The sequence below is a fragment of the Cyclopterus lumpus genome, chromosome 8, assembly GCF_009769545.1.
Source record: "Cyclopterus lumpus isolate fCycLum1 chromosome 8, fCycLum1.pri, whole genome shotgun sequence".
Lineage (NCBI taxonomy): Eukaryota > Metazoa > Chordata > Actinopteri > Perciformes > Cyclopteridae > Cyclopterus > Cyclopterus lumpus.
The window spans coordinates 9,728,393-9,872,571 of record NC_046973.1 but is presented as its reverse complement, the minus strand read 5'-3'; the positions used below and the strand labels follow the sequence as shown (position 1 = coordinate 9,872,571).

The following is a 144,179-nucleotide window of genomic DNA, read 5'->3' as shown; positions in this document are numbered from 1 at the left end:
GTCAAAAAGCTTCTTGGTGGCAAGGTGCCGGGGGTGGATGAGATCTGCACTGAGATACTGAAGTCGCTGGACATTGTTGGGCTGTCTTGGCTGACACACCTCTTCAATGTCGCACGGGGGTTGGGAACAATGCCCATGGACTGGCAGACCGAGATGGTGGTTCCCATCTTCAAAAAGGGGGACTGGAGAGTGTGCTCGAACTATCGGGGCATCACACTACTCAGCCTCCCGGGGAAAGCTTATGTCAGATTCAAGAGAAGCAGTGCGGCTTTTGTCCCGGTCGTGGAACAGTGGACCAGCTCTTTACCCTCGCAAGACTACTGGAGGGGTCCTGGGAGTTTGCTCAGTCTACATGTACTTTGTAGACTTTTTCTCAGTCTGAGAGATAGGGTAAGGAGCTCGGACATCAGGAGCCACTACTCCTTCGTGTCGAAAGGAGTCAGCTGAAGTGGTTCGGGCATCTAACTTGGATGCCTCCTGGAAGCCTCCCACTGGAGGTTTTCCGGGCACATCCACCTGGTAGGAGACCCCGGGGAAGACCCAGGACACACTGGAGGGATTATATCTCCCAGCTGGCCTGGGAACGCCTCGTGATCCCCCAAAACAATTACCTTTTAAACCACACCTCCTAATTTATTTTGTTTGCTGGACATTTAGCAGAGCAGACTTCAACTGGATTAAGTTATGTTATACAGGGATTGACCTCAGAGTTAAAGACTGTTCTTTGGTATGTGAAGCATGTGCTACTCTGGCATGCTTCAGGCTAACAATCATATCACACGCTTATCTTAAAAGCAGCTAGATTTGTGCAACTAGAACAGTTCCATATGATTTTAATGTATCACTGCTCATCTTTTTATTAATCTTGCTATTTCTAAGGACACAGTCTTATGTAAAATGGAAACTGAGTGATTTATTGCACTTTAACAAAGATGAAAGTCTCACTGAAGACATATTTTTAAAAAGAGTGTTTAAAATCAAAGCAGCGGAGGCAGAGGACCCTTTCCAAGAGCCTGTTCAAGCCAGGATCATTCTGCCTCGCTGTTCTGTATAAAAGGTACAGCGACGGAATGGGATTTTGTAGACCTGAAATCACCCTGATTCATGAGTTCTCAAGACTAGTAAACTCACCCAAATGTGTAAAATTGTTGGAATTCCTCTTTAAGGCAGAGCCCTTTATCTGTCTTTCTTAAGTCTTAAGTATTAACGCTGTTATTGTAATAAAATAGAATAATGGCCTCCATATTTCTATAGCCATGACCCCATAAAGCTACAGCTGTTTGTCACTACGATGTTTAAGTATACTTTTAACTGACATGAGATACAATATTGTCAGTTTATTTAACATAACAACATTTGCAATATAAAAATATAAAGCACAGGCCTCTACTAAACTCTATGGGTAATAAAGCGCCCATTTGACTACTGAAACCTTGCATATTTACCTTATCTTTATATGGTAAATGAACTGTACTTGTATAGCGCTTTTCTAGTCTTCTGACCACTCAAAATGCTTGAACACTACTTGTCATCATTCCTCCATTCACACCCATTCATACTCTAATGGCAGAGGCTAATATGCAATGTGTCACCTGCCCATCAGGACTAACTAACCATTCATACTCGTTCACACACCATGGAAACAGCCTGCTGGAGAAAATCAGGGTTAAGTTATAGAACCGTCGATCCTTTGATTAAAGGACGACCCTGCTCTACCACTGACCCACAGTCGCTCCTTTAGGTCGAGCCTATGTGAATATGGGCAGACCCCACAGTATATAAGGCAGTGCACATTGCTGCACCTCTACTTCTCTCTATGGGTTCAGTTGATGGAGCCCAATGAATGCATACCCTGGCACGACAAAACATTGGCCCAACCAAACTCACCCTGACCGGGTAAAGGTGAGTTGTTGCAGCCCACCTACTTCTTTAGAACCTAGTCTGCCACAGCAGAGAAGTAAGGGTCCCCAGCTAAGTGAAACCGTAGAACTTAACTAACCCTAAACCTGCAGGGGTAGACCAAAGACACTCCCCAAACCTTCGTGGCAGCAATAAATGGCTGTTGCATACACTTTAACAGTGGCATGAGATAGCCCTCTATCCATCAAACATGACATAAAGCAGAAAAAACAAACAGTTTATGAAATGCTCAACCAGAGAAGAGAACACTTTGGATCACTGTTACACCACAATGAGCGGGGCCTATCACGTTGTCCCTCCTGCTGCCCTGGGACACTCTGACCACGTGGTGGTCCATCTGGCTATAGACATCATACATCAGTTTCTGTGAACCGGGGTGAGTTAAAACAACGACAAACCCTGGTTCAAAGCTAAACTCTACTCTAAGTTGTACTGTCACTTTAATGGAGACGAACATCAGCTCCATCACCAAGAAGGCTCAGCAGAGGATGTTCTTCCTGAGGCTGCTGAAGAAGTTCAACCTGCCAAAGACCATGATGGTGCACTTCTACACCTCCATCATTGAGTCCATCTTCTGCTCTTCCATCAGCGTCCGGTACTGCAGCCACTAACAAGGACCAGGGCAGACTGCAGCGCATCATCTGATCTGCTGTAAGGTGAACTGCCGAACTCCAGGCTTCAAAACAAACCAATGGTTGACATTACAGTGAATATGTCCACTTCTTATGTACAGTTTATGTTTGTTCCCATAGGGTGCTACTTATTGCTCTGTTTGATACTGTGTTTCTACCAGGGTGTGCGCCAAAGCTATCCAAGTTATCTACTTGCAGTGTTGTGTGGTCATAGGCAGGCCGCCTGTGCCGATTAGGGATTGACCTCTGTGGTGTTGACCTTCAACTATGGGGTGCCCAATTACAGTCTCAATGAATTTGTATCTTCAATAAAAGCTGTCTTTCGTACCATGTAACTGTATGTGTGGTGAATATTCTCTTACCTCTGATGCTGGATAAGACTGTAACCAAGGTGGTGGCAGCCGTATGCAACCCTTAAAATATTTAACAAATTATTGAATTACACTGTTAAAGAAATAGTTTTATCACCATGTTCGATTATAAAACTCCACCTAAAACTTCAATACATTACTCTGGTGTCATCAATATGCGCCACAAATGATCCCCAACTTAAGTAAAAACTGATACTGAGCTGGCAAGGGAAGTTTTCAAAACCTCATCTGGACATATCTTTGCAAAGACAGCACACAAAAATCATTTTGTTTCTTGTGGTCGGGCAAGGTTGCTTACGACAGGCATCCTTTCAAGCAGGCTGTGTTGTTTCCTGTAAAGCCAGTTTGCCAGTTCACAGGTGCAGAGAAGGAGATGGAGGGAGTGTATCTGGTATGTAAGGAATGTAGCATAACTGGTGCATAGCTCACAGCACTTTCAACCCTGCCTCACCCACTTTGGGTATCTCTCACTCTGTCAATGGTCGTTTCATCACTTTCTGAGAAAGCACACAGAAAATCACATTTATTGTTTTTTATGATGTGTTTTTTAAAGATATGTTATCTTTAAGAAGATACAATACATTTGTTCAACCATCTTAACCATGTTAGGGTACTCTTTGTATGACATTAGGCCAAATTCTGGAATTATAAAAAGTGTTGGTCTGTGTGGTCTTTTTAAGGTAAGGTAGCAAAATATGATCAGTAGTGATTAGATCATGTTGCGAAAGGAGTGAGAGACAGCTGGGTGACCAAACACTTTCATTGTCACAATGTTGTCTGACAAAATCAACATAAATCCAGGTGAATGACAATAGCTCTGAAAATATAATTTTAGTTTGAATTGAGGAATCAAATGGAGAGGAAAATGCTAAATGGACTTGTATTTGTATGAACCCTTCTCGTCTTCTGATCACTCATGGAAATACACATGCACACACGCACACACACAGCTGAAGTTAAAGTACTGGTTTTATTGAACACTCATATGTGAGAACAGGGAGGAATCTAAATGGAGCTTAAGAGGTAGTTTAGAAAGGAAGACTGTCTTTACACTACATTTCATTCATAAATATCTCAGTCTCTATTACTCTATCAGCTGATTGGCGATTTCAGCTCGAAACCAGATGTGACCCGCCTCCACCCCAGGCTCCTCCAATCAGCATCAGTCCTGCTCCTCATTCATAATCGGATTACAGCAACTCCCTTCTTCAATACCACCACCAGTGTCTGGACTCCAAGGAGGATTCTGCCTTATCAGAAGTCAGCATCACTACCCCTTGATTATCCTAATTCAGGATAGAGTAGTCCAATAGACTTTGCACTATTCCAATGTAATGCATATGTAATAAATTGTTAAATTCTTTACACTATTCCTATGTAATGCATATGTAATAAAGTATTGTTAAATGTGAAACAAATCTCTCCTGATTGAAGTACATTAAGTGACTTAAGCTCTTTGCAAACCCAGCAGGCGCATGATGAGTAATGACAAAAGAAAAGGAAAGATTAGCCTTTAACGTTGTTACAGATAATGCCATACTTATGCTGTGAAATGTTTGCCAAAGCTGCAGATTATCCATTTTAAAAATAAATACTGTACAGAATATTGAATAATTAGGACCCGAGCGCCGAGCAGCGGATATTGAGCTATAAAATAACTTTACTGGACAACACACGTTTTTCCAGGACATTTGATCTTATTTCCAATGTTTTTTCAAGGACTGGAATTGGTCAAGTTTAGATACTAAAGCAGTACTTTGGAAAATATGGAAGCTAAATTATTTTACAGTAACAGTAGTACAAGTAGTAGTAGTAATAGTTGTAGTAGTAAAACAAATTTCCTGAAAAAAAAGTTAAAGCCCAAAAGCCAAGAACTGCACTGCTGAAAAACCTGGTAGTTTTTGTTGAAGTAGTAGTTTAAGCAGCTGAAGTTTTAGTGGTAGTATTAGCAATAGCAGCAGCAGATGTTACGATATGTGGTGGCGGACCCAAACGCAGACCAGGTAGTAGAAGGGAGAAATGGTTTATTGTCAGGGAAACAGCTATGGAGGAGCAGTTGGGGAATGGCAGGGAAATCCAGGCGGGGGAGTCCAGGCAGGGAACAGCAGGCAGACTGGGTAACCGGGAGGACGGATGACTGTGAGAACAAGAAAGAGCTCTTAGGCAAGGCAAACACAATTAGGATGAATCTTCAAAGTAAGCGCAGCCACTACCAGGTCAGCTGAGACAGCGATGAGTGGATGAGGAACCGGGCTAGATATACAGGGTTATTAGTGGATTGAAGGCAGCTTGGTTGCTTAAGCAGGTGAGGTTTGTGTAATCAAGGAGCCAGGAGGAGATATGTCTGGAACTACGCCTCTACCACACACAGGCAGGAGGCACGGCTTGGCCGTGAGAGCAGAAGTATTATTGGCGTGGAAGAAGAAACAATTCCATCACCAATGTTAGTAGAAGTACCAGCAGCAGTAGTAGTAGTTGCAGAAGTAGTAGCAATAGTAGCAGCAGCAGCAGTAGTAGTATGGCTGGTGGGCCGGCCTACTGCAATGGCCCTGCTGACACAAATGTATTTAGGCCCTAAACCATTTAGTGCTTTAAAAACTAGCAGCAGGATTCAATTCTTTGTTGGACAGGAGGCCAGTGCAAAGACCTGGAACTGAGTGTTATGATCCACTTTCCTGGTCTTAGTGAGGATTCGAGCTGCAGTTTTCTGATTGACTTTTTACAGAGACCTGTTACCTGCTAACACCTCTGCTGCCCTCTGCTCTCTGTCTCAGGCCTCTGTTGCTGTTCCAATTGGAACCCCAACATGGGGGGCCTGCACACTCAACCTGAATTTTGTGGAAGTTTTTATGGGATTTGTTTAGCCTTCGTTCAGTGGAGGAAAACTCTGCCAGAGATGGAAGGAGGGACGAAAGAGGAAGGAAGGCAAGGAAACAGAAGGCACTGATGGAGTTAAGACGATTTAAGACTTCAGGACGTCTGGAAAGAATGCCTTTTCTGCACAGCCAGAGGCCTTTTTTGTTTGTTTGTATTTCATACACTTGATGTTAATTGAATACCCCTGTTTAAAGGGTTCTTAAATACCAAAGTAGTGTGGAGGCTAGGCATACAAAATAGCAAAGGGTATTATTTTTCGTGCCACGAGATTACATAAAGTAAATTCAAAGAAGTGATTGGACAAGTAGACACAAAATCAGGTCGAATGACGGGATGCAAATCCAGCGTTGAGATTTCCTCCTGTCACTACTGAATCAGAAATTGAGAGAAAATGTATTATGTAGTACGGCACCCAGAGGTTTTTTTATATGTCATATTTATGTCAAAACTCTGTGCATTAATGTATGTGTATAAACCCTATGGTATAAACTATAACGTATACCTGGCGTATTTACACCTGTATGATTTTCTTTTGAGTGTTGATGGAGAAGCTACAACAAGCATTTTTTAAGTTGTTTGCTTGTCATCCTGCGGATGGACTGTTATGACCCAGGGTAAAAAGCCTCCCCTTGATGCTGTTCACCTCCCTGCCTGAGGGGGGTGCTATGACATGTTTTGCTTTGCTTTGTGCCTTGCTTTGTGCCTTCTTCTAATGGCAGGTGATTGGACGGCAGTTCTTAAGAGGGAACCTGTGGGGGCCGGCTCTCTCTCTCTCCAGCTTTAAACCGGGCCATGCTGCACAGCACTTATTCTTGGGTGGTGGGGTAAGATAGTGTGTCGGTAGGGGTGAGAAGCCTTTTTGTTTAACCCTGTTTTTTCCTGTTTTCGGGTAGGGAGATAGATAAGACACCTGTACTTTCTTTTGCTTCTTTTGTGGTCTAGGGAAGTTAGGTGACTTGCTCAGATTGTTTTATTTGTTATTTTGGGCCATTCTCACCCTGAAGAAATTATGACACAATAAACTACTATTGTTCCTTACAAACTGCAGCATTGGTCCTAATTTTGGAGGTGGGGAGACCTGTCCGTATGCTACGCTCCAGCTCCCCTAGGCCGGACGTAACATAATTGGGGGCTCGTCCAGTCTTTTCTTTCTTGTCCTGTGTCCCGGGTTCGTCGGTACATTTGGTACGTAGAGTTGGTATGGATTTTAGAGTAGAGTGGGCACGGTGGCAACCTCAGTGACAAATGGACTTCAATTTGGACACATTTGTAGATGGTCCGACACTTCAGCAGCTAGATAAATGTAGGAAGGGGGAGTTGGTGCTCATTGCAAACTCGTTTGACATACAAATGGAGCTCTAGCGCAAGTTCAGACAGGAAGACCATACCCCTCAGCCCGCCATCTATTCCTCACATTCCTGCCAATCATTCGCCACGCATGCTCACTCAGCTGATCCCCTCTATCCATTAAGCACACGGAAACAATGACACGGTTAGCCAATCATCTTGGTGCTGTCTCGTTTAAATGTGACTGTCTCTCTACCTTCAGTTCTTTCATGCTGCTGTTAGGCAGCATGAAACCCTCTCCCTCTCCTCCGACCTTGTGTCTGTCCCAGTGTGAGTGTCCATGAGAGATCGGCTGCCCATCGCAGGGATTGACCTCATTCTCGGGAATGATTTGGCTGGGGTTAAAGTTTTTCCCACTACTCCCGGGGTAACTGAGAAACCTACAGCTGGTGTGCCTGTTAGTAACCCTGCGTCGCATAGCAGGCTGCCTATTTTTTCCGGTCTGTGTGGTAACACGGGCACAGAGTCGCAAACTGAGTGATCTAGTGGAGTTTTCCAAATCTGAAGTAAAGGATGAAAAGTCGGAGGGAGACGGAAAAGATGGCAAAGGGCGAAATGAGAGGACTGTAATTATGGACAAATCCAAAGGAGAGCCTGTCATCAGCGTCAAAGCCAAAAGCAAGGAGCGAGAAACAAAAAGCCGGGACTGCAAGTCACCCAGTAAGGAGAAGAGGGAAATCTTGTCGTTCAACCAGATCAACAGGCAGAGACGACGAGAGCGAGAGGTCAGAAAGGTGGAGAGACGCAGATTCACTGACCGGGGCGACCGCCCGGACCGCGAGCGAATCCGTCTGTTCCGAGAGAAAGAAGAGAAGAAACACTTGATCCGGAAGATAAACTGGCTGTAGGCTGAGAAGGAGCGCCTCGACGCTGACCGCATGGGTTGTCAGTTCTTGGAGCGGGAAAGGCTTTGCATAGAGCAGCGGTCCCCAACCTTTCTTGAGCCACGGACCGGTTTCGTGTCAGATAATATTTTCATGGACCGGCCTCCACAGTGTGGGCGACAAATATGACGTAATAAATATAATAAATATGACGTAATGAAATCAGCGTTGAGATGCTCTGCCCGTCACTGTCCTGCCGTTGTTGAATCAGAAAAAAATGACACTCTCATCGTAGCGGTTTGCGGGCACCTCAAGCTCTTTAATACAACTACAGGTTAGCCTGAAGTAGCGCTGGAAGCGGCAGTCATCCAGACGCAGTTCCTGGAGAACAAGTTCACCGAGCTGTGTGCGGCGACGGGTGATGTTATGAACCCAAATACGAGGGCGTCTGATGTTCCGACATTTGTGGTATTTCCAGAACAAGTATAGAGTAGAAATAGTGGTTATTTCTTTTAAGGGTGGAAGTTATAACAAGCCACAGAGATAAGCCACGCCCCTTTTTCGCGTCTAACGCGTCTGTGCACTGACTTTGCATGGGATCCACTCGCCCGTTTGGTATGAACGCAGCACGCGAATTAACACAACTTGTCGGGTGACTAAACTCACGCGAGATGCACAGACGGATGTATCCAGTCCTTTTTAAAAATAAAACATTTTTAGGACTTTGATAAAAACTTTTTTTTTCATTCACTCGTTCTGTGCGACCCGGTACCAACCAACCCGGGGGTTGGGGACCGCTGGCATAGAGTACGAGAGGTGGCGCAAGCAGGAAAGGATCCTCAGGGAGCGCGACGAGCTGCGGCGGCAGCAGGAGCAGCTGAGTTTTGAACAGGACCGCCGCTCTGTTAAAAGGCCCTAAGATGCAGATGGCAGGAAAGACGACTGGCCTGAAAAGCGCATGGCCGGTGGACACTACTGCTATAACATCGAGGTTCGTCACATTAAGGGGACTGATAATGTCGTGGTGGATGCGTTGTCCCACATAGGGTGTTGAACAAACTTTTCTTCAAGTGGAAGAAATGTTTGATCTTAGGTGGGGGGATGTTATGACCCAAGGTAAAAAGCCTCCCCTTGATGCTGTTCACCTCCCTGCCTGAGGGGGGTGCTATGACATGTTTTGCTTTGCTTTGTGCCTTCTTTTAATTGCAGGTCATTGGACGGCAGTTCTTAAGAGGGATTATGGCCGGCTCCCCTAGGCTGGGCGTAACATGGACCTACCAACGCAAACATTTTGGACGTTTATTACAATAAATCAGAGCAAATGTTTATTTTGGGTTAATGCAGCTGTAGCAAACCAGCCAACATGTTATTTGCTAGATACATTTAATACAGCTCGGGAAATTCACAGCGCGCCTCCAGATGTTAATAATCCAGGCATGACGGTGTTTAGTTTTCCGAGATATCTGGGACTCCCACATGTACAATGTAGCAATAGTGGTTATTTCAGCCATGATTGATAAATCGTTTTCTATACGGAGGAAGCCTACGCTCTTCTCTTGCACAAGTTACGTGAACAAAACATTCACAGCATTAGTTTGAATCTAGCCTAAATTCAGAACAGTCACTTTAATACCTCAACTATCACTTACTAGACTTTACAATTCCCCAAGCAGTTAAACTGCAGTCATGATCTCACAGCACCACCCTGCTTTACTTTCTGTTCTTCCAGAGTTTAAATTAGTAACATGTTGAGGCCACAAAAAACTTGATTATCCTTTACAAAGACTCCATTATGCTTTGTGATTTCAAATATCATAGTACAGATTTTAACTAATGATCATCTCTGAGTAGAGTCTTGAAAAGTATAGAGTCAAGCAGTTTATTGCCATTGTCCCACTTTGGTCTGAGTCCAGTGGCGGTTTCATTTCAGGGTATCTGGTTTATGTTTCCTTTTGACTTTGTATCTACAGGAGGTTGACTTGTTCACAGCAAACTGAAAGGGAAAAACAATATAAAGCTGAGCAACATCTAACAATATGTATAAACCTCTGCACATTCATTCCCCCACACACCCACTGTAACATGACCAGTCCACATGAAAGTGACTTTGCAGCACAATGTGTAGTCTTGTCTTCATCAGCTGTCTGAGGGCAGAGAGTCACAAAGAGACTCCTGTTACACCTTTCATAATGCCAGCAGTGACACACAGGAGAGGCTGGTTTACTTGGCAGGACCTCAAGCTCAGCTTTTTAGCGACAAACAAAGAGACAAAAACTCAATGGAAAAAATTTAGAAAAGTTTAAAGGAGCTTAATAGCTGTTTTCCATACGATATTCAGAACTAGTTAACTCCGTTAGCCGCTGGCTTATGTTGAGAGTTGTGTGGAGGCAACAGATTTGGCCTGAATAATGACTTTTACAGCTAGCTCCATGAATGTTGGAAGGTCGGAATAACAATATTGAAAAACTAAACCAAATCAACATTAATAATAATAATACATCGAATTTATATAGCGCTTTTCAAAACACACAAAGAGGTTTAATAATAATTAATTGAATGTTTTGGCATTTTGGGAAACATGCTAATGTCCTTTCTTGTTAAGAATCAAATCTTGAGGTGGATCAAACAATTAATCCCTCCCGAAGTATAATACCATCCCCAGCTCCCGACAGTCCCAAAGTCTCTTAATGTCCCCAAAAGAAAGTCCAATGACAAAACAACCCCACAGAAGCCAGCACACAAAGTTCAAGACAGGCGGAAATGTGGCAAGGCACCACGTTTCCTTGACCCAGCGCTTCTTCATCCACAGTCCGTTTAGCTGGTGGGCCATGTTTGCCGTATTCCTGCGCAGTCTTCGGCCATCGTAAGGTTTCATGTCAACCACATTTACATTGTCCGCCTTCATCTTACCAGTCAACCATTGAACACGGTAGTTTATGGGACCTAACTTTTTCTCTGGTCTAAGGCTGGTACGCCGTAGTGAGCTTTGGCGCCACGCCCAGGTCTCACACAGGCTAGACATTAGCTGGCTTGTAAATTGGGGTCCCTGATCCGAGACCAGGCATGCTGGTACTCCCCAGCGGGTGAAGATGTCATTTTAGAATCTGACAGACCTTTGGAGTCTTGGCATCTTTGAGAGCAAAAAGTAGTTGCTAGTAGTAGTAGTTGTGGACTATTTACTGAAATAGTCCACAACTACCATCAGGACTGAATTCCGGGCCTTGCTGAGCAGAACACGCCCCATGAAGTCCACACCTATCATCTTGTCGGGTTCTTTGACCTCAGTCGTCTGGAGCTGACCAGCTGGCTTGTTGTTAGTGCCTTTGTATTGCTGACAAGTATGACAGACACGGACATGGCCCCAAACATCCTTGCGGACACCTCTAGGATCTTTAAGAGTGTCTTCATCCTTCCTAAATGCCCTCCAAAGGGGCTATCATGGAAGTAAGTCAGAAACTCTGGTGCCAGTAGAGCCGGAACAACTAACTGGTAGTTGAATCCTACGCCCTGGTATAACACTCCTTGTTGTAGTTGGTAGTGAATGCGGCCGGGTGTGGCTGGCAAACAGTCTGACCAAGCACTTGGCATAAAGTGATATCATCTATGTAGACTAAGCAGATATTGCCCTTCAACTCTTTCCATCAACCTCTGGAAGGTGGCGCCCACATTCCGCAAACCGAATGGTATGACCTTAAATTGGAATAGGCCGAGATGGGTGATCATGGCGGTCTTCTGCTTGCTCTCCACATCCATCGCCACCTGCCAGTATCCACTCCGGAGATCCAAAGAGATAAAGTACTGGGCCCCCTGCAAGGACTCCAAAATGTCATGCACCAGCGGCACTGGATAGGCATCATGGTGGGGTTTTGCGTTAACTCCGGTATCGTGGAGAATAAGGAGCAGGACAGTTAGGGATCTCACTCAAACCTAATGTCTCACCCACACCCTCACCTTATGCTTTTCCACAGCGTTCTACTCATCAAGGAGTAAGTGCACCCCGAGTCAAGGACTGCGTCACCTTGTAAGCCTCGGATCCCACTAGGAGAGTTGGAACACTGTGCCGTGCCGTGCCGACGGCCTTGACCATGTTCAGGCTTCTTGTTGGACTTCTTGGACGAGTGCTCTGGAGGGGTGGTCTGCTGTATTCGGCTCCAATAATCTTTGGAGTTACTCTAGTCCTTTTCGATCAGGGAGCCCACTTTGACCACTAGGTCGACAGTAGTGACGATGCTGCGTAGGGCGCTTGCCAACCTCGGATTACAGGCCCTGAGGATCCGCTCCAATTCAATTCAGTTTATTTTATATAGCCCAATATCACAAATTACGAATTTGCCTCAGAGGGCTATACAATCTGTACACATATGACATCCCTGCTGCACCATCTCTTCCTCCGACATCTCAGGTCTCCATTTCAGGCAGAGCACACGATGGTCATATACAAAGTCCCTCAGGTACTAGGTGGGTGCTTGCACATGTGCGCGCAGTTGCATATCAATCTCAGACTGATAGACGGTGGGCAGGAAAGCTTCAAGGAAAGCACTTTGGTACTTTACCCAATTGGATATTTTGCTGCGGGCAGCTAACCACCAGCTCTGTGCTGGCCCCTTTACGACAGCATTGAGTGTGCCTAAGAGTTCAATGTCACTAAGGGTCTGAGGAAATTCTCGCAATGCTCAATGAAATCGGTGTCATCCGCTGAACTTCTTGATTCACCAGGCTGGGGGACTCCATTCTAATGGATCATTTGGCCATTGATGGAGGCAGGGATGAAAAAACGGTATCCCCCTCAGCCTTATGCCGGCTGTCCGTCGTTGGCCCTGCAGGAGTGTAAAAACTGGCTGGCTTCCAAGAGAGACGATTTTTGTTGAGGGCCTTTTTTCAGCTCTTGTCCCCACCAGGTGTCCCTTCGTTCCAAACAAGCCACTATGGCCCGACCAAAGCCTTGCAGACTTGCATTAACATACTCTTTAGCCGTTTCCTGCCCTGATTGCTCAAGATACATGGATTCCAACAAGCTGGTTAACCCTAAGACTTGCAAGTCCATAATATCTTTTTCATGCAGGTTACGTTGCAAAGTTGCTCCTCTTATCTGTGAGTTGAGCTAATATTTGCAACATGGCAACATGTATACAATTAGCTACTACGCTTACTTTACATGTAGCTATACCGTTTACCTCAAATTATGAAAGCAAACCATTATGGAAGCAAAAAGTGCTTTAGATTTAATAATGGGGTCACCCTTTGGCATGGCTGTTAGGCTGCTAAAACAGCCCCAGTTTGAATCCAGCTGGGGATCTTTGTTGCATCTCTCTTTTCCTCGTTACTTATCATTCATCGACTATAACTATGTTAAAGGAATTTAATTTATTAATTTTAAAAAGAAAAAATGGGCCAATGTGTGTATTAAACTTATGTTTGTGTGCTTCAGATTGAGATTTGGTGCGCGTGTGCGTAAGTTAGTTTGGAGCTCTTTCGGTGTCGGTAAATTTGACTGCCTGTCTGAGTATTAGTTTGAGTGAAAGGACAATGCTTTTGTGATAGATCTACGGGGAAAGGTCCAATAATTTTTACATGGGATTGATTGCCCATATGAGGCTTGCAAGTTGCTCTGTGCATAAATCAATCAAAGTGTTGGAAAGTTTACCTTTGGGTTTGTTGAGCTGGTTGGTGAAGGGCTGTGGCGGACGTGGTTTTGGGGGGGCTTGCTGGCTCGCTAGTGGCTCTGCTAAACCAGCGGTCTGAATACCCACAGGTAGCCAGCCGCATGGGATGGGCTGAGTGAGCTGTGTTGGTCTTTAGACTCCATTGTTCCTCACGGTGCACAAGGGTCACCTTTGTGGTGTCTGCCTGGTTGGTCTGCCTGGTTGGTCTGTGTGCGTGAAGGTGGCTTTGCTCAGTGGCTGATCGTGTAAATAATCACATGAGAATAGCCTTAAAAATAGCCATAATGAAAAAGTGACTTTTCTTGCATTGAAGTCAATGCCAAAAGAGCGAGAGAGTAAGCTGTAGTAACTTTGTTTCTTTGCTGGCAGAAAATGTCAAACCAGCCCTGAAAATAAGTAGGTTTGGTTTCGAGTTTAAAACAACTTTGAACTTGGTAGGAAGTTTCCTTTCAGATTTAGACTTCAAAAACAATGACTTCTGACCACTTACACAAACCAACGCCCTCTACACATACACACACGCACATACACACAAAAACACACATGCAGGCACAAACACGCACGCACACAGACACGCACGCACATACACACGCACTAAAACACACAAACACGCACACCCACTATAACACACAAACACACACACCAACACACACACACACACACTAAAACACACAAACACGTATAACCTCTGTGAGATGTCTCCTGGCCAATTGAATCTCATGGAGCTGGACAGGCTTGTGGTAACAGCAGTTTATTCCACATCTGCATTCATGACAAAAGACCACATAGTACGGTCATCTTAAACTGAAATAAACTGAATCTCTCGCTCTGTCTAGAAAGACGGCATCACATTAGTGTTAGCTAGCTATATTGGAGTCATTCTTTACTGGCAATAAAAGACACAACTTTTTTGTACTTTCCCAATTAGTTACACTATATTGTCCACAAACATTCATAGAGACGTTACCTATTTGTGAATCCTCCGTTGCTCTGAGGATTATCCATAATCCTTTGCGTCTACTATTCAGCGGAAGTACACATTTACAACAGCAGGTGGCGTAGCTTTCCCATTTAGCGGGATTTAACTTGAACCTTTTCAACTGTGTTACACATGCACACACGCACTAAAACACACAGACACGCACACACAGACACGGACAAACATACACACACGCACAAACAGACACACAAACACACACACGCACTAAAACACACAGACACCACACACACAGACTCGCACACACTAAAACACAAACACACACACGCACTAAAACACACAAACATACACGCACACACAAACACACGCATAAACACATACATGCACTAAAATACACAAACATACACACACACTAAAACACAGAAACACACACGCACACAGAAACACACACACGCATGCACGCACACATTAAAACACACACACAAACACAGACACATACAAACACACAAGCACACACACACACACACTAAAACACACACATGCACTAAAACACACAAACACAAATTAATCTTAAGAATGAACTCTAACTCCCTCTGATACATCTCACCTCCCACCCTCCTTCCAAAACAGCAATAAGGAAGAATTCATTTTTCAAGAAAAAGATTGTGATATTTTGACTAAAAAACGAATTAGATTGCCTTAAAAACAAGGGTCAGCTGTATTACATGTATGTTTTTAGCCTCTTCTGTGTGCACCATAAAAGCATTTTGTAACCTATAAAGTTCAAAACTTTGAAAAGACTTGTATTCAGACTGCAGCTGTTAAAACCAAAGATATGATTGTGGTATGTATCGCTATGTCACCTCTGTGTACCCATGACATGGCTCCTCCACAGATACCCAGGACATCGGCGCGCCATTAGACACACTGAGCTCTTTGGGAGTGTACATGCGCGTGTACGCATGAGCCTTTTAGCTGAACTAAATATGAATAATATAGTGAGATATTAGCCCAACTATAATGTTATAGCATTTTTGGGAAGAGGGCTTGTTGAGCTGCTCCGGAATGTCTCCGTAAGGTTGGAGCCTTAAGATCCGTGCGAGGGAGACATGAGGCTATAATATATAATGATACTATATGCATGACATATGTATTGATATTACTATAATAACAAGGCACCCTAGCATCATCTGTATGAAACGCACCATACAACCTTAACTAACTAAATAAACTGAATTGAATTGAAAGACTTTCACCCAGGGGACTGATTTTTTAACGTAACTTTTCGTACATATATATATATATATATATATATATATATATATATATTCATTTTTTTTAATTAGTTTTGCCTGTAATGTGTTTATAAAATCCATAATATCTGTAAAAACATGATGAATAAACATAATAAGACTATAATCAAGACATTATTCAACGGTTTACATACATTCTTTCCTTTCTTGACCATCAACATAATTTTAAAAAACAGGATATACTATATATAACAATACTTCAATTCACGTCCTGATATTAGAGATTTTTTACCGCTGGTGGCCGCTAGATGGCAGTGTGCTCACGTGGTAGACGTGGCATTAAATTGTCCTTTTGGTCTCGAACAGACACGGAAAGTAAATCAATATACTGTATTTGTACACATCTGCTGAATAACTTCAGCATGGTTTATTAAATAATCTGAAGATTAATTCATTATAATTCAAACTAATTAAGAAATACTCACAATACTCACTTTTAATTTGGATGGAAGTAACATTGCAGGTGGAGGTGGTGAGTAAATATTCACCAGACAGAAATGTATTCACATTTTAACCATTGTTCAATTACATGATGAGGTCTGTAATAGACATTCAGTACGACAAAGCCAAAAGCTTCCCAAAAGGAGTGCAGAGTGAAAGAGTTGAAAAAGAGGGCAATGTACAGCAGGAAATCATTTGAGTCAAACGTTTGTAAGAGAATTGCCCACTGTGACTTGACTTGGTATGTGTAGATAGCGGTAGAAGTAGTAAAAGTAGCAAAAGTAGCAAAACCAGTGTAAAAACAACTTTGTCTCAAGTAAATGTCCTGCATTCAAATCTTACTTACATCAAAGCACAAAAGTATTAGCATCAAAATACACCCAGTAGCAAAAGTAAAAGTAGTCATTATGCTGAATGGCCCTTCTCAGAATCATATATCATGTTATTGGACTATAATTATTGTCAAGTTTCCGCTTTTTGGACCTTTGCAGTTTCCCCACTTGATAGGGATTGAGTCATCTACCACAGATTTAAAACTGGATTTCACTCACGACACAACAACAACTTTTACTTTTTTCCTCCTTTTATTTTGGTAGGTTCAGTATCCAAGCGGTTTTAGTTCTCCAGACAAATGAAGCAAAGCTCCATTAGTTGAAAGGTGAAACACCTTAAACAGAAAAAAACACATTTCAATGCAACTGCACAAAGCAAAAGCACCCATCTCAAACTGTGATAACGCACCAGTGCACCGACACTAGACATTTCACCACATACAGCCATCCCAGCTGTGCCTCCACCAACATGCGACCAGCAAATAACATAAAAGACACCGCACAATCAACCATAAACAAACCAGATACCCCCACACCAACGACATGTCAAACAATTAATTCCCTGTCGTTACACGTGAGCAGGCTGCGGAGCCCCGTGACGCGTCTAGCGCTCGCGCTAATCAGTGGTGACGTAGTCTTTCAGTATCCTAATTTATTATTTGATTTATTGTTTTTAATAATAATCTAAATCTGCAAAGTAACCAGTAACTAAAGCTGTCAATGAATGTTGTAGACTATGTGGAAGGCAACATCTGACATAACTAATTCTACTGAACAAATATACCTTTGAGCTACCTACCTTCCGCAGCCTCAAATATTGAACATGCAAAATAGTGGTTTGATTCACTTTAATTTATCTTGACAAGTAAAGAAGTAGAGGATTTGTTTAAATTCTCAACAACTTAGTGTAATAATTGAATTAATACAAGCAAAGAATTGGTCCTACTTCATGTGTTAGTTGTGTATAAATCTCTCTGGTCAACTTACTGCTCAAACAGTTCAAACAAGAATACTAGAGCTGATGTCCAGTATAACATTAGTTCACGCCTAACATAACATAAAAACCATGTACATCTTTAACTGACAGCTCATGCACAAATCATTGAGGAATGAGTACCACGGTGAGACACCCCTATTTGTTGGTAAATGGACTTACTTGTATAGATCTGTTCTAGTCTTCCAACCACTCAAATCTCTTTAACATTACATGACATCACTCACCCATTCACACCCATTCATATACTGATGGGAGGAGCTACGGTTCCACCTGCACATCAGCAGTAACTAACATTCACACACTGTAGGCACAGCTCGGGGAGCAATTTGGGGTTAAGTGTCTTGCCCAAGGACACATCGACATGGAGCCGAGGCTTGAACCACCGATCCTCTGATTAAAGGACGACCCTGCTCACTACTACCTTTGCACTGCCGCAAAGAAGAAATCAAGTGCAGTGGCTGCTTTATTAATGGTCGCAGCACCCAGGTACATGCTCTGGAACAGAGAATATTATTCAGCGAAAATAAATAAAAGCATTTTACTGACCCATAAATGTATGTGAATACAATCTTGTTCACGTCAGACATTTTTGTTATGTGGTATAAGATGGGATACTGGCTCAAATATAGAACCTTTAAAATGACTTGTATATACTGTATGAAAGCAAGTTTATCAGTAGACCATATCGATCATTTTCAACTGTCATCATCTCATTTAATGGTTATGGGTGAAAAAGAAATGACCTTACGTGAGAAAAAATACACAACACAGAATCTGTTTAAATTAGTATGTGTACCTTTTTTTTGCTGATGCAAAACAAGGGTGTTGATAATTTGTTTGATTTTTTGTGTATCATCCTAAATTTAGCCAAAGTACTGTATATCTAAATAGCATGTTATTATTACATGTATGTGCCTGATGAGTTTATGATTTGTGTCGATATGTACACAGTGCAAAGAACCCTGAACAGAATAGGTCCTTTGTGCAACAAACCCCATCCTTGTCATTATTAAGAGTACACCAACAGTCTACACGATGCATGAATAAAGACCCTCTCTTCCACTGGACACCGTGGCCCATGGCCCTTCAGTATCCTACATGCGGTGTCCTGGCTTTCTTTGGCCTCACCAAATTGTTCTCTTCATCAATAAGGTTACTGTAGAACTGCATTATGGAAAGAGGCCGTCTCGCTGTCAATATATTTTGGCAGCCACTGTAGAATTATCGTCTACATTCTGGCAAACACAGATGTTAACAAAGACAACACACAAAGGCCAATAGCGGCTAGCGCAGTCCGAACCAGGCAAGTAGTGGCTAGCGCAGTCCAAACCAGGCCAGTAGCAGCTAGCACAGTTTGAACCAGGCCAATAGCGGCTAGCGCAGTCCGAACCAGGCCAATAGCAGCTAGTGGAGTCAGAACCAGGCCAGTAGCGGCTAGCGCAGTCAGAACCAGGCAAGTAGCAGCTAGAGTACTCTGAACCAGGCCACTAGCGGCTAGCGCAGTCCGAACCAGGCCAGTCGCGGCTAGCGCAAGTCTAAAACCAGGCCAATAGCGGCTAGCGCAGTTCAAACCAGGCCAATAGCGGCTAGCGCAGTCAGAACCAGGCAAGTAGCAGCTAGAGTAGTCTGAACCCGGCCACTAGCGGCTAGCGCAGTCCGAACCAGGCCAGTAGCGGCCAGCGCAGTCCGAACCTGGACAATAGCGGCTAGCGCAGTCCGAACTGGGACACCCAGACGCTAATTGTTAATTTTGTGCATTTATGGTATTTTGAAACCATTATTGGTGAATATGAGAGATAATAATAATCTCTGTGTACAAGAGGGAAGCAGATTGGTACTGTATATGTCAAAGTTTAGTGAGGATGCTGTTTTTGAATAATTTACATGTTTCTAACAGCAGCATGATGATGCTGGTCGACCAGCTATAACTCATTAATGATGCTGGTCCACCAGGGTGGCCTTGCTGGTGAAGCTGGTTAACCAGCAAGAACTCATTAATGATGCTGGTCCACCAGGGTGGCCTTGCTGGTGAAGCTGGTTCACCAGCAATAACTCATTAATGGAGCTGGTCATCCATCAATCCATCCATTATCACCCGCTTATCCGGGGTCGGGTCGCGGTGGCAGCAGGTTCAGCAGGCCGACCCAGGCCTCCCTCTCACCCGCAACACTTTCCAGCTCATTCTGGGGGATCCGAGGCGTTCCAAGGCCAGCCGGGAGATATAATCCCTCCAGCGTGTCCTCGGTCTTCCCCGGGGGCCTCCTACCAGTTGGACGTGCCGGAAAACCTCTAATGGGAGGCGTCCAGGAGGCATCCTGACTAGATGCCCGAACCACCTCAGCTGACTCCTTTCGACACGAAGGAGCAGCGACTCGACTCCGAGCTCCCCCCTGATGTCCGAGCTCCTTACCCAATCTCTAAGGCTGAGCCCGGCCACCCTACGGAGGAAGCTCATTTCGGCCGCTTGTATCCGAGATCTCGTTTCTTTCGGTCACGAGGGTGGAACGTAGACCGACCAGTAAATGGAGAGCTTTGCCTTCCGGCTCAGCTCCCTCTTCACCAAGACGGACCGGTACAGCGCCTGTTTTACTGCTGCAGCCGCACCGATCCACCTGTCTATCTCCCGCTCCACCTTACCCTCACTCGTGAACAAGAACCCGAGATACTTGAACTCCTTCGCTTGGGGTAGGCAGTTTGCCCCCACCTGGAGGGAGCAATCCCACCGGTTTCCGGCAGAGCACCATGGCCTCAGATTTGGAGGTGCTAACTCTCATCCCTGCCGCTTCGCACTCGGCTGCAAAACGCCCCAGTAAATGCTGGAGGTCACGGTCCGAGGAGGCAAACAGGACCACATCATCCGCAAACAGCAGAGAGGCGATCCCGAGGACTCCCAAACCGGATCCTCTCCGCCCCCTGGCTTGCACCTAGATATCCTGTCCATGAAGGTCACGAACAGGACCGGTGATAAAGGGCAGCCCTGGCGGAGGCCAACACCCACCGGGAACGTGTCTGACTTACTACCGAGGAGACGAAACACATCTCCTACTGCAGGCGTACAGAGACCGGATTGGCCCGTGCCAACAGGTCCGGCACCCCGTACCCCCGCAGCACACCCCACAAAAAACCCCAGAGGGACCCGGTCGAAAGCCTTCTCCAGGTCTACAAAGCACATGTAAACTGGTTGGGCAAACTCCCAGGACCCCTCCAGTAATCTTGCAAAGGGTAAAGAGCTGGTCCACTGTTCCACGACCGGGACGGAATCCGCACTGTTCGTTTTGAATCTGAGGTTCGACAAGCGGTCGGAGCCTCCTCTCCAGCACCCTGGAGCTGGTCATATGTTTTGGTATTTGATTAATCCAGCTCTATCTGCACACACCATATGCTTCATGGTGCCATCGTGGGTATGTATTGTCTTATTTCGTTCTTATCTATAACTACACTGCATTATTTTTTGACAATATTACGTTTTCTGAAGTTTATAGTAGAAGTTTGCTAAATTACTGTTGTTAATGACTGCAGTTATTAGGACTGTGTTTACCTCTTGCTCTATGTAATTTCAGAAACTGGATGCAAGTCTGGAGAGGAACCATCTGTATTTCCTTTTGGAGACAAGGTATAATATGTGTACCCATTCTTTTACAATATACTATATGTATACATTGCAAAACCTAAACAAGGAAACATATAGTGTATACAAGTAAACAATACCCCTGCAACTGTATTGACTGGTTAATATACTAACTATCTTTCAAGGATTTCTTATAATATAATGTGTTGATTGTTTATGTTTTGGGATTCTTTCAGATTACCTTGGAAGGAGACATCACTATTAGGAACGAGACCTGGGTCAGAATTACCAGGAACAACCGCGACTCCTTATTTGTGAAGGAATTGGCAGTGGCAATCTGGGGCACTAAAACCCTGGGGGGGGGGGAAGCCTTACTGGGAAGGAGTGCCCCACCACCAAAACCACCCGACAGCCTTTAACCCCAAAGAAGCTGTAAACATTGAAAGGTATGGCATTCTTGAAGGAGCAGTAGCTATAGTCTTTTTTGGATACCACGGACCGGCTTATTTTCTATCAAGTGTTTCTTTGTTCTGATGTGACAGAAACATTAAAGTTAATTTTTTTTCTTTCAGTCTGCTTCAAGGAGTGGCTACAGACAAAAAACCTGGGGGAGACGGAGTTGGAGTCCAGATGGGCAAAGGCTGGTCGTTACATAACAGAAAAAATCATGGACATAAACAAACAAACAAAAAAAATTATATTTTAATATTTTATGTTTTGATGTTTTAATAGTTAATTCTAAATAGTTATGTAAATAGTTAGTATTTGTTTGTTTCTCTGTGTTAATATTGTTACCATGTTTTGAAAACCTGACCAATCAACCTGACATTGTCAAATATACCAGCATACCAGCATTATATGCTGGTTTATGCTGGTATGACGGTGTATGCTGGTTCATGCTGGTCACCAGCATAAACCAGCATACACCATCATACCAGCAAAAAAACAGCATACACCATCATACCAGCAAAAAACAGCATACACCATCATAAACCAGCATACCAGCTAGACCAGCACCAAAACACAACATATGCTGGTGTTGCTGGTCACCAGCTTTGCTGGTCTATGCTGTTTTTTCTAGCAGGGTGGTTTGACTGTTTATGAAGTGGGTACTTCACCCAATTATGTTACACCTTTAATATGAACTTAATTTAAACCCATTCACACCAATTAGTTCTTCCATTTTAAATACCTTGTTTTTGAGTCAAAATAAATAACTACAGTCAATGATCAGAGTCACACGTGTTGATAGATCATCACAGACTGGTATATGTCAATATTGAGTTTGGATACTGTTTTTAAACCGCGATTTTATTAATGGCAGCAAATAATCATACCTGTTGTCCTCCTGGGTCCAAAACAACCTCATCTGGTTTGGCTGTTTATAAAGCATAAAGTATAAATTATCACCCACCTCTGTGTTTTAACTTTTTAGTCAACTCATTACCTGACATATACAATTTGAAACTAACAAACTAACAAAAAAACAGTCTATTTACAGTGGTCTACACTAGTATGCTCAGTTCATGTAGAAAAATAAAATAGAAATCGAGTGTAAAAAACGTTAAATTTGATGTTCTCACAGCATTTTTCTTTTGGCACACATAAGTGATGCATTTCATGTTTTAAACAGTGAGCTAGCAAAACAAATTTCTTATATTCAATTTGACCAAAATACATTTTGTGTAACCTTGACATCTAACAAATGTATTGAATCCATTACTTTATAAAAATGTTCATAACCGATGGTTGAAATATTTAGCAACATTCATTAATTATGTTTATGGATGTGCCTTTTGCTGGAACATTACTGTTTGCCCTGGTCCAGCCCCTAGATATGCTGCTATATGCTTATTTACTGCTGGGAGACGTTTTAGGATACACTGAGCTCCTGTCTCCACTCCTCTCTCTCCTTATGGATGAATTTACATCTCTCCATTGCACATTACTAACTCTACTTTCTTCCTGGAGTCTTTGTGACTTCTCGCCTCATAGGGTCCATTGGACCTGGCTGTGTCTGAAGCTGGTCCTGACTCCTTGCCCCTACTTGCTGCATGGACCTGGCCTCCTTCCCAATAGCCCTGCCTTCTTCGCGATGCCTCCTGTCACCGTGGCCCTGCCTCCTGCCATGGCCCTGCTGATGCCCCCTCTCTCCTCTTCCTCTTTCTGTTTCATGGATTGTGGAAATCTGGATTGTGGTCCATGCCTACTACTCATTAGGTCCTGGGACAGGGATGTCGTATGTGTACAGATTGTAAAGCCCTCTGAGGCAAATCTGTAATTTGTGATTGTGAGCTATACAAAATTAATTGAATTGAATTGAATTATTACCTTATGATTAGTGGAACAATTTGAAACCATGCAGGCTCCGTGATAATCAATTTTACATTGCCATGTGATAAATATACAATATTCCATCCCCTTGTAATATATATGTATTACATCTCTTTCTCTTCCATACAGTATGTTACTGTATTTGTGTGTATATATATATATATATACAAATAATATTAATAATAATATATTATAAATGTGGGGAAACGTTTATACTTATCCAACATATCCATAAATATTAATATAAAAGGGTGACATTTAAGCTTTTAGAATAAATAAATTCAAAATAAGCTAAAAACATAAATCCTGGTAAGTGTGTACAAATTTAAATAAAAAGGCAAAGTAGATCAAATAATGGATCGTTTAACTTGTCGTTTTCTATTTTTTAAATTTTTTTATTTCACTTACAGTTTTCTTTAACAATATTGCTTCTGGGATTATTTAATGTAACATGTTGAATAACTGTTCCATAAAATAAAGATACATTAATAAATGTCGTCATTGGAGGTACAATAGGGGTCTGCTCGATTTTCTTACCGCTTCGCCTGGAAGAGCGGTGCCACATACTGCTGACCGTCAACGATGAGTTATAGGATCCTGCTGACGGTACGAATGAGGAAATCCAAACGGTTAGTCGTGTCGCTTTCTGAATGCGTCACTCACTTGCGGTTCCGTTGCATGCTTGCTTTAGCGACAGTGAAAAGGTTTTGCTTTGCCGGACATTTTAACGGGTTTTGACGTTTATTCTTCGCCATGTCGTCTCTTCTGAAGGTCGACCGCGACCTGAAGACCAGGGTGAGTGTGGGAACCGCCCGTCCGACTCCTCGGAGACACACCGGGCCTGGACCTCGTCTATCCACGGCCTGGACATGGAGCTGCTCGACTCCCACTCCCCACGTTCCAACTGCTTTCTGGGACTCACATTTCTCTGCGCGTGTACCGTGGAAACCTGTTATGATCACGTCTGTCACTATATGCGGATGGTTATTTCTAACGCTCACAAATTTATTTTATTTTGTACTTTTCTGTATTTGTCATGCGTATTACGTCGATATTTCCAAAATCGATAGATCGTGTCGATAACGATGTAACTTAATTGGCGATGAAGCATGTTTTCTAGTAATTTATTAAACAAATTAAATTAACACATTGCAAAGCCATTTTTTGTTAAAAAAAAAAAATACATTAAAAAAAACTTAATAAAGCTAAATCAAATTAACAGTTTAAAGTTAAGTTTTATGGAATATATATACGTACGTACTATGTTTGCACTCATACACTCCGATCCAGAGTATTGAGATTAAAACAGTAATTTGTGGTATTCCTGGTAGCAGAATACTTGTCAGTAGTTTGAGTGTCAATGTTAGATGTTTTAATGGTGCATCATGATAATGCAATATATGATTTAATCCCCACATATTTACTTTGAATGGTAACAAATTATCATATTGAATGTGTATTTCATGAATATGCCATAATGAAACAGACAGCCTCGCTATTGGCTGATTTCTATTGGTTTCAAAATACAGTGCAGCTGTGAATTATTGTATATGCTTTTCAAATTAGTAGAAGGATTCTATATATGAAATACAATAGTTCAAATTAGAGTTAGTCTGTAGTATTGTACAGTGCTGTATGTAAATACGTTAATGTGAGACAATGCACATAGGATGCTAAGCAGGACAAGTAAAATACCACGACGGGCTACTAAATCTAGCTACTAATTGCCCAATCGGGCAAATGAATTGAGTTTTCTCATCAGATGAAGACCTTGTGGTCTCAAGTAAAGTAGCTAGCGTGTCACACTGGGGGTTCTAACTGCCCGTCAATCTGTCGACAGGTGGAAACATTCAGGGAGCAGATCAGCAGTGAGGTGAGTAGGGTTGCTCCTACAATTCAATCCTCTGTGTGCTCTCTTTGTCTTTTATTCCCTTTCCGGTTCAGTCGATGCCTCGCGACATCATTGTAAACCAGAGTTCAGTGTACCACAAAACGTTTCCTCCTGTTTGTTGCTGCAGGCCGAGCACCTGGTCGCCAGCTTCTTCCCCAAAAAGCTCCTGGAGTTGGATCAGTTTCTCAAGGTAAGGGACTGAGTGCTCGTTTCACAGTTCAAATGGAGTTCCAATTGTACTGATTTCAGTCCTGGTTGTTAGGGCGACACCTGGTGGTGAGGACATCCGCTTCACTGCCACAACGAACTGTAGCTCAGGTCAAAATACATACTGGACGACATGCTATTTCCTGTCAGTCAGCTAATGACAACAGCAGCAGCAGCGTTTCCACCAAGAAGTCTTGTCATAATGCAATGACATTTCCTGCTGCGTAGTGTTTACTGATTCTCGTGGAATGAATGAAAGGTGCACTGTCTCTCTTCTTTCGCACTCATCTTTCTTGTTCTCTGTCCTTTTTTAAAAGTAGTCGGGGAAGCCGACAAAGCCTAACTTTACTTTTAATGTTATCAAACATCGGTAAATTATCTCCTCCTTAAATGGTCCTTAATTGATATGATACTACTTCCTTGTTTCATGAATGAAGTGGTGCCTGAGTTGAAGCAGTGTCACATAATGCCATGAGGCATACCTTTTACCCATTGACTTTCATTGGGAAAGAGACGTCTGTAACTCTGCTTATATATTTTTTTGGGGGAGGTAAATCATCTTTCCAGTACAAACGTATGAATAACCCTCTTTTATCATCGGGTCCACAAAGTTGTAAAATGCATTAATCCAGCCAAATCCAGATTCATTCTCCGTCCTTCGTTCATGGACTGAGGGACGGGGTTGCTCTATTCAATTCAATTCAGTTTATTTTGTATAGCCCAATATTACAAATTTGCCTCAGAGGGCTTTACTATCTGTACACATACGACATCCCTGTCCCAGGACTTCACATCGGATCAGGAAAAACTCCCCAAAAATAACCTTTGACAGGGGAAAAAGGGAAGAAACCTTCAGGAGAGCAACAGAGGAGGATCCCTCTCCCCGGATGGACAGAAGCAATAGATGTCATGTGTACAGAATGGGATATATATATATATTAATTATCTCTCTCCCCCTCATTTCCTGTCATCTTTCTACTATCTCAGCGAAAGGTGTACAATGACCCTAAAATACTAAATGTCTATACATTTTTTTTTAGGCCATTGCAATATATATATTTTTTTCCTATTTTATATTCAACCTTTTCCATGTGGTCTTTACCCAGGAGCCGATTCTCAACGTGACCGACCTGAAAGACATCCATTCAGAGATTAAGTTCAAAGTCCCGGAGCCGATTCTTTTTACCAACAGCCATGACGTCGGTGACATGGTGAGTCTGCAGTGTATTCTAGCAGGTGTAGATAAGTCATCATGTGACTGGGTGACCCACTTGGTAGGGAGGGTCAAATGAAAAGGTTGCATTATGGGACAGAGGTTCCCCAAAACTAGGGGGGGAAATGTCTTCAGTGAAAACTCAGTTTTAAATCAGGTTGACATCCGCAACGAAAACATGACAAACTAATAAAGTAACACGTCGACAAATCCTCAACACAAGGTGACTTGCGGTCTAAACTTTATTAACAGATTCTGCATTCATATGCTCTAGGCACCGGGATAAGATTTTGGTATCTGAAGGATTCTGGTTTCAATTCAGTTTATTTTGTATAGCCCCCAATTACAAATTTGCCTCGGAGGGCTTTACAATCTGTACACATACAACATCCCTGACCTTTGACCTCACATCGGATCATGAAAAACTCCCAAAAAAACTGAGAAAATACTTTCACAGGGAAAAAAGTGAAGAAACCTTCAGGAGAGCAACAGAGGAGGATCCCTCTCCCCAGATGGACAGACGCAATATATGTCATGTGTACAGATGAACACCGTTACAGAGTTACATAAACACATTCAATGAATATGACAAATGTATGAATAATTAGTAGTAGGCACGGACCACGATCCAGACCTCCACATTCCATGAAACAGGAGGAGGTAGAGAGGATGGGGGGGGGGGGGGCATCAGCAGGGCCATGGCAGGAGGCCAACCCACCAGGCAGGAGGCATCGCGAAGGAGGCCAGGGGCTGGATGCAGGGGCAAGGGGTCAGGACCCAGGAACAGCTTCAGACACAGCCAGGTCCAATGGACCCTATGAGGCGAGAAGGCACAAAGACTCCGGGGAAGAAGTAAAGTTAGTAATGTGCAATGAAGAGATGTAAATTCATCCAAAAGGAGAGTAAAAAGAGGCGAGAGGGGCTCAGTGTATCCTAAAATGTCCCCCAGCAGCCTATAAGCATATCTAGGGGCTGGACCAGGGCAAAAAGTTTGTAGTCCGAGAAGTATTGACCGATCAAGTTTGAACGGGTTTTGGTTACATGAGCACGAACAGTTCCTTTTTTTATGTAGGGCAAAAGAGGCGGAGCATATTGTCCGGAATGCATTCTGGGAACCCCATGGCTATCACGTGACGGCAAATTAGCTTGTAAACTGGCTACGTGTGAAACCAAAACGCAACTCCAGCAATGCGTCTCAAGTTGCTCATCTGTAAACAGTTGACCGGTGCACTGAAGGGAAAGTCTGGACCCAGATATCTGCTGGTTATACTGCAACCCCAGGAATATTGGTTGTTGCTAAATCGTCGTCAGACCGATGGCTGATGGGTTCCGATGTCTTTGGCTGCGTACCAAAATGTACTTGCGTGAGTTTTACACAGCTGGATGAAGTTCACCGACTTCTTCATGAACTGCGCCTGGATGGCTGCAGCTTCTAGCGCTACTGAGTACCAGTAGCCAAATTGATTCAACAATGGCAGGACGTCAGTGATGACAGGCAGAGCATCTCAACGCTGATTGGCTTTTGCAACACAGCGTCACGCTGTTTTGTCCCAAGTTGAAAAATGTCAACGAAAGGCACATTTTTCGTGCCATTCCGCGATGGAAAGTCTCATTATTCACATCTGTGCATTGGCTTTGCATGGAATCTACTCGCGCAAGATTCACAACACCCCATTTGCCTTCTTTAGGGGGTAGAGTTGCTCAGTTGCCATGGAGATGGTTCAGTTATCAGGGGACCTACTTTTTCACAATATGATAAACGGTAGTCAAGTCATTCCATTGAAATCTGTTGTAGAGATATTTCAGTCTGGTCTAGATAGATGGGACCACCAAGCCCTGCTTCTAGCATGCCTAACAATGAAATGTCATCTGTTTGTGCTGCAGAATACCAAGAAAAGGAAACTAGAAGATGGAGTCACTGATGAGAGCTGGCAAGGTAAAAACAAAAGATGAGATTTTCAAAAGACTATTTTGTTTCCAGTTTTATAATATAGATATAGATATAATATAGATATTGCCCATCTCTGAGCAGTTTAACCACACCTAATTGAAATGATGATTATGAAAAGACTGCCATACCAGTGTTGATAATCGCCTGTTGAGCACAGTACACAGTAAGCAAAACAAAGATAGTCAGCTGGCCTTGCAGGACCCGGAATAACCCTAGACCTGCTCTGCATTTCGTTAGAACTCGGACCAGCAGGAACATTAGTCCTTGATGTGAAGAAGAGTGTGTAATTGTGGATGCTATGTTTGGTTCCAGGGGGAACCACAAACCTGGTGGTGCCAGAGGGGATGTTGAAATGCAACACCAAGCTGGTGGACCTGATTGAAAGAGTTAAGCCAGAGATCAGGACATTGATTGAGAAGTGTAACACAGTAAGTGTTCATACACACACACACACACACACGCACACGTACACACGGACGGACGGGACAGTTTTGGTGACGTCACCCTGCATCATCATCAGCGCTACGGCCATTCTGCTCTGAACCTGTTCATCACTCACCAAGAAATAACTGGTCATCTTAATTCTCCATACAACACTTAAAAGTAATCACCTGACCAGACGGCACAGAAAATGCCCGTATATGGTTATGTAGACCTTTCTTTATTGAAGAATAGCTCTGCTAACGCAACGGCGCTAAGCTCCCTTTTTATATCGTCAAAATAAAAGCCTCGTTCTCCGTCGCCGTGGAAAGCTTTTATTGTGAAGCAGCAGTGGGTAACGTTGAGTTTGCATGAGCAGTAACTTAACTTGTCTCCAAAACCCCCCTTAGGTGTGTGTGGTTTATTCATGTGTATATGTGTATACATGTATGTGTGTGTGTGTGTATGTGTATGTATGTGTATATATATGTATGTATGTGTATGTAAGTGTGTGTGTGTGTGTGTGTGTGTGTGTGTGTGTGTGTGTGTATGTGTATGTATGTATATATATGTATGTATGTGTATGTAAGTATGTATGTGTGTGTGTATATATATGTATATGTATATGTATGTATGTATATATATATATATATATATATATATATATATATATATATATATATATATATATATATATATATATATATATATACACACACATATACATGAGATCCATACCAATGCTTTTATAATTCTACAGCTTTATGCCATTTCTCATTTGCACTGATAAAAAAAATGCCCATATCTTTTTTTTTCTGTCAGGTAAAGATGTGGGTCCAGCTGCTCATCCCCAGGATAGAAGATGGAAATAACTTTGGCGTCTCCATACAGGTACACAAGTTCTCACTGGCTGAAATCTCTCTGTATTGTCTGGTCCTGTCCCATGGGAACGTGGATATACATCGTCTGCTTGTCCAACTATTAGTGGAGATTTCTTAGTCTTTGAGTCCTGAATGAATGTTCAACCTCAGATGAATCTGCCACATGCAGATGGTCTCTGGTGTCAGACTCTACTGGTAGTCCCTTTTTTTTTTTTCTTCAATATATCGTCCAGGTGTACTCTAGTTGCTGTCCAGTCACGGCCGGGCACAGGACGGGGCTCTGGTAGGAGACCGAGGGCACTAGCAAAATGGACGTCCTTCAGGGAGGGGCCGGGAATCAAGTAGAGAGGAAAGTTGCCATAGCCTCCATGAAAAAGCCTACACTAAATTTCGAAGTGCAGACTCTCTTATTATCCACACCAGGGGTCACTAACGGGCAGTCCGGACCCAGACGCCATTGTCTCTGCACTTAAAACCGATGGATAATTCAGAATTATTACATTTTCATGGATCGCTTCTATTTAACCGCCGCAGCTTTTTTAGCCTTTAACTGCTCTCGTTCTGCAGTCTACACACCGACCAATTGCACGCGTTGTTACTCATCTCTCGTGAGCCTACTCAGCCAGTCACATATGTGTATTCTGTTAAGTGCCGCCCTCGACTCGAGTGCCATATTCACACACGAGAGCGCCAGGAGAGACATGATAGATGGAAAAGGTATAGTCAGAAGTTATTTCAGTTGGTGCTTCAAAAAGAGAAACATGGACAGCTTAATCAGAGCCTTTAACCAAGAATGTACAGACTCTTATATGTTTATTATTCCCACAACCAGTTCAAAAGCCTTTAATAATGTGCAGACTCTTATATGTTTAAAAGCCTTTAATAATGCACCGACTCTCATGTTTGTTGTTCCCACAACCAGTTCAAAAGCCTTTAATAATGTACAGACTCTAATATGTTTATTGTTCCCAAAACTAGTTCCAACGCCTTTTAATAATGTACAGACTTGTATATATTTATTATTCCCTCAATCAGTTCCAAAGCCGTTAATAATGTACCGGCTTGTATATGTTTACTGTTCTCACAACCAGTTCAACAGCAGTATGTCTCATACGTTCAGCGATATTAAAGCAGCGGTGTGAAGATCCACTACGAGACAAAGCTCAGATCTTATGAGCAAACGTACCGACTCTCATCCGATATGAAGGCACAGAAAAATAAAGCTAAGAGCCCAATATGATCATAATCCTGCCACATGAATGAACTGCCCAACAATTATGTTAAGAGGAGAAATTATCTGAAACAAGTGGTTTAATAACCAGATAAAAGTCCCTACCCATATATTTCTCTTTTTAGATAACAGGAACACAATATCTTGGCTCTTTTGATTGGCATCGCTTGACACCCGAATAAACAGAATTTAAGGCTGCAGGACAATTCAGTTAAATTATTATAATTATTAATTATTATTTTTATTTTTTATTTTAAGTCACATTTTTCAAAAGCTTTCCGTTTTAAATCTGACCTTTTTATTTTACTAGAAATAAGAGAAGACAATATGTATTGTATTAGATTATGTATTCAATTTGAAATCTGTAATAATAAATATTGTTTAGATGTTGTTCAATTGAACTTTCATTTGACGGTCAGTTGTTGACTATATACAGACGTTAATCCAACTGTTGGCTACTTCAATAAAAAAAAGGACACAAAATCATAGAGCACAACATTTGACATTATTGTGATGTTCGTTGGATGAGGACATTCTCTCTAAATGGACCTCGCTGAATTTGAGTTGAATACCCTTGATCTACGGCACCCATTAATGTCAGTTACTACAATAAACACATTCGGCTGAAAGTCGCCGGTTACCACGGTTACTCATTGAACCAAATCACCAGACGCAACAATGCAGATGAGCCGGAGGCTGCTACCAAAGCGTCCATAATAGTCCATGCTGCACCTCATGAGGCAGTAATTCATGCAAAAGGAGCCCCGACCAAGTATTGAGTGCATACTGTTTAATGTACATGCCAATATTTCTGTATTACAAATCATTGTTTTTAATTGGACTTATGGAATATTCACATATGCTGAGATGCAGAATGTTGGGTTTTCATTAGCGCTAAGCCATGATCATTAAAATTAATTAATAAACACTTAAAGTGTGTGTGTAATGAATCTAATATATGAGTTTCACTTTTTGAATTACTGAAATGAATCACTGTTTCAATGATATTCACATTAATTGAGATGTGTGTGTGTGTGTGTGTATATATATATATATATATATATATATATATATATATATATATATATATATATATATATATATATATATGTGTGTGTATATGTTTCAGTTGAATGGAGGCTGTTTCTGCAGTCCCTAGGCCACTGGGGTTCAGCAGTGATGTGCTCCACTGTCTGGTATCTGGCAACAGAGTAATGTGTCAGTGTCTTGGTTGTCATAGAAATGGAATGCTTAGTATCCTAGGAAGTGTGTGTGTGTGTGTGTTGCAATAGTTGTCACCATGTCTGTCATTTGTCCCCTTGGTCTGTAGGAGGAGACGGTGGCAGAGCTGAGGACGGTGGAGTCCGAGGCGGCATCCTACTTGGACCAGATCTCCAGATATTACATCACAAGAGCCAAGCTCGTCTCCAAAATCGTCAAGTACCCTCATGTGGTGGGTAGCGAGCGTCGTCGAGCACGTCCTCTGAGGGAAAACTGGTTGGGTTGTACTCGTAATTAACGGTCCGTGTCTCTCCTCTGCAGGAGGACTATAGAAGGACCATAACGGAGATCGATGAGAAGGAGTACATCAGTTTGAAAATCATCGTTTCGGAGCTCCGGAATCAATATGTAAGTTTGCCTTATGAAAACGTTGTCACACAAGGTCAGAAACCTCATGCAGGAAGAGCCTGGTGTCTAGGTTATGGAGTTATTAGTAGTCCTCAATAGAACCTTTTCCACTGTCTTACCATCTAAACCAGTGATTGCTCTACCTCGGGCTCAGGACCTCCCAGTGGATGCCAGGATCACTCTGAGAATTAAAGGGAAACATAGACATGTCTTCTAATAATACACAAAATTCTGTTCATTCTTTTCTGACTTGTGCTTATTTCATGGGAAATTCTGCAGTACCATACTTGTGTGAGGAGATATAGTGTCATCCATCTTTATATAAAGTCTACGCTGGACAGGATGGCCGAAACGATAGAAATCCTGTCATGCTCAAATGTGACCAGCACCACGCTGTTCTTAATATTTCTGCTTGTTGCTTTCAGGTGATTCTTCATGATATGATCCTGAAGAACATTGAGAAGATCAAGAAACCCAGAAACAGCAACGCTGAAGCTCTTTACTGACAAACCCCTATACACACACACACACACACACACACACACACACACACACACACACACACACACACACACACACACACACACACACACACACACACACACACACACACACACACACAAGCTCAGTCAAACAGTCCTGACCAATTATTCTAGCTTTTGTTTTGGAGTAAAACCTCAAGACAATTCATGAAGTGTCAAATATGATGCTGCCTTTTGACCGATGCTGTGCTGATATTCAGTAATGAAAAGTTTAAACATAATGATGCTCTCTCTTCTGAAACCGTAGTGAGCCATAGACGTAAGAAAAAAAACATGCATACATTTCAGCTATTGGGGAACCCGCCTCATCTTTGTTTTTTGTCCTTGCTCTGCAGTCATCAACATGCTTTCTGACGTGTAACCTTCAGTTTGGGCTTTCCAGTACTCTGGAACCTGACCTCGGACTCTTCTTGGTTTGCTTTTCTTACAATAATTATCCTGACTTCACGCTTCTGGAGCAAAGATTGCCTCCATGGCCGTCCTCCCATCTGCTCCACTGGGGCTTCCTCTCTGGGTTAACTGTAGCCCCCCCCCCCCCCAAGATGCTCTGCCTCTCCCAGTTGACTGTCAAGGAACCATCTGCTCAAATGGTATGCAGATAGATTACTTTCCTAGTGGCTTCACAAAACAGCTGTAGTTCTGTAGTTTTAGTTGTTGTAGTTATCCTGACGCACAGAGATTTGACTGTACAGTTTATAAAGACCTGATGGAGGATTCCTGCTTCTTTATTTCTCCCCCTGCCCACTGTGCTTTGTTTTGTTTCGTGCTTGTAGCATCTTAGCGTCGGTGACATTTGAAAACACTTTTGCATCCCAAGAAAAAATAAATAAGTGCCCCTCGAGGTCCAGACACACATTGAACCTGGGATCCTCTGAGAATGGTCTGCAAACGGCAGTGTTCATAAAGGGTTGCACTGTTGCTGGATGCAAACTCAGCAATGTGCCTCCATGTGTCTCTCTCTTGTGATCAAGCAGGCTTGAACTGGAAACGTTTTGTCAAATTGGTTTTGAATACAGCAACGAGAGTGTCTGGTTTCACTTGAACATTTTTATTTTTTATCTGGAGTTTTCAGTTTTCACCAGATTTAGTCACCTCATGAAGCAATACTGAAGTCAACTTGCCTGTGGAAGATGACATGGTGAAGTTAGGGACTGTCTTTAAAGTGCACGCAAATATGATTTCATTTTAAGCTTTTAAGCAAACAAAGGGATAAAGGAATGGACCAGATGGGGATTGTTACTTTGTTCAAATTCCTACTGACTCATAATCGCTTTTGAATAAATTGGAATGCAACCCATGTAGCCCTTTTTAAAAAATATTTCTTTGAAGAACATGGCGAGGTGTATTCACTGTCAGTTGTGAAGAGACCAGACCAGAGACCATTTTCTTTTAATCAGAATAAACTCTTGACAAGTAAAATCTGGAGTCTCTCCCTCTGTTCTGAAGAAGCAAACGCTCTCTCGGGAAACAAAAATAAAACTATTTGTCCAAAGCAGGGGTGTCTCATTTCAGTTAATGTGCAGGACCAGTAAAACCATTGTATAATAAAATATGAAAACACTTTCAAATGTATCACCCTCTTTTAGTGTAAAAAACGTAATTAATTTACATGACACGATGCGCTCATCTCTTGGCTATATGGCCAAAAAAACCTGCTGTGTCATCAAACCTGCAAATGCTGAATTAATTTGCTTGTCATTGTAAGTGCTTGTATTTGTTGCCATGAGTTCTAAACCTTGAGAACTGAAAGTGCTGTGAACACACCAAGCACACTTACGCCTGAGATCCTGATAACCTGGTTTTACAGATGTAAAGGAGAAAATAAGACGCATGGATCGTGAATTTTGGTGATGCCACCAATTTACATTTAATAGAATTATATAACCAATGTGGGGGGTGTAAAGGGGGTCCATAGCTTGGTTTTGCCCAGGGACCCCTTCCATGTTAATCAGTTACAGTATGAAAGTAATTATGGAACACTTATTTTATTTCCATGTTAACTGATACAAAATAAGGCTATGTAACATAGAATGTGACAATGTAACATGGAGTCTCAGCAAGTTGATTTTCTCATATTTGTATTGACGGAACACAGGAAATTGCTGTAAAAGCTCACCTACTTTGAAAAAAAGTGTCCATACTAGCATAATTATGAATCATGATGGGATCTGGGGAGGACACCATTAGGAGTGAAAAAAGTTATTTTCTTTATTATAACTTGTTGTGGTCATTTATTTTAATAACTGGTCTATTTTAAAAGAAGAGTTCAGCATTTTGGAAACACGTTACATTTTCTTTCTTGAAAAGATTGTTAGAGATCTCTTTTTGAGAGCACAGAGCTGTAATCAGGAAGTGGTGAGCCTAGCGTAGCACACAAACAGCACCTATAAGACTGTCTGGTAGAAGTGTTTGTTTAACAGGGAAATAAACAAATGAAACCATTTACAATGTCTGGTTTTCACACTCCGTTCTGTTTTCATGACAAGTTGACTCCTAGTGTGGGCTGCCGGATCGGGGCTGTGTGGTAAGTTGTCAAACTCTGGGCCAAAGGCTGGGCCTTGCTGTTCATTAAGAAAAGTCTTCCAAGAACCACACATTTCTGTTTTTACATTTCTGTTTGTGTACAGAATAAACTATAGAGAGTGTTGAATAGTGAGTTTTAACGGTGTTGGTATTTAACTTTGGAAAGAGCCAGGCTAGCTGTTTCCCCCTGCTTTCAGTCTTTATGCTAAGCTAAGCTAACCAAGACCTGACTCCAGCTCAATACTTAACCCACGAATATGATCTTCTCAATGCACTTTCAGAAACAAAGCACATTTTCCAAAATGTTGAACAATTCCTTCACTCAATTTCTTGCCCATCTCTCATATGTAGCACAAATAATGTGCCGCCCCAAATTGCCTCTATAAACACGTTAACATTGACATCAAGTTTCTTGATAGATCGGTAATAAACCCGAATATATCTCTTGAGTTGAACACCTTGCAGTGCCCAACAAATCAGACCGAATCCTCAAACTTCATGACCCCTTCGAAGCCGTTGTAGGTGAAGGGTTCAAGGACGGGGCTGCAGGTCTCTTGAGCAAGGCAGGCCATCCTATTGTTGTCACAGCTGTCCTCGCTGCCTGGGGCAATGTTACACCCCATCGGCAGAGTGGATGGACGGGTCCTCGTCAAAGTAGTTGTGGGGACGCAGCAGGACCCCGCCACCGTTGCCCACGGTTACCGTGTTAGGGATGTCCTCAGAGTGGGGGATGTGGAGGAAGCCAGTTGTCACCCAGGCAACCAGGTCCTGCAGGAACATTATCATACACATCATGCAAATTCCTTTAGCTAAGTTACCTCAGTTTAAATTTAAATGTGTGTTTGTGTTATAAATTTCACATCCAGGTTCTATCTCGACACACCTCGTCTTCGATGCTTTCGTTGTCTTCAATGTACTTGCTAAAGTCCACAGCTGGAGACCAGATGTTGTTTTGACTGTACAGGCTGCTGCTGGTCTGCTCTAAGTCCTTATGCTTGGTAATGGCAACCTTATACCTGTAGACAAACAAATGGCTTTGAACCAGCAGAACCACACCTGAAGCTCTAAGGCTGCATTGTGTTTCATAGGAGTTGAATTGTCTGATGTGACTGCTCTCCACACCTCTAACATCTGGAGCACAACCCCAATCATGGCACTGTGAATCATTGTGAAATTCTGGACATTCACTTTACTATCAGGTAGTGCATTTAACTTTATTTCGCCATCTTGACACCGTGTCTAACACAACTTGAATTCATCAAGGCAAAAGAAGAGCTCACAATCATGAACTTTTAACAATACAATACCTGGCCCAAGACATGGCCCTCTCCTCGGGCTGGCTCTCTGGGAGGTGGTCCCCGGTGAAGCTGAACACCTGCAGCCTGTAGGTGCGCTGGTGGCCCCAGCGGTTGGTCTTGTTGCTGGCGATGTGGAGGTAGCGAGGAGTCTTGGTGTCATAGCGCAGAGCCGCTTCCTGTGGGGGCGTCACAGTAGACATTCAAGAGTTATTTTTTGGGCTGCAACACTGGTGGATGAAGATATTGTAATTTCCATGAATAGTTGCCGGAAATACGTCATTAATGGTCTATTTGATAATTTGTATGTTTTAAAAGGCTTGAGCTGCCTGATATCCAGCAATATTAACAACATAATTAAACAGAACCAGTAGCACCAACAAAGTCAATGTTTAAAGCTCCAACCAGGATATTTTATTTGAGGGTGCTTGTGGCAGTGTCTGTGGACAAAGGAAGTAGTCCGTTTGCATTTTACTGCAGAAGGGATTAGTCCGCCCGGTGCAGTCCTGGTTCTGGTTCTCCCTCTCTCCAACGGTGTGTTATAGTAAACCCTTTAACCATAAACACAGTGGTTGTATCGATATGAAGGGTGATAACACACCACAAAAAGTAACAAAGCATGGTAAAAGAAAAAGGCTCCTGAAAGACAAAAGCCGCCTTCATCCTGGGGGTGTTGGCGATATGTTCAGTTCATTATGAAACTGTGCCGGGCCAAGATTGTGCTGATAATTAGAGTGAAAGGAAGCGGAGCTATGTGTGCACAGGTGTGGTATGTGTATCAGCTGGCTGTCAGAGAGGAGAGAGAGTGAGAATGGGCAGAGTCTATCGATAGTGATGTAATGATTGCATTTGATTCAATACCACGTCTCAATGTGACGGAGGACTCCTGTGCTAATTTTAGTTCGTCCCAGATTGATCATCTTGTCGATTGTGCTACAGGCTCACTGAGAATGACACTAGACTCGATAGCGCCTCTGAAGAAGAAGACGGTGAGGCAAAGGAGGTTTGCTCCCTGGTATAACCCTCAGACCCGCAAACTATAGCAAACATCACGAAAGCTTGAAAGCATATGGCGTTCCACCAATCCGGAAGAATCACGCTTAGTTTGGCGAGATATTCTTAAAACATATAAGAAGGCCCTCCGTAATGCCAGAGCAGCCAATTACTCATCAGTAATAGAGAAAAATAAGAACAACCCCAGGTTTCTCTTTAGCACTGTAGCCAGGCTGACAGAGAGTCACAGCTCTGTGGAGCCGTGTATTCCAATAGACCTCAGTAGTAATGACAATTGCCCTCAACCAGTGCCGATCTGTCCTCAAGTGGAGTGGCCTTGGAGAAAGGCCATCCAAATAAACACCAGGGCATACAGCCCTGGTGTTTATTTGGATGGCCTTTCTCCCATCAACCTTGGCCAATTGTCTTCAACGGTTTCTACTTCTAAACCGTCTACCTGTCTCTTGGACCCCATCCCAACGAGGCTGCTTAAAGACATGTTGCTTTTAATTGGCACCTCTCTGCTGGATATTGTTAATGTGTCTTTGCTAACAGGCCATGTACCACATTCCTTCAAAGTAGCTGTAACTCTCCTGAAGAAGCCCACTCTTAATCCAGAGGTGTTGGCTAACTACAGACCGATCTCTAACCTTCCCTTCCTCTCTAAGATCCTTGAGAAAGTAGTTGCACCATTGATCATGACATCCCATTACAGAGATTGGATCAGTCGATTGGCATTTCAGGTACCGCACAAAGTTGGTTTAAATCCTATTTATCAGAACGATCTCAATTTGTATTTGTAAACGATGAAGCCTCAATGACCACCAACGTTAATCACAGAGTTCCACAAGGTTCTGTGCTTGGACCAATTTGAATCACCTTATCTATGCTTCCTTTGGGAAATATTATCAGGAAACACTCCAGAAACTTTCATTGTTATGCACATGATACTCAATTCTATCTATCGATCAAACTTGAGGAGGCCAACCAGCTCGCTAAAATTCAACCATGTCTTAAAGACATAAAAACATGGATGACCTGCAACTTCCTGATGTTAAACTCGGAAAAAGTTATTTTACTCGGCCCTAAACACCTCAGAGATCAATTATCTGGTGATGTAGTTTCTGTAGATGGCATTGCCCTGGCATCGAACACCACTGTAAAGAATCCCGGCGCTAACATTTCAAAAATCAGGCAGAAAAACTGGTTCACGCGTTTGTTACTTCCAGACTGGATTACTGCAACTCCTTATTATCAGGCTGCTCTAATAAGTCTCTTAAGTCCGTCCAGTTGATCCAGAATGCTGCAGCTTGTGTGCTCACAAAAACGAAGAAAAGAGATCGGATTACTCCTGTATTAGCTGCACTGGCTCCCTGTAAAATCAAGAATCACATTTAAAAATCTTCTCCTCACCTACAAAGCCTTGATTGGTGATGCACCATCATATCTTAAGGAGCTTGTAGTACAATATTGCCCCACTAGAGAGCTGCGCTCACTAAATGCAGGGCTACTTGTGGTTCCTAGAGTCTTCAAAATTAGGATGGGAGCCATAGCCTTCAGTTATCAAGCTCCTCTTTTATAGAACCAGCTTCCACTTTCAGTCCGGGAGGCTGACACAGTCACCTCATTCAAGAATAGACGTAAGACTTTCCTCTTTAATAGTGCTTATAGTTAGGGCTGAATCAGGTTTGCCCTGGTCCAGCCCCTAGATATGCTGCTAGAGGCTTATAGGCTGCTGGGGGATGTTTTAGGATACACTGAGCACCTATCTCCTCTTCTCTCTCTACTTATGGATGAATTTATATCTCTCCATTGCACCTTACTAACTCTGCTTCCTCCCCGGAGTCTTTGTGACTTCACGTCCCATAGGGTCCATTGGACCTGGCTGTGTCTGATGCCTCCTGCCTGGTGAGCCGGCCTCCTGCCATGGCCCTGCTGACCGCCCCGCCCCCCCTCCTCTCTACCTCCTTCTTTTTCATGGATTGTGGAGGTCCATTCATACATTGTCATATGCATTGAATGTGTTTAAGTAACTCTGTAATGCTGTTCATTCTGTACACATGACATCTATTGCTTCTGTCCATCCGGGAAGAGGGATCCTCCTCTGTTGCTCTCCTGAAGGTTTCTTTCCTTTTTTCCCCGTGAAAGGTTATTTTTTGGGAGTTTGTCCTGATCCGATGTGAGGTCCTGGGACAGGTATGTCATATGTGTACAGATTGTAATGCCCCCTGAGGCAAATTTGTAATTTGTGATATTGGGCTATACAAAATAAACTGAATTGAATTGAATTAATGCTGTATTGACTTAATGATAAATGAAAGTTCGCAGGTCCTAAATCTTGATTCTGAGTAGAGTCTCAAGTCTTTGTGAGGACGAGTCTCAAATCAAGTTTCATGTACGACTTCAGTGAAACTCGAGTCCCCATCTCCCTTGTGATCAATAATAAATTTACGTCCAACGTATTTCACAATAAGTCATCTCTGTATGATATCAAAGTGTTTTTCAAATGTACTGTTAATCATGAAATGTCTTTGGTCTTATTTGTTTCTCAGCCTCTGAAACAGCACATTGGAGTCTGTGATTGAAAGTGGAGCCGGCAGGCTGAGCCCTGGCAGGGGAACAGACGGTCAGCTTAAGTACGCTGACTTGTAAGTCTGTTTACTTCGCCATGTGACATTGGCATCTAAACTGGACGAGAAAATAAGTGTGTTTACACACAGTTTAATTTAGGTATCAAGTCTACAAACTGACAGTCAAACAACTTGCAAACTCAGCATTTACATCACAGTATAAAGTTGTTACGGTGAGTGTGTTCGTGAACATTTGCCTATTTACACATTCATCCACCTGATAAGTCCAATATTCTCTCTGTTTTTGGTCTCCACCAACTACTAAAAACAAGAACAAACACGGTGTAGCTTTTTCACTAAGAACAGCTTCTTGCTGCTGCTGGAAACATGAAAAATGAAAGATGAGCGTTTATGGGCTGTAAAACCTGTGCTGCAAGAGGCTAAAACGCTACATACAGCTCACAAAATAAAACGAATGAAAGGATTTGATTGGCTGTATTAAATGAAGCTCCTTATCTCTGTAGACTCTGACCTTCATAGTGAAACCACGCAGTAAATGTGATTTACAGAGTAGATGAGTAGGCATTGGACTAATTAATTAAGAATATGTTAATTGATGAAGATGTTTATTTTTATACAAAAATGTTGTCCTCTTAAAAATATTTGTGCTCTATAAACAATTTATTCATAAACACATTGGTTGCATAAATATGAAGAGTGATGATCAAGCATTATGAGAAATTTAGAATTATCGCATGATATTTTTACAATCCCTGGATAATAAAAATATTTAGAGATGAAAAATGTGTTATGGTCAGTTTAACAATTATGTGGCTTGATACAAAGGTATTTGGGAGAAGAGCCCTTCATTGTGATTAACTGTAACACAAACAACTGTGAGTGGTTCCAGTGCAGAGAAGGCGTCATGCTGTCTCCACACAGCCTCTTCCCCTAATGAGTACTCAAAACAAGCTAATGCAAACTACTGTGAAGGAAGTCCAGAAACAATGGCAGACCTGTTCTGTTTTGAGTTGCTTCTCTACCAGCTGAGGGACCAGAGTGGAGCGATCGGCCATCCACGGCAGCGACACATTGACATATTCCATGTCTTTCGTCTGGAAATAATTATTCACTCCTGCAGAGGATATGAAGCAGACATGTTTTTAATAATACTTGTTTTCTGTTGTAGTTTGAAACATGTTGATGTTCCTGTAGAGCGATGGAAGCATTTGGCAGAGTAAATTTAAATAAAATGTAATCTCACAATAGCATTATCATTAATTGGGTACAAATTAAATAACGCATTTGCTTTTTCACTATGAGCATGGACCATCTCTGAACATATAATGGAAAAGCCATTTAACATGTACATTTCAAACACCAACTCTGCTTTATGCAACAATATTAAAACATTAATTAAAACATGAAAATATATATTTTGCATTTTTAGGTACATCATTTAAGTCCCATTTGATATTACCTTCATGCACATTCCATGACATTTAAAATAAATGTACATTTCATTTTGAAAGACTAATCTTCTCCACCTACAAAGCCTTGATTTGTGATGCACCATCATATCTTAAGGAGCTTGTAGTACCATATTGCCCCACTAGAGAGCTGCGCTCACTAAATGCGGGGCTACTCGTGGTTCCTCGAGTCCTAAAAGAGCCTTCAGTTATCAAGCTCCTCTTTTATGGAACCAGCTTCCACTTTCAGTCCGGGAGGCAGACTTAGTCACCTCATTTAAGAGTAGACTTAAGACTTTCCTTTTTAATAAATTTGTAATTTGTGATATTGGGCTATACAAAATATACTGAATTTAATTGAATTTAATTAATCTAGCTTTATAGTTTACAATATTTTAATGTCATTTAAAATGTGAAAATGAATAGGGATGGCGCCCAGTTACAATTACATTGCAATGCTGTCTAAAAGAAATTCAAGCACAGCTGTCAGTCATTCATTTCACCAGACAGAGATCAGCTGGAGGTGAAATGCAGCTGCTATCTGCAGGTGGAACGATTGTGAATTAGGATAATAAGTTAGATGATAACCTGATAAAGGAGCAAACGCTCATGACCGAGCAGAGCAAACCCTTTCAAGTACTCTGTAGTCCTGAGGTTATGTTTTTAATATGCTGTATACAGTGACATACATATAATCACACAGAGAGAATGAGCTATATTCCATCCCTTTACACACAGAGCAAATGCTATTTGTATTTGTAGTCATTACTAAACAGATTGAATGACCAGATTATTCTCTCTGTGCTAATATGAAGCACATGTTTGAATGCATTATACAAATACTTGGATTGGCCAGAATCTGATGATATGATTGATACAAATGCTACGATGCGATATGTCATGATATATTGCGATATATTGCAATGAGCAATATCTAGCTGTAAGCAAAGAGATATAATGCCATGTTAATAATGTAATTTTAGGTAAACTGTGCTCTATAAACACCGCTGTATGTATGAAATCTTATTGCAATCAAAACAATGTGATCTACATTTTGCATTTATCTCTCCGACTTTGAGTGCAAATGTAATGAGCTCACCGCTGCATGTGACTAACTTTTGGAAAATAGAATCAGCATTCTACCTAATATTGTGATAATTTATATTTTTTATAATTTCTCATACGCATAATACATTATAATCAGCTCACTGCATTATATAATTGCAGTTATTGCATTCGATAAATATCGGATCATAGTGTATAACCATATTATAAGGCATATAAAGCAAAAAAGATTTTAATGTATTACAACATCAGGAATTATAATCCATTATGATCCATTATGTCAGTGAGTGACCATATAGTAGAATATGTGACCTGTATAAGTCATTAAAAAAGGCTTTATGATATTTGTGTTGTGATTATTGTTATAATATATTGTGAATAATTATGATTGCTTATAACTATAATGAGCATGTGTATAATGCCATAACAAATAAATAAGTGTTGTTATTGAGTGGTTCCATGTGACCCAGCTCCAGATGCGCACAGACTGACTCACCCAGCACGTCGAGGTCCACCTTGAAGTTGATGAAGTGGGTGTGGATGTTCCCCAGCACGTTCTCCGCCACCTGGTGCCCGTATTTCAGGCTGCCGGCCACCAGGTAAGACGATGAGATGTACCCGGTGGCGTGCACCTTGGCCTCCACTGACCCACTCTGGTAGAAGATGAAATCCCACATGTAGTCGTAGTTCCCAATGGCCGTTATGGTCCTGAAGACCAGGGCGCTGTTCACCATCCCCCCGTAGCTGTTGTGGAAAAAGTCCGAGAAGTGCCTCCGCAGGGGCTGACCCGTGTTGTGCTCGAACACGCAGATCGAGTTCCTAAACCGGACAGGGGCCGGGACGTCGATGTAGCGGTACGTGTCCACGTAGGTGGCCTCGTGGGGGCAATCCACACCGCGCACCAGTTCGTGAGCGAAGCGCCCGACCCCGATACTCGAGTCCAGAAACTTGGTCAGGATCATCCCCGGCGTCACGGAGCCGTACACGGACATGGCCTCCTGCACGCTCAGCTCGTAGAGGATCCTCTCTCCGTTGAAGCGCACATCGAACACCCTCATGCCCGTGAGAGAGCTGAGCCCGAAGGCGAAGCTCCAGTCCAGGTACAGGACGTGGTTGTGGCTGATGCTGTAGCGCTTCCCCTCTGCGTAAAAGAGCTGTGGGCCGATCTGCAGAGGCTTGTTCCTGGGCTTCAGTGACCCGTGCTCAGGCGACTTCTTGTACACTATCTTCTTAACAGACCCCGCGTCGTATTGGTGCTGAAGTTCCTCTATGGTGTTGAAGTATTGGCCGTTATAGAGCAGCCGCTCCACTTTCCAGTCGGACGCGTTGAGGCTCTGGTGGTTCACCAGCACTTCAAAGCCCACTGGGTGGATGTACATGCCGGCCACGTCCCTGAAGAAAGATATCCAGGTATTTCTGTCCCCGGACTGGACCCCGCGGGGCATCTGCTCGAACGCGTTCAGCGTCTTGTCCAGATCCACGTCGAAGCTCTCTTTCATCAGGGTCCCCAGCTTTGAGAAGACATCCTCCAGGAATTTGAAAAACAAGTTGTATTCCCCGACGGTGACCGTGCGTGCAGTGATGGGGAGTTCGGTCTTGTACCGCTCCTGGGTGACATCTCTGTAGTATGTCGGGTTGGGAAGAGGCCCCACGACGTACTCCTTAACGTAGCCGCGCTTGCCGTGGAAGACCACCGCCGTCGCCTCCCTGGTCGGCTTTGCTCCTTTCTCGTCCAAGTAAGCCAACACATCCGCTTTCCTGGGCAGGGACAGCTCTATGAGGAACAAGAAGTTCTCCGACGGCTTGGTGATCTGGTTGGTAGAGATGTCCAAGTCTTTCTGTCCGAGCAAGTACTGTTGGACCTGCAGGTACTCCTCCCGGGTGAGGTCGGCGAACGCGCGGCTGCGCTCGTCATGCTTGCGCCTCAGCGGGTGGACGCGCTGCGCGGAGCATTTAGGCGCCCTGCTGGAGTGGATGCCCATCAGCACGATGTTGAGGATGATGGAGGCGAGGACGAAAAGGACGAGCGTCCATTTGGCGAAAGAGTTCATGCTCCGCTCGACCATTACGCACGTGGAACAAAGGGAATGCTGAGCACCGGGCAGCGGGCAGCAGCAAGCTGTCACAGGCTTTGGGAGAAGAGGGACGCGCCCCTCGACTCTTCCGTTCCCCAGCCCTCCCCCCTCCTTGAATGAACAGTTGTGGAATGTCTTGAAGCCTCTGTTCAGGCCAACATTACTATTTTAGTTTCGGCAGGGGTGGAAGAAGTATTGCAGATATGTTACTTATGTAAAAGGAGCAATACCACAGTGTAGCAATACTCTGTTTCAAGTCTTTAAAGAGGATACTTTTACCATTACAATGTTAACTACCAAAAATACAAATACCCATGCACAATGGCTTATTGTTATTGACGCATTAATATGTTCATTGCATTAGTGTTGCAGCTGGTAGGTTGAGTTGAGTAATATGTTGCATTAATTATCTAGATCTGCAAAGCAAATAAAGTTGTCACAAATGTAGTCTAGTAAAAAGTACATTTGCCTCCAGTAGAAGTATAAAGTAGCATCAAATGGAAATATTCGTAGTAAAGTGAAAGTACCTGAAAACTGTGCTTCAAGGGACAGTGTGTAGGACTTAGCGCCATCTAGTTGTGAGGTTGCAAAATGCAACCAGTTGAAATGTCTCCCGTGTGTCGTGTACGAAAACTATGGGGGAAAAATGAAAGAAAACAATGGCCCAGTTACATCGACGATCCACAGAGAAGCTGCGAGGCGAGAAAGCACAGAGAAATACCCTCAACAGACATGTGTCTCTTTCCAGAAATCGTGACCTGGTTACTTAAGGGGATCCACAGGCCTTGATGGAGCACTTCCATCCAACTGCATTGCTGTTGAGTTTTGATAAATAGCACCACAGGTAAGAGGGGGAAAAAGTGAACTGTCGCTTTCTCTGATGAAATCACCTTTTGCTTTATATCCGTCCATATCAAGCTGCTAAAATGTAACAATCTTACTGAAAGACTTTATACTCTTGCACTATAAAAACAAACACACACATGTTATCTTATTTTACTTAGTAACATTTTGTATTCCTGTATTCTTGTGTATTTGTATCTTGTACATTGTCTATCTTTGTTGTTTGCTGCTACTGGCTGGCTGTGGGCCATCAAACTAAATGTTGTTATATAACAACAATGACAATAAAAACCTTTATCTTTATTGTATTACATTGTGCATCTCCCTAAACTAACTACAAGTATCGGTGAGAACTGACAGTAGGCAGCAAAGCAATAAAACAGCACCAACATAAGTCATTGTAGAGGCATTTTTCCTTCATTGAATCCTTTTGTAAAACAGTTCAATTGGATGCTTATATTTTATTTGAGAATTTCAACTATTTTTCCCAGAGCTTTTCAGCCCCACATGTATATCTTGGTCATTCATGTAAATTGACTTAGCATTAGTCCACGGCTAGATAGCTCAGTGTTACAGGCGCCCCTATAGCCTAATTCAGGCGTATACCAAATAACTGCAATGTCCAAAGTTTGACTGAGTATCTCTGACTATCAAGATAATACATTTATTTATTGAGCACCTTTAAAAATGTACAAAGTGCTTTGACAAACAAAGCAAATCAAAAGCCAGGCAAAATGAGAACGTTACCTTAACAGTGAGGTCCAACTAAAGCAAGACAAACCAAGGTAAACACCCAGAGAAAAACTGTACAAAAGAATAAACAATAAAACAAATCGATACATTAAGGACAAAATAAAATAACACAATCTATAAATTAAATTAAATAGTAATACAAATAATAATAAAAAAGCAGTAAAAAGACATCATACAAAAGTCAGTCTGTAAAATTGTGTATTCAAATCCGAACACATTTAGCGCCAAAATGCTATTTTCCCGAGGCCTTCTAAAAACGTTTTCCCACCAGTCTGAGAGTGTATGTGAACGCACCTTAACTGAAAAGTTTGGTGTCCATAGCAACAGTAGCTCAGGGAAGCGGTCGGGATAATCCACTCTGCCAGGGAAGTGTAGATTAAATAACCAGATTTAAAATACATGTCATGGGATACAACAGACAAAGACCCAGACGAGCACAGTGTAGGTTGTGTGGTGGCAAAACATTCAACATTTCATGTTTCTTGCAATGTGCAAGCTTTGACTTATCCGACCATGTCAGGAGAGAGTCTAACTTTCTTTCCCACCAAAAACCCAGTTGTTGTGTAACTCCTTTTGGCAGAGCTCCACCTCTTTGATTGGTCTGTGATGGCAGCTGGCCTGAGAACAAGCTCTCTGTTGGCTGTCGTACGTATTTAAAAGAATACTGAGAGGAAGACTAGCCCCCCCCCTCCACCCCCACACACACGGGAATGTTTAAAGACTGCAGGATGGATAACTGCACTGCTACAAATACAACACATACACACACGCACACATAGGAATGTTTAAAGACTGCAGGATGGATAACGGCACTGCTACAAGTACAACACACACACAGTTGTTACTTATTACACATAACACAAATTAGGTTCAAATTAATACACATTCAGGCATTCTTTTTCACACTCACACACGTATGTTCCCACTTAAGCTTTATAAATCGCTATTTAGATTAACCCTGTGGTCTCCATACATTCCAACTTTTCTTTTGGACAGGCTCCATCTGGTCAACTCAAGTGTCTCCCATGTACTAATCCATGCTCATATAGTTTGGTTCAGTGTCAACACAGTACAAGGAGCTGTAGCACGAGGTGCACCTCCACCACAAATACTAAAGTCCTCACTGCCTCTACTCCAAGAAATGAGCAGTCTTGTGATTTTTGTGAGTGTTTTGATGTGTTCTGTTGTTCAAATGCAATATGTGGGGTCTGGCAGGCTGCTGTCCCCTCTCCCCGGTAGTGTGGTCGGCTACCTTCACCCCTGCCTAGGTGGGTGAGGAGATCAACAGATGACGAGAGATCTTTGGAATCACTTACATGTTTCGAAAAACAGGTGTAAACATTTTATAATAATGCAATGGAAAGAGGAGAGGGGGTGTATGTCACCTCTGTGTACCCGTGACATGGCTCCTCCACAGATGCCCAAGACATCGGTGCTCTATTAGACAGACCGAGCTCTGTCGGAGTCTCCCTTAGTCTAGAATGCGTGCCACAGAAACGCTTAGGAAAACAGCTGTACACTGCACTTTAACAATAAGCCAAACAAAGGTAATAGTTATGCCTCATCAGAAGAGGTGTTCCAAGATAGGAAGCTACAAAGAAGAGGACTGTGTTTTATGGAAAAATGTAACCTTATCTTTTAAATTTAAGAGATAAAGATGTCGAGATCTCTAATCTTTGTCTCATTCAGAGACACTCCCTCTCTGTCACAGATTGGGATATTGTGCATCAATTCAATTCAATTTATTTTGTATAGCCCAAAATCACAAATTTACTCCAGAGGGCTTTACAATCTGTACACATACAGTTTTGAGACAAGATGTGTCTAATTTTTTTAATGTTACGTAGGTGAAAAAAGACTTGTTTTACGTGGGAGTTAAAGGACAAGTCCCGATCAAAGATAACGCCGAGATTCTTTACAGTGGTGTTGGATGCCAGGGCAATGCCATCTACAGAAACCACATCACCAGATAATTGATCTGAGGTGTTCAGGGCCGAGTAAAATAACTTCAGTTTTGTCTGAATTTAACATCAGGAAGTTGTAGGTCATCCATGTATTTATGTTAGACATTCTTGAAGTTTAGCGAGCTGGTTGGTTTCTTCTGGTTTGATCGATAGATATAATGGAGTATCATCTGCATAACAATGAAAGTCTATGGAGTGTTTCCTCATAATATTGCCCAAAGGAAGCATATATAAGGTAAAAAGCACAGAACCTTGTGGAACTCCTTGATTAACGTTGGTGGTCATCGGAGCTTCATCGTTTACAAATACAAATTGAGATCGATCTGATGAATTGGATTCAAACCAACTTAGTGCGGTACCTGAAATGCCAATCGACTGATCCAGTCTCTGTAATAGGATGTCATGATCAATGGTGTCGAACGCAGCACTAAGGTCTAACAAAACAAGTACAGAGATGAGTCCTTCATCAGCATTAAGGTCTAACAAAACAAGTACAGAGATGAGTCCTTTATCAACACTAAGATCTAACAAAAAAAGTATAGAGATGAGTCCTCTATCAGCACTAAGGTCTAACAAAACAAGTACAGAGATGAGTCCTTTATCAGCACTAAGGTCTAACAAGACAAGTACAGAGATGAGTCCGTCATCAGCACTAAGGTCTAACAAGACAAGTATAGAGATGAGTCCTCTATCAGCACTAAGGTCTAACAAGACAAGTACAGAGATGAGTCCTTTATCAACACTAAGATCTAACAAAACAAGTATAGAGATGAGTCCTCTATCAGCACTAAGATCTAACAAGACAAGTAGAGAGATGAGTCCTTTATCAGCACTAAGGTCTAACAAGACAAGCAGAGAGATGGATCCTTTATCTCAGCGGCCCCCAAACTTCTTTGCGCCACGGACAAGTTTTGTGTAAAACAATATTTTCAAAGACCGACCTTCACGGTGTGGGCAATAAATATGATGTAACAAATATGATGTAAAAAATATGACATAATATATATAGTAATAAAATGATATGACCGGCATAAAAACAAATATAAAGTGCATACAATTACAATGCAGTTAGTGGGAGCCCTGAGCTTGTTTCTCTGCAACGAGGATGGGCGCAGAGGTGAAGCGGCGCTTGAGGTTCTGGAACGCCTCTGCTGCCTCCGGGGACCAGTTGAACCGAACCTGGAGGGGGTGTCAGAGCATGAAGGGGACCAGCTATTGCGCTGAAACCTCTGATAAACCGCCTGTAAAAGTTCGCAAACCCCAGGAATTGCTGAACCTTTTTGCGGCTATCAGGCGTAGGCCACAGCGCTTACTTTAGCCGGATCCATCTGGACTCTTCCAGGGGCTACGATAAAGCCCAGGAAGGAGACAGTGTCGGCATGAAACTCACTCTTTTCGACTTTAACATACAGGTGATGGTCGAAAAGACGTTTGAGGACTTGGCTCACATGGTGTTTGTGTGTGTCAAGATCTGGTGAATAAACTAAAATGTTGTCAATAAACGAAGTGATCAAGAAAGTCTCTGAGAACATCATTAATCATGGCCTGAAATACGGCAGGAGCGTTTGTGAGTACAAAAGGCATGACTAAATACTCATAATGGCCACTGGGTGTATTAAAACCAGTTTTCCACTCGTCCCCCTCTCTGATTCGGACCAGATTGTATGCAAGTCCAGTTTAGTAAAAACTGTGGCCCGATGGAGCTGATCAAAAACAGAGGTCATTAAGGGAAGTGGGTAGCGATTCTTTATTGTAATGTCGTTGAGTGGACTATAGTCTATACAGGGCCTCAACGACCCATACTTCTTGACAAAAAAGAACCCGGCTCCAGCAGGTGACGATGATGGACGGATGAGCCCCGTCTTCAGAGATGCCTCGATGTAATCCGTCATCGCCTGACGTTCGGGTCTCGACACAGAGTACAAGCGACCTTTAGGAATGGCGGAGCCGGGGATGAGCTCGATGGCGCAGTCATATGGTCGATGCGGTGGAAGAGACATAGCCTTGGTCTTGTTAAAAACCTGCTTGAGATGGTGGTAGTAGGTAGGAACGGAGGTCAGATACGGGTACTGGGACTCTGTGACAGTGTGAGAAGAAACAGTGTTTATTACAGTACTGGCAGACCTGTGTGGGTTATCTCTCAGGCACTTCCCTTCAGTCCTCTCACCATCCCATGATTCTGCCTGTAGGCCAGTCTATGTGGGGATTGTGGCTGACAAGCCATGGATATCCCAGTACTAGTGCATGTGTCGGTGAATGAAACAGCAAAAAGTTCATCAGATCAGTGTGCTGGTCTATGGAGAGTGCTGCAGGCTCTGTGACATGTGTTATGGTGAACAGTGCACCCCCAGTCAAGGCCCTCACCTTGATGGGGCGTGCGAGAGTCTGGGTCTTTAACCCCTGACTCTTAGCCAATTCCCAGTCCATTAAGCTCTCATCAGCTGAGTCAATCAACACATCCAATGTTATGGCTGTGGTGTTGTGCCTTAACGGAAGTCAAAACACATGCTGAAGAACCTGAAACTGTGGATCGGCTGTCACGCCGAGCCGTCTTGGCCGTGCATGCTGCTACCAGGTGACCGTCCCTCCCTAAGACAGCGCTGCCATTCCTCCGGGGTAAGCAACAAGGCATCTGGCTTGACATTCCGGGACCCCGGCCTGTAAGACAAAGTGAAGCAGAAACGATTAAAAAACAATGCCCACCTGGCCTGGCGTGAATTTAGTGTCTTAGCTTGTTTGATGTTCTTATGGTCTGTCCACACAATGAACAGATGTTGTGCCCCCTCCAGCCAGTATCTCCACTCCTCCAAGGCGACTTTGACCGCCAGCAACTCCCGGTTGCCAACGTCGTAGTTTCTCTCCGCAGAACTTAGTCGCCAGGACAGGAAGGCGCAGGGGTGCATCTTGCCATCCTCCTCAGACCGTTGTGACAAGACGGCCCCCGATACCCTCATTTGACGCGTCAACTTCCATCACGAAGTGACGCTGTGGTTCTGACAGTCTATGAGGTATGACTTACATCGTCCCAGATCTCCTGAATATCGTTCGGGAGATGCCAACCGGACTCCAGCTCCGGCGAAGGTGGGAGAGGGTGAGGGTTCAGGTGCGGGGGGTATTGATCTCTTGTCTCAGGACCACTGAGAAGCTGCTGAATCCGATCCGTGAGGCCCCCTATCTGGGCAATAACGGCCGCCTTGAAGTCATCCTGACTTCAGGCCAGACCCTTGACTCCCTGGCTAAGCGTAACCATCTGCTCCTCCTGCAGGGAGAGGTGCTCCTCTAGCCTAGAGCTTTAGCGAGAAACTCTGACCCTGCTGCGTCCATACTGGCCAGTGTGTACTGTCACGTCCGGGCAGAACACAGGACACAAATGCAGGGTCTTCCAGGTAAAAATGTCTTAATTTGTAAGACTGACTATCCAAAAAGGAAAAAGGAAAAAGCAGGGCTATAAAAGATTATCAAAAAACAAAGATCACTCCACTCTTGGAGGAAAACAAAAACACTCCTTAAAAACTGGAGGCACTACGAAAGATTATCTAAACCAAAATCACTCCTTAGGGAGGAAACAAAAGACTATGAAAACTTTAACAAACAACCTAAATCTAAGACACAAAAACTTACAAAATCAAAATCACTCTCTGGGAGGAATCCAATGAAAACGGAAAACGATGGCTTGATATTTCAAGACTTGGTACAATGGCAGGGCTAGAGGGACCACAAGGACAGAAACGAACACACTGGCACAGGACAAGGGAAGACGCCGACTATAAGTACACATGAGAGAAGTGGAGACAGGTGGATACAATCAGAAATCAGGGAAGACAATCAGACAGGTGACACATGAGGAAGGACAAGGAACCTGAAACGAGAGGAGAGTTACTATTTCAAAATAAAACAGGAAATGACAAGACAAAAAGACCCAACAAAATAAAATAAACCCAACAACTTCACCGCGGTGCGACAACTGTACATTAAAGAAAAATCACCAAGACTTTCTTCTCTGTCTATATCACATAAATCTAAATTCATATTATTGTAATGTTGTTGTTGTTGTTGTTGTTGTTGTTGTTGTTTGGCCTGCCATGTGCTTGTGCTAAAAGTCTTCAAATTGTTCACAATGCTGTCCCTATATTATCTTGAAAACAACTAGAAAACGTTACTGTATTACACCAGTTTTAGCTTCACTTCATTTGCTCACCATGTCAGATCAGACTTTGAGGTGCCTTTGATGACCTACACAATTGGAATTTGGGCACACCCCAAATATCTTAACACCTTATGCTCCAAACAGTACTCTCCCCTCTCAACTCAAGCAAGGACAGAAGAATCTCAGGACATAGTAAAATGTCTAGCTTCCTTTGATTACATTGTTCTCTTGTTTCATCCTCTTCCTCTGCTTCCCTGGTTCCTCTGCTTCCTACTGCTTCCTTCCCTCCGATTAGCTCCACCCTACCTGTGAAAACCCTTTTTCTGGCTCGGTCAACTGTCTATCACTCTCAGGAAGTCTTGTGCAGATCAGCAATTAAGTTCTGATTGCGGGAGTTAAAGGGCAGCGTGAGCTCTAACATGCACATTCTTAAAACATGCGATATACAAATAAAATCATGCACTAAAGTTATTAAATACGAATAGAACAACAAATCAGAAACACATAAAACACCCAGACGCAAACAGAACAATACTGATTTTCTGCTTTATGACACAAGGCCACATACTGACAATTACAACCACTAATTTAACACACATGAGTGCAGTTTAATCTGAGAATGGTGAACCAGTGAATCCCTCAATCAAACAAAATAACCAGATTCCTTTGTGAATGTCAGTATGGATATGAGACTCCAATTTGTAGTTTTGTAAATAAAACTCTGGGGAGTTGAGAAAATGAGCTACTTACAATCCCCTGCCTCTTTGATATTAAGAAAACTTTTTCTGGGTGTGTCGGAGGATTGTGATTATTCAATTCAATTCAGTTTATTTTGTATAGCCCAATATCACAAATTACAAATTTGCCTCAGAGGGCTTTACAATCTGTACACATACGACATCCCTGTCCCAGGACCTCACATCGAATCAGGAAAAACTCCCCAAAAATAACCTTTCACAGGGAAAAAAGGGAAGGAATCTTCAGGAGAGCAACAGAGGAGGATCCCTCTCCCCGGATGGACAGATGCAATAGATGTCATGTGTACAGAATGAACAGCATTACAAAGTTACATAAACACATTACATGAATATGACAATGTAGGAATGTAACTCCAATCCATGAAACAGAAGGAAGTAGAGAAGAGGGGGGGGCGAGGCGCATCAGCAGGGCCAACGCGAGACCGGCTCACCAGGCATCAGACACCGCCAGGTCCAATGAACCCTATGAGACGTGAAGTCACAAAGACTCCGGGGAGGAAGCAGAGTTAATAAGGTGCACTGGAGAGATGTAAATTCATCCATAAGGAGAGAGAGAAGAGGAGATAGGTGCTCAGTGTATCCTAAAACATCCCCCAGCAGCCTATAAGCCTGTAGCAGCATATCAAGGGGCTCGACCAGGGCAAACCTGATTCAGCACTAACTATAAGCACTATCAAACAGGAAAGTCTTAAGCCTATTCTTGAATGAGGTGACTGTGTCTGCCTCCCGGACTGAAAGTGGAAGCTGGTTCCATAAAAGAGTAGCTTGAAGGCTCTTGCTCCCATCCTACTTTGTAGGCCTCTGGGAACCACAAGTAGCCCCGCATTTAGTGAGTGCAGCTCTCTAGTGGGGCAATATGGTACTGCAAGCTCATTAAGATATGATGGTGCATCACCAATCAAGGTTTTGTAGGTGAGGAGAAGAAATTTAAATGTGATTCTTGATTTTACAGGGAGCCAGTGCAGAGCAGCTAATACAGGAGTAATGTGATCTCTTTTCTTAGTTTTTGTGAGTACACGAGCTGCAGCATTCTGGATTAACTGGAGGGACTTAAGAGACTTATTAGAGCAGCCTGATAATAAGGAGTTGCAGTAACCTAGTCTGGAAGTAACAAACGTGTGAACCAGCTTTTCTGCATCTTTTTGGGACAAGATGTGCCTGCTTTTTGAAATGTTACGTAGATGAAAAACTGCAGTCCTTGAGATTTGCTTAACATGGGAGTTAAAGGACAAGTCTCGGTCAAAGATAACGCCAAGATTCTTTACAGTGGTGTTGGATGCCAGGTCTAAATGAATTAATTGTTTTCTTAAATGACTAATATTTACTTTTATGTCCTCCCTTCTTTCCAGGGTGGAAAGAACAGGCAGAGAACAAAGACAAACTACAGCAGATGTATATCTGTGACCATATAAACTGAAGCCGTTCTCCTCCATCCAGTCCTTTTACAGAGCAGGCTGCAGTGTCTGGTCTTTCTCCTCTCGGCTTTTGTCATTTCAAGCCGCCCCGGTTGATTCAGATCCACGTACATGTTTACATTTCAGATCATTCCCATCTACGGGCCCATTTTGGGAAGAAGAAAAAAAAAATCCCTCGATAGCTTCCAAAGGATAATATCCTGAACACAGCAAGTTTCAGATATTATTAAAAATACTTAGAACAAGTGCCATTACTTTACACTGTACTTTCCTATTGTGACCGGAAGAGGGTGCTGCTCTCATGCAAACACATACTGATACATATTTATAACCCAACAACATTTCTAAACTTGTTGGATATATCTTTTGTAGGAAATCTTTGTATGTCAAGCACTGAAACTATAGTCATTTTGTTACATTTTCCCAAAAAATAAAGTATATATATACTTATATATTTATATATATGTGTAAAAAAACTGAAAAAACCTTTCACAGGGAATCCATGAAACAGAGGGAGGGGGTGGGGGTGCATCAGCAGGACCATGGCTGGAGGCAGGGCCAGGGAAGCAGGAGGCATCGCGAAAGAGGCCTGGACCAATGAGGTCAAGCCTTTGACGCAGGAGGCACAAAGAAGGAGATAGAGCCATTGAGAAGGAAGCAGAGGCAAGGAGTCAGCACCCAGGACCCAGGACAAGCTTCAGACACAGCCAGGTCCAATGGACCCTCTGAGGCGAGAAGACACAAAGACTCCGGGGAAGAAGTAGAGTTAGTAATGTGCAATGAAGAGACATCTTCATCTATCTTTTAAATTTAAGAGATAAAAATGTAGAGATCTCTAATCTTTGTCTCATTCAGAGACACTCCCTCTCTGTTTTTAAATGTTACGTAGGTGAAAAAAGACTTGTTTTACGTGTGAGTTAAAGGACAAGTCCCGATCAAAGGTAACGCAGAGATTCTTTATAGTGGTGTTGGATGCCAGGGCAATACCATCTACAGAAACCACATCACCAGATAATTGATCTCTGACGTGTTCAGGGCCGAGTAAAATAACTTCAGTTTTGTCTGAGTTTAACATCAGGAAGTTGCAGGTCATCCATGTTTTTATGTCTTTAAGACATGCTTGAATTTTAGCGAGCTGGTGAGTCTCCTCTGGTTTGATCGATAGATATAATTGAGTATCATCTGCATAACAATGTTTAAAGTTTATGGAGGGTTTCCTGATAATGTTGCCCAAAGGAAGCATCCATCCATCCATCCATTTTCAATACCGCTTATCCTCATTAGGGTCGCGGGGGCGCTGGAGCCTATCCCAGCTGACATAGGGCGAAGGCAGGGGACACCCTGGACAGGCCGCCAGTCCATCGAGGGCACCCAAAGGAAGCATATATAAGGCAAATAAAATCGGTCCAAGCACAGAACCTTGTGGAACTCCGTGATTAACGTTGGTGGTCATTGAGGCTTCATCGTTTACAAATACAAATTGAGATCGATCTGATAAATAGGATTTTAACCAACTTTGTGCGGTACCTGAAATGCCAATCGACTGATCCAATCTCTGTAATGGGATGTCATGGTCAACGGTGTTGAACGCAGCACTAAGGTCTAACAAAACAAGTACAGAGATTAGTCCTTTATCTGATGCAATTAGGAGGTCATTAGTAATTTTCACCAGTGCTGTCTCTGTGCTGTTGTGTTTTCTAAATCCTGACTGAAACTCCTCAAATAAACTATTATGATTTAGAAAGTCACACAACTGATCTGCAACTACTTTCTCAAGGATTTTAGAGAGGAAGGGAAGGCGATAGGTCTTTCGTTAGATTATTAGATTAGATTAGATTAGAAAAAACTTTATTAATCCCTAGTGGGGAAACTCATTTGCCACTAGGGTTGCAAAATTCCGGGAATATTCAAAGTTGGAAACTTTCCACGGAATTAACGGGAATAAACGGGAATATACGGGAATTAACGGGAATTAACAGGAATAAACTGGGAATTTGGGGGTAATTTAACTGTATGTACCTTGTCATAAGCAGACATGCATGCAAACATTTATAATACAACTTTTAAAAATGACATTTTTTACTTTTTTGACATTTTGTGAGTAGAACTTTATTCTTTCATCGAACAACAAAAACATGAACGTTGAATAAAAAAGGTGTATTCCCTATGATCACCACCCCCCAATACAAATTTTTTTGGGGGTGTTTTTCCCTGAATCCTTTCAGGTCTAAATGCTTTCTTCCTGGACCTCATCAACATCCTCCTCACTGCTGTAAAAAGTTAGTCTACTGTATACAAATAAACTTGGTATTAAAATAAACATGGCTTCAGTTTACCAAGTAATCAATATGCTAGGTAATGACAAACAGTGTTGGGAAAGTTCACTTTCTACATGAACTAGTTCAGTTCATAGTTCACATATTTTAAAATTAACTAGTTCAGTTCATAGTTCATAATTCAACATTTTGAACTAAGTTCACAGCTCCAAAAAATGAACTAGTTCAGTTATTTTTTTCAATATGTTGCGAGCTATAATTGAAATCTCTATCTGTCTGCAATACCGCTTTTGGCCTCTACGCAACTCGGCACTCTCACACTTGCCAGGCATAGGGCTGAAACGTTCAGACGCAACACTGATGACAAAGACGTTCAAAAACAAAAGAACGTTTTATGTTTATGTTTATGTTTATGTTTCTGTTTCTGGCAGACAATGTTCCCAACCAGCTGCATTCAGGGTCCAGCTGAGCTAGGCGTGCATAGTCTTGTTATCATCACATTTAAGTTCCCTGTTATATGCTTTTGCAAAAAAACGTAGGCACATTTTTTTTTCCAAAATTCCCAAGCCAAAATTCCCGTGGAAACTTTCTGGAAATTTACCGGAAACTTTCCGCCCCTTTGCAACCCTATTTGCCACGAAACATTTGTACAGACAACAATAGACACAGTCCACAGAGCACAACAGAAAAGAAACACACTACAAGAAACAAACAAAACCAGAAGATGCCCATAAAATATGACCATCAGAAAGATGCTAAATCTAAATCTAAAAACACCTATCGGTGTTCATTAAAAAATCGAACTGCTACTGGAACAAAGGACCTTCTGAGTCGTTCAGTAGAACACTGAGGCATCCTGAGTTGCTCACTGAATGAACTTCTGAGTCCATTAAAAACACAGTGTAGTGGATGGCCTTCAAAAGAAATGATTGCTTTTAACTTGGCCCTTGTCCTCTTTTGTATAGTGACCTCTAGTGATACCGGGGGAAGGCCAATCACTGAGCCAGCCTTTTTGATCATTTTATTGATCCTGTTTTTATCATCCGCAGTAATGCAGCCGCCCCAGCAGAGAACAGCATAGAAGAGGACACTAGCTAAGATCCCCTGATAATAAGCACGAAGAAGCTTTCTGCTGATGTCAAAGGATCTAAGCTTCCTCAAGAAGAAAAGTCTTGACTGAGCCTTTTTAAATACAGCATCAGTGTTCTTTTTCCAGTTCAATTTACTGTCCAGGTGGACCCCAAGACATTTATATGATTGTACAATTTCTATCTGCTGACCCGCAATTATCACTGGGGAGACCTGCTCCTCCATCCTTCTAAAATCAATAACTAGCTCTTTGGTTCTTTCCAACATTTAGTTCTAAAAAGTTTTTATTACACCAGCTGACAAAGGATTCAACCTCCTGTTTATAGGCCAGGTCATTGCCGCGGGTAAGTAGACCAACCAGAGCAGTGTCATCTGAGAACTTTTGGATGTTACAGGACAAATGGCTCTGCCTGTAGTCAGCTGTATAAAGTGAAAATAAAAAGGGCGATAAAACTGTTCCCTGTGGTGCTCCAGTTTTAGTTAAAATAGTGTCAGAAAGTTTTGTATCAAGCCTGACACACTGCGGTCTAGACAAAAGGTAATCCAAGACCCAAGCAATAGTTGTATTGTGCAGTTTAAAAGTCATACGTTTTTTAGCTAAAAGGTGTGGTTGTACTGTATTAAAAGCACTAGAAAAGTCAAAAAATGATCCTAACAGAGCTGCCAGTGGTTTCAAGATGGCTATTAATACTGTGGAGCATAAAAAGTAGTGCATTGTCTACCCCTACACCCTTCCCTGCAAACTGCAAGGGGTCCTGGAAGACTGAGACCTGTCTACTCAAGTGACCTAGGACAACCCTTTCAAAACATTTCATTATGTGAGACGTCAGGGCTATTCAATTCAATTCAATTCAATTCAGTTTATTTTGTATAGCCCAATATCACAAATTACAAATTTGCCTCAGAGGGCTTTACAATCTGTACACATACGACATCCCTGTCCCAGGACCTCACATCGAATCAGGAAAAACTCCCCAAAAATAACCTTTGACAGGGAAAAAAGGGAAGAAACCTTCAGGAGAGCAACAGAGGAGGATCCCTCTCCCCGGATGGACAGAAGCAATAGATGTCATGTGTACAGAATGAACAGCATTCACAAAGTTACATAAACACATTTCATGAATATGACAATGTATGAATGGAACTCCAATCCATGAAACAGAAGGAGGTAGAGAGGAGGGGGGGGCGGGGCATCAGCAGGGCCAACGCGGGAGGCCGGCTCACCAGGCATCAGACACCTCCAGGTCCAATGGACCCTATGAGACGTGAAGTCACAACGACTCCGGAAGAGGAAGCAGAGTTAATAAGGTGCAATGGAGAGATGTAAATTCATCCATAAGGAGAGAGAAAAGAGGAGATAGGTGCTCATTGTATCCTAAAACATCCCCCAGCAGCCTATAAGCCTATAGCAGCATATCAAGGGGCTCGACCAGGGCAAACCTGATTCAGCCCTAACTATAAGCACTATCAAACAGGAAAGTCTTAAGTCTATTCTTGAATGAGGTGACTGTGTCTGCCTCCCGGACTGAAAGTGGAAGCTGGTTCCATAAAAGAGGAGCTTGATAACTGAAGGCTCTTGCTCCCATCCTACTTTTTAGGACTCTAGGAACCACAAGTAGCTCCGCATTTAGTGAGCGTAGCTCTCTAGTGGGGCAATATGGTACTACAAGCTCCTTAAGATATGATGGTGCATCACCAATCAAGGCTTTGTAGGTGTGAAGAATTTAAAATGTGATTCTTGATTTTACAGGGAGCCAGTGCAGAGCAGCTAATACAGGAGTAATGTGATCTCTTTTCTTAGTTTTTGTGAGTACACGAGCTGCAGCATTCTGGATCAACTGGAGGGATTTAAGAGACTTATTAGAGCAGCCTGATAATAAGGAGTTGCAGTAATCTAGTCTGGAAGTAACAAACGCTTGAACCAGCTTTTCTGCATCTTTTTGAGACAAGATGTGCCTGATTTTTGAAATGTTACGTAGATGAAAAAATGCAATCCTTGAGATTTGCTTAACGTGGGAGTTAAAGGACAAGTCTCGGTCAAAGATAACGCCGAGATTCTTTACAGTGGTGTTGGATGCCAGGGCAATGCCATCTACAGAAACCACATCACCAGATAATTGATCTCTGAGGTGTTCAGGGCCCAGTAAAATAATTTCAGTTTTGTCTGAGTTTAACATCAGGAAGTTGCAGGTCATCCATATTGTTATGTCTTCAAGACATTCTTGAATTTTAGTGAGCTGATTGGTCTCCTCTGGTTTGATCGATAGATATAATTGAGTATCGTCTGCATAGCAATGAAAGTTTATGCAGTGTTTCCTGATAATATTGGCCAAAGGAAGCATATATAAGGTAAATAAAATTGGTCCAAGCACAGAACCTTGTGGAACTCTGTGATTAATGTTGGTGGTCATTGAGGCTTCATCGTTTACAAATACAAATTGAGATTGATCTGATAAATAGGCACGGGCCATCCGGTCTCTGTATGCCTGCAGTAGGAGCTGTGTTCGTCTCCTCGGTAGTAAGTCAGACACGTTCCCGGTGGGTGTTGGCCTCCGCCAGGGCTGCCCTTTATCACCGGTCCTGTTCGTGACCTTCATGGACAGGATATCTAGGCGCAGCCAGGGGGCGGAGAGGATCCGGTTCGGGAGTCTCGGGATCGCCTCTCTGCTGTTTGCGGATGATGTGGTCCTGTTTGCCTCCTCGGACCGTGACCTCCAGCATTCACTGGGGCGTTTTGCAGCCGAGTGCGAAGCGGCAGGGATGAGAGTTAGCACCTCCAAATCTGAGGCCATGGTGCTCTGCCGGAAACCGGCGGATTGCTCCCTCCAGGTGGGGGCAAACTGCCTACCCCAAGCGAAGGAGTTCAAGTATCTCGGGGTCTTGTTCACGAGTGAGGGTAAGGTGGAGCGGGAGATCGATAGGCGGATCGGTGCGGCTGCAGCAGTAAAACAGGCGCTGTACCGGTCCGTCTTAGTGAAGAGGGAGCTGAGCCGGAAGGCAAAGCTCTCCATTTATTGGTCGGTCTACGTTCCAACCCTCACCTATGGTCACGAACTCTGGGTCGTGACCGAAAGAACGAGATCTCGGATACAAGCGGCCGAAATGAGCTTCCTCCGTAGGGTGGCCGGGCTCAGCCTTAGAGATAGGGTAAGGAGCTCGGACATCAGGGGGGAGCTTGGAGTCGAGTCGCTGCTCCTTCGTGTCGAAAGGAGTCAGCTGAGGTGGTTCGGGCATCTAGTTAGGATGCCTCCTGGACGCCTCCCATTAGAGGTTTTCCGGGCACGTCCAACTGGTAGGAGGCCCCGGGGAAGACCGAGGACACGCTGGAGGGATTATATCTCCCGGCTGGCCTTGGAACGCCTCGGGATCCCCCAGAATGAGCTGGAAAGTGCTGCGGGTGAGAGGAAAGCCTGGGTCGGCCTGCTGAACCTGCTGTCACCGCGACCCGACCCCGGATAAGCGGGTGATAATGGATGGATGGATGGATGATAAATAGGATTTAAACCAACTCAGTGCGGTACCTGAAATGAAGTTGCACAACTGATTTGCGACTATTTTCTCAAGGATCTTAGAGAGGAAGGGAAGGTCAGAGATCGGTCTGTAGTTAGCCAATACCTCTGGATTAAGAGTGAGCTTTTTCAGGAGGGGTTTAATTACAGCTACTTTGAAGGAATGTGGTACATGGCCTGTTAGCAAAGACTTATTAACAATATCCAGCAGAGAGGTGCCAATTAAAGGCAACACGTCGTTAAGCAGCCTCGTTGGGATGGGGTCTAAGAGACAGGTAGACGGTTTAGAAGTAGAAACCGTTGAGGACAATTGGTCTAGGTTATTGGGAGAAAAGCTATCCAAATATACACCAGGGCATACAGCCGTTTCCAAGGCCACTCCTCTTGATGACAGATCGGCAGTAGTTGAGGGCAAGCGATCATCCATCTTGCCTCTAATAGTTAAAATCTAATAGTTAATAAAAAGAAGTTCATGAAGTCATTACTACTGAGGTCTATAGGAATACACGGCTCCACAGAGCTGTGACTCTCTGTCAACCTGGCTACAGTGCTAAAGAGAACCCTGGGGTTGTTCTTTCTAGCTCTCAACTTCCAGCCAATGCTTTCAGAAATAAGCCTTCAAATATAAAAAGATTAAAGAAACTCACCCGAAATGAGGTCAGGAATCTAAAGACATAACTCACTTTGTTTAAGAGCACTAAGGGGGAAATATGTTTAGTATCTTGAGCTGACCTTCATTCATTCTGTTACTTTCCTATGTGACATGGCTTTACAAATGACTGGCATTGCTCCTTCTAATGACCTTATTGCAGAGCCTTCAGTTATCAAGCTCCTCTTTTATGGAGCTTGATAAGTGTTTGGGTGTGACACAGTCACCACATGTAAGAGTAGACTTAAGACTTTCCTCTTCAACAGCACTTAGTTAGGGATGAATCAGGTTTGCCCTGGTCCAGCCATATGCTGCTCTAGGCCTATAGGCTGCTGGGGGACGTTTCAGGGTACACTGAGCTCCTCTCTCCTTTACATCTCTTCATTGCACATTACTAACTCTACTTCTTTCCCAGAGTCGTTGTGCCTTCTCGCCTCGTCCATTGGACCTGGCTGTGTCCGAAGCTGGTCCTGGGTTGTGGGTCCTGCCTCCTTTCCCCTGCTTCCTGCATCCAGCCCCTGGCCTGGGCCTGGCCTCCTTCCCAATGGCCCTGCCTCCTTTGTGTCTCTTGCCTCAAAGGCAAGATACACTCCCTGGTGGGCCGGCATCCTGCCTACCTGGCCCTGCCCCCTGCCATGGCCCTGCTGATGCCCTCCTCTCTTTCTCCTTCTGTTTCATGGATTGTGGTTATCTGGATCGTGGTCCATGCCTACTACTAATTGTTCATAATTTCTGTCAAATTCATTGAATCAGTTGTAACTCTATAACGCTGTTCATCTGTACACATGACATCTATTCCTTTTGTCCATTGTTTTTTCTTTTCGGTTTTTTGGGAGTTTTTTCTGATCCGATGTGAGGTCAAAGGTCAGGGATGTCGTATTTATACGGATTGTAAAGCCCTCTAAGGCAAATTTGTAATTTCTGATTTTGGGCTATACAAAATAAACGGAATTGAATTGAATATGAATTTAAAACAGTATTTGAATAAATATACATTACATTGTGTTTTCTACAGTCGGTCTTGTCACAGGTAATTATGATAGAACAATTGTAATATGTATCAATTAATTTAACTGTATAGACAAAGGTGGCTGTATTAATCCACCATTTCATTTTTGTACAAAATCTCCCATGTAAAGGTAGTTTTTTCCCATCCATCACAGACCAAAAAGTTCTTCATCTTTCTAATGGGAATTAGAATGTTTTTATGTCTTTCATTTCAATTCAATTCAATTCAGTTTATTTTGTATAGCCCAATATCACAAATTACAAATCAGAGGGCTTTACAATCTGTACACATAAGACATCCCTGTCCCAGGACCTCACATCTTTAAGACATGCTTGAAGTTTAGCGAGCTGGTTGTTTTTGTCTGGCTTGATTGATAGATATAATTGAGTAGCATCTGCATAACAATTAACCTGAGCTGCATGTCTTTGGACTGTGGGAGGACCCCAGAGAATCCGGAGGGAACCCGCACTGCCACAGGGAGAACATGCAGACTCCACACAGAAGAACCTCTTGCTGGGAGGTGACAGTTCTAGCCGCGTTTGACTAGTTTTTTATTTGTATTTTTGCATCTCTGAGGATGTACTTAAGAAATATAAATAATAAAGAACAAATGAAGGTAAAGAATACACAGGACTGTGATGAAAAAAAAGTGGTGAAGAAATATAATTAAAAAAATAATATTGATTATTATGTAATGAAAAGGCTCTATGCCATTGCTCAAAGCACCAATGACTGACAATAAAATACAAATAAAACAAGTATACAAGTATTCTGTAAATTAAACAATAAAAATAGTGCGAAGACGATCTGCAAATTTCAGGAGTTTAACGGACAGGTCTCCTGAGGTGCAGTTGTTGTCTACCACGAGGAAGAAGAGCAGTGGGTCAAGCACACATCCCTGAGGGGCGCCAGTACTGATTGTCTGGGTGCTTGACTTTCCCCAGCCCGGTCTGTCAAGAAGTATGTGATCCAGTGACAGGTCGAGGCCGGAACAGCAAGCTGGCGAGTTTGGAGCAGAGGATACTTATTGCACCTTTAAGTTGTCTGGCTTCACATTAGTATTTATGGATATTAAATTATTAAATATTGTTTCCTCACCTAGATTCCATTTTCCCACTGTGTCTAATTGTACATTTCATATAGTGTTTAACGGCTCAGCCTCACAGTATTACATAAGGTGAATCCAGTTTTTCCTGTTTTAAAATTGTATATACTTCAATACACAAGCTGAGATGAACATTGTCTGCGAGCAATTCCCACGTTAGTGTACTTCTAACACTTGTTCTTTATCCATTCTTCATACATACTTAATACTTGTATTCCCTGACTTATATGTCAATGCTTCTTTTAGGATTTTTTATTATGAATACATTCTGTACTTTTACATATGAGTTAGTAAATGTTCTTAGTATTCATCTACATCTGATTGAATAAAAAGTGGCGTTTGGACTAACCTTGAATGACACAGGCACTTCCTGCCCTACAGCCATGGCCATCGGGGGAAAACAAGACGCTATTTTGACGACAGAGGAGCGTAAAACCAGGATGACAGGGGTGTGTATTGATAGTACTGATCTGCAGTTGTACAGTAGTACTGTGGGACTGGAGAGGGAACAAAGAGATGGAGACCAAAGTCAAAAAGAGGGAACGGTGGAGCAAGAAAAGGGAATATATCCTGGCAGCAGCTGGCAATGTCGTGGGCCTGGGCAATGTGTGGAGATTCCCCTACCTGTGCTACAAGAACGGAGGAGGTAAGCTGGAACACACAAGGCCCATATATGTTTGAAAGTATATTTGCACCTCTTATGTAAATCACTAAGGAGGTCTTTTAATGTGGCATTGATTTCCGTATTTACATCTGCAATATATCAAGCTGCACACTAGTTGAAGAAGGACACTAAGTCTTGGAGGCAAACGGAATGTGGATTGTGTAAAATAATCTCAAGGTCAATAAATGTAAAATAAAAATGTATATCCATGAGTTTAACTAACCCTATTTACAGGCATAACTAAAGTTGCACTTGTGTGTACTGTACACACTTGTGATTACATGAAATTAAAAAAAGTAATCATTATTTATTTTTTTTACAAAAGCTTATACTATACCCTACTAATTCACCATATTAGCCACATGGATAATTGGGACTAACATAATTATATTTGAGGGCAACTCGATAGCTACTCATTTAAATCAGCAGAAAACATCAAACTGTTTCTAAATGTGTTCTTAAACCATCTTTGTAATTATCTAATTATCATGCTAATGTTTCTACTAAAATATATTACCTGCAGTTGGGTGCTTTTGACTGGGGTCGCTCAGGGTGGCCATATATTATAAATAATTATTTAAAAAGCACTTGTGGTGGCAATTTGTGTCAAACAAAGCATATCAAGTCAAGTCTAATCACAACACAGTCAAATAAATGAGCTGAGAGAATGAGTTATGAGCACAGGAGGTGTCACTTTATATACACACTGATAAACCATGAGATCAGAGTAGCTGTGAGTTACACGTTATCTAGAACTGGTGCAAAATAGCATCTGGCCCCGTCCTTGAACATTTGGTAAGGCACTAGCGGCTTACTCTAGTATTTAGAGAAGTAGTAACATGTGAGGTTTGCATTTTCTGCTGGTTCACTGTAATTAAGGACAATATGAGGATCAGGAAAAATATAATGACTGGAAGTATTGAAGAATATATGATGCCTGGAAGTTACAATTAAACACAAAGAAAAATGATTGACGTTAATGAAAAATTGGAACGATTGTATAAAGCAGAGATATGACAACAAGTAAACCTCTGGGGCCTGCAGGGACCCTAGTTCAATTCAATTCAATTTAGTTTATTTTGTATAGCCCAATATCACAAATTACAAATTTGCCTCAGAGGGCTTTACAATCTGTACACATACAACATTCCAGTCCCAGGACCTCACATCGGATCAAGTTGTGGGATGACGGTTGATGGATTCTCAGGGTAATAATGCAGGATTAGTCCATAAAGAAAATAATTGTCAATGGAAGGACATTGGACATTGCATTGGATCAAACACTATCACTCACTTTATGACCTCATTCCATTGTGTGTGCAGGTGCCTTCCTGTTGCCTTACTGCTTCTTTGCCTTCCTGTGTGGCGTGCCACTCTTCCTGCTGGAGACTGTGATTGGTCAGTATACACAGGAGGGCTGTGTCACCTGCTGGACAAAGCTCTGCCCGCTTGCACAAGGTAACCACACCACATCTGTTTGTTATTGAATACATTGAGTATTTATATTGAAGACATTACGTCATTCACAAGTTCTGTTGGTGATTGTAACGTTATTTATGGAGGAAAAACACAAATACTGACTGAAACAGAACTATTTACATGAGTTATTTAACAAGGTGGTTAAAATATCATGATTATATAAATTTATTTATTCATACCTCATGTATGAACCCTGTAACTACACTATTTTTAAGCAGTTGTCAAACCCCAACTAAAGAAACACTCCCGCAATGGCAATGGGTCGACTGTAGCTCATGGGGAGTGGTCGTCCTGTAACCACAAGGTACCCGGTTCCATCCCTGCTCTCCCCATAGTTCATGTTGAAGTGTCCTTGAGCAAGACACTGAACCCCCAGTTGCTCCTGGGTGCTTCACCGCTTCTTCTTCTTCTTCTTCTTAATAACTAAGGATGGTGTATTTTACTTACGTGTGTTTTACGGCAGGTTTGCTAAGCCAACATTTTTTTACAACATTTGCACATCACCCGCTGTGAGAGCAACATCAGACTACTACTTGCATCCCCCTGGTTGTAACCGGCACATATAAGACCTGCAGTAAGGTTATTCCCTAAAGACATTCTAAGATGAGCTGAAAAATACTGTTTTCAGCATAATCAAGACCCATGGAATTTGTTTCTGGTGGGAAATTGTGAAAGGGCTGTTTTTGCTATTGGCCTCAGACAACTAGGTATTGAATTTCAATTATTCTCAGGACTTTAAACTTTGATACTTTAAATGTATTAAGTCTCGAAATTTTCTCCACTGAAGTAAAAAATAAATACAAATAAAATTGATCTAATTGACACACGCATTATCTGTCTTGGGGCTTTTTGATGTTGACTTTTAGGATATTATAGGCGAGGTTTGATACACTTTCTATATTCACACTGAAATAAAACCAACAGAAGAACAGCTGCATTCATCTTTGGTTGGCTTAAACTTCACTATGTGCTTCGACATTATTCACTGTCTTAAGTTATGTGTTATACTATTTATGAAAATACACGTTAACCCGTGGTCTTATTGATGTTCTCTCCCTCCAGGGACTGGATATTCTATCATTGTTATCCAGCTTTATTCCAGGTTCTACAGTATTATCCTGGCCTGGGCACTCCTCTACCTCATCTCTAGTTTCAGAGACCCTCTGCCCTGGGCCACATGCAACAATCCCTGGAGGGTGGTTAGATGTACAGCATGTACAACTAATCTCTTTGATAGATCTCCCCCCAAGTCCTTTTAAGTCCAATTGAAGGCCAGGGAGAATAATTATCAAAACACAGTGAAACAATGCACTAATCATGAAAGAAATAGTGATGTTGCACAGCAAAACCCAGGCTAAAATAATATATAAGCCATTTGTACATGCTCCAAACACAATTCAAACACCATGTAAATGAATGACCACATATCAAAAAAATAAATCAAAGGACATACGGACAGGCAGGTCCTCCTTCCATGTTAGATAGATGTTAGACAGGGCAAAGGAGCTCTATTGGAGATAGTGGAGGTGCCACTGCAAAAGTCAATTTGGAGGTGGTGCTATGTTATGCAGGGTCCGTAGTTTATTTTATTTATTTTGGATGTAGGACGTCACATAAAGAGAAATATCTGACCAGCTTTTTGGAACATACATTTCCTGATGGATGGAGCAAGAAAAATCAAGAGGGTGGTCTTCTTTCCTACCCAATGGGTCTCTAAACACGCAGGGGACATGTCAAAATGGTATGAAAAAGTGAATTTTGCATAACCTTAGATACACAAGACTGTTATTGGTTTCCCCTTTCCCATCAAATGTTAAAAATGCTCTGTAGAGAAACTTAAGTGTTACTTCACAAAATGTATTATCTGCATTATTAAAGCGAATTGTTCATGATAATAACGACATGTTACATTATGAGGACTATTTCAGTAACTGTGTGATATGGAGATTAACAGCCTTGTTATCAACAGACAGTTGTGTGGACCTCACATCCTCATCCTGGACTGCAATACAAAAGGTCAACCTGACAGTAAACTAGACATCTGGAAATCTTCTCAAGTCTTCAGTCTCTTTGTTCTGGGAGTGAGTCAGTGTTGTCACATTAAGCTCATAATAAATGAAATAGGGCAGCAGCAGTCAACGATGATAATTCTTCATGCGTGCAACCATCATATGACTGTTTGGTAGCCCCATGCAGGAGAGGAGTGTTGTCCATGTCTGGGGGAATAGAGGAGGTTGGTAAAGTAAGGTGGTAGTTGCTGCTGTGTCTCCTGGTCTGCTGGGTGGCGTGCTACTTCTGCGTCTGGAAAGGGGTCCGTTCCACGGGAAAGGTCTGGTAGCATTGGTGTGAGAACTCAAGTGCCAAACTTGTCTCCTATAAAATAAGGTTATATACTGCCAATTATCTTTGGCAAATGTGTTTTGGAGGAGATTTAATGGAAAACACAGAAACTGGAGACCTGTTGTTGTGTCCTGCATCTTAGGACAGAATTGGCAATAATTGAGGTTTGAAAGCTTCATTCCTTTCAAACTCATTAAATATCTATTTGTGGACAATAGGTCCACTTCATGGTGGACTTTTTAAAATTGTAGTGGAGCAGAAATATATGGTAACATGACATGAAAATACAAAAATAGAAGTTAGTACAAGTATCTCAACATTTGTAAAAGAAATGTAGTTATTTACAACTGAAAATGTTCACATCCCTTTAGTAATTCCCAAATAAAGAAAATTGGGAACAGATAGAGCAGCAGTAGATTTAAAGTGTCAACAAACTACCAGTGATGGTATGTTTGAGTCATTGGCATCAGTGTGTTACAGTACATCTTGAATAAATAAAAAGATCCTGTGCACACTGTTTGATGTTGGTATATTTATTTACAACTTTTTAGACTAAACTACCTTCATCAGGTACCATATATCACTGCTTTTGCATCAATACAATTTAGTCAGCTTATCAAAATGAGCAGCATCCTACACATATTGTTCATATCCAGTTTAACTTGTTACTAGACTAAAACAAGTAACATGATAACAATATAGGATTTATCATTCTCATTCCAGACTACTCCTCCTATGAATCGCCACCTTAACGTGGTGGAGGAGTTTGAGTGGCTCAGTGATCCTGGGAGCTATGTTGTCCGGGGCGTCAGCCCCTGGTAGGGTCTCCCAAGGCAAACAGGTCTCGGGGGAGAGCCCAGACTAAGAGCGGTTCAACAAACCCTGATGATAAGCAGCCCACGGATTGTAGCCACCTTGCCCGGACAAGGGAAACCGGGGCACCCTCCCGGAGCCAGACCCAGGAGGGGAGCTCGTCGGCGAGCGTCTGGTGGCCGGGCTTTCGCCCATGGGGCCCGGTCGGGCTCAGCCCGAAAGAACAACATGGAGCAGCAGTCACCCTGTGGACCCACCACCCGCAGGGAGAATTATCGGGGTCGGGTGCTATGTAGACCGGGCGGCGGGCCAGGTGGGAGACCTGGGCGGGCCGATCGCCGGCAGCATAGACTAGCTCTAGGGACGTGGAACGTCACCTCACTAGCGGGGAAAGAGCCGGAGCTGGTGCAGGAGGTGGAGCGGTACCAGCTAGATATAGTTGGGCTCACCTCCACGCACAGCATGGGCTCTGGAACCAAGCTCCTGGAGAAGGGTTGGACTTTGTCCTTTTCTGGAGTTGCCCAGGGTGAGAGGCGCCGGGCGGGAGTGGGGATACTCACGAGCCCCCGGCTGAGCGCCGCTGTGTTGGAGTTTTCCCCGGGGAACGAGAGGGTCGCCTCCCTGCGCCTACGGGTTGCGGGGAGTAAGGCTCTGACTGTTGTTTGTGCTTATGCACCGAACAGCATTTCGGAGTATCCGGCCTTCTTGGAGTCGGTGGGAGGGGTCCTGGAAAGGGCGCCGCCTACCGACTCCATAGTTCTCCTGGGAGACTTCAACGCTCACGTGGGCAATGACAGAGAAACCTGGCGGGGCGTGATTGGGAGGAACAGCTTGCCCGATCTGAACCCGAATGGTGTTTTGTTGTTGGACTTCTGTGCTAGCCACAGTTTGTCCATAACGAACACCATGTTCGAACATAAGGTGGCTCATAAGTGTACCTGGTACCAGAACACCTTAGGCCGGAGATCAATGATCGACTTTGTAATCGTATCATCTGATCTGCGGCCGTATGTCTTGGACACTCGGGTGAAGAGAGGAGCAGAGCTGTCAACTGATCACCACCTAGTGGTGAGTTGGATCAGATGGCGGGGGACTCGGCTAGAGAGACCTGGCAAGCCCAAACGTGTAGTGAGGGTGAACTGGGAACGTCTGGCAGAGGATCCTGTCCGGGAGGTCTTCAACTCCCACCTCCGGAAGAACTTCTCACAAATCCCGAGGGAGGCTGGGGACATGGAATCCGAGTGGACCTTGTTCAAAGCCTCTATTGTGGACGCGGCTGCTCGGGGCTGTGGCCGGAAGGTCATCGGTGCCTGTCGTGGCGGCAACCCTAGAACCCGGTGGTGGACACCGGGGGTGAGGGTAGCCGTCAAACTGAAGAAGGAGGCCTTTCGGGCCTGGCTGGCCCAGGGGTCTCCTGAAGCAGCTGACGGGTACCGGCGGGCCAAAAGGGCTGCAGCGACGATGGTCGCGGAGGCTAAAACTCGGGCATGGGAGGAGTTCGGGGAGGCCATGGAGAAGGACTTTCGGTTGGCCTCAAGGAAGTTCTGGCAAACCATCCGACGGCTCAGGAAGGGAAAGCAGGGTCTACCCCAGGCTGTTCTCAGCAGGGAGGGGGAACTGCTGACCCGGACTGGGGACATCGTCGGGCGGTGGAAAGAGCACTTTGAGGAACTCCTAAACCCGGCCAACATGTCCCCCGGAGAGGGGGCAGCGCCGGAAGACTTTGGGGTGGATTCACCCATATCCCTGGCAGAGGTCGCTAAGGTAGTCAAAAAGCTCCTTGGTGGCAAGGCGCCAGGGGTGGATGAGATCCGCCCTGAGATGCTGAAAGCGCTGGACATTGTTGGGCTGTCTTGGTTGACACGCCTTTTCAGTGTCGCATGGGGGTCGGGAACAGTGCCCATGGACTGGCAGACTGGGGTGGTGGTTCCCATCTTCAAGAAGGGGGACCGGAGAGTGTGCTCGAACTATCGTGGTATCACACTGCTCAGCCTCCCGGGAAAAGCTTATGCCAGGGTGCTGGAGAGGAGGCTCCGACCGCTTGTCGAACCTCAGATTCAGGACGAACAGTGCGGATTCCGTCCCGGGCGTGGAACAGTGGACCAGCTCTTTACCCTCGCAAGATTACTGGAGGGGTCCTGGGAGTTTGCCCAACCAGTTTACATGTGCTTTGTAGACCTGGAGAAGGCTTTCGACCGGGTCCCTCGGGGGTTTTTGTGGGGGGTGCTGCGGGAGTATGGGGTGCCGGACCCGTTGGCACGGGCCATCCGGTCTCTGTACGCCTGCAGTAGGAGCTGTGTTCGTCTCCTCTGTAGTAAGTCAGACACGTTCCCGGTGGGTGTTGGCCTCCGCCAGGGCTGCCCTTTATCACCGGTCCTGTTCGTGACCTTCAAGGACAGGGTATCTAGGCGCAGCCAGGGGGCGGAGAGGATCCGGTTCAGGAGTCTCGGGATCGCCTCTCTGCTGTTTGCGGATGATGTGGTCCTGTTTGCCTCCTCGGACCGTGACCACCAGCATTCACTGGGGCGTTTTGCAGCCGAGTGCGAAGCGGCAGGGATGAGAGTTAGCACCTCCAAATCTGAGGCCATGGTGCTCTGCCGGAAACCGGCGGATTGCTCCCTCCAGTTGGGGGCAAACTGCCTACCCCAAGCGAAGGAGTTCAAGTATCTCGGGGTCTTGTTCAAGAGTGAGGGTAAGGTGGAGCGGGAGATCGATAGGCGGATCGGTGCGGCTGCAGCAGTAAAACAGGCGCTGTACCGGTCCGTCTTAGTGAAGAGGGAGCTGAGCCGGAAGGCAAAGCTCTCCATTTACTGGTCGGTCTACGTTCCAACCCTCACCTATGGTCACGAACTCTGGGTCGTGACCGAAAGAACGAGATCTCGGATACAAGCGGCCGAAATGAGCTTCCTCCGTAGGGTGGCCGGGCTCAGCCTTAGAGATAGGGTAAGGAGCTCGGACATCAGGGGGGAGCTTGGAGTCGAGTCGCTGCTCCTTCGTGTCGAAAGGAGTCAGCTGAGGTGGTTCGGGCATCTAGTCAGGATGCCTCCTGGACGCCTCCCATTAGAGGTTTTCCGGGCACGTCCAACTGGTAGGAGGCCCCGGGGAAGACCGAGGACACGCTGGAGGGATTATATCTCCCGGCTGGCCTTGGAACGCCTCGGGATCCCCCAGAATGAGCTGGAAAGTGCTGCGGGTGAGAGGGAAGCCTGGGTATGCCTGCTGAACCTGCTGCCACCGCGACCCGACCCCGGATAAGCGGGTGATAATGGATGGATGGATTCCAGTGCTAACCTTAGGGGATAACCATCTCAGAAAAATCACAAACACTTGTAATAAGTCATAACAGTGGTTATTTTCTTTAATTCGCCCCACTGTCAGTTCACTGTTGTTGTGTGACAACAGTGAACTCATTCTTCAAACATACAGACCTACTTACACAAAGTAACCACTACAAACAGGAGGATGGGAGCAGTGTTTCTTTAACCTGATGCAGTGAAAGTATATAGTCAGAAATTTGTGAAATAGCCACTGAAATGTGTGTGATTAAAACAATGCATTTCACGGTGTCTAGGACACCGTGTAATGCATTGTTTTAAAATGACTGCCCAATTGTAATTGCCAGTGCTGCACGGTTGATCTTACAACTAACCAAGTTTGGGTTTTTGATCAACTTGAAGGGAAGCAGCCCCCTGCCAAACCAACAGGTGGAGTATCTTAGGGTTATACTCAACACATGCAGACCACTCTGTCAGACCCTAGACAGACGGCCCTGCTGCAGGCAGTCTGCAGCTGCCGCTAGGTATAATGCTGACGGCATTGACGGCTGACGGCATCAGCATGGCCATGGCCATGGCAGGAGGCCGGCCCACCAGGGAGGAGGCATCAGACACAGCCAGGACCCTATGAGACGTGAAGTCAGAAAGACTCCGGGGAGGAAGCAGAGTTAGTAATGTGCGATGGAGAGATGTAAATTCATCCATAAGTAGAGAGAGAAGAGGAGATAGGTGCTCAGTGTATCCTATTACACCTCATTCTAAGTGTAATAAGTTTGCAATAGTCTTTAATGACAAAGTTCAATGCATTAAAAATGCCATTAATTCCACAACACAAATATCTACTCTGCAGCCAGCTAGACACCTAGAGCTGACACATTTTATACCACTAACAAAAGAGTTGAAGAGATCATCTGCAGTCCATCGACATGCTGCCTTGATGAGTTACCCACTAGATTTCTAAAGTCTGTGCTGAGTAGTTTGTTACCACAACTCGCACACCTAGTCAACATCTCACTCCAGACTGTAACATTTCCAAAGGCCTTAAAAACTGCTGTCATTAAACCTCTTCTAAAAAAGAGCAGTCTTGATGCCACAGTACTGAACAACTACCGGCCCATATCAAACCTGCCATTCTTAGGCAAAGTCCTAGAGAAGGTTGTATACCAACAGCTTACTGACTTTCTCCTGTCTAACAACGCTTTTGATACTTTTCCGATCAGGTTTTAGGCCCCACCACAGCACTGAGACAGCTCTGATCAAGGTGACAAATGATATCCGCCTGAACACAGACACAGGCAAAGTCTCAGTCTTAGTTCTGCTGGACCTGAGCGCTGCCTTTGACACAGTTGACGATGGGATCTTATTACAGAGGTTAAAAAAAATGGGTGGGAATCTCTGGTACTGCACTGTTCAAGTCCTATTTCGAGGACAGGACGTATTTTATTGAAATTGGTAACTGTATCTCAGACCAATTGACTTTGACCTGTGGGGTTCCCCAGGGGTCAATCCTAGGACCTCTATTATTCAATCTGTAAATGCTTCCATTAGGCCAGCTAATACGCAGCTATAACGCGTCCTACCACAACTACGCAGATGACACTCAGGTCTACGTGTCACTGACGGCAGGTGAATATGGGCCTGTAGATTTACTTTGTCACTGCATCGAATAGATCAGTGTGTGGATGCAAAACAATTTTCTCCAGCTAAACTCAGACAAAACTGAAAGGCTTACATCGATAGCCAATCCCGCCAGATCGGATCAGTCCGTCAATCGGATAAAATATTGAAGCCCAACGTGGGGCTCGAACCCACGAACCTGAGATTAAGAGTCTGATGCTCTACCGGCATATTTCGATGCACTGCATTTCAGTTTTGGTTGATTCTGCTGCCCATCCGAAGCTTTTGGATGCTATAATATTAATGAGATATATTGTACTATCTGATTTGGTTTATAAGTTCTTACCTCCTGGTATTAAAGAATATTCCTGACACCGACTTTTCTCGACTGTCACCGTCACTGTCACCCTGGCACTAAATACAACCAGGACGGGGTAAATCCCACTTTCTTTTCGCCCCGCAGAAGGAACAATTATGTTAAATAAAACTATTACATTATGACAGAACTTGGATGACAGCATTCTGATGAAGGACGGTTCGAAATGGCGGAGAGAGAGATGCTCGTTGAGTCCAGGTCCCAACGACGGCTCACAAAAAAAAGAATCAGCAGGTGTGTTCCAGAGAGTGCAACCTTTTATTCTGATCTCTGGCTCACAAACATGGTCACGGTCTCCTCTCCGGAAGAAGTTACTGCACTAAGACACATTCTAGCACAGTGACCTGTTTACCATTTATTTGGTTCCTGTTATTATTATTTACTTCACGACACACCTCCGTTTTACACGAGATAAGCCTATATATGTTATTTCCAGTAGAACAACAAACAAGTCTGGAAACACAAAATAGGTCATTTGACAAATGAATGTCCAGTGATTGGAGGGCAGATTCTTCTCTTACATCCTGGAGGTGAACTCCACTCTCCTGACCAGGGACCTGCTCACCTCAGACACAGAGCGACAACCTGAGAGAGAGAGAGAGAGAGAGAGAGAGAGAGAGAAAGAGAGAGAGAGGGTGAGAGACATTCAGTGAAGACGAGGAGCTGGATGGTCATGTTTTACAGCAAGCACATCTTTACACTTTTGTTTTTTCGTGAGCCAAACTTCATTTCCTCAAAGCAGGTGCCCTGTGTGTGCGTGCGTGTGTGTGTGTGTGTGTGTGTGTGTGTGTGTGTGTGTGTGTGTGTGTGTGTGTATGCATGTCTTACCTGACAGGGCCATAGCGAGTCGCAGCTCCCCTTTTAGAAGTTCCAGAACCTCTGTAACTCCCTGTTCCCCCTGGACACACACACACACACACACATACACACACACACACACACACACACACACACGCACACACACACACACACACACACACACACACACACACACACACACACACACACACACACACACACACACACCCACACACACATGTTTGCTCAGTTGCTCGATTCAACTAGGAGGAGCTTGTGGTAGATTAGATTGTAACACCCTCTACGGATGTGGCATCAGAGGCTGAGCGAGGCGGCGCCTCACCTGGCAGGCGAGGCCCCACAGCACCGGGCGGCCGACGAACACGGCCTTCGCTCCCAGGGCCAAGGCCTTGAGGACGTCGGTACCCCGCCGCACTCCTCCGTCCATGTAGACGTCACAGCGACCCTGCACTGCCTGCACCACCTCCTCCAACACATCCAGCTACACACACACACACACACACTTGACTTCATATGTTTTATTGTCACAGAAAGCACATTGAAAAGGTGGCTGGTGAAATTCTATGTTCACCTTATTTTCAACAAAGCCCATGAAAAATAAAAAGTAACTTCCTAAAAGTTGGTTTAGTCATTCTCAGCTTCCATCTTCAACCTGACGGTGCCTCCACTCACTAGGGAGAGCGTTTCCCGAAACAACCACTAGAGACCGGCGGAGGGAAGGGGGGGCGTTTAAAGGCAAATCGAGCTTGCTGCAGTGGTCTGAAAATCAATACATACCTTTTGGACTTTGGATCCTCTTTGCCTGGCTCTTGTCGAGATTGTTAGCCTGTTCCCCTTTTTGCCTGATCTTCTGGGTCTGACCCCTTTTTGAACTCCTCCTACACTGATTGCCTTGTGTTCCATACTGTCAGGGTCTGCTACTTTTCGGGAATGTCGCAGGGGTTCAACCCTGTTCCCTATATTCAATAAACCTTTCTAAGCTGCGCTACAGACATTGTATATGTACAGACATATATACATATATATATGCCCGCTTGTGGTGGTGCTTTGCCTTTGTTGAAGAACGAGGCGCTGGCCGGGTAGGACTCGCTGTTGGTTAATACATTCTGACATGACAACGTGTGACTGACGGATGTTCCCATTTTGAGGGAATGCTTGTCTTTGTCTCAAGACAGATGTGGCCATTACCACCTCACATGAAAGAACAATTAAATATTGACCAACTGAAACAAATTCCTCTCTCTCTCGGTTATTGCTCATGAATTAGAAGTTATATCTCATTTGTGACGATTGAATGGAAAGACGACTCAGAAAGGAATGGAATAACACGTACAGTTATAAGACCAGTGAGTTAGTAGTCCACTACTTTAGATTCCATATTTACTGGAAGTATATTGTAAGTCCACGGTCCCCTCAGCAATGTGAGCTGGGACCGCGACTGAGAGTATGTAATAGGTGCAGTTTATACCATGTTCTGGACTGTAAAGAGTTCCATCATATCAGAGATGGATGACACTGTCGTGTACCTTATATTTCATAAAAGAACAATGTACACACTGTGGCAGGAACCCCATCCAGTTGTCGAGCTCCGTGATTGGACACCAGGATGCCGTCGACGCCATAGGTCACAGCCTGTGCGGCATCATCACCTGACAACACACACACACACACACACACACACAGGTGAACAAGTTCATCTGGATCCAGACAACAACAAAACATTTTATTCTAATATTTTCAGAGATATTTGCATAGCTAGAAGTGGGGTCCTTATGCCACCATTAAGCGTATCTTGATTCCAGAAAGGCAAATACCAACAACTACACAACACTGACTTTAATCACTTACTAAAAAACTTCTGATTTTTCCTTTTTTAAGAATCACATTAAGAAAATCTTATTTTTATTATTAGGTTAAGCAAACAAAGTGTGTACGGTGTGTGTTAATATACCATTAACTACCCCTTTCACAATCACTGGTAGGTATGTATGTTTTTTTAGCCATGTGATGTCGTCCCAACAGAGAGAGGGGTCTATTGCCTTGGCAACGTAAACAGCCAAACCACTGTCATTGCCGTAGTTTCCCTCAGAGAAAGCCAGGGAGGCTGATGAGAAGTTGGACAGGCTGAGGACACACACACACACAGTTACTATTGGACACACTTTGTGGTCTTCATGGTGGAATTTGGGAAGTGATTAGTGATGTTTGGTTCCTACCTCAGGTGTGGGGGCAGTTTAAAATGGTTGCGCATGTCATCCCGTCTCCTTCCCAGGTATGGCGTATCCACGGTAACAAAGATAGCCTTGTAGCCGGCCTCTTCTGCCCGGCGGACCAAGGAGATTGTGAGCTCTCGGTCCTTATAGATGTAGAGCTGCAGCCACATGACGCCGCCGCCTGGTGAGGCTGTCATTGCTGACATCACTTCCTCTATAGTGGAGGTGGCCCAGGAGCTCAGCATCATCCCTGTCCCCACTGCTCGGCATGCTGAGTAGACACATATATTACAACCTATAGGAATGGGCCTCAGAGCCACCAGAGATGTACAGGTCTGAGGGACACATATTCTCCTTCCTGATAAGGATTTGATTCTTGAACTCAAATATTGATATATATATATATATATATATATATATATATATATATATATATATATATATGTACAATGCTATTGAGCCAGCCCTAACTTTAATCCGTATATATTTCCAAGTTACATGATGTATGTGTACAGTGTGTGTGTGTACCTCTTGCTGTAGCTGTCTCTCCTTCAGGATGAGCCATCCTCTGCATTGCTGTGGCGGCAACACAGACAGGCATGCTGAGCTTGTGGCCCAGCACAGAGACAGAGAGATCCACTGTGGACACATCCCTCAACACCCGGGGGACAAGACGCCACCTGCACACACGCACACACACACTTACAGTATGACATGTAACCTTGGTTCATCCAACTGATTAGTCCCCAAGTGCGTCACGAGAAAGGACATAAGGTGTGATGTGGAAGATAACTTGGGTTGACGAGCACTGTTGTATTTCAATATCTAGCTATCCTATACGTATAGTATTGCATTCCAGGAATAATGGTTGATTTTGTGCAACAGAATAAGCCCCTGTAAGGTATCACAATCCATACGTGCCATTGTTGTTTCCGGTCATTGAAGTTCTGGTACAAGAGTTGATCCTGAGATGTGGATGTGGTGCTGTATTTGTTGCTCTGAATGAACAGTGCACTCACGGCACATAAACATAACTTTCCATATTATGGGCTGAACAAGCACTCGTGTTGAGCCGTGCTGTACTACTTCCTCTCGCAGTAACTCTTTCTGATATTGTATCGTCATTTAATTATGCTGTGCGTGTGGTTTGGTCACCGTGTTTTCTACGTTCCCAGTGGAACCATCAGGGAACCCAGAGTCTGTCTAACACCTGGGGCCCAAACCGCCTCATGATGGGAGCTGGGTTTGATCCCTTCAGTGAAGAAGGGAGATCAGTGGTGTGGCCCCTATTGCATCAACTGGGTTCCACCATTAACGACCAGTCAGATCGCCCTGCCCAGTATAAGTGGTGAGATAAATCATGACTTGATCTGCTAGGTTTGTAATCGGTTAGACTTTGAACAAGGAAATAATCTCAAAGATCTTCATTTACAAAGAATGGTGAACATGCCTATGGCCCAACTAAGGAAAGCCTGAGCATTTGCAGTATTATGAACTAGGTATTTGTTGAGACATCCCCGGGAACATTCACAAGCTCATATCCTAAAACACACAGACGTAATTACAGCTTATCTTCATCGGTGCCTTCAAAGAGAAAAAACACTCTCATTACATTCCGACAGTCATCAATAAATCAAATGCTCTGACAAAAAACACAGAAAATAAATTAGTATTTGTGGCTCTTGCAGGACGAAGCTTGTCCAATCATTTCATTTGAAGCTCACTCATTACGATGCACTCATTGGAGTATTCCAAAGTTTATTTTATATAGCCCAAAATCACAAACTCCGCTCAGAGGGCTTTACACAGCAAGGCCATGGCAGGAGGCAGGGCCACAGAGGCAGGAGGCCGGCCCATCAGGCAAGAGGCATCGCGAAAGAGGCCGGACCAATGAGGTCAGGCCTTTGAGGCAGGAGGCACAAAGAAGGAGGCAGGGCCATTGGGAAGGAGGCCAGGTCCAGGCCAAATGCTGGATGCAGGATACAGGGGCAAGGAGGCAGGACCCATGATTGTGAGCGACTCCTGCCACCCCTCAGCCTCCTGACCTCTGGGAGGAGATACCTGTGCTTCCGTGGTTGCACCACCAGACTCTCAAACAGCTTCATCCACCAGGCTGTTAGGAAGCTGAACTCTCTGCCCACTCTCCCACTCCTCTTTTAGACACATATGTCAAAATGCTGCTAAAACTGTCTGAATGCTGCTATAATACAAACTTAAAGTTTTTTAATAGTTCTTTATAGTTCTTAATTTATATGTTGTCTACATGTTCTTGGTTGTTGTTGTTATCTAATTTGCACTTTATTACTTTACTTTATTATTATTATTACTACAATAACTTTATGTTGGACGACAGAGAAATGTACTTTCAGATCTTCTGTATGTTTGCACAAATGGAAGAAGAGACAATAAAGCTGACTTTGACTTTTGACTTTGAGGAGTCAGGACCAGCTTCAGACATCGCCAGGTCCAATGGACCCTGTGAGACAAGAAGGCACAAAGACTCCAGGGAAGAAGTAGAGTTAGTAATGTGCAATGGAGAGATGTAAATTCATCCATAAGGAGAGAGAGAGAGAGAGAGAAGACGATATAGGTGCTCAGTGTATCCTAAAACATCCCACAGCAGCCTATAAGCCTATAGCAGCATATCTAGGGGCTGGACCAGGGCAAACTTGATTCAGCCCTAACTATAAGTGCTGTTAAAGAGGAAAGTCTTAAGTCTACTCTTAAATGAGGTGACTATCTGCCTCCCGGACTGAAAGTGGAAGTTGGTTCCATAAAAGAGGAGCTTGATAACTGAAGGCTCTGGCTCCCATCCTACTTTTTAGGACTCTAGGAACCAAGAGTAGCCCCGCGTTTAGTAAGCGCATCTCTCTAGTAGGGCAATGTGGTACTACAAGCTCCTTAAGATATGATGGTGCATCACCAATCAAGGCTTTGTAGGTGAGGAGAAGAATTTTAAATGTGATTCTTGATTTTACAGGGAGCCAGTGCAGAGCAGCTAATACAGGAGTAATGTGATCTCTTTTCTTAGTTTTTGTGAGTACACAAGCTGCAGCATTCTGGATTAACTGGAGGGACTTAAGAGACTTATTAGAGCAGCCTGATAATAAGAAGTAACAAATGCGTGAACCAGCTTTTCTGCATCTTTTTGAGACAAGATGTGCCTGATTTTTGAAATGTTACGTAGATGAAAAAATGCAATCCTTGAGATTTGCTTCACGTGGGAGTTAAAGGACAAGTCTCGGTCAAAGATAACGCCGAGATTCTTTACAGTGGTGTTGGATGCCAGGGAAATGCCATCTACAGAAACCACATCACCAGATAATTGATCTCTGACGTGTTCAGGGCCGAGTAAAATAACTTCAGTTTTGTCTGAGTTTAACATCAGGAAGTTGCAGGTCATCCATGTTTTTATGTCTTTAAGACATGCTTGAATTTTAGCGAGCTGGTGAGTCTCCTCTGGTTTGATCGATAGATATAATTGAGTATCATCTGCATAACAATGTTTAAAGTTTATGGAGGGTTTCCATAAATATAGATATATATATATATATATACACATACATACATATATTTATATAGACATATACACGTATATGTTTATATATATACACATATGCGTATTCATATATGTATATGTATATATGTTCATAAATGAAATATTAAAAATAACTACTAAATAAATTGAGAAAATTGTGTTCGGGGTGGAAAGCTGAAGACACTTTTCCCGAGAGTTTCCGTGGGATTGGTGATCATAAAATATATAAAGAGTCTGGAGCTGAGTCAGTGAATGTTGTGTCCCCTGAGATATGACCTGTTGCCCTTCTCTCTACCTCCTTCTGTTTCATGGTTTGGAGTTCCATTCATACATTGTCATATTCATGTAATGTGTTTATGTAACTTTGTAATGCTGTTCATTCTGTACACATGACATCTATTGCATCTGTCCATCCGGGGAGAGGGATCCTCCTCTGTTGCTCTCCTGAAGGTTTCTTCCCTTTTTTCCCTGTCAAAGGTTATTTTTGGGGAGTTTTTCCTGATCCGATGTGAGGTCCTGGGACAGGGATGTCGTATGTGTACAGATTGTAAAGCCCTCTGAGGCAAATTTGTAATTTGTGATATTGGGCTATACAAAATAAACTGAATTGAAAAATTGAATTATAAGTTTGTTATTGAAGTTTATGCGAAAAAAAGAATAACCAGACAAAAGGAAACCGGGTAGGACCAGGGCAATCTGTGTGATATGTCTAAGAAAATGAATCCGTAGGTCATTTATTTTAGAATTGTATGAGCCTTGGCAATTCATACAAACTTTCAAAGCAGTTAAAAATAAGTTTGCTCTCCCGTTTGCCGACGCTCTCCTGTATTAACTGGGCGGTCTAGCAGACATCAAACAGCCACATAAACTATTTATTTATTTCATATAACCACAATATCAAATCAAATTGTTGTGATGCCGTCATAAAATATGCAAAGCATTCAAAGCTTCATTGGAAAACCCCAATAGACATCAAAATATATATTTAAACATTCAAAGTGATGAAAGGACTAAAGGGTGTCAAATTCATAGTTATTAATTACATTTGGCCAATGCATTAGTAGATTAATGGTTTTTAATATTGTTGTCTATTAAAGCACACGTTTATGAACGAGGTCCAGTGCTGCTAGCTTTGGTGGAACATGTGTCTAACAGGAGTGTGTGTGTGTGAGTGTGTGTGAGAGAAAGTGTGTGTTACCTGTTGAAGGCAGCGACATTGTCAGCTAGAGTGTGTTGCTCATCGGCTCCTGAGCGGTAGTAGTCATACACCGCTTTAGGAAGAACTCGCTTGGCTTCTACCTCAAAGTCGGCCACACACACACGCTGCACCGACATGGCCGTGCACTCGAGCCTCGACTCCCTGACCACTGGTGCGAGGAGCTGTAATGGTTAACCCGCTGGATGCCGCAGCCTCTTCCTGAGGGGTTTACACAAGAGGGCACTGACCTCGTTACAATGTGTGCGTTTGGTTATGACATAATCCTCCATGCACCCACACTATTGACTTCAAGACAACATACCATTAGAAAGAGGCCATATCAGTTTATTCACACTAATAACAACTTTATATCATTTTATACTTTTTGCCACAAAAGCGGTTTTAAAAAAAGAAATTAGGATTGGGCTTTTTAAAAAGGTTATCAATAAGGCTGTTAAGATGCAGTACCACATGTTGATTGTTTCTCATCTCAGTTAACTGTTGTCTTCATAGTGTGCTTAATGTCATCCAACTATACTAGAACTGTGAATACAGTTATTAATAACTATACATTCATCCGCTTCCTCTGAGCAGGGTATTCCAGACAGCTCCTCTCACAGCATGGCCACATGATATATAGAATCCCTCCCATTGTTAAATAAAACACTTGACCCATCTCAGTTCCATGTTTATTTGGCATCCAACAAAATCCAATAAAAGCTTTAAGAATAAACATTTTGCACCAACACCAAAAACATAACTCCTACTAAAAATGTAAAACTAGAAAGTCAAGATTAATAAAATGCAAGCATAAGGGCTGGGGAGTGAATATGTATGAGGAAAGCAACAGGCAAGTGATCTACTCCTAAAGGACTAAACATGGAGAACAGAATCAGACGGAGGTTGTCCCTCGTCGTAGTGAATTCACCTTTAATTGTCCATTCTAAGCACACGAGTGATCCAAACTATTCTGCACGACAGGACGATTCACTTTTATCCACAAAAGCACAAAGAACCTTCCTGAGAAAACAACTCCACAAATCTTTTATTCGGAGACGTGTAAAAGTATTTACTGTTTATCAATCAAAGTACAGTTTGATTATTGTCTCCACCTTCATTTCAGGTTTCCACATAGCCTTAGGAATCCTGCTGAACCTTCATTCTCATCGTCCCAATTGGATAACCCACTGGCCAATCAGAATCACAACACCACTGAGGAAAATATTAGAGATAAACAAGTGTGACCCTTTAACGGCCAATCCATCGGAGCTTTAGCCCCGGGGAAGTCCCGCCCACTGCATGTCAGCCGTGTGCTTCAGGGGTCAACGGCTCGCTTCCTGCTTCATCCCGCCCTCAGGTGGACTTTGAGTGGCACAACAGAATGCAGTGATGATTATGGGTACAACTTGACAATGAGCTATGCAGGTGGGGGGGGGGAAAGGCATTTCTAAGTCGAGGGTCAGGAGGCCTTTTCCCTCCTACCCCCCTCCCCCATTCGGCGCTGCGTTGCCTGGTCAAACCCCAGAAAGGAAGGCGGGGCCACAGGCCCACAAAGCGTTGCGTTAGCCCGGTCGCCGGTGGTTGGGGGAGTGTGGTTGCAGCGGTGCTACTAGATCGCTGCCCCAGTTTGGGTTCCCAGGAGTTTGGGAGGGCGGACTTACCGTCCGCTTCCCATTTCCTCCCCCCAGTGTGGCCCGGTGCTGCTGTTCCGACACCCCAGACCCGCTGGACTCTGGTGGATCTCCAAGCCTTCGTTGGACCAAAGACATGATGCGGCATAGCGATCACACCCAGGCAGTCCAGCCCTCATACAACTGGGCCAGGTTGTCCATGTTGGTGGCCTCTTTGATGACAACGTCCACCTGCAACAAAACCACAGGACACATTCAGTCCTGGCTTCACCCAAAGAACCCGAGAACATAGCAACCAGAACCCGAACATAGCAACCAGAACCTAGTGACATGTATACATTAATGATCTTTTGTAGGATATATGGATATGACCTTGGTCATGTATACAGTAATGACTTTTTGTATGATATATGGATATGACCTTGCTCATGTATACAGTAATGACCCTTTGAATGTCAACAATGTCGTCCACGCAGACCAAACAGCTCAGTACACTTTACCTATTGTTTTGGTTTTGTGGTTTCTTTTCATTTATGTTTTATCCATTTAAGATATGTTAACATTCACATTACAATGTCAGAATATTCTGAAGATTTAAAAGTCCATTGCTCTTTGAAAGTGTGCATTTGCATTATTATGCAATTATAGTATCAATATATGAGCCGTATAAAATGGTCCATGAGTGACAATAGGATAAGGATGTTTATTATCTTCGTAAAAAGATACAACGAAATTTAGTTGACGACTCAGTCAGTTGAGCAGCAACAAGGCAAAAAGACATTACTGATTAATGATAATGACAATAATATTTGTCATCGCAATTATTTCTTGAACAAAATATATCAAACAAATCTAACCCAGTTTACTGATTTAATTGAAATGTGATCATGTGTGTAAGAACAGCTGATCTCATGTCATTTTAACGTTGGGACTGATGTATGAATATTGATATTTCCACAGACGAGTGTAACTACGTCAGTAAGTGTTGCGTTAACCATTTTTATTTTCAAATAGAATAATAAAAGAATGATATTGATAGTGAATAATACAATGTCACTGCTGCTCTGTGGTATATTATATTGACATGATATGTTATTCATTCTGTACACATGGCATCTAATGTACTTGCGTCTATCCAGAGAGAGCGACCCCTCCTCTGTTGCTCTCCATATCAACGTTCACACATTTCAATGTAAAACATAAAAACTGTGTGTCACCTGCTCTGTGACGCTCATCCTCCGGTTGGGATCGATGTCTCTGCCCTCCAGCTTGGCCTTCACTCTCTTCCACACACTGACTGCGTACGAGTTCCTCTCCTGGACAGCTGCAACACAGATTTCACCACAATTTTAATATCGTTCATTCATGCAGATCTTCATTCACCCATTTCTAACGATGGATCTGTTTAAAACCATTTAAAAAAGGTCCAATAGGGTACAAAGTCATATTTCCATGTCTTCTTTTGATTAAAAAGCCATTCTAGGTGCTTTATAAATACGGTAAAAGTAGAAACGGCGAAACGCACACAGAACTGTGCCTTTAAATGAGGTTCAGAAGTGATACACTATGAAGGAGGACCTGAAAGAGACATGGGTTTTATAACATATACACAGGTATATTCAGACAAAAATAATGTGTTTATTGAACATTAATATGTTCAAATATGTAGAAACCCAAAATACAAGTATGAATACATCGCCTTTAAATGAATTATGTTAGCCTGTTTATTAGGAGAAAATGTGTGAAAAGCCACATCACAATTAACATGTTTATCAATGTACGCCACAGATGTTTTTTTAAAAACTAGAAATACCACCTGCCCTCTTTATATCCATATCTCACCAAATTGTAATTACTTCATCATATTAGACATTTGTCATATTTAGAATAGGAATTCTTGAGTTATGACTAAAAACGTGTTTTGTTAGGTCAAATCAATGGATCCATTGTCTCTTGAAGTCGAGTCGGTTCATCCTTTAGTCCTTTAAGTGGACATTTGGGCCAAATTTGAGGAATTCCCTCCAGGCATTCCTGAGATAGTGTTCATAAGAATGGGACCAACACATAATTTCTGGCCAAAGCCATCACTGACGCACAGGCAAAAGATATCTAATTTGTGAGGCTTTGAGGTACTTTGTATTGTATTGCATTGCACTAGTTTAGCAGGAGGATGCTGAACAACAGGCACAGACCCGTAAGAAGAAGACCACCAGTACCTCGTCCGGTCTTGGGGTCCCGTACAGCCCTCTTGGGGCTGGGGTTGAAGCCTTTGCTGTTCATCAGCAGAGTGCTGGGTGGGGTATCGGTGGGCGTTCCCAGGTGACGGGGTAGAGCTTTTCGAGCATTCTGGGACATGGAGTCTGGCTGCGTCTTCACCCCACTGCATTTCACAGCTGAATCGAACCAAATATGTTTAAGAAAAAACACTTTGATTAGTGATAGATAACATGAAATGTAGCTCATCTACCGATATTTGATTTATGCCTTATCAACATTTAATTCCATTCAATACCAGTGAAATTCCATGATTCTCGATATCAATTTGATACCACAGTCAAAAAATAAATAATCAAAAATACATATACTATCATTTGCATATTTACATTTTACAAGATAACATTTGAATACATTACGTACACATACATAAATAACGTTATCATTTACTTTATAGAGCTTGAACCCATCATAATGTAATTCAATGCTTATGTTAGGAGCAGATTTCAACATGATTTCATGTTCACTAAGTAGCATCAACTACTGCCTTGCGGTACAGATTCTGGATAGAACCAAAGGCTAAGGGAGCAAACCCTAACAGAAAACCATGCTACCGTGGCAGCACAGAGGGCGTTGATTACTCCGGGCATCTTTCGGCCAGCCACTGCAGGGACTAATGGTTCGCACCTGTCTTGACATGTTCTTGCCGGTGTGATACTACTGTTAGATCCCCGAGAGAGTACTGTTAGTAACTTGCAAAAGCCAACAGCACTTTAAACACTTTTGTAAGCAGCGACCGACAGCAAGGAAGAAGAAGAAGAAGAAGAAGTAGCATCAAGTACATTTTATAATTGATGCTTTAATCTCACGCCCTGATACTCGAAGTCCTGTAGGAAAACGAGTAGTGATATTTTTCTGAATTTTGGCATCAACTTGGTAACAAAGTATTGGTTCTCATGTCGTCAAGTAAGTAAAGCTTTTTAGAACAAAATAGTTCAAGGACACGAGAGCTAACCCAGGACCTAGATTAGGAAGAGAGTCCCTTTTTGTGTTTCTACGAGTGCCGTGTGGTGAATCAAATTACACTACTGATTATGGCTTTATATTTCTAAAAACATGATGTTTTCAAAGTCAATGAGTAATTGTAAAATAATTGTGATCTCAATATTCACCAAAATAATTGCGCTTACGATTTTTTGGCCTAAACTGAGCCAGCCTAGTTTCCACCACATTTAAGAATCCACTTTAGTCGAGCTGCTGTGGTTATCGCGGGGCAGCATAAAACATGTTTGGATATGTTTTCCTGCCAAGAAGGAAGCCGGTCTTACCTGCTGCGAAGCTCGTCTGCGTGGCACAAAGAGGACTGGCACATTCACTGTCTCGGTCTGTCACTAGCGGGGAGGCGAAGCTCACCAGGCCATTGTACACGCTGTAGTGAAGCACACGCACAACATTAACACAGTGATACGGGGACATGACACGTGTTTGGAGAGGAGACGTGCATGTGAGTGTGTGGACCTCTGGCTCTGGGAGTGCAGCTCTTTCAGGGTAGCAGGGATCTCCTCCAGCAATTCAAACTGCTCCTGGTTGCGAGGCTGTCCGCTGGCCTGGACCACAGTGAATAAGACCAGCTGGATGTTGTCCTGCCAGGCTTTGTACAACGACAGGAAGTGACGCACGCTGCCCTCATATGCCACCTCTTCACCATCCGCCAACGCTGCCTCCTCATCCTGTGTGACAGAAGGAGCACAGAGGGTGACGACTGGGCAGAGGGGATCAAAACAAAGTTCTGATCGAATGTTATCTTCTATATGAAAACTGGTTTTAGAGGGACTGACGGATTGTTTTCAGACAGAGGGTGAATACAGGCATATTCAAACAGACGGTACAATCACATTTTTATTTAAATATCGAAGCAACAAAGCATGTTCTAGTAAAACAAAACAAAAAAGATATAAACCTTAAAAGTGCTTCAATAAGCTGGACCTTGAGTGTACCTTAGACATGGCTCTCAGCAGGTGCTTGACGTCGGCCAATTGGCGGTTGTGGTTGGACAAAATGGTCTTAATGGAGTCGACCAGGAGCTGCAGGGCCTCTCCGCAGGACTCTAGCTGCTGCTCCCGCTCCTCCTGGGTCCTCCGCTCAACGCTCAGCTCCTCTTCCAGCTGCCTCTGGGCACAGCTCAGCCAATCAGGGCTGCCTATGGGCAGGTCCAGCACCGGACTCTGGAGTGACCAACAAAGAGCTTAAAAAGGTTCCGTGTGGAGCCGTTTAAAAGGAGTTTCTAACACATCCTTCGACTGACTGATACACACACACACACACACACGTCAGGCTGAATGTCTCGTTATTCATGGTAAAAACACTGCCTTCAAACAGGACAGACATTAAATAAAAACTCACTAAAGCTGTTAATTAAATCTGGTTTGGTCAAAATAAACCACAAAGCTACTAGGTGTAGCTGAGTGGACTCTTAGCCAGACCCATCACCACACTGCCCGTTCTTCAGAGGCAAATCATTAAAATAGCATAATAAAATGACAGAAATTGTTGACAAAACAATACCCATGTACCCAGCCAATCGCCCAACCCTACGGTCAGAGGTCAAACCCACCAGTCTGTGCAGTAGTTGGAGTTCCAGTGGAGAAACGGTGCTGCTAAACTGGGCAGCGTAGGAGCAGGTTTGCTGGCAGCGCTTCAGCAGCTCAAACAGGGCTGCATCCATGCTGAGGGCCTCGGGGGACCGGGTCCGGAGACCCTCAAAGTTCAGGATGGTGGAGCACAGGAAGGTGACCTGGGAAAAACCCAGCAAGGAAGCTAAGAAAGAGTCCACAAGCTTTACAAACGGGCCCTTGATCATGAACTGGGCTCGTACCTGGCTGGTGCGCTGGTTCTCTCGGGCCACCATGGCGCGCCTCTCCCTGATGGTCATCTCAAAGTCCTGCAGGACGGGGGCCAGTGCCGGGTTGGCTCCCCCAGCCCACTTCAGGCGCTGCTCGATGCTCGCCTCCAGCGACGCCAGTTTTTCCTGAGAACACCAACAGTCAAACACCATGGCTCTTGTTTGGAGTTGTATTTTTCAGTCAAAGTGAGGGAGCTTTCTCTTTCGTTTAGTAACGAGTGAAGATGTCATCAGCTGGAGTAATCCAGCTTCACTTCAGTGTCTTCACCGCTCTGCTCCCTGACATCGCTCAGTGTGTGTCTGTTTGTGAGTGTGTGTCTGTTTGTGTGTAGTGCAGTGCAGTGCAGTGCAGTGAGCAGCTCAGACTTCTGAGGAGGCTGCGCTTTCCATCTCTGGGTGAGCACGTGTGACGGATCAAACACAGGCCGACGTATGTGGTGCCGATACTGACCTGAATGGCCACGATGGATCCCTCATCTTGACTCAGCTTGTACAGCTTCTTCTTCATGTTGCCGAGGATGACGGAGCGGGGGGGAATGCTGACGCTGAGTGGTTGATTATTGGGGCCCAGAACATCCTCATGCTGCCACTGGAAGGGGGAGACACCAAACCACATTGCTGAACACTGGAGGAGCCATTCTCTAGTCTGGAACCTTTATGACATGGCTGACGTCCAGACTAAGCTAACGTGCAGCTCACAATTAAGTCATTTTTGTAGTTGGGTTCAATGTGAGCCTCTCACAGGCACATAACAAATACAAACCCCTCAAGTGGAACTTGTGTGTATTAAAAGTTTGATTTATTTTATAGGTACCATTTGAGGCCGTTCGATCGGCTGAGTTTCTTCTGGTTTTCAACTTATTTCTTTCCACATCTACGCACATGTATGTCTTGTTTGCCTTTCAAAGCACACACACACACACACACACACACACACACACACACACACACACACACACACACACACACACACACACACACACACACACACACACACACACACACACACACACACACACACACACACACACACACACACACACACACACACACACACACACACACACACACACACACACACACACACACACACACACACACACACACACACACACACACACACACACACACCTGAAACATGGCAATGTGCAGCTGGCTCCTCTGCAGGCTGGCCTTGGCGGCCTCCAGGCTGACGTCCAGCCTCCTCAGCAGGTCCACTTTCTTCCAGGCCGCGTCGTAGGAGGAGGCCAGTACCGTGGCTCTGTTCAGCAGCAGCTGGGACACCCGGCCTGATGCCAGGCCCTGCTCCACGGCTGTCTTACAGAGGTCATCCAGAGACACCTTCAGAGCCAGCACAGGTGTTTTAGGATGAGGTCAGACATCCACCGATGTCTACAAGGCTACAAGCTATAAACATCTTTGTGTACTCTCCAGAATGAAAGGTCCTGGCGTTCTAATGTGTTCAAATTGTGCTATATTGTTCATGTACGTGAATAGCATACTAAACAAAGGAACTGTACATAAACATTATTATTATTATTATTAGAATTTATGTTGCAGCTGATTTAATTAGGTACAGAAACAAAATCACTCCATGTCTTCTCCGCTCGGAGTGGAGCGCAGGCAGACGTCTCTGTGGCCAATATCGGCATCACACCAGAGCCGAGATTGATGAATAGCACTTCTGTCCCTTTGACATATCATAATTGTAGCTCACAGGTGGTGTTGAGACCGGAGGAGAAAGTCCAAATACCTTGCTCTCAGCACCAAAGTCCTTTGCCTCCACCTGGGCGACAACGTCGAGGCCGAGGGCCGACAGGGTGCTGCAGAGGGCCAGACCCAGGGCCTGGCTGGGCAGACCCATTAGCATCTGCCGAACAAACTCTGCTGTGAAGGCCTTGATGGGGCGGGTCATCTGTTCCTCACTGACTACTGCCACACCCGAGCCTGTGGCACTGGGCCGTCGGTACAGCGGCTTCCCCAGACCAACGGGTCCGTTTGTAGGCAACAGGTCCTCAGCTGGGGAACAGGTACCTGCGCACGCAAGATGAGTCACACAAGTCAGATCTATGTATTGCTACATGGTAGTGGCGGAACGGCCCACTGTGGATCCGTACGGATCCCCTCGCAGTTCAGCACGCCTGTGAACATTGGATTAATTACAGTTTAACGTTAACCATCAGTGTGAAATAAACTTTTACCGACGATTGTTCTCCTCCAATTTTCAGTCAAATATGTGATCAGGACATCGTTGATGTTTTTCTCGACTCAGCTCTTGTGACATGTGACATTGTAGACAACCAGTCTTGTTGTAATTGGTGTGAAGAAACATGTGCAGTACTCTTACCGGACAGAGTCTGAGCAAAGGAGGCACACAGTCGGAAGAAATCGCGGATGGTTTGCAGCCTTTTGAGGAAGAACACGTCTTCCATGAGCTGCCGCTGATTGACACCGTCAAAGAAGTGGAGCTGTGTGGCCCGAGCCTCCCTCAGAACATCCACCTTCCTCCAGGCCAACGGAACCTCCAGAGAACTCAGCTGAGGACAGCGAGGAGAAGACGGAAATGGGGCGTTTGGATATCGGTAACCATAAATAAACTCAAATTATGATGAGTGATGGCTCAAGGAAAAGTGGATTACATGTACTCAATATTTTGTTGACCGCTTGACAAAACTACCATCTCCCTTTGTGCCAGAGGTCTGCATTGGCCTGTCTATGACCATACCTGCACCAGCCACAGGCCCATTGTACTGAAGTCAGTCACAGGCCCAGAATCAGTAGTCTGTGGAAATCTCACTTCACATAATCTTTGAGATATTGTTTTTGAGAAGTCCTTGAAAAGCTCTCGTATAAATAGACGACATTGGCTTTAACAACTTTCTAAATGCAATGTGACACATCAGCGTGCAAAACTCAATATCTGAGGAATCAGAAACCCAACAACATTAAACACCACGACACAGGAAAGAACATGCCCAATGCCATGTACAGCCCATTAGATCTGGAGGACAACTTGGTGCTACCTTCTCTGTGAGCTGTCCAAACGCAGTCTCCAGCTGGGTGAACATGCCATCAAAGGCCACCAACAACATTTGACCCGCAGACATCTTTGGTGTGTCCTGGCCCGGTCCGTCCATACGAGGCTGGATCAGCTCGGAGTACTGAGCACGCAGCATTCTAAGCACAAAACGACAGACTTTTTATACACACACATTTTCAATTATTTAAAAAGGGCAAGTGTGTAGCATTTTGGGGGATCGATTAGCATAAACGAAATATAATATTCCTAACTCTGTTTCAGGTCCCTATACACTAATGACATCAAAGTTATCTTAGAATCAGCCATTTATACCTACATAGGAAGCACCTCTGCACGGAGCCCGCCTTGTTTCTACAGCCCACAACGGACAAGCTGGCCCTACAGAGACTTACCTGAAGGCCACTGGAGTTCTGGCACACCTGTTAAAGTGTAGTAACATGAGCCGCAGAGTGCTCAACTGTCTGACTTCCATTGCTCCTAAATCATTATGGTAAGGAGGGCCTCTGAGCAAGGAAGGCGTCACCACGGTTTTGCCCTTGGGTTTCTTTTGTAGCCACGCCCCTAAACACCACTAAATCCTAAAAACTGTCCCTTTAAGCAAATACTGTGTCTGATTAAATCCATGACAAGTGGGACACAATAGCAGCTGCCTACCTGGTGATGTGGAGGCAGTGGTTGTGCCCGTCGTGGTCCAGGCCTGTGGTGGCCTGCAGACTGTCGACCAAACCCTGCAGGCCGAGACCATCAGAGCTCTGCTCCACCAGCTGCTCCAGCTCTGCCAACATGGACTCCAGGGTGGGCTCTCCTTTGACCATGCAGCGCAGAGCCTCTGGAAAGATGATCTGACGGAAGTTGGTGTTGAGTTCCTGTCGTGAACATGGAGACCCAGCAGTGTCAGAAATTGCTTTGAATTACCCCAGTGGAACGTCGTGCTCTAACAACTCAATCTTAAAAAACAACATGTTTTCCCAGAGTGTAAAGCCTCTTTTCCGGGACCTCCCACATTCACAGTTACAACAAAAAGACTCTCAATGGTGGTAATGAGGGTGGAGCAAGTGCTGCTTTTTCCCTTTCCCCACCCAGACCAGTAAGAATCGAGCTTGCTTCTCTGACCACTTGCACTAGGTACTGTAAATACGAGGTAGCTTGCATGTCTTTTGATGAATAGATCAAATTCACACAGCACTAGGTCTCAAGCCTATCTGGTTCTCAAAAACATCATCATGCAATACAGAAAACTTAAGTGCAAAAGCAAAAGCGTGTCAAATTAGTCACGCTCATCCCGTTTAACCAATTAAATTCCCTTTTGTTTGACTGACGTGGAGCAGTTGGAATGAATGGGTGTTTTATGAATTGATGTCCCTTATGCTGTTTGTTGTATAATGTGTTGATGCTGTAATGTGTGTGTGCTTCGATTGTTTTAAATGCCCTGGAAGCATCACGTCTGTGTAAATAAAAGCTTGCTCTCAATGGCCCTCCCCATTTAAATAAAGCTTTTAACAATAGAACAACAAGTGCCGTTTGATTTCACTGTCTTGAGGGTGCGTGTACCTGCAAGCAGGTGTACACAGCGTTGGCCAGGTAGACCGCTTGGGTGATAGCTGAGGGAGCAGGGAGGTCCAGGTCATGGGGCAGGAGTGGGCAGCGCTGTAGCAGGGTTGCCAGGGCACTGATATTTCCAATCATACCGCAGAGCTCCTCCAGGAACCACGCCCCGTCCCGAGATAGCAGGTCGACCAGCTGCTCTCCAGCACTGGCAGCCGCTCCCTCCATCACCATGTTCCGCCTGTGGGGGAAGGGTGTGGGAAGGGGATGGGGGGGACACTGAGTGACTTCCTTCTGTTCACCTGCAACTTTTCTCTTTCAGAGAACCCGTTCTAAAAGCATCAGACGTCTAGAAAGAATAAGCTGGATTTGATATATTTCCTATGTTGAAAGATGTGTGTTTAACCTGCAGAGTGCGCAGAGGGCAGAAGTAATGATCCCAGCCAAGCTGAGGGAGCCCGGCTCCCCATTCTCCCGGAGGAAGACCGTAATGCAGTGCTCAATCTCCTGCAGCTGCTCCTCACAGGCCGCGGCGGTCGTGCCCTCCGCCTTCAGTCGCTCTGCATGGTGCATCACGCGCTCATTGGTGTCAGCCACTTGGTGCTGCAGAGTCAATTCCACACTGGGCAGGAACTGGGAGGAAGCAGCAGGAGGCTGGGGGGCAAACAGCACCTCGTATCTGCAAAGGGAGGAGGGAACAAAGATGAAGTGTGGGTAGGACACATTCCAGGAGTACGACAGATCTGATCCAGTTCACCGCCTGCTAGAGCAATTCTTTGTGGCCTGGGGAGGAAATCCACAGACTCCCTTAACAACCACGCGGTGTTATCAGTTGTTAAGTTAGCTTTGGTGTACATTTGACAAGGTAGGATACATGAAGTTAATTCTTCCTTTGTAGAAGGCCTGTGACGGTACAGTATTGCAATATTTATCGATTGGAGCCTGAGTCCTGCCCCAGATCACCGACTCTGCACAATCAGGAATGGAAATGGAACCAGGGATCTTAACAGTGTTAATGAAACCATAAAGGAAAGCCGCTGCAGGTCCTTACTGTCTGTAGATGTGCTGGCAATGATCCACTGTCATGTCTCTCAGCAGCTCCTCCAACCAGGCCTTCCACTGGTGGGCGCGGTGGAGCAGCAGCGTAGCCCGCGGGTACAGCAAAGCCACCGTAGCATAGCTGTGCAGCTGCTCCAAGCAGCCACGAAGGGCTCCGCGGCGCTGCTGCAGCAGCGAGCTCACCTCCGCCTCCAGGCTCTCACACTGACTGATCAGGTGGGCCTGGCCCGCATTCTGCAGGAAGGCTGTGGCCGGCACATAGCTAGGAGGACCTGCAAGCAACATGACAATACGTTTTCCCCATACTCGTTTATAGATATTATAATATCTGTCAAATGTCACCACAGTGCATAATAAAATACATGTTTAACCCTAATAATCACCCAACGGTATCTAGATAATTAACTACACCATATGCAGAACTCCATCCGTTCATTAGGCTGCCATCGTTTCCAGTGGGACTTACCAAGATCTATGGGGCTGCTGATGTCCTGCAGCAGGCTGGCCAGCTGGGTGGCCTCCAGGTTTGAAAACGCCGCCTGGTACTGGGAGATCCACTGGTCCAGGTCGGCCAGCTTGCTCTGAATGGCCTCCTGCACCGTCCGCTGTCGCGACTGCAGCTGGGTGTGTTCAGAGTACCTGGGACAAGGAGGGCTGGATAAATACTCATTGTTGCATGCAGTATCTCTATGAGCCATCTGCCCGACGGCTCACGGCATATAAAGAGAGAGAAAACACAAAAGAATGTGGTTCATATTGTGCGGTCTCAGACCTTTGCTCAAGGGTGAGGATAAGATGGTCTGGGTGGTTCTCTGCTCCCTCCAGGAAGGCTATCTCCTCCTGAAGCTTTGCTTGTAGCTTCTCGCCCTGGCAGAGCAGCTCCTGCAGGACCAAATACTCTTCCACAGCCTCTTCCACTTGCGGCAGCACAGCCAGCATCTCGTCACGATTCTTAAACCAGTTCACCTGCCAGCAGTCAACACAGTCCAGCAATTACACTCAACATCCTCACATGCTCTGCTTCTGGTTTGTGTGCAGTACTGAAACACATCAAGGGTAAAATGGTCTCTCTTTTATAGTCTTCCGACCACTCAAAGCGCTTTCAAACTTCTTGTCATCATTCACTCCCACTAATACACTGATGGCAGGGGCTACCATGCAAGGTGCCACCAGCTCATCAGGACTTCACCTTAATCTCAGCCACCCTGGAGGAGAAGAGGGAGCGTGTGATGTCTCTCTCCATTTCCCTCTTGCTCTGCTTGCTGTCAGCCTGCTGGCCTCCTCCTCCTCCATACACTGCACCAGCGAAGCCCACCTCCCCTCCGGCGGTCCAGTCCACCAGGGGATCATAGACGAAGGCCTCCAGGAGAGTCAGTAGGGTTTCTCTGCCCCGACGCATCATCTGAACCACCTACAATGACATGTCGGACTTCAGCAGAGCAGCAAACATTGGTGTTAGAGATCAGGACTAGGTGCGGCACACGATTTGCTTGCACAAGTGGTTTGACATGCATGGTAAGAATACACACAGATCAGTGTGATATGACAGTAACCTGTTCACAGGACAGCCTGAAGATGCCCTCCACCCCAGTGACTCCCAGGGCCGTCTCAATGTTGTGAGTCATCCTGAATGGGACCTTCTCTGGCACCCGCAGGCTCTTCCCTAGTGACACACAAAACAATGGAAACAGTAAACATACCATTCTCTCTTATTGAAGCGGCAATCTTCACTTCTGAAAAGTGAAGACAATGAAGTGCTTAAAACCTGCATTTTCTGTAATGAGGGGGAGGTAACAAGGGGGCGACTCCTCTGGTTGTATAGACGTCTATATAAAATGACTACTTCTCTCTTGATTTATTCCCTCAGAAAACATTGTAAACATGAGTTTATGGTCTCAATCTCTAGCTTCACGTCTTATTCAATACAGCATGATGTTCATTTAGTAAATTAATTAAATTAACAGACCATTAAGCAGGGGACGCTTTAGGGCGGGGCTACAAGGTGATTGACATGGCTCTAAGAAGAACATAGCAGGATGAAAACAGGTTCAAAAGCTAAAGAGAGAAGCTAAAGCTAAAGAGAGAGTAAAGGGGAACCGTGGGATCGAGGCAGAAGTCCATGAAATGACGGAACAAACCTACTCCTGGAAAGACGGGGATGTCTTTATTCACTGTGACCATCATTACAATACATTCAGTATACCTTCAGTACCTAGCATAGCATAGCAGTGCTAACATACTGCGTTAGCTCCACAGGTCTTCCTCTAACCTCTCCAGGTAACGAGGATCACTGTCTCACAACGTTCAACCACAACGAGCCCCAAATCCTCCAAACCAGGCTGGACATGTGAAACAAGTCAGATTGTGATCCTGATCAGAGCGGTCATGATGATATGCTATTATTGGCCAGTCTGCATTCGAGGGCTGGACTTGGCGTAGGGTCAATCTTTATGACATGCCTCACAAATGAATTTAAGCGGCAATGAAAATTGGAAACGAGAATATAAAAATCAGCAGAAACACACGAGTCAGCATACGAGCCCACTGTCTCCCATTACACCAGTGGAAACTGACCTTTCTCAAAGCATACGTTGTAGTCAATGTGCACAACCTCTCCGGTGGTCATGTCAATCAACACGTTGTCAAGGTGACGGTCGCCGAGGCCGATGATGTATCCCACCATTGACATGACGGCAGTGGATCTGGCATAGGACTGCAGCACAAAAGAAAAGGAATTGCAACCAGACAGCCCACAGTGAGGGAACATGTGTACCACACTTCACTCTGATTACCTGAGTAACCCTCCACCACTCACTGGGCGTGGTGCAGGAACACCACAGCTCCCTGGCCAGCAGGTTGGAGGGCGTAGCCTCCATCAACTCTTTCAGCACCTCCTTCATGATGCTGAGGGGCCAGTCTCGTCGATTTACGTCCAGACTGAGCCCCACCGCCTTCAGAGCTGGCCCGATGCGGCTGTAGTACAGCTCACTGGGGCGGGGAACTGGAGGCACTGGCTGCTGCTGGAATGAGTCTTGGGCCTGGTCAGGACAACAACACAGTATGGAAATGTCAGCTTAGCTGCCAGGAAATACTCTCAAACTGCAATGAGCCTAAAAGTGGGAATACAAACAGGACAGGTGGCCAACCAGTTGCCTGGTGTCATTTTAACAACACACTCTTGCTGTTCACCTGGTGGAGTTTGGTGGTCTTTATTCTTTACATATCACAGGTACCTTTTGAGCTTGCAGCACAGCCTCCCTCTGCTGCCAGCGCTTGTAAAGGCCAAAGAGGGGTGTGGCGCCGTCAACCCACTGGATGAGTCCGGACCGGGTTCCGAGGGGGGTGACGGAGTAGTGGCGAGCGTGGAAGTGTGGCTGCTCCTGCTGGTTGATCTTGGTGAACATGGTGTTGACGATTGACAGGAACTGCATGATGCGCTCGTCTAAATGCAAGTCCTCCAGACCTGAGGCAGAGACGGTTGGAATTACTACTGCAGTACTACCCACACACAGTGCAACCAGGACGGGTACACAGGCACACGTGCAGAGAGAAAAGGCAGTTTGAATTAGCTCTGAATCTTAACTAGTTAACATTACATATCAGAAAGAAGGGTTCACACGGATTGATTGGACAACCCAATAGCCTATATCTGCTGGAAGGATGACCTTATGGTTAAAAGAAGGATAATGTCCCACTCTAGATATACTCAAGCCATAGGTTTTAACTCATTAGTTCAGCATCAGATTTCACCGGCTTTCATTCATTCTGTGTCGCCGGCGACTGTGGGAAGTTACATCTTTTTTAATATGGGACACTTTATCCATTTCATTCTCTTTGATGGGAAACAGTGATCCCAGCAAGCAGAACATTGACAGTAAAAAGTGGCTTTGCTGGATGCGTGCTACTCGACACTAGACCGGGAGTATTCTATTCAAATTCAACGAGGTCCAGTTAGACATTATTGGGATGTTCCGGACCTTTGCATGTGCAAATTCTCTTAGATTATGATTTAGTCCCATATATATTGAAGTAGTCTAGCAGTTGTATTCAATTTTTGGTAACAACTGACTGTCAAATCAAATAAATTATAATAATATCTCAACAATATTTATCATCAGTTCTCAAAGTACTTAATTAAAGAAACATTTATTTAACCGAATTGTCCTGCAGCTTTAAATTCAGTTAATCCAGGTGTAAAGCCACAATATTATATTATATAATTTTGTCCCCCCCCACACTGATAGCTCTAAATCAGTAATAATTCTTACTGCCAGTTAAGTGTTATTTATTAACATCACCATCTCCTACCTTTAAAAAGGTATGGGTAGTTGCGTCCATCTGAGCCCAGGAAGAAGAGCTTCTTGGGCTTGGTCTTGGTGGGCAGGATGGTGATGGTGTTGCCAACGCTCTGTATGGTGACGGCGTCTGATGCCGATACCTCGCCCGGCAGGGCCATCTCTGTCGTGGTCATGGACACCAGGCGAGGACTGATCTCATCCAGGTGAAGCAGATAGCTGGTCCTCTTCTGAGCACGCTGCTGCAGGCTCATCATGATCTGACCAGCAAACACACACAAGTGGACTCAAGTTTGCAAAAGCTTTTTGTGCACCATCCATCCATCCATCCATCCATTATCACCCGCTTATCCGGGGTCGGGTCGCGGTGGCAGCAGGTTCAGCAGGCCGACCCAGGCTTCCCTCTCACCCGCAGCACTTTCCAGCTCATTCTGGGGGATCCCGAGGCGTTCCAAGGCCAGCCGGGAGATATAATCCCTCCAGCGTGTCCTCGGTCTTCCCCGGGGCCTCCTACCAGTTGGACGTGCCCGGAAAACCTCTAATGGGAGGCGTCCAGGAGGCATCCTGACTAGATGCCCGAACCACCTCAGCTGACTCCTTTCGACACGAAGGAGCAGCGACTCGACTCCAAGCTCCCCCCTGATGTCCGAGCTCCTTACCCTATCTCTAAGGCTGAGCCCGGCCACCCTACGGAGGAAGCTCATTTCGGCCGCTTGTATCCGAGATCTCGTTCTTTCGGTCACGACCCAGAGTTCGTGGCCATAGGTGAGGATTGGAATGTAGACCGACCAGTAAATGGAGAGCTTTGCCTTCCGGCTCAGCTCCCTCTTCACCAAGACGGACCGGTACAGCGCCTGTTTTACTGCTGCAGCCGCACCGATCCGCCTATCGATCTCCCGCTCCACCTTACCCTCACTCGTGAACAAGACCCCGAGATACTTGAACTCCTTCGCTTGGGGTAGGCAGTTTGCCCCCACCTGGAGGGAGCAATCCGCCGGTTTCCGGCAGAGCACCATGGCCTCAGATTTGGAGGTGCTAACTCTCATCCCTGCCGCTTCGCACTCGGCTGCAAAACGCCCCAGTGAATGCTGGAGGTCACGGTCCGAGGAGGCAAACAGGACCACATCATCCGCAAACAGCAGAGAGGCGATCCCGAGACTCCCGAACCGGATCCTCTCCGCCCCCTGGCTGCGCCTAGATATCCTGTCCATGAAGGTCACGAACAGGACCGGTGATAAAGGGCAGCCCTGGCGGAGGCCAACACCCACCGTGTGCACCATGTATAATCATAACGATGTATGTACAGACGCATTGAACCATTATTGATGCTACATCCATGCAAAAGAATCTGGATCTGAAATCCTTAGCGACTCAAAGGCATATTCTGAACAGTTTCTAACCTGTTTGAAGGGAAGCCAGCTGCTGGCGGGGTTGGCGGGGTTGGAAGGGTTTCTCAAGCGCTCCAGGGCCGAGGTGATGGAATCCCCGTAGGTCTGCTGGAACCAGGTCTCGTGGGGCGTCTCCGCTGGAGCTGCTGTGATGCTGCAGACGTGATCCAGAGCGAAAACCACGGGGCGCATCAGAGCAGAGTGCTTCTCGCGCATAATAGCCGTCTTTTCGTCCCTGCAGCACAACAAGAGTGTAACTAGACTAGTGGAGCATAGAACATCAACAAGTGGTTTAACACAGTGTGTATGCTTGGTCATGTTTAGATAAACTAACTTGTATTAAGTTGTCGAAAAAGAACATTGTACAAGAAGGAATGACATTTTTCTTTCTTTTTAACCAATTAGGTTTCACTTAATCCAAGTAATAATCAACAGATCAATAACGGACCACAATAGCTGTTAGTTGCAGTCCTGAGGAGCACACTGGTGTTGAACCCTGAATTACAGGGTGGATTTGTCAAACAAGGAGTCAAAATGGAGACACAGCGGCCTCTTCACTACTATCCTGGTCCTTTTCATTCATTGAACACAACATTAACTCAAAGGCTGAATGCCAGCAGTCCTTGAGCTCGAGCCTCACCTGCGCAGCGTGTTGTTGTTCTGGACTCTCTTAACCTCATCCTCCAGCTGCTGGATCCTTCTGAGGACGTGCATGTGCTGCTGCTGCAACACGCCCAGCCACAGTTCATCCCACAGTAAGGTCACTCTGCGCAGTTCACCCACCAGCTGCTGGACCTGATGGCCACACAGGAATAATTCATGCATCAGATTTAACCCTTGCAACACTGCGAAAGAACTACGTGGGTATTTATGCCAATCGTGAAGTAATTTCATATCTCTTGAATCTGTACAACTTAAGCGCAAAGGTGTTTCATCTGCAATGGAAATATTTCCTCGCTGCCTATATTGGTATTTATGCTTATTGTGATGTCAGAGTAAAACATGAACATGATCTCTATCACAACTAACATTATTTGAACTTTGTTTATCTCAAGTATTTTTTTTTAAATCCTGTGCCAAGTATGTCACCATATGCAACGCAAGTCGTGGTGACATCACGAGCGTACAACGTGACGACGCAGACGATGAGGGAATAGGCTTCGTTTTCTGCTGTTAAAAGAACGAATGCTCTCGCTGGGAAGGTTGTTATTTGAGATGGATTCAAACAGTCAAACATCTAGGAACTGTCTCGAGAAATGTGTCCTTGGGTCCTACTTTTAATGTCATCAGACAAAGACAAACACTCTCGCCTCGTCCTAAATCGATATGAATGATAATAAATGAAGCGGTACACCGCTGGTGGGACCAACCAGGGCCTTTTTGGGGTGTAAAATGTCCCTGGAACTTCATGTAGACCCTGATCCTTCATAAAAAGGTTCCTAGTTTCCGGGGAGCCTAACCCTAGCCTGAAGCCCAAAAGGAGCTAATTCCGTCACTCTGCTCTGTCTGATATTACACCATATTGTTGACAGGTGCTTCCACCATGACACTGGTAGACCTGTACACCGTTTGATGACCAGAGTGTTTGCCTGTGTGCCGCCTCCTACCTGAAGCACCATAGTGGGGTTGGCAAAGGACAGCTTCTCCACGATCTTGCTGTAACAGTCCTGCATCATGGCTTGGTCTTGACTGGAGCAGAACGTTGCCAGCTCTTCTGGGGTGCCTCCTTGCCCGCCACTCTCCTGCTCCTTCTGCTGCTCCTCCTTCTCCTCCTCCTCCTCCTCCTCCTCCTCCTCCTCCCTACCGAGGCCCTTTTCCTGCATGCTGCCCAAGAACGTGGGCAGAGCTGACGGCAGCTTACTCCCTGTTGACAAACATTTAGATCCAGAGTCTTTACACTTCTACTGGCTTCACGGATTATTCTCATCGTCGATAAGGTCACTGAATGATCGTCCCACGTGAATACCACTTTGCATCTGGTTTCGACCAGTGGCGATCAAATGGATGAGAAACCTTGAAGACAAACAGAGTGAAAGAATACCTGCATTCTGAGCCTCTCCTCCCAAGGAGAGCGAGCCCACGATGGCAGGGTAGAGGATGAGGTGAGGAGAGTCCTGGGCCACTCGACACAGCAGGCTGCATATGCTCTGCCGGATGTACGCTTCGGGGTGGTTGAGACGGGAAAAGAGCTGCGGTATGATTCCTGAGGAGGACACAAGGCACAGCAGATTTTATAGAGGCCGGGTTATGCCAGGAATAAAAGATGCATACATTCCCCTTCCTCTCTACGACTGACAGCATACTCAATTGAATTTAAATTTCCCCTCCCCACGTTCAAAACAAAACATTGATTAATAAACAACTTACAGGACCTTCTCTCACGCAAACTATTTATCCAAATAAGTGCTCCAGTTACTGGAATAGTACAATATATTGTAGCTACTTACTAATACTGTCAAATAAATGTATGGCAGATAAAAGTACACTATTTACAGTCCACCACTGCTCGAGCACAGGATCTGGTCTCTCAACGTGCACCAGGTTGATGCATTTCACTTTAACCCTGTGGGGACCAAGGTCTTTTTCTCGATTTTACATAATTTCTTAAATTCACTTGCATTTGATACATAGCTATGCGTTATACATCAAACATTGCAGAACAATCTCAGCTGTCTATATAATGAAGCACCGTTGTCTTTAGGCTCAGTGTAAAGAGGTAATGTGGCCCTAAAGCTGAAAAGTTCAAGTTTGATTTATTGAAATTCTTCAAATCTCTTGTGAAAACATACCTTTACTCATGTGGACGGATTGTTTCGGTGATGGACATTAGTTTACCAAAGCCTTAGGTTCACAAAAGTTGTGGAATATATGAATAAAATAGTAGATACATGTATTAAATGTCTAAAACCAAATTTTGTAATATCGTTTTGAGTAAAAGTGTCTGTCACTCTACTTTCACCAAATGTGGGACTGAGATAAATGGGACTGAGAAATGACTTTATACTACAGGTCAAGCATCATGGGATGTATGCAAATGAAAAAATTCCAACCGTTTTTTTTCTTCCAAACAAAATATTTACTATATATATATATATATATATATATATATATATATATATATATATATATATATATATATATATATATTTTTTTTTTTTTTTTTTTTTTTTTTTTCTTCTGTTTTTCAAGAACAGTTTTCCAAACAAGAACAGCACTTAAGTGTTCATTGGTTAGTTTCACACAAAATATTGACAGACACACGATTCCACAAATTACGTTGCAGGGTGGAGCTCGACACAAACGTCACACACGTCCAAGCTCTTGTGAAGGACACGGAAATAGAACTTCTACAGATTACGTCAACATCCAAACCATATTTCTGTGCCGTTTTACCGCCGAGATATGAATATAACCGCTGTGTAAACACCAGAGGACGAGCCGGCGCCGGGGAGCATTCCCAGAGTCCGCCCCATTACTTTGCAGTATGACATACCCCTCCAGGGTGCAGTAGGGGTGGAAGCTAAGCCTAGCTCAAGGCCCTCTCTCAGTTCCCCAGCATGCTTCACCAGCAGACGGAGGAGTCGCAGGGTTGCCATGACGATCACATCGTCGTTGCTCTGCTTGCTGTTGTGACAGGACAGCAGAAGCTTGGGGTCATCCTCGTCGATAGGGACCTGAAACACACGGCAGACATTTAGCATGAAAGCTGCCTTCGCTCCTAGTCATGGATGTCATGTTTGTACAGCGGAACCTAGAATGACCCTGCAGACTCTGCTCTTTTCAGTCAACTTTGGTCATCTGATCACGCGACACCGTCATACAGCTGCCCCTTTGACCACAGAATACATCGGACTGCTATCCGACGCAGCCAAGTTGCGATCCAGCATATTGGTTCACAAAGTTGCATTGAAAAGACGAGTGGTACCGGGGCCTACGTCTCACCTGCCCCGCGTTGAGCTTCAGGAAGGTAAAATAGGCCTGGCAGGAGACCCGGTAGAGGCCGAAGATGCGGTCCACCACGCGTCTCCAAACCCGGATCAAGCCATCTGTGACAGGCTGGCCCGCCTCCCCCAGCCAGGGGCACGAGCCAGTGAGCTGTCGCCAGATCACGTCGACCATGTCGTCCTCGTCGTCGTCCTCCTGCTGTAAGGCCATGTCCTCATCCTGGAACGCAACAGAGCAGCAGCATCAGAATAATCCACAATGAGCTGCTAATGAAGTATAGAAGTATGATGTGTATGCTTTTCACTGGGTAGACTTTTTATTCTACTGTACGAGTAAAACTAAAGAGGCTACCAAGTTTACGTGATCCTTTTTCAAAAGTTTTCTTTGAGAGTAACTCAGCCATGTCTGGTCTCGTCGCCCCTCCCCCCCAAAATAACCATTTGGTGTTCTAAGAATGTCTTCCCCTCTCCCACGTCTTCTGAAATGTGACCTTCCTGCTGCTCATTAGATTAGATTAGATTCAACTTTATTGTCATTGCACATGTACTAGTACAGAGCAATGAAATGCAGTTTGGCATCTAACCAGAAGTGCAACAGAGAGTATAATGATATATACAGATTATGAAATTAACATTAAATAGTGCAGAATATAAACGGAGACTACTACTAATGGAAACTATTTAGGGTTTCTTGTGCAAATATTCAGTCCATATTTAGTGCAAATTGTATCAAAGTGATTGAAGTGCATGATAGAGTGGTGTAATGTAATGGGGGTCGGGGGGGTGGGGTAGAGTTCAGAAGGGTAACAGCTCTGGTAATTGTCAGGGACTATTGGCTGTTTATAAACCAACTTAATCACGTTGTCATATTGCTTATTACTAATGAAAAACAAGTAGGATTTGGCCACCGCCACAGGTTGCTGATGAAGGCTACTTTTGACATTTTCCAGGATGAGTCACAGCGACACAGTTGACGCTCGTGGTGAACTGGCAAAAGCAGAAATCAGCCCAGTTTGTGCTGAAACTATTCCTGGTGAAGGTCAAGTTACTCAGTTACTAAGAACAAGAGATGCACAAATCTGTAGAGTACTTAATGACTAAAGTAATCAATAGCTGCAGCACTCTGTTGAAGAAGCACAATTTCAACACTTGTTGGATATGAAATCTAATGTTGTAGATGGACCGGGAAGTTGTAAAAAAGCTGGCGGCCAATCATCAGCCAGGTGTACAATTGATAGTTAAGAAGTTTTGAAAAAGAAAATGCATCAAAACCACATACTATGTCATAAACAGTAATCCATGGGAAAGATGTTACAGCGTTGCCTTACAATCCAATATAAAGTTTCCAAACAAATATATAATAAATGTACCTGTATGCCAGTAGGTCGACACATGGCCTGTCCAAGAATGCTAAAGATGGTGTCCTTGTCTTCTTCAGTGGTGCTCGCTGGCAGCAGCTCCTCGATCTCCTTTTTCTCCCCGGGAAGAAGAGGCAATCCCTCCCCTTGGCTGAGAGAAAAAACAACACCATTACAAAATTATAAACTTTACAATGGGAGAATGACTTGTATTAGATCCAAGCTAGTGTACGTATATATATATATATATATATATATATATATATATATATATATATATATATATATATATATATATATATATATATATATATATATATATATATATATATATATACACACACCTGGCATTATCCACCACTTTCCTGCCCCAGCGGTAAGCCCAGCTGGCCAGCGCTGCCCAGGACTTGGCCATCTCTGGAGCCAGGCTGGTGGACAGCTGGTAGAGTTGGCCCAACACGAAGTCGGGCTCCCCAACGCCCACACTCACTGCACAGGAAGGACCAAACAACACAACTGTACTTGGTTCACTCTGAAAACCACAGCCATTAGAGGAGAAAACAAATCTGCGGAACAATATGCATCCTAGCACTGAAATGCAGACTAAATGCCTGTAGCTAAAAAAAAAAAATCAGATGTGAGCATGTTAAAAGGGATATTTTAGCATCCTATGTCTACCAGTAGTTAATAACTACAATGAAAGATAATAATGAAGATCATGAGGTAAGCTGTTGGCAAGCTAATGCTAGCTATGTGTCGTTAGCTAAGGCGCGTAATACTGCATAGCTTTCTGATTTATCCACATTGCGCAATACATAAGTTAACAACTTAATAAGGTCAATGTGGAGCTGAAAACTGACACTAGAACTAAATGCTTGCGCATTCTGAAGGCCAGGACCCCACAGCTTTCTTAAGAAGGACGTTTTTTGGTTCAGCAGCTTAAAAACAACAAGAACCTCGGTCTGGGTTCTTTACACTTTAGGTTGGGCATCCCGGCACACTGCAGCTTGTACGTATTCATGTGTCGTGTGCTAGCACACCTAAGTGACCTTTATTAGGCTTCCCATGGAGAACACTACGCTACTAACGCCACTCCCTGAAGTAGAAAAGTCCATCTAGATTTCAGAGTGTGCCAGTTCGGAGTAGAAAAAGAAAAGATATGCCGAGGCAAACAATGGCAATTTAGGCAAGGAGCAGACGGAAGAGCCTACAAGCTACGTCTAAGATGTATCCAGCAAACTAAAAGTTAAAAAGCTAAAGAGAGCGTAAATGTGAACCGTGGGATGGCGACAGAAGATCATGAACTGAAGGAACAAGCCTGCTCCTGGACACTCATTCTAGGTGTCCTGTAAATGTTACCTGAGGTCTCAGCAATGATGTGGGGGATCCCCTGGTCCTCGAGGGGAAGCTCCAGCAGAGCAGCAATGTTGCGGCTCAGCGGCGGCATACCGCCCACAGCATTGGACGAGTTTACGGCTCCTGACCGCTTCACCACCTAAACCAAAACAGGAGGTTATTGTGGTTGTATAAATGTCATTTATGGGGCTGTAAGCTTGCTGCGAGACCATACAGGCGAGTGATAATAATTCTATTAATAACATTTGTGTAGACTGGCAACTGAGCAATAATAAAAGCTTTAAACAATTAGGCAGCTAGATTAGACATGCACTGATCTAAACTGTACGGTTTACAGCTGCTCGGCCATAACCGGGGAAACGCAATGATTACCACCATCATTTTTATATTTGTAGTTTTCTTATTGCTAATATCACTGATGATATGAATAATATTGTTACTAATTATTGTCTCCAGTTTCATTAGAGTATTACTGTTCACCTCTACCATTGACATCATTATTGACTAAGGAATTAGGCTATCACTATTATTTATATTTGAATTATTACTACACGTTAAGTTATCTTCCATTTGGAGAGAATGTTTGTTCAGAAAGGACGGAGGGCTTCGGGGCGGCTAACTAACGCCTCATGCAGCATAGCTAACTTCAATATGAAACCATGAGCAAACCCTACTGTACTCTTTTTACTTGGGAGTTTCTTTCTTCTCATTTCTTTTGTCATGTCACCCAATGTATACGTTCTGTCTAGGTTAGTCTTGAGCCTCACTGTCATTTACACTTCTCAGCATCTTTCCTGGCCCATTTTGAAAGAAAAAAAAAAAAGTTTGAAATGGCGATACTCTTTCCATCTGTGCATCTCAAAACTAAACTTCTTCTTACATACAACATGCTTCCGTGCATAAAAAGGCTTTTTTACCTATAAATAAAAAGGAAATGTCGGGCTTATATTTAAACACCAAAACATAAGTAAATGTGGAGCTGTATTGAAAGGGGAGCGTGCCTGTTTAAGCTGAGGCGTCATGTCCTTCCAGTCAGCCAGCAGCCATTTGCACAGTGTCAGCAGTGAGCGGCAGGCGGCACCTTCATTCTTCCCCACGTGGCAGTAGGACAGGGCAGCCCTGCTCAGCATCTCCATGGCTGCCATCGACTGGCCTGAGGTCAGAGACACTGTTGGAGACGTCCAGAGCAACACCAGACACACGGAAGAAATACACAAACCGATGACGCTTGCCAATAAAAGTGTGAGCCGGTGTGTCTTTCAGCTGACAATTTGTGAGCCGTGTTTTGTGGTCACGGTTCTGCATCTGTAGGTTTCGTGTGCTTTGCACTCACTCATCACACACGGTGGACATCTTTGCTAGTTAATAGCGTCACACAGCTTGACAAGCTAAGCTGACCAGGAAAGATTCTCAACTATATACTGTATGTATATAGTATGCATGTGGAATAGAGGTGTGCCGTTTATGAAGGTCTACTGTTGGTTACCTGCAGTCCTCAGGACTTTGGCCTTTTCAATCTGCAGCTCCGGTCCCCACTTCTCTCCCAGAGTACCCTCCAAGGTGAGACGCCTAAAGGCCTGGTTTAGCTCGTCCTGCTGATCCTCTTCTTGTGTCCCGTCGCTGCATTGGCTGAGCAGACGGGACGCCAGGGCAATGTTGCCTTTTTTCCGAGCAAATTTGACAGCGGTCAGACAAAGCTCCATCAGGTGGCCGTCTATGGTGGAAGAGAAGCCTGGACAAGAATGGACATGGCATCATCTTAGAGCCTGAAGTGGACAAATCCACCAGCTGGATTTCCTGTTGCCGCTGCTTTCCACTGGTGAAGCAGCCGTGGGCTTTCATTACATGCAATGCGTTTGTCAGAGCAGAGAGAGTGAAGTAAACTCGAGTTGACAGTATTTACATATGTTACCGTAGCTTTAAGAAAAAGTAAGTAAGAGTAAAACAAAATCTATACTTTATCAATAAACCTGTTAAATCAACAGAAACACGTAAACAATTATTTTTTTTTAATCTAAAAATTCTGTTCTGAATGTATTTTTCACATCTGACTACCTATTAGACATGTTAAAGACCGGTTCTGCTGTCAGGAAGCATCAATAGCAAAGTGTAACGGCTCATGTGAACCGTCACAGTACTGGAGGTCATAGTTTGGTTCAGCTGCGTTCACCAGAGAGTACAGATGCACTTTGAGCCTGGATGCTGTTGGCAGCATGTGCTCAGGTTAAACCTTTAGAACTCCAAGTAGTCAGACAGAAAGTAGGATTTGGGTGAAAAACCAGCCTCATCCTGAGCTTCCTGGCTAAGAGACAGAATCAGACTGTCTGATGTCCAGTTAGAAGTTTACTCCATAAGAAGGGAGTGTGACAGCTTCTTAAACCCCTCTGGGGACAGACAGGACCGGGGAGTCCTGAATAGAGTACAAGGCGTGTCCATTTACATTCATGGACAGGTAGCCAATGAAGGGAAGCCCGTCATTTTGACACATTTCAGTGTAAACACAGGTGTAATTACTCAGTCATGATGGCTCTATTGAGTAGTGTTGGCTCACAAACTAGAATGGGACCAGAATTAATGTCAAAACAGCTGCTGTGAAAAGGGCCCATGTGCTCACACTTTCTAGCTGCAACATTCTGAACCACTTTCTGACATCTAGTACTATTGCTGGCTCTTAAAGTTTTAAAATACAAATAATATAACAAAGATATTGAACACTGAGGTTCGAAAGCCATTTTTCACTGACAGTATTAAAACATAGAGAAAAGCCTGAGTGTGTGCGTTTCTCAGTAGCCAATCTCAATCCCCTGTGTCTGTCTAGCAGCAATCAAAAGGTCGCCGTGGTGACGGTTACTGCTAAGTGACTCGTCAGACAGGTGTGTGAGGAGTTGGACCCTCAGGACACACTGCGTGGCCGATGCACCGGGTCTGGTCTCCGATAGTTACCTTTGAGCTTGTGGAGGAGCTGCCTCTGGAACATGGTGTACCTGAGGGCCTGAAGGAAAGGCTGCACATCCTGCTGCTTACAGGAGCTCAGAGCCTCACTGCACAAAGGGATCACGCAGTCCTGCAACGGATACACACAACACACAGGGTGGAACTAAATAGTGTCATGGCCTCCATACACACCTGTAATGGGACCCTCGATATGATAAGCCTGTTCATATACACATTCATACTTTGAACTGCGTTGCTTTGGAGGCTCATGAGCAAACAATCTGACAAAGGATCGAAAAAAAAAAAAAAGCGAGGGTCACACCTGAAGTTACCTCACTTCCTCCAGGGCAGTAAATGGATATAGACCGGTAATTTGGGGTTTGACCCTGGGTTATCAAGCGTATGACAGTGGTTCACTTCTTACAGAGTCAGATCACCATGGTAACACAGGGGGGAAACATACTGCGGAATAGAAATCCCTGATGCTTGTTGGATGTAATGAATGAAATCAATGAAATGAAAAAACATATCCCATCTGTCGAGTGTTGGATGAGCCATTTTTTATGTTTGACAATAAAAAAGAAATTACTTTTTTTATTCCCAGCACCTTGTCGAGCACATCGTCTCTTCTACCGCTTGCCCCTTCAGCTCGCTCATGCAATCTCCCCTAACAATAGTTTTTGCAGCAATTTAGGTGTCGAAACGCAGCATCTATATCCATAGATGGTCGGTAAAGTCAGGGCGTACATACTTCTTGTCCCGTGAGCGTGTTCTCCAGGGTGGCGGTGCAGTGGAGCTGCAGGGTCGGCAGGGTGGGAAGGGCGTCGGATAGCGTGAGGGTGGACAGGCGGAGAGGACCCAAGCAGATGCGTCCGGTCTGTTTCAGGCAGCGCACCAACGTACTGAAACACGGCATCACATGATTATCTGGAGAGACTGCACAGCTCTGGCATTTAAAAAGACCAGCGCACATCAACGTTTACAAAAACGCCTTCAACAGTGACACAAGTGATCTTCTTGGTCCACCCCCACACACACACGAATACTTACTCTGGATTGGCTGTGGTCCTCTGCTCCTGCTGCTGATTGGCTTTCGTCATGGCGCTAACAGCGCTGCGAAGGAGCTGCACCTCGATGGCTCTCTGCAGCTCTGTTGGATCTGGACTCATGGAGGGCAGAAGCCTCTTCAGATCTGGAACAACATTCTGAGGCTTAATCGAATTGTTTTTATAAAAACAATTAATTTAAAAACACATATACAAGCTAATCTACAACCCACTCTTTGAAGCTCGTTTATTTTTTTTTAAGTTTTTTAAAGTGTGTGTGTGTATATATATATATATATATATATATATATATATATATATATATATTATTTTTCCCCCTTCTTTTTCTTTAGCAAACTAAAAAGGTGTAGTACTTTAAGAAATTAAGTATTTCTTCAATAAAATTCTGAGCATCAGGTCAATTTGTATTTCAAAGCAGGATATTTGCACACGTTAAGTGTACATTAAATGACTTAATTCATCTTAAGAAAAACTACCATTACTATCTCATATTTTATAGTTCAGAAAATAGTCAGTGCACAATAGTGTACCTAGCTGCCTTTCTCATGAACAAAACTAAAGCTGTATGGCAGAAGACCCAGTCCAATGGAAAAACATGTTAAGCGTTAATTAGACCTTGATTATTAAGACGTTTTAAAACAACCCCCTGTCCTGAAGCACACTCACCCAGCTTGTCCTTGCTGCTGGAGAGCGAGCAATCCTCTCCAGGCAACAGGTCCAGCTGAGCCCCACACTCGGCCAGGTCCCCCTCCTCAAAGCGGCTCAGAGCCTGGATGTAGTTGAAGTCCGTCCTCAGGTTGATGCTGACCGGACTGCTGGAGTTCTGTTTGAGGGCGTGGACGGCGGCCTGCCACTCCTTGACAGACGCCCAATCACAGAGGGCCACGTAACACTGACACGCTTTGTTGGCCAGGAAGTTAATCACCTCAGGCGAGCACTCGCTGGACTTGAGCAGCACCGTCTTCCTGCTGTCACCTTTTCAGAGGAAACGCACAAAATAAGCCCACGAAGAGCAGCAGCCCTTTGGGTTCCAATGCTGCAGCTCAAAACTGACAACGTTAACGGCAGCAAAATACCGCTCATTAAAGCCACACTCTACTTTTCAACTTCACTGGTTGTGGCCCAACAAGCTACACATAGGACCATTTGGAAAAGACCTCCCTGTTGGGGGCCCAGGTATGTAGACACCCTCTCACTGAGCATGTTTGTATCTGCAGTGTTAGAAGAAAGAGGCCTACTCAAAACCTTTTTGCTCAAGTTAAAATTATACTAATTTTGCTTTGGCAACGACGGCCACATTTACATGCACAGCAGGGTGGTAGCTCCCATTTATTACTGGAGCACTTTGCCAGAATGCACTCATCGGGATCGGAGAAGGAAGCGTTGAATTGGATTCATTCGAGGGGAGCGGACAGCCAGCAAGACCTGGGTTGCAAAATGACCATTTATTTTCCTTGAACTAATAATAGTAAAACTATGATTACCGCTCAGTAAAAGTCCTGCATTCCAAGTGTTACTTTAGATGAGAGGCGTCATCAGCACAGTGCATCTACATAACGTCTGTTCAAGGTGAAGCCTTCAACCTATATATCATGCTGGATCATATTTTAATTGTTATATTTAGTGAGTGAAATCTGAACCCGCAACATAACCAGTATTCTCGGGAGGTAAAAGTAGAAGTACACAGTAATGAGTATACAGAGGTGTTTTTGTGGCGTTTTGGTAGTTTTCTCGATGTACAGAGTTAGAATAGTAACATAACCCAATCGTTTCATATCTAAGCATCCTAATAAATCAATGGCTGTTCGGGGTCCTATCAGTTGGACGAAGTCTACCTCTGGTGTTTGTCCTGGACCAGAGTGTGTTTTACTGGAGTTGATGATGTGTAGCTGGGACTTGGTGTGGGACTCCACTGCTATATATCATGGCCGGTGTATAACTGAGGACCCACGGTGGAACACTGTATGAGCGGTGAGGTTTAAAAAGGGCACTGCACAAACCAGTAGAGAACGTTGAACCATCACAAACCGGTTATCCATTGCAGCTTTGTATTAAATATAATTCTGAGGCCATTACTTTAAAATCTAGACATAATGACTGAAGTGCACTGTTTTATTATATGGAGGCTGGACAGGCTGCTGGTTACCGTTGCTGGTGTGATTGGGGCTGCTGGTGTTGCCGGAGAGTTTGAGTAGACAGCATTCAGAGCTTTTGATGCTGCAGTCCATCCCTGTGACCGCAGACAGCTGATCTTGATACTCCAGAGCTGCCTTCTCAAAGCTGCACACACAGACAGTTACTATTTAGTAGAGGACAACCAAAGGCATGTGCATTTGGATGGTTTAGTAGTGGACTTCGCGAGCCGTGAGGATGTTGCTTACCGTCCTTCAGCCTGCAGGGCGACTGACGACAGCCAGCCCGGGCTCCTCCCAGTGGTGATGAGGCTCCAGGCTGCCAGGCCCTGGATGGCCTCAGGACAACGCAGCTCACACAGAGCCTCCACCAGCAATGTCAGAGGAACCTCCAGCTCTGGACCCTGTTGGGCACACCAAAACATACTATCAGCTAGCTAACCACACACACACACACACACACACACACACACACACACACACACACACACACACACACACACACACACACACACACACACACACACACACACACACACACACACACACACACACACACACACACACACACACACACACACACACACACACACACACACACACACACACACACACACACACACACACACACACACACACACACACACACACACACACACACACACACACACACACACACACACACACACACACACACACACACACACACACACACACACACACACACACACACACACACACACACACACACACACACACACACACACACACACACACACACACACACACACACACACACACACACACACACACACACACACACACACACACACACACACACACACACACACACACACACACACACACACACACACACACACACACACACACACACACACACACACACACACACACACACACACACACACACACACACACACACACACACACACACACACACACACACACACACACACACACACACACACACACACACACACACACACACACACACACACACACACACACACACAGCAGCCATTGGGAATTTCTGGAATTTCTGTTTGTCGTTTCTTTAGGTTTTCCTCATTCAAAGATAATGTAATGAAGGGCTGAGTGACTGAAACAATCAAACAAACTGTAATAAAACTAATACAAAATAAAATTATCTTTTTAATATCTGTTATACAACTACCTAGTCAATGAGAGCGAGGAGAAAGTAGAAATACCTATTGTGTGTTTTCACCCAGAATACAATGTTGGTGTTGGAACGAGAGGCTGGAGATGTAGAACTACACAAAAAGGATCAACGCCTTCTACACGCTCATCTTCAGAGGTCAACTCTTCAGATGAAAGCATCCCGAGCAGCAACTAATTGGCACTGACCTGGGCGCTGCTGTTTTTGATCTCTGCGAGCAGGTCGAAGCCGTGGCGAATGGTTACAGCGGGCTGGCCAGAAAGAAGACCCACTCTCATGAGGGCCAGGCGGATCCTCGTCAGCCAGTCTTGGCATGTCTGGCGGTTGGTGTAGAAGAATGTCCTGATGCCCTGAGACAGAGGGGGAGGGACCCATCAAATGATTTAGGCGCCATTACTAAAAAGGTAAGGGGTTGCCACGATGAACCCATCTGAATGAGCGCTACTCGAATGTTGTTCCCGTTAACCAGCGGCAGAGTGTGGAGCTGTAAATTGCACACCTTTGGCGGGGCGGTGAGAGCGTTGGCGCAGCCCTCGTAGGCGTTGTACATGAGCTTCTCCAGGTTCTCCACGTACTGGAGCAGCAGAGCAAGGCGGAGCTGATTCGAGTGGTGACAATCCCCGTCACCTCCGGCACCGGCCCACGCTCCGACATCCTGCTCTGGGTTCAGACTGTGGGCTGCCAGGCTCCGGATCATACCTGGAGCACGGGGACACGGGTGACAAGGTTCTGGGGTTATTGTCCAATGGGGGACCCTATGTCTCTCATCCAGCTACCTTCTATCAAAAGAAATCATCAGATCCAAGTAAAAAAATTATATTCAATTTGATTTAATAAGTGGCTGTTATTGACTGCAACTAATACGTTCTGATATTTCTCAATATAAAAAACATTGTAAATGTAATTCAACTTTTATTGTCATACATTGCACAGTGAAATTTAACCCCCCATAGTTTAAGGATTCCCTGTGGATAAGCCATGTCCATTACCGAGTGAACTAGATCCTGTTAGAAGGATGTAAATCAAAGAAAAAGAGCAATCTCAAAGAACATCATCTACATACCGGTCTGTTAAATGACTATACTATGTCCCACTGAAGGAGGTGAGAGGGACAATGGTTTACGATGTCTGGACCCACATTCTGGGGGGAAAAATCACAAGCGCTGCTCTCTGGAAATGCAAACACTGCTCATCGTCACCGGGTACTAGACCGGACCTTTGGGTTGGAGTCACTGTGAAGACGAGTTTACCTTCGATGGTCTGGAAGGTGTCCTGAGCCCGGCCCAGGGGCGTTCGGAGTTTGGACAGCACAGTGAACTGTGCGGCCTCCCACACAGCCCACTGCCACAGCACCGCCTCGGTCTTCAACAGCCCCCGCGGCACCACGCCAGTCTTGCTGCCGTCCGCACCCCCCCGGGCATCCCTTTTCTCCAGCCGCTGGCAGCTGTAGTACAGACGCTCCAGCCAGGGATCTTTGCTGTGGACAGAGGACATGAAACTCAGCATCGAGCATGAATATGTCTCTGTGTATTGTGGTATGTTGTTTGATCGTGTGGTTCACTGATGACTGCTGTGCATCTTAATGTTAACGCCCAAAATTATCAAAAGCTCCCACCGTCTCTATCAAATAAAACTATTTCAAATAACATCGTACTATAATGCTTTTTGAAGAAGTAGTGCTACAACAGGTCATAAAACTCCCGGCACAGATAGTTGTAATGATGTATTATTAGAGTTAGTAAAACAGCTCATAATTCATCTCTATCTATTCTGTTGTGAAAACATCTCCAAACTATTACATGTGAACACATCATGATAACGTAATAGTTTACCTTCAACCAATACCCATTTTCACAGAGCCTGAACCCATCATAATGTAACCATAAATGAACAACCTTCGTTCTCCTTGTGTCAATTTAAACATAGATTAGTTGTTCACAATGTAACATATATAGTAAGATGTATATTATTTTACTGAATATCGAAGGATAACGATTGTTTCATTCTGATGTTAAACTGTGTCATTAATCCGATGTTCACATGCGTGCTGGAACAACAATGGACAGTTACACCACGACTAAGAAGTATGATTAGGATTAATGAAATGAGTAGAAAGGTATTAGAAAATAAACCAATATTTATCCTAATGTCATTTGCCTGCCATAATTAATAATGGTAATAATAATGGTAATAATAATAATAATAATAATATGGTGTACTTTAATGTGTCGTATGTGTACAGATTGTAAAGCCCTCTTAGGCAAATTTGTAATTTGTGATATTGGGCTATACAAAATTAACTGAATTAAATTTAAATATACTCCCCAACTCCAAAAGAAAAAAGGTGGAAAAAATGTAAAGTAAATTTGCTTGACCTTTTCTTACAGTTAATATTAGAAAATGGAAGCACCCCACTATCACTGATCAGTAGTGAATTCACGATGATGTCATACTGAACAACGGTGGTCTCCATAGGACTGGAAGAAGAAGAACAAAGGCCTGATAACAGCTGTTGACTCGTACCCTCCACGGTGAAGGACTCCGTATAAGATGAAGCTGATGAGGTCGCTGAAGTCCTGGGGGTGGAAGGTGTTGCTCGGTGCTCGGCTCATGTGGTGGCGGATGGCCAGAGAGATCTCCCGCATCTCAGGGTGGCTGTGGTTACTGTGGACGGACACAAATCACACACGCAGAATTGATTAGGCATACATTCAACTGTGTGAAAGAATCAGGCATCATATCCACCAGGTTGCTCGCATGTGTCTGTCCCTCTGGAAAGCTAATCTCATGCACTGCAGGACCCAACCGATACATATTTGTTTGTGCGTATTCATGACTGTATGCTCAAGGATCGTGTTGGCAATTCACACTTCATAAAGACAAAGGCCTATTTTATTGTCAACAGATTTTATTGACAGTTTTATACCGTCTAATGCTGAGACCTCTTACCTCAGTCATCAACAGCTGCTTCAGTTGTGAATCCTGTGTTTGCTATCGTTTACAGACTGTCTGTAAAAATGTCTCCTGTAACTGTGCCTACGAGGTGTGTGAATGTTAGTCCTGATGGGCAGGTGGCTCCTCCCATCAGTGTATGAATGGATGAATGATGTCATCTAGTATTAAAGCGCTTTGAGTGGTCGGAAGACTAGAAAAGATCTATACAAGTACAGGTACATTTATCCATAATACTACTGTACCACTACTGCAGACCGTTTTATTCACCGTGGGACTCGTCACTCTACACTGCTCTCATAGATACAGCTAATACAACTTTATTCATGCTGAGGCAGGGTGTTGCCAACTGTGAATATCATATACTTAAGATGTACAATAAGAGTTACCTTAAAGCCACATCAAGGGGGATTGTCCTGAGCAGCTTGCCATAGGCCTGCCTCACCCTCACTGCCGAGTGGACCAACTGGACTCTGGAGACGTCCACACACCTGAAAGGGAAAGTACAGAGCAGTGAGAACTCGTGCCTACTTCACAAGTCAAATGTTAAACACAGCCTAGAAGCACTTTAAGCTAATGAGGTTCACCTCTGGAGCAGCTCAGTGGACAGGGACGAAGAGAGGACCTGTAAACTGTGGCAGGTCTGAAGGCAGATACTTTGGTCTTCATTAAGACCTAAGAAAAAAAAATTAAACCACAAATGACAAGCTGTCCGCCCGTGGAAAACACAAGGCGAACAATCCTCGGACATCTTGGAGGCTTACCGTTAGCCAGCAGACCCCTGCAGAACTTGTTGAAGGAGGGCAGGGAGAAGAGAGGGCTGTAGGTGTCCGACTTCTTCATCAGCACAGAGATCTCCTGAGCCCAGGTCAGCAGCAGCCTCCTGACAAGCCAACACAAAAGATGTCACAGCAAGTCATGTTTAGGGTCCGGCTGAAAAGTCGTTGCTACTAGTCCCACAAACATTGAGTACATCTGAAAACGGTGTTGACTGGATGTTTATTACATTACATGTCATTTAGCTGACGCTTTTATCCAAAGCGACTTACAATAAGTGCATTAAACCGTGAGTCCAAACTCAGAACAACAAGAATCAAGCAAGTACAATTTCTTCAATAAAGTTAAACTACAAAGTACTATCCGTAAGTGCCATTTAAGTGCTACTGAAGTGCTATCGGTAAGGGACATTTAAGTGCTACTACGGCATTTAAGTGCTACCTATTCAAGGTATAGTCGAAAGAGATGTGTTTTTAGTTTGCGCCGGAAGATGTAGAGACTTTCTGCTGTCCTGATGTCAATGGGAAGCTCGTTCCACCAATGAGGAGCCAGCACAGCAAACAGTCGTGATTTAGCTCGAAGTGAAGGAGCTACAAGCAGATTGGCAGAAGCCGAGCGAAGTGAACGGGCTGGGGTGTACGGTTTGACCATGTCCTGGATGTAGACTGGACCCGATCTGTTCGCAGCACGGTACGCAAGTACCAATGTTTTGAAGCGGATGCGGGCGGCCACCGGTAACCAGTGACATCAGTTTATGACATCACAACCATCCAAAGAGCATATTTAAAAAAGGAACAATCCTCTTCTCAACTCTACTGCCGTGTGTGGAAACTAAAGGCTTCGTGGGAGGCTGTTTCCATCACGGTCAGCTGACTAGTTCTGGTCACGAGACATGTGAGGCACAACCTTTGACCCCAGTTTCCTCAAACTCACACAAACCATTTGTACGACTGTGGGCTGATGGAGAGGTGAACAGGTGTTTCTTTAAGTGGAGGTATGTGTGCATGTGGTAAATGGACCTGTACTATAGATCTTTTCTAGTCTTTACGACCACTCAAAGCTCTTTAACACGACATCATTCACCCATTCACACACTGATGGGAGGAGCTAAGGTTCCACCTGCCCATCAGGAGTAACTAACATTCACACTGTAGAACAGCTACGGGAGCAACTTGGGGTTAAGTGTCTTGCCAAGGACACATCGACATGGGCTAGCGGAGCCGGGGATCAAACCGCCGATCTGATTAAAGACCGGACGACCCTGCTTACCACTGAGCCAGTCGCCCCTGTGCTGACTCAAGACAGCTGATGTAACTGGCTGGAGCAGTAGCACTGAAGTGGGGAGGCCCAGCAGTGACCCCTACAAGTTCAAGACCGAAGTGGCACCAAGACGCCACAAAGAGTGGACAGCCGTCCACGTGGACTATTCTTGGTTGTACACTGGGGAAACTCTATGAGTAACGGAACATCGTTGAGATGTATTGTTGTGTGAATTGGCACGATGAAAGAACCTGGCTTCTGGGTAGAGGTGCTCCTTCACCAGCAGACCTCCCAGGAGACTCAGCAGTGTGCCAAAATGCTTCTTTGTTGCCGTGGTCACAGTACTGATGACGGCGCCATCGAACAGGGAGGGAGACGATGACAGGCTGGAGGAGATAAAATGATCATGCCTGGAGAAACAGTGACACACGGCCAGTTAGGGGGGGAGGGGGGAAGAGAGAGAGAGAGAGAGCGAGAGAGAGAGAGACACACACACACACTACCTGGTGCAGTGGGAGTACAGGGTGTAGAGTACAGCATACTGGATGGCAGGGTAGTAGACGGCTAGCTCAGAGTGGACCAGCATCAGATTGTGACTGAGCAGAGTGAAGACCGTGGGAGACAACGCCCACATCTAAAAACACATGAAACACACAAGGCCCCATGAAACGGCGGCTCACCTCCTAATGCAGCTTCAGTCCCAGTTTCTCACCAGCACGACGACATCACTGGGTCTGTGTGCTGAGGTGAAAGGTCCACCGGAATCTAACTTTTAGCCCAGTGAATAGAATACCTATGGTGGTTAATAGAATAACCACCATAGAAGATAAATAAAGTAGTAGGACATAGTTGATGATGAGAATACATATTTTAGTTCATTAGCTATAGATATTTATTAGAAATATTCAGGCCAATAATAGTTAAACCATAAAACTGATATTTGCGTCGACAATAATCGCGATATCAAAGTGTAATATGGTAGCAATCCAGAGGCAGCCAGGGCATTTCGATAAGTTGCAGACATATAACACAGAGTCATTTTACCAGTACTCCCAGTGCCATGTCACCGCAGTACAACTCAGTGCCGTTTAGTGATCAACAGGGTAGAAAAGCACCGCGGCTCACCCCAATCAGAGAGTTTTTGGTATTGCCGATGGTGGTGAGGGTGCTGAGATTGAAGATGAGGGTGAACTGGGCCTTCTCCTGGGGTAGGGCAAGGGATGCAAAAGCAGGGTGCTGGATGCTGGAGCAGGGGCCGCTGGGTGCTGGGGCCCGACCACTGGGCTCCAGGGTTACCGTCAGGCTGGACAGGGCACATGCTATCTCACCCAGAACCAGCTTATAAGCCGCCTCCAGTGTGGGAATGTTTTTCAGGCCCAGCAGTGCCTGGTACACACCGTGAACAGCTGACATCACCTATTAATAGAAAGATATAAACACTGTGCTTTAGCTTTGAGGACATTATATTGTTTGATTTTCATTTCATCTCACCTAAAGACAAGTATAACAAAAGGCAGCCCTAACCCTGACATTATTATCCTTTGTGCTTTTGGTCTGGGTGGGTGTTTCCTGGATCCTTAGAGCCAAAGCAGGGAAATATTAATCTAAAGCAAACAATGCTATTCTAGACCAGAGCGTGCTCCCAGCCTTAAGGCAGCAGTTAATGTTTGGCCTCTTCCGGTTTCAACATGACCACTTTCAAGTGCACAGAGTCGGGTCCATACATTTGTTTTTTTTCTCCAGGTTTGGTGTGGAACAAGTGCTCTGACCGCCGCCCCATCTGACTGTAGAAGATAGACGCTCAATACACTGATACCGGGGTCAGTCCAACACAGGATCTAATATGGATGTAAAAGTACTGATTTAATTAATTATTAAATCAGTACTTTTACATCCATTTATGTAATTGTTACATTTTGTTGAAGTCAAGCTTGATACACTTAAAAGAAAGATGCCAGTCTCGCCCCCACAGGGAGGCAGACCACTCATCGTATCGGCGGACACCCACACACGCACACACGCACACACACACCTCCTTCTCTCTATGGAAGCGCAGCTTCAGCAGCTGGGAGTCCGGTGCCAACAACTTCTCAACGAAGGACGCGGGCAGCTTCATGTTGACTTGGTCCACAATCTGAAAGCAAACGCAGAGCAAAACTCACGTCAAGGAAATGTTCCAGGAAATGCATTTATGACTTTCAACCCAATTTAGTTTGTACAGTTTATGCGTTTACAAGAGCAAAAACACACAATTGTTTATCTAGCCTCCTAATTTGTGATTAATGCATTTACCTTAAAAATGTATTCCTGCGTTCATATTCCTTTGCAGAAATGAAAAAATGACTCCGCTAGTTTTATTTCCAGTAACATCTTGACCCAACAAGTAGAGTAGCAGGAAAGTCGCATTCAAATATTTAGTCCATAAAATCAATGAATAATCTTGACAAATTATTGTGATCTCAAAACTGATCATAATTGTGCAGCCCTACTGCCGGTGTGACCAGACTCCACAGAGCAGCAGTACCAGAGTGACGAGGCTGAGCACTGCCAGATTGTAGTCCGGCCCACAAGCCCGGCAGCAGTCCAGCTGGTCTAGGCCATAGGCGAGGACGGCCTCCATCAGCTGACCACAGGGCTCCACGCCGGCCAGCAACACACCCACACACTCGTTCCCTGCTGTGAGAACCGGCTCAGAGAACTGAACCTGCTTCGCCGTGGTCACACAGGACAGAACCCGGTTCAGAACCTGAGGAAAGACGGAACAAAGAGGAAATAAGAAACACAGATTGTGACACCATAAAAGCTGTGGTATGGCATTCAGTGTCAGAGAGGGTAGATATTAACTGCACTGTGACCCAAAACTGTGCCTCATGTAAATCATAGCTTTCATAGTTGATCATTTTGCTGCAGCAAATGTTAGAATGAAACAAAAGTGAATTAATTTTGGTAGGATTTGGAAGACATGACCATAAACCTCACCATATCTACATATATAGGTTTGATAAAGATATAATGTGCAAAAAAACTAAATAATGTAAAGACAAAAACAGCCCCTCTCGGGCCAACCTCTGGTGTCTGATACAAAGCAGCCGAGAACGGGTTGTTACACCGGTGTGTGTTTTTATGTGCTTTTGTGTGTGTGTGTGTGTGTGTGTGTGTACATGTTTTCCCTGTCCGTCAGAGACAAAGACTTCCTCGGTCGACATTCACTGAAGATATTGCACCTTCCTGTGTGCTGTTGAGGAGGCGTGAACGCGTTTGCTTGTGCAGAAAATAGCGTTTCATTCTATTCTGATTCTCAGCTTTGTTCTCACTTACGCCGCTCCCTCTCTCCATTCACTATCTAGCTCGCTCGACCACTGAGCCGGAGAGGAGGGTGACCACAGGACTACATGCTGAACCTTTAACCAATGGAAAAGCCATTGTTTGGGAGTGAAGTGCACCAATATAGAATATCAGGGCCGATAACAATAACATCCCTCCATATTTAAAGTTGCTCCCATACCAGTCTCAGAAATGACTGACACAAGGTACAAGCTGAACCGCTGCATCGGCGAGTACGCAGGTCTATGCACCAACGTGATGTCACATTATCAGATCATTTATGCTACCCGATCCTTGGCCAAATGATTGACATTACATTGAATTAAATGATGTTATTTTAATTATTCTAATTAAATGTAATGGATATACGGCTTGTGACATCAGTGCTGCTTTTGTGGCTCTTACATCGGTGACGTAGACCTCAGTGATGGGCGGTCCTCTGAAGGGGCTGAAGCGCTCTCCGATGCTGCGGACCACTGTGCTGAAGACCCTCAGTAGAGCTGCCAGCTTTGGCAGTGACACTGAGGGAGGGGGGATGTCTTCATCCACCACCTCGCCTGCCAGCACGTGGTTCAGATCCTAAATGGTGCACAGACGCGGTCAAGTCCAGAGACATTTATGGAGACATTCATTTCATCAAAAATAAACAACTTTTCTTGCTTCTTCTCAATGGAAATAGTACAAAACATGTGTTGTCCCAATATAGAACTTGTTGTCCTAGCCTGTGAAATAACACTCATGGGACTCTGAACTAACTTCACCTCTGCGTATGCCTCCATATCCTCCAAGAACTGTCCCAGCAGAGTGGTGGAGAAGGTGAGGTCTGCCACCCAGAACTGCTCCAGACTCTGTAGCCAGCCTACGGACCAGGGGAGAAAAGCACAGGACTGCCATGATGCCGCTTACAACGCAACACATCATAGGTTTTTAGTTTGATGCCTGAAGTACAAACTTGGACGAACAGAAGCTTAAGAGATGTACATGTTTTTACATGTTCTCAAAGATTTAAAAAAATGCGTCAGCATAACATCTGGATCAAGACTCCGGTAAGAAGAGGGGAGCGGACTGAGTGTTCACATCAATGATGCTCGGGGCTCAAGCGATGGACAAAGTTTTCCTGATGTTGAATTATTATGTTAAAATGTGGGTCATATTGTCTGCTAGAATTCACCAGCGTTTATATTCTTGCCTTAAAAAAAAAACAAGAAAAAATGCACAACAGGAATTGGACCTGAATTTCACCAGCACCAGAAGAAACAACACACTGGAGCACGTTTGCACCACTAATCCACACGCTGAGGCAGCAAGATGCTTTCCATCCATCCGCTCCTCGAGCCGAGTACTGTCAACTCGGGAACTGATAGTGTCGTCCTCAAGAAAGGAATTGCTGGTTGGGTTGCCAAATATACTGGTGCAATTAATATAGAAAGTATAGTCTATGTGTGGGGAAACGCTGCTTATAACTGCTTTTACATAAGTTTACATTTCATTTAGCTGACGCTTTAATCCAAAGCGACTTACATTCATACACAGTAGACACAGCTACGGGGAGCAATTCAGGGTTAAGTGTCTTTCTAGCGGAGCCGGGGATCGAACCGCCGATCCTCCGATTGAAGGACGGACCTGTCACAGCGCCGAGTCACAGTCGCCCGCCTCGGTTTCATAAAATGTTTTTGTTGGGATATGTACCGAAACATTCTTCTCATTGAGTATGTAGGTGTAAAGCAGTTGTTTTTTTTTTCTTATTCATGTGAAGGTTATAACAAAAGGTTGTGACTATTGAATTCGGGCGTATTTGACTTTACAACAGCTTCAAATGTTATTATGCAGACATACCAGCAAAAATTATCAATATCACCCAAATTGTTATTTTAATCTATTTTAAATTTCACAATCGGTGCATTCCTACTGTATTAGCAGCCGATGGGGCCAAAAAGCTTGGAAACTGAACCGCAGACACAATGAACACCAGCTGACCTGAAACTTGCTGAGTGAGGGCCTGCTTCTGTGTGTGGTCAATGTGCCACCCCACCAAGATGTCTACCGTGTCCTGTGGAAAAGCAGCAAGCACCTTAGTCAGCTGACCTTGTGGGGCTCAAACATGTGCAACTCATCGCTGCTCCAACACTTACCCTGAAGTTGGTGCTGAAGACGTGCGGGTAGCAGCGGGCCACCTGGAGGATGCACTTAACACTTTGACAAAGCAGCTCCGGCGTGTCCACGTTTTCCAGGATGGACTGCAGGTTGCTCATCACCAGCTGAAACGCACCAAACAGTCCAGTTAAAAACCATCCCCCTACCCGGTCCTCACATGAACCCGGACAGTGTAGACTTCCCAGCTCTAAGAACCAGCTGTGTTTTAGGAGCAAAGTCCAGCCCTGGGGTCACATTTATAAAAACCTAGGATCCACACTACGTACGTACAAAAGGAGGAAACATATTCAGATTATTAAAACCTTGCGTACACCTGTCAGTGAGCTAGTCTAAAAACAGTGCGTGTTTAGCTGGTTCAGCCTCACATCCCACTCTCCACACACCCACATTCAGCCATAAAAAGGTCAATGCAAAGCACCTCATGAATGTTGATGCATAGACACGAGCTGCTGATCAGTGGGTCTTTACGGGGAATCAGGGACACTACGGAGAAGAGGTGATCCCTGAACACTGGTTCCCTCCTAATTCTCCCATTTACAATCCTAACTGTTCTTGAGTTTTCTCATGTGCAACTCCTGCAGAGTAAGGCGGGACTCAATGTCTGACAAGGCTTACAGTCACCATGGTAACTCCAGTGCACCTTGATACTGGCATTGGATAGCTGTTGTCAGTTTGTCCGTGTACAGTATGCTGCAGCTTTCTCTCTGGAACAAACTATTGACGCTCCGCATCTCCATAATCTTTGTATCCACGGGTCAGAGAGGGAAGGGGCGTGCACACGTTTCAGGCCCCGTTTTGTGCGTACGCAACGGTTAGGAATAAGACCCCAGATGTGTACTGCAGCCTCCGTGTGTGTGTGTGTGTGTGTGTGTGTGTGTGTGTGTGTACCTGCATGACGTGAGAGAAGGCCTTCCTCTCTCCGGCAGCCTCCAGAGCGCACTGCGCCGCCACCAGGTACAGCAGCTTCACCTCGTCGCGGCTGCTGGAGGTGAGCTTGAGGAAGAGCCACTTGAAGATGCGCTCGGCCTCGTAGCCGAGCACCGTGCAGAGGAGACCCAGGCAGGCTGCGGCGTCCTGACGCAACTCCCACAGCAGCTTGCTGCTGTGCACAGCCACGGCACCAGGAAGGAGACCACATGTTAGAGACCAGCAGAAAGCAGTGCGGGTTGAAGAAGCAGGGGTGCAGTGGGAGTTGTGTCACGCCTCGGAGACAGAGGTGCATTATGTGGTCTCATATTTATGAAGCAGCCAAAAGGGACAGCTTCACCATTACCTGAATATTATTGCCCGTTTAAACGTTGTGAGCACAAGCTTCAGAGATTTCAGCTCCACTGTCAGTAAATATCCAGCCTGAAAAGTTACATTTTTCCCGCATCTTAAAAAGGGGCTGAATAAAGACTATTGAAGTCATTAGTTGAACAGCTTACTGGAGGTGACGTGAAGTCATATGAACCCGGTGCCGTTCCTTTATAGCCTGACCTAAGCGTTCTACTTGTGCCGATAGCACTCACGCTTCTAAAAATCACAAAGTATATTTGTGAAGATTATCTTGCTGAATAAAAACAAACGAGTATCATAAACTTGTGTTTGCCACAGTATATTTTATGCAATAATCCAAAATCCCATTGGCTTTTTAACTTCCAGGTGGGCCTCCAACCACACATGGTCTCTGCAGAATGTGGAATGAATAAAGACTTACCTCTCATTCAGAATGTCATTCAAGGTGCTGAGGATGGTGTCCAACTGTTTGACCAGGGTCTGTGCAGGATAAAGAACACGGTTTATTCTCCTTGTACGACACAGCTTTGCCTGTTTGGAGTGATAAAACGGAAGAAAACACCAAACCAAATATCTTGCACAGTCGGAGGGCTCTGGAGTAATAACTCAACATTGGTGGCCGTCAAGATCTTTGTAAAAACTGATTTGTTTCTCATTAGGTCAATATAAATGCTTCTGAAAAGGGAAGAGCACCACTATGACAACTGCATGACATAATTTCAATCATCCTGAAGTCAATGTAAACTGTCAAAGATTTGAGTATTATCCATTTGCTTTGCCATCTATGGTGGATGATTCCAGTCTTCATATTGAAATAGTTGCTTAATTAAATAAAATGTCGTCATTGGTAGTTTTAATGATCAATAAGCGCTAGTGTTAGGAAGTTAAACAGGTTATGATTCATCTCCAACATCTTGTTTATATTGTGAGGAAAATAACTGGATGCATGCAGGTTTCTCACCAGAACTACATTTGACAAGATTTCTCTTGAACACATCATGATAGCGTTATAATTGTGTTATAATGTGCTTAAGTCTAGCTGTTAAAGGGGGAGCTTTCCATTCCAACAGGGAGTACATCTCTATCTGCAATGGACCAGTAACATGTTCCTGTCAGGGAAATGCAGAGTACAATGTTTTCCTCTGAAGTAGAAGTACACAGTTAGTAGTTTACAAAGATGAATGCATTTAAGTGCTTCTGTGGCCTTTTGGTAGTTATGCTTTAAGTTATGTTGTTCATTCTGTACACATGACATCTATTGCTTCTGTCCATCCTGATAGAGGGATCCTCCTCTGATGCTCTCCTGGAGGTTTCTTCCCTTTTTTCCCTGTGAAAGGATTTTATGGGGAGTTTTTATGTACAGGAAGAAGATGGGACTGACCACTTTGCTCTCGCTGTGGCTGATGAAGTCCTTCAGCTGCTTGAGGGTGGCCAGCCTGCGGTCGCGATCGTCCTCCCTGGAGACCCGGCGCAGGAGGTTGGCCAGCCGAGACTCCTCAGAGTGAGCCATCCCTCTGTCTGCAACGGCAACACCGCACATCAGTACAACACACACTCTCACTGCACTAATGAGCTGTACCATAGCATGCTGCCATCCATGTGCAGGTTCAAAATGCTCATCATCATCATCAGTGTTTAGGGTCACATATTAAGTTATAAACTAAAAATCAACCACTTATGAATCAGTTGATGTGGCTCATTTTTCCATAAGCAGCTACTTGTGGAACTGCGAATGAGTAAGTGGGTTTTTATTATCTTGCACTGCCTGACATTTGGAGATAGCCCAGCATTAAAACACCCCACATCATAGACTTGTTAAGGGCTGCAACAACTAAATTGAGTTATCAATGAGAAAAATATAACAGTGGTCATCAACTTTTTCACCATCTATTAGCCGTGTCTGTGGGATGATGCACGTCATGCACTGTGGCAACAACTCCATGATGGATTACAGGAAATGACACCGCTGTGAGAAAGAACCCGTTGTCCTGCGTTTGCACTAATTAAAAAAAACTAAACGGTAACGGTCTGAAAGCCAGCGCATGATTGACTCTCCAGCAGTGTCGGCGGTGTCGGCTCCAAGCAGGGACCAGCAGAGCAGAGAGGAGAAGCTCGGCTCCTGGAGGAGGAGGAGAGCTCTTCTCCCGGCAGCAGCAGCAGCAGCAGCAGCATCTCCTCCCTCTGGAGCTTCTGACTGCAGGTCTGCGGTGAAGCTGGATCTAGGTCTGTCCACGGTGGACTGGTCTCTGCTAGAGTCTGAGCTTAAGGAGGTTCTGGTGTACCTGCATAATGTCATCTGGTTTCACCAGAATCCGACCCGGTGGCTCCGATGAGGAGCTTTAAGAAGAACTCTATAGAACCAGACCATCTTCTCTCCGATGGTCCGTTTACTGATGGAGGTCTATAGAGGACCAGGACTACACAGAGACTGGTTCAGGACCAGTTTAATGTCCCTCTCAGTAACTTTAAACAAAAGTAGCGACACTGCAGTATAAAAATACTTAGTGAAAGTGCAAAAGTATTAGCATCAATACATACTTAAAGTAAAAGTACCAATTATGTAGAATATATATTTTATTGCTGGATTATAATTAGTGATCTATTGTGTTCATGTTGTAGCTCGGCTACAACATGATCATTTTATATACTGCTGGGGAGCTATAGCCTTAATGTATTAACTGATTATATTTCCTTTATTATTAATCAGAATCTTGAAAGTAACTAAAGTTGTCAAATAAATGTTGGATTAAAAAGTGCAATGTTAATCTCCGACATGTACTTGAGTAGAAGAATAAAAGTAGTAGAAAATGGAAATACCCAAGTAAAGTACAAGTACCTCGAAGTTGTACTTGAAGCCGCTACGAGGAACTGTGATTGTGGCGGTCCCTGTGGATGAAAGTGGTAGTGCACCAGAGCGCCTTTGAAGAGCACCGGCGGTCACAAACAGTTCCCCATATAAGCTCAATGAACAGGACTACGGTTTGTACAACGAAACACTTCTTTAAAGATACTTTAGAAACAGAAAGTCAATATTTTGTTGCCAAATCTAATGAATTTATAAAAAGGTATCTCTCTCTCTCTCTCTCTCTCCCTCTCTCTGAGCGTGAGGACGGAGGTTGTGAGCTGAGAGCGGTGTTGTGAGTAAATTGTGTTTTTTGTCTGTTTTTCTTGTTGGTAGTGGTCGACAGAAGGCAGTGTATGTTGTAGTGTGTGTTGTAGTGTGTGTGGGGTTATTGTGTGCACGAGGGGGTTTGGTGGCTTGTTGTGTGCGTGTTGGCGCAGCCGGCCGGCGCGCGTTAGCAGTGTGCTAACGCGCTATGGACCTCAGCTGGTTGACTCGGGGACATGGCCTGAGAGTCGCACCGGGCTTCGCGTGCTCCGTGGAGGACTGCAGTCTGGCGGTGGGGCGGGTGGTGGGTCACGGCAGCGTGAAGTCCGCCGCCCGCATGAACAGCGCGGTCGTGATCTTCCTCGACAGCGTGGAGAAGGTGAGCACGGTGGCGGCGAAAGGCATCGTGGTGAAGGGCACGGTGGTGCCGGTGCTGCCGCTTGTAACGCCGGCGGTGAGAGTGACGGTGGACAACGTGCCCCCGTTCATTAGGGACGAGGTGTTGCTCGGAGAGCTGGCGAGGCACGGGAGGGTGGTGTCGGGGGTGAGGAAGGTCTCCTCGGGGTGCAGGTCTCCCCTGCAGAAACACGTGGTGTCTCACAGGAGGCAGCTCCTCATGGTCCTGAACAACAGGAGTGAGGAGCTCAACCTCGTGATCAAGACCAGAGTCGAGGGTTTTGACTACGTGCTGTTTGCGACCTCTGGAAACGGTAAATGTTTCCGGTGTGGACGAGAGGGGCATCAGGCCAGGGAGTGCCCAAGTAAGCGGGCAGCCGAGCGGGACGCTTCTAGTGAAGCGGCTCCTGAGGGACAGAACCAGGAGGGTCCGGAGGGGGTCGGAGGGGACCGGCAGGAGGCACAGGGAGGACAGGGGGAGCTGGGTGGGGCCCAGCAGGGTGAAGAGGGGAGTCGGGAGGAGCTGGGCGGGGCCCAGCAGGGTGAAGGGGGGGGTCGGGAGGAGCTGGGTGGGGCCCAGCAGGGTGAAGAGGGGGGTCGGGCTGGGCTGGGTGGGGCCCAGAAGGGTGAAGAGGGGGGGCGGGAGGAGCTGGGTGGGACCCAGCAGGTGGAAGAGTGGGGTCGGGAGGAGCTGGGTGGGACCCAGCAGGTGGAAGAGGAGGGGGCAGGGAAGGAAAGATGTGAGCAGGAGGAGGGTTGCGTGTGGTCAGACGGTGAGGTTGACATGGAGATGGAGGAGGAGAAGGGTCAGGCTCACCGTCTGAAGAGGAAGAGCAGGGAGGATGAGGAAAGCTCACGGGCCAAGAAGGGAGCTTCGGGTAAGGGGGACGAGGAGTCTGAGTCCAGTATGGAGGAGGACTCCTCCTCTGAGGAAGGTGAGGAGCACCGAGATGTATATAGTGTGGACGAGTTAAAAGGGTTTCTAGCTAAGACAAAAAACCAGAGGATTTTTATAGAGGATCATTTCTCGGACTTGCCGGGACTTGTTAAGTCCATCCGGCTCCACATGGCCAATAAGGCCGTGAAGAGCTTTACTGATCGGGAGGGCTGGAGGTTGAGGAAGATCGCTGTTACTGTCGGTAGAGCGATTAAGGAGTTTGAGGCAGAGTCAAAATGCAAGGCCCGACGTCCAGAGGACCGTACCGACGGAGGTGGCCAGTCCTGAACTGGGAGGCGTGTCGGCGGTGGTTTCCCTGCTGCGAGGACGAGGCGGAGGTGCTGCAGGACGAGGACGAGACGGAGAGGGACCACCTCTCAGATTTTGTTGTTGTTCTGTTTAGTTAATGTGTTTACAATGTGTGTTTGTTCGTATATTCGTTTTTTTCATATAAAATAAAGATTTTGTAAAAATCAAAAAAAAAATCTCTCCCTCCCTCCCTCGTACCAAAGGTGATAAAAGTAGTTCATGAATATGGGTTTACAGATAATTACAATCCCTCCTCGGCATTGAGGAGGCTGGTTTATATTATTTATATTTATTGTCGCCCTCTGGCATTGGAGAGTAAAACAAACAGCCCGTTGAGCACGCCTGAGAAGCCACTCATTCTACTGTGCAGAGCGAAGCTAAATTATAATGCTACCATAATGTGATTAAAAAAAAAAGGTATTTATTGGAATTGTGCATTTTCTGTAAATAACCACTAAAGAGGACAATTAAGTAAATAGATAACGTTTCTAACTTTTGACAGTTTACGATGACTTTGGGATGGTTGAAATTATGCCATGCATTTGCTGTAGCAGTGTTCTACCCCTTGATAGGCATTTATATTGACATTTGAGTGAAAAATATACTGACAAATATTACCACTACCGTCCGGACTTCAAATCTATACGGCGATATACATTTTGGGCCATCCTGTCTAGCCGTAGGTTGATGTTGGATCTGGGTCTGTGGAGGGCTGGTTGCTGCTAGAGTTTCTAGTGAATCGGCATGATTTCCAGTGGGTCTGACCATAAGCGTTAGAAATAACTAGAGAAATAGCCACTGATGGAGGTCCTATAGAGGCAGCAGTGTTACATTGAAGCGGTTTCATAAGCAGTGTACAGTACTTTTATTTAGTTACATTCAACCTCTGATTTCTTCACAACAGAAATAGTATTGGTCATATTAGTTACATTTCCCTTTGGTTCTCATTGCATGTCTGCATCCCCAAAATCCAATTATTTAATTTTCATTGTACAAGAATAAGTTCGGTTTTTGAATAAAACACTGGAAATAATATTCAACTTTTTTCTTTCTAACAGATTAATAATATATTAATTGAAGTAATAGATTGAGCATTTATCAAAATAGTCGTTTGTTGCAGCCCTAGACTGTTTGCACTCGTACTGCCCGGGTGCCAGCTTGAATTCACAGTTCAAAACATATCTTGTGCCACATGCAGCCACTGTAGTTCACATCTTAAAATACTGGACATGTGTCAGAGAGCTTACCCTGCAATTTCCTCATATCCTTTGAAGCTAAAGCACGGTTTCCATGCTGAAAAGGTGTCAAGTCTGTTGTCACATCATTGGGCCTCAACTCTTGCCCCACCGACTTCCAACCAAATGTAGTATCACTGACACCTTGACCAGCTTCATATTCATCTGAGGGACACAAACCATGTGACATTAAACCAGCTTTACATCCAAAGCCAAGACAGACATCATAAGCACCACAAAGCAACTTCTATAGTAAAAACAGTTTTGATGGACACATTTCAAGTCTGAACTGAATACCTTCAGATTAGCATAACATAAAGAGTTATTACTCAATTATCACCCCAGAGTTTAAGAAACCAGGACATACTGAAAATATCTCATGTTAGAAATTGAAGTGCAGGGCAAAACAGGGAAATATTCTGATCAGATCTATACATTTTGGATTTTATGATTGAATAATGTCTAAAGCACACTATAAAATACCACAGAGCAGCCTATCTAATCAATAATGAAATTGAAGAGAATGTATGGAGTGGATTCACTGTGCGCTGGGCTTAAGAAGGCAAGGTACCCCTTAGTAAGCTCCATTGCCATTATTTTTTTTAAGTGATTTGGCGTTAACGCAACAGTACAACGGGATACGGGGTTTCTGTCGGGTTCACCAAGTTTTGATGCCACGAATAACGAAAAATGAAATACCCACAAACTTTTTGTAACTACGTCCTCAAATTCAGCTGGAGCCCTTTCTCCTTTAAAAAAAAAAAGAAAGGTAGCAACGAAGTAGAAAGAACCACGACCAAGTACTATAAAAACATTTCCAGTCACACAACACATGAAGCAATCCTTTTTGTGTAAGTACTTGTCAAGTGTTCAATCAGATGTGTAACTGGCCAATACAGCCAGGATGGTCTGAGCCAGCGACTAACAGTGCTACAAATGGCAGCAGTCCTGAGAGAGCACTGGAAACTAAGGGCGGACATTATGCTTCAGTGACAACGACGGCACAGAAATATTCAGCGTGAATCGCAATTTCTTACAATTAAATGAACATGAACGAGGAAACTCCACTGCAGATCCAATCAAGAGTTTCCTGTATACACACACTCACTCACACTTTTTTTCCCCCACTATTGCCAACACTTGTGTACACTTGGAAACAAGGTGTGTATATACAAATTAGAGAGTATGCATACAGTGTGTTCAAATCCAAGTACGAGCTGGGGCTATTCGTGTGCAAGGACAGGGATTTGAGGGACACAAATACAAAATGTAAACGTTCAAATCGAAGAGTAATCTTGACTAAAGATAGGAATCAAGCTCCTTCTTTGTCGGCCCAAAATATTTCTTTAAGCTCAGTAGCAGTTACTTTGTCCAACAGTGCGCTTTTGCTCAGGAAGGTTCCTGAGTGAGTGAAGTGAGCCGGAAGTATACAAAAAGCCGCCATGGTAAGAGCTGGTTGAATTCTCTAAATGCTGAGGAAAGTGCTTCCTTCATTTCTTTAGCATGCTGTCCAACCATTCCTTGCATACAAGAACATATTTTAAGCGACTCATTAACATCAGCCATCCCAGTTTAATTGTACACTATGGATGAATTCAAAAACGCCCTTTACAGGAAGTGCCATTCTGTATTGGACTGGAATTATTGACACAGAACTGAGTTTGTCCCTCTATCAGACTCATTTTCTATGTGGTATAAAACAAGCTGCAAGAGAATTTGGCTGAACCACACTATCCAATCCAAGCAGGCAAATACAAGCTTCTTTTGAACAGAATGTGTCGTGTATAGTGCAAAACAACCAAAACAATTGAGCGTGCAGTTCCTCTTTATGACTTTTGAAGAGCTGCAGATACATTGTGAGAATACTTGGGATGTGTTTAGCAAGAGTTGTAACCTCACCTTCTTCCTGGTGTGTATCTGCAGGACCGTAGGCATCGCTGGGCGCCGCTGGCTGGTCAGGGTAGCTAGAGGGCAACACGTCATACAGCGCTGCTGAACCGAGCTCTCTAGACTTCACTCCGTCCGGGCTGGATGATACACTGTCAACTCTGAAACACACCAAGAAGTCAAATCTTAGGGCTACGTGGTTTCACATTTTAATTTGATTTGATCAATCACATTTTACTGCACGACAGAGGGATGGATGAGAGTCTTTGAAAAGCACGATTTAACATTCATTTTTGATTCAGAACCAATTCTCGATTAAAAATCTATTCAACTTGATGTCTGACAAAGTAACTAAAGCTAAGAAACGTGTGGTGAAGTACGCAGCTTTTCAATTGGAGAAATGTAACCAATAATATCAAAGCATGTTACCGTCTTCTTCCTGTATAAAAATAAATCAACAGAGAGTGCATTTTACAGACTACCACGACTGGCTAGAGGTCTAGCTTTCACTAGAAGTCAGACATATACATCATGTTTATTAAATACATATATAAGGGAATAGATCAGCCAGTCACTTACATCTGGTCCAGTTCCTTGAGTTAGTATCAGCCATTTCTAGTCCGAACATTAAAAAACAAAAAAGGTATGAAACCCGTTTTTCTTTATACGGGTTATGTAATCAGGTGTTCTGTAGAGTGCCAAGACATTTCCAATCTGCTGTCATACTTATTGTTCACTGGTTATTGCTGCCTACCAAAAAAGGACAGCTCACCAGGTTCTCTTGGTTTGGAGTCAGAGGGAGAGCCATGCTGGAATACAACAGTCTATAACTACTACTTTCTTTTGACAATCCTGCTAGGTTTGTAGTGTGTGGGACTGTTTTGTATAGATTGAACTTTTACCTTAACTCTGTGTCTAATTAAATGTTCCCAGTACTGAATGTGAACTCAGTGCAGGTGGCCTACAGTAGCTACTCGCAACATGTAGCCAGTTGCATGGAACAGGTCAACATGAAAGCCTGAGTAGCACTTGATGAACAAATTTGTGTTAAGAGTAAAATTATGCATCTTACTGCAGGCGCCATCACTGTGTGAAACTGTGGTCCTTGCTTAAAACATATCTCTGCCAGGCAAAAGCCTGGGGAGGTGTTACGTGTTCAGCCATGACTGAGTGGGAGTGCAGCTCGGTTTTTACTCCACGGCTAATCTGGCATTCGGCTGCACCAAAACAGGCTGGCTGACTGGTCAAGGAGCTCTTGTGGTTGCATTGACTCACACTCTCAGAACACCAACTTGCACTGCCATTGACTGGCTGCTGTTGATGACTTGAAAATGATGGAGCTCAATGACATGAAAGACATGAACGTGTTTGCTGATTTTCATTTAAAAAAATATTTTAAAAAAGGCCTCAAGGTTAAAACACAGTGGAACTATTCAGCTACGTAGTATGTAGTGAAATTCAACACTGTCACTAAAAGGCTATTCACTCAGAAATATGTATTCATAATCTCCAATTTTATAGGAATTATGTTGCATGAGTGACAGCCAACATCCACTGTGTGCACAGTCACAGTGTTATTTATTTCATGCAATATAAAGAACGACATGCTGAGGTTTTAACTGTGGGTGACACGACTGTCATATTTGAAAGTGAGGGCTAAAAGAAGAAATGACAGACAACACATGAACAAGTAACCAGGAATCCCATTATATACACAGTAAACCTCCCCTGATTAATATGCTACGCTACGCACTTGGATAGCGGCTGAATGAAAGCGGAAACGAAACGCTGTGTCTGCCTCTGGGAGAGGGAGGAGACGGAGATGAAACCTGCCAGTGAGCAGGTTAGGTTCACAAAACCGGTTACCGTGGTAACAGACCCAGAGTTTACGTTCCCTCTCTTTCTGGAACTGAAAGCCCAGTGTCCCTCATCTCAGGATTCACTAACTTAACCTGCTTCCTGGTTGTATCGATTTAGTCACACAACACAGCAGCCGTATGATCCCACAACTAGCTGCCCTGCCGTGCTTCTCCAATTATTTTTGGGACATCAGTCGTGACAGTTTACATTCAAACCTCTTTAGGAATATCTGCACTGTGAGCATAACGTCAACTCAGAATATTAAAAAAGTCGAAGTAGCTGACTAGATTGTGTCCCAGAGCCCCGGTTTCAAGACATGACCTCCAGACTTAGTTAGGACGCATGGCCAGACGACTGTAAACATGTATATTGTATCGTAGTATACTATATTTTGCATGAGTGATGCAAGTTACCACTAATTCATGTCCGTGATCATTTTCAATCAATTAGATTAAAAATGGGATGTGGGCCATTCAGGGCCACTTAGAGACTGGGGCCCTGGGGCAGTCACCCTACTCAAAAGGAAACTGTTCCATCTGACGTTACAAACATCGCGAGGGAACGTCCACGCACGTGAACACATGTGATGCTAACTCGGGGAGTATAATGCCTCAATATGTGCTGGGTGGACTTTAGCTATCGGCTCAAAAAGTAGCAAGACTAACTCTGTCATACATTTCTCTTTAGTGTGTAAACGACTTCTGCATACATCCGGAAGTCGATAACGTTGAACTCTCCCGGCTAACTGGCTACAGTTATCCAGCGCCAATAGTATCATGGTGGCGTTAGCTAACTAGCTACAGTAATACAGCTCATTAAAAGCTGGAATCACCTTGTGGTTCATCCAAAGAACCCTCACGTGAACCGCTGCTGTGACTCACGCGACGTCCCGAGTCCTTCTGTAAACGCGCGTGGCGTCGCTTGCTGTCAATGGACGTTGACCGCGTTAGCAGCAGGCTGGCACCACCGGAGCTAATCAACGCTCCTGAGACCGAACGAGCTAGCGCCAACAACGGGCTCAGCAGTGGGTTAGCTTCATGCGAGTGCATGGCGCGAGACAGACCGGGGAAGAATTACGATTTAGAAGACATTATGGTGATTGTGAGAATGCCATGATGTAGTCAAGAGACACATATATCCTCCTACATGGCCACAACTTAAGGGAGCAACACAGCATAGGCCCAAAGAGTCACCGATTTATAATAACCAGCTTCCTCCCGAGGAGAACACCAACCTGGGCTGCCAGTCGTTCCAGTGTGGCTGCAGTTTGTGGGCGCCGCTGAGCCGAGACCCCGAGGCTTTACGGCTCATTACCTTTCAGAGAGCAGCATGACACGCTGGCCGCGGTTACCGGGTCGCTCCTCAGGGTTACCTTTCTCTAATGTGTTTGTCAAGTGTCACAAATCTGTTAGCAACTTGTCGTTATGGCTAGCTTATGGTAGTTTCTTCTTCTTCGACGTTTTACGGCGGTTGGCATCCCTGGCGTTGCATTACTGCCATCTTGTGGAGTTAACCTTTACGCTGGTTAACAACAACTACTTATTTTTCTTCTTCATCTGCCGCGTCGTATTCTTCTTCTTTAGTTTTTTTATTGCGTTTGGCAAACAGCTTTCGGGAGTGTGGACCAAGCATCTACTCTCCTTTTAATCCGTCAACAAAACAATGGAAACCAATGTACAAAACAAACGAAAATATAGAAATCAACATTTCTCAAATTATGTACAATAGTCCTGTTGATCCTAAATACTGCAACACTTGACACCAGAATGTTTCTTGAGTAGATTGCTCCTCGTTCCTCTCCTCGTCCCTCTCTGCCCCCCTCCTGGTCCCTCTCTGTCCCACTCCTGGTCCCTCTCTGTCCCTCTCCTGGTCCATCTCCTCATCCCTCTCTGTCCCTCTCCTAGTCCCTGTCCTGGTCCCTCTCCTCGTCCTCTCTGTCCCTCTCCTGGTCCCTGTCCTGGTCCCTCTCCTCATCCCTCTCATGGTCCCTGTCCCTCTCCTGGTCCCACTCCTCGTCCCTCTCCTGGTCCCTCTCTATCCCTCTCATGGTCCTGGTCCCTCTCTGCCACTCTCCTGGTCCCTGTCCTGGCCCCTCTCCTCGTCCCTCTCATGGTCCCTGTCCCTCTCCTGGTCCCACTCCTCATCCCTCTCATCGTGCCTCTCCTGGTCCCTCTCCTGTTCCCTCTCCTCATCCCTCTCCTGGTCCCCCTCCTTGTCCCTTTCATGCTCCCTCTCTGTCCCTCTCCTGGTCCCACTCCTCGTCCCTCTCCTCGTGCCTCTCCTGGTCCCTCTCTGTCCCTCTCATGGTCCTGGTCCCTCTCTGCCACTCTCCTGGTCGCCTCTGTCCCTCTCCTGGTCCCTGTCCTGGCCCCTCTCCTCGTCCCTCTCATGGTCCCTGTCCCTCTCCTGGTCCCACTCCTCGTCCCTCTCATCGTGCCTCTCCTGGTCCCTCTCCTGTTCCCTCTCCTCATCCCTCTCCTGGTCCCCCTCCTTGTCCCTTTCATGCTCCCTCTCTATCCCTCTCCTCGTCCCTCTCATCGTGCCTCCCCTGGTCCCTCTCCTGTTCCCTCTCCTCATCCCTCTCCTGGTCCCCCTCCTTGTCCCTTTCATGCTCCCTCTCTATCCCTCTCCTCGTGCCTCTCCTGGTCCCTCTCCTGGTCCCTCTCCTGTTCTCTCTCCTCATTCCTCTCCTTGTTCCTCTCCTGGTCCCTTTCCTGGTCCCTCTCCTGGTCCCTCTCCTTGTCCCTTTCATGGTCCCTCTCCTTGTCCCTCTCTGTCCCTCTCCTGTTCCCTCTCCTCCTCATCCCTCTCCTTGTTCCTCTCCTGGTCCCTCTCCTTGTCCATTTCATGATCCCTCTCCTGGTCCCTCTCTGTCCCTCTCCTAGTTCCTCTCCAACCTCTCTTAGTTCAATTATCTAGGACTTCTCTGGCTGAATCATACTTCTGGCAAGACAATAATGCTCCACAAAATGCACACGTGGCTTTCTGATAACACTGAGGCAACTTTTAAAACCAGTATGACTATTCCAAACAAGCCGACCAAAGCTTTTTGTTGGTCTTGTCCATGCTCCCAGTATGGCTCAATCGCACTTATTGAAGGATGGTTATTGTATGTTGACCTGTCAGCTCTTCACTCTGTTCTTACCAAGCATCTCATCACATTTACAACTTTCTGACACAACTTTACCATTTTGTCAATGGACTTCAGATGAGCTGAGCAGCTATCACATTCTTGAAAATTGGAAGGAGTCTATCTATTTCAGCTCCTTGGTATATGTGGCAGCGGGGTGTGGCTAGGCTCAGCTGCAGAGTGGGCGGAGCGGGGGTGTGGTTCAGGGAACAGTGTCATGATGTGTAAATGAGCCTCACCTGGGATCAATTATATTCTGTGTTCCATATAAGATCAGGAGTAGCTGGAGAGGAGGGAGAGCGGGTAGCGGAGGCCCGGATCTGTCGCTACTAGAAGCGTGACAAATCAATAAAAACGGTTACTACCCTCACAATTGTGTGTGTGTTGCCTCTTTGGTGCCTGCCCGAGACTCAAACCTGTTACAGTATATTAATACATTAGAACATTTAAAATCCCATCTCCAAGTACAGCTGCCACACTCTTATAATTGTGTCTTGCATCTGTTTTACGACACATTCCTCATTCCTACCTCCTTTCCACAGTGCCCCGTCATCTGCAAACAACTTTGTTAAACTTGAGCCTGTTTAAAAAGCCCTTGTGGTTGGAATATATTTTGCCATACTACATTATAGGAGTTGACCTAAACCCTCCTATCTATGGTAAACTCACCTACAGCCGACTTCGATTGGGCTGTTACGCAACAGATAATACCTAGCTGTCATTTCAAGGCACTGCGTGTGAAACCATCTAGTACAAGTTCCACACGGAATCTACATGGGGATAAATGCATTAAACATGTTAAGAAAATAATAATGTATCCTTTATTGATCCCTGTGGGTAAATTCTTCTCTGCATTGAGGAGCAGTGGGCTGCAGTGAAGCACCCAGGGAGCAACTGGGGGTTCATTGTCTTGCTCAAGGACACTTCAGGGAGAGTGGGGATCAAACCGGCTACCTTGTGGTTACGGGATGATCACTCTCCCCGTGAGCTAAAGCCTTAAAATATTGCTTAGTTATAATGCACAATGCCAGAATAAAATAAGCCTGCACAATATGGATAAAGACAAGCAAACTCGAAATGATTTACAATGCACTGATGCTTTTATCCAGTGACTTACAATCTTACACTGTAGGGGGAGCAATTCAGGGTGAAGTGTGTTACTCAAGGACATGGGCGGGGCCGTGAGCGGGGATCAAATCGCCGATCCTCTGATTGAAAGATGGACTTGCTAACCACTAACCCACAGTCTCCATTTAACAATAGCTAAGAAATAATAAACTCTGAGACCACATATTGCTAGTTAGATCCACCAAAACCGAATTATATCCCATATTCAACCACTACAGAGACGTCAATACCAGTGGCAACTTTCAAAAAGACTTGCCGAAATCAGGCTGTCGGCGGGCACCATGAGCACTGACCGCTCGCTTACTGACCGGTCCTGCTAGCAACAACACAAATCTCTATTTTTAGCAGCAATTTACTGCAACATTACAAAAATATGATGTACAATTGTTGGTATTTATTTTATACTTTTTACTGTACGTAATTTCAAACAATCTATTTACTTGTTTTGGTCAAAATGGCTTCAATGACAAAATGAAACGTTTGAAAAAAATCTGTGATATATAATCTCTGATTTCATGTGTTTTCATGTTCCATCTTTAATCCTTAATCTGTGTAAATGTAATAAACCAGGCTGAATGTGCCATCCTCTTTGTTTACTTTTTTTTACGTCTCCATGTTAAACGTCACATTGCAATGACTTGTGGGTAAGACTTACGGAAATGGTTCATAAAGGGCTCAAAATGTCTGCCAGACTCAAACACTTGACGATTTGAAAGTGGGACAGAACTAAACCATCAAAGTCTGAGAGTCTGTGTGTGTGGATGTTGAGACTGGGCCTCTGGGAGCAGGTACGTGGTGTATCTGACCTCTGACCTCCTAGAAACAAGCGGCCACCTGAGACGAAGGCAAAGCACAACACCTACTAATACACCCATTATACACAAACATATAAGCCCAGATATTCAGACCGACTAAACTGCGGTACACACATATATAAACTCAACGCAGTTTAATTTTATAGTAGTGCTGTCACAATATTACAATAATTGCAATTAATGCTGTTTAATTTTTTTAGATCAAATAGAATAGTATCACACACTATCAAGGATCAATTTTAAGAAAACAGACACAGATGCAGCACAAGATGGAAATACACGGTTTAACTTTCCTAAAATGATATAGATCTATAAATCTGGTTGTCTCTTACAGTAGTTTTTTCTTCTGTGTATAGTCCTTGTGTAAAATATGTTGGTAGGATGAGGGCTAAGGATTACAGCAGAGCCGGAATCACGGTTGGTTTTTGCACATACATTGTATATTCACACAATGGTTTGCACAATTAATCTTTTAAGGTATCGTGTTTTTATTTGAAGTTAATTGGATACTTTGAATGTAATGATAACTTTGGCCTTATACTAGTCAGAGCAAACATACTCCCAATATTGTTTTAGAAGCTCCAAAATATGTAATAACTATGGTTATGATGGTCATAACTGTATCAAAACATGATCAATACTAAAGCAGCAGCGAAAGTAACAACTGTTAGGTTGTAGTGGATTTTATATATATTTGCACATGTAGATAAAAGAAGTTTATGTTTTAAATTAATACATAAAGAAAGATATGATAATTAATTTGGGATATTATGAGGAATATTCTGGAGGAATGTATTATGAAACATAAGAGAGGATCACTGTTTTATTATTCTGTTTTAATGACAAATGTAATGATTAACTGTATGATGCATGAGAATGAATGAATGTTTTATTGTTTAGACAATAGTTAAAATGGATGCCGATTGAAACCTAATGTGTTGCTTTTATTCGGAAGGCAGGATAATAGGCTTTTATTGTGAAGGGGAACTTCCTGTCCTTGACCGGAAGAGTGAGCTTTGACCTCGCCTGTTTACTAATTGGCGTAGCGAGTAGAACTGCTGCATCCTTTGAACTGACCAATGGAACTAACCTTTAGGTGTGAATTCATTTGCATGACCATACTAACGACCGAGCATTTGTTCTGGGGAGACATGGTTCTACTGGTCTGGAGACTCGAGACAGCCCCGGTCTGTGGCTCCCTGGGAGCTGCACTCCGTCTGTGGAGAGTTCCTCTTTTCTGGCCCCACGATCGTGAACGCTACATGAGTATTATCTTTGCCATTAAATATTGTTAAACTTTAACTCGAATCCTGAATTTCCTGCGGCCACGGGACCCGGAGCTTTGAACACGAATCTTACAATTTGGTGACCCTGACGTGATCTGCTGTGGCCTCGTGGCTGAGGAACTGGGCCCGCTAGATCCACGCCTTCCACACCATGGCCAACTCATTATCGGTAAGCTTGGAACCTGTTTCATCGAATCCTGCATAGCTTAATATAGACACTTTAGCGTGTGGATTGGTGCGGAGCTTGTTGGACCAGGCTAAAACATTTAGCGTGAAAACACGACATAGAATAAGGACTAAGCTAGGTCCGTGGTGAAGATGATGCTCATTTAGTGTTTTTATGTTTGTTTTGTTTTGTGTGGTACTGTTAAATGTGTGTGTATTTCTGTTGTAAGTCGCACGAGCATATTGAACGAGACTGGTTACGCGAAGATAGTGCCGCATTGTTCCTAAAGAGTTGAAGTCCGTGAGAGCGGCCTGCCGGAGTTTATTAATTTAAACTCCCCACAGTGAGGAGTTAGTGAGCGTTACGTAGAAGCTATTCGCCATAATCTATTGTCCGCTACAAACATTTCCGCCTTAGACTCTTTAGGGACGCACATTGAATTTAACGTCCAGTAGTCCACAATAGATAAATCGTTCCGCGACGCGACTGATTAGCAGCGTGGAGGGTTCAAGTCCCCCAGCGAAGACTGGCGCAAGAATTGATATGGGCTATTGTAAGAAATAAGATAAATAAGTTACCGTGATAAACCAGTTGTTACAAACAGGTCTGTAGAGTGAAGAGAGCAAGAGCCCCACCTACCTTGGGACCGTTTGGGACAGTTTTCTATGCAGTACAGCGTGCTATTGTTGTAAATACTGTAAATATATATATATATTCCATAATTCGAAGAGACAAGCATAGGGAAGACAGGAT

General features: G+C 44.4%; 5 protein-coding genes across 9 annotated transcripts; 2 read left to right on the top strand and 3 right to left on the bottom strand.

Moving 5' to 3' along the window:
* Window positions 1-24,192: 24,192 nt before the first annotated feature.
* Window positions 24,193-35,089, top strand: LOC117735218 (proteasome activator complex subunit 3-like). 2 transcript variants are annotated; one of them, XM_034539719.1, is made up of 11 exons: window positions 24,193-24,351; window positions 25,397-25,429; window positions 25,575-25,637; window positions 26,761-26,865; window positions 28,752-28,803; window positions 29,131-29,246; window positions 30,061-30,129; window positions 32,681-32,803; window positions 32,893-32,979; window positions 33,405-33,506; window positions 33,581-35,089. In XM_034539719.1, the coding sequence occupies exons 1-10, from the start codon at window positions 24,310-24,312 to the stop codon at window positions 33,483-33,485; spliced, it is 771 nt and encodes a 256-aa protein (XP_034395610.1). In that variant the 5' UTR covers window positions 24,193-24,309; the 3' UTR covers window positions 33,486-33,506; window positions 33,581-35,089. The 2 variants fall into 2 exon arrangements, with proteins under 2 accessions (XP_034395610.1, XP_034395609.1); XM_034539718.1 differs by having other exon boundaries at window positions 33,405-35,089.
* Window positions 35,090-35,676: 587 nt separating this feature from the next.
* On the bottom strand, window positions 35,677-45,502 carry aoc2 (amine oxidase copper containing 2). The gene is given in 6 exon segments (XM_034539717.1): window positions 35,677-36,658; window positions 36,660-36,812; window positions 36,928-37,060; window positions 37,352-37,518; window positions 41,919-42,037; window positions 43,933-45,502. Coding segments are annotated over 6 exon segments (2,280 nt in total). The 3' UTR covers window positions 35,677-36,520.
* Window positions 45,503-65,544: 20,042 nt separating this feature from the next.
* LOC117734764 (sodium- and chloride-dependent betaine transporter-like) lies at window positions 65,545-74,855 on the top strand. The gene is made up of 4 exons (XM_034539029.1): window positions 65,545-65,674; window positions 67,016-67,150; window positions 68,234-68,370; window positions 74,820-74,855. Exons 1-4 carry the CDS (start codon window positions 65,545-65,547, stop codon window positions 74,853-74,855), a joined length of 438 nt encoding a protein of 145 aa, XP_034394920.1.
* Window positions 74,856-76,109: 1,254 nt separating this feature from the next.
* On the bottom strand, window positions 76,110-83,497 carry hao1 (hydroxyacid oxidase (glycolate oxidase) 1). Its single transcript, XM_034539720.1, has 8 exons — window positions 83,361-83,497; window positions 79,153-79,304; window positions 78,628-78,895; window positions 78,363-78,535; window positions 77,969-78,060; window positions 76,734-76,892; window positions 76,421-76,490; window positions 76,110-76,177 (listed from the first exon to the last, which is right to left on the bottom strand). Exons 1-8 carry the CDS (start codon window positions 83,495-83,497, stop codon window positions 76,110-76,112), a joined length of 1,119 nt encoding a protein of 372 aa, XP_034395611.1.
* Window positions 83,498-84,032: 535 nt separating this feature from the next.
* Window positions 84,033-138,370, bottom strand: smg1 (SMG1 nonsense mediated mRNA decay associated PI3K related kinase). Of its 4 annotated transcripts, none has more exons than XM_034540419.1 (64): window positions 138,136-138,370; window positions 135,054-135,202; window positions 133,167-133,319; window positions 128,550-128,686; window positions 127,590-127,648; window positions 126,779-126,992; window positions 125,869-125,994; window positions 125,714-125,786; window positions 124,498-124,595; window positions 124,142-124,315; window positions 122,937-123,158; window positions 122,445-122,546; window positions 121,538-121,828; window positions 120,916-121,046; window positions 120,664-120,822; window positions 119,140-119,258; window positions 118,963-119,050; window positions 118,765-118,866; window positions 117,947-118,087; window positions 116,674-116,900; window positions 115,923-116,122; window positions 115,612-115,773; window positions 114,475-114,629; window positions 114,240-114,373; window positions 112,760-113,068; window positions 112,077-112,218; window positions 111,778-111,928; window positions 111,036-111,156; window positions 109,579-109,824; window positions 109,094-109,260; window positions 108,096-108,231; window positions 107,081-107,225; window positions 106,749-106,887; window positions 105,377-105,598; window positions 104,928-105,108; window positions 103,476-103,637; window positions 103,042-103,298; window positions 102,075-102,229; window positions 101,447-101,669; window positions 100,060-100,306; window positions 98,985-99,214; window positions 98,544-98,789; window positions 98,326-98,464; window positions 97,305-97,414; window positions 96,941-97,162; window positions 96,524-96,717; window positions 96,218-96,390; window positions 95,744-96,023; window positions 95,099-95,371; window positions 94,699-94,933; window positions 93,802-94,013; window positions 93,131-93,284; window positions 92,455-92,644; window positions 91,861-92,141; window positions 91,239-91,448; window positions 90,559-90,696; window positions 90,081-90,233; window positions 89,820-89,999; window positions 89,203-89,430; window positions 88,724-88,935; window positions 88,534-88,634; window positions 87,208-87,384; window positions 86,209-86,315; window positions 84,033-85,222 (listed from the first exon to the last, which is right to left on the bottom strand). In XM_034540419.1, the coding sequence occupies exons 1-64, from the start codon at window positions 138,210-138,212 to the stop codon at window positions 85,145-85,147; spliced, it is 11,019 nt and encodes a 3,672-aa protein (XP_034396310.1). In that variant the 5' UTR covers window positions 138,213-138,370; the 3' UTR covers window positions 84,033-85,144. The 4 variants fall into 4 exon arrangements, with proteins under 4 accessions (XP_034396310.1, XP_034396312.1, XP_034396311.1 ...); XM_034540421.1 differs by having other exon boundaries at window positions 109,094-109,245; XM_034540420.1 differs by having other exon boundaries at window positions 126,779-126,989.
* Window positions 138,371-144,179: the final 5,809 nt, after the last annotated feature.

Coding starts and splice junctions, on each gene's coding strand:
- LOC117735218 (XM_034539719.1), top strand. CDS start 24,310: ATGTCGTCTCTTCTGAAGGTCGACCGCGACCTGAAGACCAGG. Junction 24,352..25,396: donor ACCGCGACCTGAAGACCAGG/GTGAGTGTGGGA, acceptor ATCTGTCGACAG/GTGGAAACATTCAGGGAGCA. Junction 25,638..26,760: donor AGTTGGATCAGTTTCTCAAG/GTAAGGGACTGA, acceptor GTCTTTACCCAG/GAGCCGATTCTCAACGTGAC.
- LOC117734764 (XM_034539029.1), top strand. CDS start 65,545: ATGGAGACCAAAGTCAAAAAGAGGGAACGGTGGAGCAAGAAAAGGGAA. Junction 65,675..67,015: donor GTGCTACAAGAACGGAGGAG/GTAAGCTGGAAC, acceptor TTGTGTGTGCAG/GTGCCTTCCTGTTGCCTTAC. Junction 67,151..68,233: donor GCTCTGCCCGCTTGCACAAG/GTAACCACACCA, acceptor CTCTCCCTCCAG/GGACTGGATATTCTATCATT.
- hao1 (XM_034539720.1), bottom strand. CDS start 83,497: ATGTCGGTGCAGCGTGTGTGTGTGGCCGACTTTGAGGTAGAAGCCAAG. Junction 79,305..83,360: donor AATGTCGCTGCCTTCAACAG/GTAACACACACT, acceptor GCGTGTGTGCAG/GTGGCGTCTTGTCCCCCGGG. Junction 76,178..76,420: donor ACTCGCTATGGCCCTGTCAG/GTAAGACATGCA, acceptor TCTCTCTCTCAG/GTTGTCGCTCTGTGTCTGAG.
- smg1 (XM_034540419.1), bottom strand. CDS start 138,212: ATGAGCCGTAAAGCCTCGGGGTCTCGGCTCAGCGGCGCCCACAAACTG. Junction 125,995..126,778: donor CCTTCTCTCACGTCATGCAG/GTACACACACAC, acceptor GGTGCGTTTCAG/CTGGTGATGAGCAACCTGCA. Junction 114,630..115,611: donor TCAAAAACAGCAGCGCCCAG/GTCAGTGCCAAT, acceptor TGTGCCCAACAG/GGTCCAGAGCTGGAGGTTCC.